Consider the following 144179-nt stretch of genomic DNA (forward strand, 5'->3'; position numbering starts at 1 on the left):
GCCATAGCTTTCGCAGAAGCGGTGGTTCCAACGCCGCGGCGGTGGAGGATCCCTCGCAGAAGCGGTGGATAAATGTGGCCGGGCTGACTACATTACGGTAACTTTTCTAATGAGTTTTCCCATATTTACTCACGTTTGAATGAAAACAACCAGTAAGACAGGAGCCCACATGTCTACTCTTCAAGCCACAAACACTTGTTTAGTGCAATTCTTTGTCATTAATGTAAACATTTTAGTCCATGAGGTCTAACTGTTGAATGTTGACAATTATTGCCGCTGATGTGCAAGACGTACATTATCACTCGTAATTACAAACTTACAGAAAAATCAGATTAACATAAAAGTTATCCGACAAAATCAACCATTATACTAACTGTACAATAAGTAAATTTATGTTCTCTTATGAAATAAATTGTTTTAATTTTGGTGGGTATCGTCCTGTCTAACATAACGCCTCACTGCTAATCCGCACCTGCATTTGTATTTATAGTCGTATCAGTTCAAATACTAGTTTGACAAGTTTTAATCCCACGGGGTTTTCATGGGCAAATTTAGTGCAGTGACAAGTACATTCTTTATCGGAAATCCGTAGAGGACAGATCGTTTACAAAAATTTAAAGAAGATTACGACGGAAAACTGCAGCGCTGCTGTTTTGAGAATTCCCAATTGAGGTGAGTATACATTATATATTTTCTTTAGATGTCTGCGCTTATAATTTTGATTGCTGAACTTTCTGTTTATACGGCATTTGAATATGTCCTCTGGAAAGTAATGGAGAAACGTGTTCATCGTACAATCAGCAAGATATTGGTTATTTGGTTTTAGTCAATCACTGACTAAATCAGTATGAAGTGAATTTTAGTTATAAAGAAAAATAGATAAATAAATAAAATTTAATAGACATAGTGAGCTGACAAACACTCACAGGTAAAACATGGGTGTGGTCGAGCGTTTTTTTTTGTTTGCATGTACATGCGCAAAAAGGCAGTAGTTAGTTCCTGTACATTATTCTCGGTCATTATTATTTATGGACTTTAATCATATGTATAATATGCATGTACTAGTTTCACCCGAGGTGTATTTAGGTTTATGCATTTCTAACGTACATTGTTGCGGAAATATTTTGAAACATGATTTAGTATCGCTGGGATTAATCAAAGAATTTTGCTTTGTAGCCTAATATAATTTCAAAAAAAAAATTTACAAACTATTATGTCATTAAATCAAATAGAAATATACATTTGGTTGTTTCTTACCAATTGTCAAAATTATACTTTAAATATCTTGCTTCAAATGATAAAAAGCATGCTGCATAGTCTAGTTACAGCTTAACAGATCCGATGAGAAAGGAGCGATATACAATTAATTGGTTCCATGCTGTTTTCAACAGTATTTCAGTCAGATGGTTGGAGTGTTCGTAGAGACTGCACATAGGAAAATTGGTATGTAATAAGGTAATGTAAGCTTACGCTTTTTACGTGTCCAGGAACGAAATTGGCTATATCAACTTGATTAGCTATACTGGCAAGAGAGCGTTCCAGTTGGGTTCGTACCATGGCATGAAACATTAACAGCTGACAAGAAAGATACGTGTATATTGGATGTTTTCATAATGTAACATATTGGTTAACTGCTGTTTGTTAGATATCGAAAGAAATGTAAGATATATTTTCATTTTATACATCAGCAGGGTAACTAGATCTCAACTGTTGTAATGTATAACAGTAAATGGTAAGTGATGCTTATGAAAATTAATAACATACTGTCACAATTCTAAGTCGTAGAAATATTTATTAAAGCACGAAAGCGTCATGTTTAAATCAAATAATTTACGGATTTATAGATATATTATTAATTCATTGTAATGAAATTACAAAGCTCTTTCAGAACTGTTAAACAATATAATGCGGACATGTTCGAAGTAAGGTAAGATGTGCTTTTCATACTTAAGTCTGGTTACTGTTTCTGAGAGTATTTTACATAAGAATAAAATCCAGCAAAACAACGAAACTTATGGAGAACGGTGCTATAGAAATAAAAAACACAAACATTCTGAGCTAAATGGAATAAGCCACACTATACCTGGGAGTGCCACGAGTGATTTCCCATGAACCAAGTTAATCGAACCGAATCTGCTAATAGTTTGCATGGTTCCGTTCTGCAAAAGATTATCATATACAAGGACTTATATAAATTAATACAGATTGTTGTTATATTTTGAACAATATTCAGCTTTAAATGTATTTCTTAATGACTAAAATATGGATTTGGGTTATCAGTTTTGTTACACGCTAATGAAATGCATACACATTATTTTTAGACGCAGTTCTAGCCTGTACGCTTTGATGCGAATAATCTATTACGTCAGCAACCGTAACACCAGCATTAACTGCTGCAGAAAACTAATGTCGTCAACCGGCTATTCTCCCAATGTCCTTAAACAGTTTAGCTATAGGAGCGGCGTGGCATGGTCGGGATCGGCAGCTATTGGGGCACCTTGTGTTGAAAGGTAACTGCTGTACCTGGTTAATTTTATTAGATCCGATTTATCTAGGTCCGTTGCATGCATTACTTAACTGCCTGCATGTAATAGAATAAGTAATAAAAATGCATTGATATGGAAAACGAAATAATCAAGAAATATCGAAAATAGGTGTAAAACAGAATTGAATCAATTATGAGAATAATGTTAATGATAATAATAATAATTATGATAACAATAATGATATGAATAATAATTTCAATTATATGAATGCAAAGAAGACGTCACAGGAAACTGTTCAAGCATAGTCTGTTTATGACGTAACAAGTCAGTGGCAGTAAGACTTTTCTATTTGAAAGTCTTACGGCTATTGGTTTCCTATTCGCCCGCCCGTCCGTCCGTTCGCCTGATGTTCGTTCAAAATAGATAGATAATACATTTTGACTGAAACCTCAGCAAAAGGTTTCATGATGACCCTGGCTTATAGTAATCGAACTATTGGATAATATGTACATGTACCTGAATGACATTGTAACATTTAAAGATATACAATATGTAAAATATGCAGCGAGTTTCATAGATTTTGATACATCTTAAAAATTAAGGTACATAGCAAAAGGCAATTTCTAGCTCTAGACTTTAACTGTTTTTCAATGACCTGCTGTACCTATTGAGTAAACGTGTATTCACTGCATACCTCGTTTTGGCGAATTTTATTTTCATAAAATGTTGAGTGGCCCTCAATACACGTAATGTGCATTCCGGTATGGCATATTGTAAATCTTATTAGTAATAAAATCTAAAATGCATTACATTCGTTGAAATCTATAGTTATAATCTTATATCATAGTGATCGGTGAGAGCATCTTTGCCTCGTTTCTCATTAGTGCGAAGTACTAGAACCTACAATTACCTATTAGGTCTGGTATGTTCTGCGCTTATTTTCATAGTTTTCTGCACCTTCGCGCTGCTATGTTGCTTTCAGGCATTTAGCTGGAGCTTTGTCTTTCATATTTTCTCATCATTTTCATATATACCATGCTATATATTTACAATATGCCATAATTTTCATTTGAAAATTTACAATAAAGTCACGGCCTTATCCCACATAATTTTGTTTTGTTTTTGCTATATTACTTGGTACATTCACTTTTGTCTTAGAACCGATGAACTTCCTTATGCAGTCAGACCCGTACTGTAGACAGCCTCCAAAAAATATAACTTGCTTACTATGGTCACACGTCACCTGTCTTGAGAAAATATATGTTTTCACAAATACCGGCAATTTTCAGTCCCCAAGGGAGGTTCTGCAGCCGGGTTTGACTGTATATATATATAAATACCCTAGCATAAATACCCTGTACATATATATAAATACCCTAGCACCCACCAATAAATTAAGTAAATTTATGTTCTCTTATGAAATAAATTGTTTTAATTTTGGTGGGTATCGTCTTGTCTAACATAACGCCTCACTGCTAATCCGCACCTGCATTTGTATTTATAGTCGTATCAGTTCAAATACTAGTTTGACAAGTTTTAATCCCACGGGATTTTCATGGGCAAATTTAGTGCAGTGACAAGTACATATCGGAAATCCGTAGAGGACAGATCGTTTACAAAAATTCCCTCCCACCCTTCCCATTACAGTAACTTTGTTGTTTTTTAACATATTTCTGCCGTCAAGTTTAATCTGTTTCAGGGTCACAATGGTGAATCATACTGCTGAACCCTGCCACAAAATGTACTGCTGCACCAAACATGTCACGCCGCTTCTGTAATATATGGTATATTAGAGAACAAACTCTTTACAGTGTGTGTGTATAAACTCAATTTTGCTAGTATGCTTCTGTTGGTACATTTAATCATCATGAAACAATACGGTTGAATGAAACCGGCTTGACTTTTAACTGCATGTATTCATTTATAAACATTCCGAATGTTACTATCTTTTTCTTTTTGGTACTTTGTTTGTTGTTTTTTGTTAAATTTGGTTTGAATTAAGCATGAAGATATCATGAATTAGTGCGGGTTTACTACACAAAGCGATAGCATGCAGGTTCGCCAAATTCTGGCATTGTATTTGCAGAAATATGAGGAGATGGTCTTAATGTCATTTATTCTGTAAAAAAAAAGCAAACAAACATAATTGAAATATTTTTATAGGACATCGTTTTGTACATCGATTTATAATTCGATGACAGCTCATGAACATTACCCAGTTTTTCGTGTTGTTTTTGTTCTGTTTGGCACATTTATTTTATCTACTAGAAACATTGATGATAGTAAATACTCGGAAAGCAGGGGGTGGAGAGAGCTTTTTCGCTGGTCAGAGCCTCGGATTCTCCCTACCTCCCCCCTCTTATATAAAAATATCATAAAAAATAGGAAAGAGTTAGGGTTGGGGCAGCCGGCTCGCAGCATACGATTAACCTGTCTTTCTGGGTAGTTTTTGGATGAAATTAAAACAAAAAATAATAATTATAATAACAATAATGCGTAAAGATTAAGATAACATGACAAGTATTTGTCATATTACATATCTGTATTCTGTCTTACTGCATATGTTCATAAATAGTCCGGTATAATTTATGTTTCTTTCGGCATATTGATTGCTTAAGTACATGCATATTTGGAAAGAATTATGATATTTCAGTCTATATATATTTCGTTCTATTGATGCATTGTGCTATTGGGATATTGATTGTTATATGAGCAGTAGTTAACCACCATCTTTGAAACCAATTTAAGTTGTTTGTTTGGTATTAGTTATATAGTAAAGGAAAGAAATAAGGCGTGTATGAGTATATAAACTTGATTTTATTAGTAAACATACATTATTTGCATTGATCTGATTTCATCAATTTAGAATTATTTTATTGTCGTGACTTAAATGGCGCTTACAAATTGTAATCTTTATTCGGGGTACAGTAAAGAAAGTCTTCTTTATTAAAATGTTTGGCTCAAGTCAATTCTAATTTCATTTAAATTTTTGTCCGTGTTGTGAGCAATATTTAGTGATCCACAAAATATTTTATTCTTGTATACTACGGCAGTATCAAAATAAAAGCTCACTTGTCTAGGTTGACCTTCTCGTATCTGCAACCTCGCGCTCGGTTGGTCATCTCTTATTATTGGTGTTATTGGGCGGGCGCTCTTTAACCGTTAGAGGGGGCCTTGTACCATGTGGTCGGCCATTCACCTGGTCCATGGATTGACTGTGTCTTATATAAACAAGGTTGTTCAACTTATCGGCCATACGATTATTAGTGATCAGTCGAAAGTTGCATTTGTTATATGTACGTGTAGGTCCGTACATATTTTTATAACTTGTGGATCACTTTGCTACAAACCTCTAACACATGGGTTATGTTGAAACAGACATGTAAATCCCCCCTGTTTTCTTACGTTTCCAGTCTGCTGGTTAGCTCAGTCAATCGCTTGGATGGATTATATTATTATTGTAGCATAGTTTGCTATAACCATTCCCTCGCACCGGTCCGTTTGTTCATATATTACATTGAAACAATTTTTTCAATATTTTAATATTTTTGTGCGTTTGTTTGCTGAAGACTTTCTTGACTTACATCAGATTTTATTTTTGATCTTGGTGTTATGTTTCATTTCGCATTTACTTAATATAGGAAGAATATTTTTGTTGATATCTCATCTCATGTCATAGAGATCTCTGAGAGCATCTTTGCCTCGTTTCTCATTAGTGCGAAGTACTAGAACCTACAATTACCTATTAGGTCTGGTATGTTCTGCGCTTATTTTCATAGTTTTCTGCACCTTCGCGCTGCTATTTTGCTTCCAGGCATTTAGCTGGAGCTTTGTCTTTAATATTTTCTCATCATTTTCATATATACCATGCTATATATTTACAATATGCCATAATTTTCATTTGAAAATTTACAATAAAGTCACGGCCTTATCCCACATAATTTTGTTTTGTTTTTGCTATATTACTTGGTACATTCACTTTTGTCTTAGAACCGATGAACTCCCTTATGCAGTCAGACCCGTACTGTAGACAGCCTCCAAAAAATATAACTTGCTTACTATGGTCACACGTCACCTGTCTTGAGAAAATATATGTTTTCACAAATACCGGCAATTTTCAGTCCCCAAGGGAGGTTCTGCAGCCGGGTTTGACTGTATATATATATATACCCTAGCACCCACCAATAAATTAATAACAACGAGGAGATGACTACTTATTAAAATCTCGGCAACTTGCTTCCAATGGTTTGTCAAAATCGTGGAGACACTTCTGAAGAGGAATCCCGGAATATTAATTTCGAAAACTTCCGAAACTTGCTATTTGTTGTATATATTGTATTAATATTGGCTAATTGTATAATCATTTCAAAACAATAACTCTATTTTGGTATTTATTCTATCACTAGGGGAAAGATTATAAATATTTTTTCTAAGTCGGAATTGAAACTGATTCCATTTGTAGTCTATTCCACTGATCTTCGTCAGTTATGGGGGCAAGGGACAGTAAATTTGAAAATTCCACGAATCTTCGTTGATACCAATGTGAAAAAAATCATTAAAATTCCAATTTTGAGAAATTCCCGGAAAGTGTTGAGCGGATGTATTGCATATATTTAACACTTCATCGTGTGACATTTTCAGCCTGCCGATTCCGTTGTTCCTACGATAAATCAAAGCTTTCAGAAACCTGAGGGGGCGGAGCAATTGTTTTGCTATGGTTATGTAGGTGAAACGATATTTTTAAATGTTATATTTGTTAATTTTGTGTAAACCAACTTGAACACTAGCGAATTTGTGCATGTCTTTTTTCATTTACAAATATTCCTAATAGTTTTTTTTCTAAAGTCAAATCTATTGTTGATTTAAGGTTTATTGTCGTTCCTGAAATACAGCTTTCTGAAAGACTGAAATTGTCCTGTGGATACGTAATATAATGAGTCATATGAGGATTTGGCAGTTATATTTTTGGCTTAGTTTTATTGCTTATTGTATTGAGAAAAGATGTAGACTATTTTCATTGTGAATTTCCAGGTATTAGTTTTGTTCTTTGAGAAAATGTCTACATACGCGTAATTGGTAAACAGCTATTTTCATGGGAGCATTTTCAGAGGGTGATGTTTTTCAGAACAGATTAATTTTCTTATATGTAACATAGCATGTCAATATTTTTCTATTTTTGATAAGAAGACATGTCATACTAAGTTACCATACAAATGTATATGGTTTTCATATCAGTGAAATGCTCTAAAGTACTGAAAATGTGGTCTCAAGATTTCATTGTTTATATAAAATAAAGAAGAAACTAATTTATAATACGAGATCGTAGATCTATTTTAAAATAGTGAGGAAATGTGACGTCACCGATAAGGTCTGCTATCTAAAAATAGCACATTCATCTGGGGTCTTCCTCCACCATCAAAGCCGGGAAGTCGCCATATGACCAAAAAATGTGTCGGTGCGACGTTAAACCCAACAAAATAAATAAATAAACGTAATAAAATAATAGATTTTGCATTCATTTCGTTTGTTTTTTAGCTCACCTGAGCACGAAGGTGAGGTATTGTGGCCGGTCATTGTCCGGCGTCCGTCGTGCGTCGTCCGTCAACATTTGCCATGTGAACGCTCTAGAGGCCACAGTTGTGACCCAATCTTTATGAAACTTAGTCAGAATGTTTGTCTTGATAATCTCTAGGTCAAAGTTGAAACTGGGTCACGTTGGGTTAAAAACTAGGTCACCCGGTCAAATCAAAGGAAAAAATTGTGAATCGAATGTCACAAAGACTGCAATGACTGCTGAGACTGACCACACAACGCGCAATTCAAATAGTTCCGTGCTGTATATCAATTTTACCATGAGTTTGTTCAAAGATTGTTAGACTGTGGAATAGTCTATTTTAGTTTAAACAATATTTATTTTCATTATAAATTATACACAAAGTCAAACAGTTTTATATAGCAATAAATAATAACATGAGCATAGCTTTCTAGTCTGAGGATATGTAAACAAGCCTGTAGAGGCTTATATTAATACAGCTCCTTGAAAGTTTGTCTTGCGATGTTTAGTGTACGACTACTTAAGCAAACATATTTTGGAGAATAGAGAAGAAGAAAAAAGAAAAAAAAAATAATAATAGACCATCAAAGAAGAGGGGACAAAAGAATTGTAGGTTCACATTAATACTTCAAAGATATTGAATGCTGAGTGCTACTCGATCGTCTTCGGAAGACAACATACAAGTAAGTTATTGAATTCGTGGATCAGACTACGATGTGAAACGCCCAGTAGCGAGGATGTATTTCTGCACTGTTGAAAAGATAAGGCATTTTGATCAGTAGAAAGATTTTCCGACCCGTGTATCAAGTTTTGGTACGTAACAGGACAAGGCAAAGTTGAATAGAATTTTTGTCTTTGAGCAGAATATTTGTGACATGCGAGAAGAAAGTGATTTACAGTTTCGATTTCACCACAAGAGCAATAGGGTGATTCAGAAATTGATTTTCGGAAAAGGTCATGATTTAAAGAACTACATCCTAGCCGTAGTCTTGTGTGAAGTTCTTGTTAATTTCTTGTACCATGATAATAGTAAGAGTGGGTTTTTTGGCAGTTTGCGTTGAGTTTGTTTTTGAAAGAAGACAGAGATGGAGCTAGTTTTGTTGATTCAGGAAGTGCATTCAAGTCACGTATAACAGAAGGTAAAAAGGAGTCTTTATACAACTGAGTACGTGTATTCATTTGAGGGGTATTATTAATGTGGCGGAGATTATATCTTGATTGCGTTTGACCTGGGATGAGTTGGGATAAGTAATCTGGGGCGATATTGTGATTCATTTTGTAAAAGGTTGTCAGTTTATGTTTTTTTTCTTCTTTCGGCTATTTTTTCCCATTTGAGTTCAATATAAAGTTTTTCTATGTTACATAATTTTGTTGCGCCCGTTACAATTCTCGCTGCAAATAGTCTATTTTAATCATAAATAATGCGTTAAGTTCTTAATTAGAGTTTTGTCAACAACAGTTACTTTATATATATAATTTAAAATAGAAACATCGAAATAAATAGTGAAGATACCGAAGTTGCTTTAAAAAGTAACTGAGTTTTTCCCGTGCATAATCTATTGTAAGATTTCTTCCTGAGATTATTTAGGTTTTTCCGTGTTCTATTTTAGGCTATACGCGACTCATAATAAAAGCCGTACCACACGTATGTTTCTTCTACCTTTCTGTGCTAAGTATATGTATAATATACATATAAATACACAATTTCAGGACTGGGAGTCACTAATTACTAAAACTGTGAATGTAATGAACACTGAATTAGACGCAAAATTTAGTGCTATGTGTGACAAAATATCCTTATCGATAAAGGACTCATTAGAAAACCTCACTAGCACTCTTGACAAGCATCGAGAAGTTGGCACTGACATCGAAGCTCGAAAATCGAAATTAAATTTCTAGCCAGCTTTAAATTTCGAGCCAGCTCGAAGATCGAAATTCAACATTGAATATCAATTTCGTGCTAGCTTTTAACTTCTAGCCAGCTCGAAGATCGAAATTCAACATAGAATTTCGAGCTGGAATTGAATTTCGAGCCAGCTCGAAGATCGAAATTCAGATTTTTTAAAACTTGAATATCGAGCTGGGGTTGAATTTCGAGCCAGCACGAAGATCGAAATTCAGATTTAAAGAAAAAGTTGAATTTCGAGCTGGGGTTGAATTTCGAGCCAGCTCGAAGATCGAAATTTTCAGATTTTGAAAAAGTTGAATTTCGAGCTGGGGTTGAATTTCAGCACCCCAAAGATCGAATTTCAATTTATCAAAATGAATTTCGACTGGGTTGAATTCGACAGCTCGAAGATCATATAGATTTGAGAAAGTTAAATTTTCGAGCTGGGATTGAATTTCGAGCCAGCTCAAGATCGAAATTCAGATTTTAAAAAGATGAATTCAACTGGGTTTAGAATTAATTTCGAGCTGGGGTTGAATTTCGAGCCAGCTCGAAGATCGATATCAGATTTGTGAAAGTAATTCGATCTTCGACTGGCTAAATTCAAACCCAGCTCAAAATTAAACTTTTTGAAATTTGAATTTCGATTCCCGAGCTGTCGAAATAACCCCCTCGAAATTCAACTTTTTGGAAAAATCTGAATTCGATCTTCGAGCTGGCTCGAAATTCAACCCCACCTCGAAATTCAACTTTGTGAAAAAAATCTGAATTTCGATCATCGGCTGGCCGATATTCAACCACTCAAAATTAAAACTTTATGAAAATCTGAATTTCGATCTTCGAGCGGGCTCGAAATTAAACCCCAGCTCTAAATTAAATTTGAAATTTGATTCGTTCGAGCTGGCTCGAAATTCACCCAGCTCGAAATTCAACTTTTGAAAAAAATCTGAATTTCGATGTTCGGCTGGCTCGAATTCAACCCAGCTCGAAAATTCAACTTTTTGAAAAAAATCTGAATTTTGATCTTCGAGCTGGCTCGAAATTCAACCCCAGCTCGAAATTCAACTTTTGGAAATTTGAATTTCGATTTTCGAGCTGGCTCGAAATTCAACCCCAGCTCGAATTCAACTTTTGAAAAATCAAATTCGTTTCGCTGGCTGAAATTCAACCCACTCGAAATAACTTTAAAAAAATCTAAATTTTTGATCTTCGAGCTGGCTCGAAATTCAACCCCAGCTCGAAATTAAATTTTAAAAATTGATTCGATCTCGAGCTGGCTCGAAATTCAACCCCAGTCGAAATTCAACTTTTAAAAAATTTAATTTCGATCTTGAGCTGGCTCGAAATTCAACCCACTCGAAATTCACTTTTGAAAAATCTTAATTCGATCTTGGGCTGGCTCGAAATTCAACCCACTCAAATTTCACTTTGTGAAAAAAAATCTGAATTTCGATCTTCGGGCTGTTGCTCGAAATTCCAACCCCACCCTCGGGAATTTAACTTTTCTTAAAAAAATTTTGAATTTCGATCTTCGAGCTTGGCTCAAAACAATTCAAACCCCCCAGCTCGAAATTCAACTTTTTAAAAAAAAATCGAATTTCGATCTTCGAGCTGGCTCGAAATTCAACCCCACTCGAAATTCAACTTTTTGAAAATTTGAATTTCGATCTTTGAGCTGGCTCGAAATTCAACCCCAGCTCGAAATTCAACTTTTGAAAAAATCTTAATTTCGATCTTCGAGCTGGCTCAAAATTTTCAACCCCACTCGGAATTCATCTTTTTGAAAAAAAATCTGAATTTCGATTTTCCCGTGCGGCTCGAAATTCAACCCCAGCTCGAAATTCAACTTTTTGATAATTTGAATTTCGATCTTCGAGCTGGCTCGAAATTCAATTCCAGCTCGAAATTCGATGATGAATTCCGATCTTCGAGCTGACTAGAAGTTCAAAGCTAGCACGAAATTGATATTTGATGTTGATTTTCGATCTTCGAGCTGGCTCGAAGTTTTAAGCTGGCTAGAAATTTAATTTCGATTTTCGATCTTCGATGTCAGTGCCAACTTCTCGACGCTCTATGCGAGTCGGAAAGTACAGTTGTATCTGCGTTGAAAACACACGAGAAGGGCAGTCGCCAATCACGGCTTCCTTGGATATGCATGACCGCTCTCGTACGCGAGTTGCTGAAAAAATACAGAGAGAACCCACACATGTAACAATTGAGATTTCTGATAACACAGAATCTACAGACTGTTCTATAAAGGACGTTACCAACAATCCGTTAATCTGTAACACTGACACGTTAGAACGTCAAAAGAAAAGGGCGTCTATTACTAATGTCCCTGGCGATGGTTTCCATGAACAAAACTGGCGCAGGGGGCGTTTTAGCGCGGCTGCCCGGAAACGCTTTAAGTCATTCGTTATCACTGGCATCCATACTGATAGCGACTAGGAGGGTCTTGAGGACTTTCTACAATTTGACATGGATATTACCTTCTAATCTGCCAAATTCTTGATTACAGGACAAACAGATTGTAAAGTGGCACAAATTGTGGTCGATAATTACAAGCCTCTTGCATAGATAAAATAACATGGCCAGAAGGAATTTCATGTCGTCCTTGGATCAAAAGGTCTGAATACATACATCGTTATCAGAGTTACGAACAGGATAATTGAACCCAACTGACTTAATATGGACCTACGTATTATTTCTTACAATGTCACTGGAATAATGACCGCAATACCATACATTATTAATGAATTGACCGCCAAAAAAGTATCTATTTTTTTTTTTAATTTCGGCTACCGAGGTAACCCATTTATTGTCCCTGTCATAGATGTATCTATTTTTTGGTATATCGGAGCATTGGCTTCTTGATCACAACGCTGGTATTTTGAATAATATTGATAGGAATTATAATGCACATGTGGTCACTTGTGCGAATCCCAGCAGGTTGAATGGACGTTATATTGGCAAGGGCGGGGTAGCTATTATGTGGCATCGCAGCCTAAGTAAATGCAATGAAATTATAGACACCGGAAGTGATAGAATTGCAGCTATAAAACTTTGTCTTCACAATTTGTCGATTGTTATATTGCAAGTCTGTCTACCTTCTGCAAACCACTGTCTAGAATATTTTAAAAACGTTAGTGATCAGTTGTTCGACGTGTGTGCATTATATTCTACAAAAACAATCTTCTAATTATGGGGGATTTTAACGCGAAATTTGCTCGGGACTTGGTTACCAACAACTACGTGCACGTGATGGTTACGTTTTCAACCTTTGCCATGCACTCAGTCTTGTTGCTGTTACGGAAACTGATTTTTGTACTAGCTCAACTCATTCATTCTTTCCATATACTGATGCAAATCCAACAAACATTGACCATTTTCTACTGGATTCGACTCTTATGCAAAATTTGGTCTGCTGTTCCATTACACCAGACGCTCCATTGAACGTCTCGCGTCATCTCCCGTTGTCCCTACACTTGGAAGTTAATGCGAATGTTACTGAAAATGTGATACCCCTGTCATTTAAAAGATTGTGTACAATGGAATAAACCAAACGAAGTAAATGCTTATAAAACTAAAGTGTCGGAGCTAATAAAGTCAACCTACATCGATTATAACGACGTCGATAGTGCATATTCTACTATTATTTCCTGTGTGTCAACAGCGGCCGACATTTGTCTCTCTAAACGCGAATTCAAACAGTTTTTAAAACCATACTGGTCTCCTACATTAAAGGAACTGCAATTAAAAAAACGCTCACCTACTAGTACTATGGACATGGTCTGGCAAATTGAAAAATTCGACGGTGAATGCGCAGAATACAAGGAAATGAAACGTAATTATAGAAAATCATTACGAGCAGCAGCACACGCGTATGGACAGTCTGAAATTGAAACTATTTTATCGATGAGCTATGTGAAGTAGATCAAAATTCATTCTGGAAAATAAGAAATCGCACAATAAACAAGAGGGCCATGATGGCCCTATATCGCTTATCTGAGTTTAATTGCTTGCTTGAACATATTTCTTTGCTAAAGCTTAAAAAAAACTAGGTGAGAAAGTCATGGTAAAGATTCTTCAAGATAAGTACTGAAATCTGTTAAAACATTATACAAATCTCTTTGCTGTAGCTTCAAAAACAAGAAAGTAAGTCAGTAGGTCTCAGGGCTAAGAACATTAAAGATGAGTATTGAAATCTTTATCGAATGTTATTGACGTGGTCCAAATTTCTATACTGTTATGATCGGTGTGCAAAACTGTATAAGTCATCCAAATTTCAAGGCTGTATCTTAAAAATACAAGAAAGTAGGTCAGAAGGTCAAGGTCACAGTCAAGTGACCCTTAATTACCTGGGGTCATCAGGTAAATATAACTAAACAATCTAGGAAATATGATCAGATAGTTTTTGTAGTATTTTTTCCTATATAACTCATATACAAGTGACCCCCGGGGCGTGGCCTCTTTTCACCTCTGGGGCATAATTTGAACAATCTTGTTAGAGAACCACTAGGCAATGCTACATACCAAATATCAAAGGCTTAAGCCTTGAACTTTCAGACAAGAAGATTTAAAAAATATTTCCTATTTAAGTCCATGTAAAACTTGGGGCCCCCAGGGCAGGGCCTCTTTTCACCCCAGGGGCATAATTTGAACAATTATGGAAGAGAACCATTAGGCAATGCAGCATACCAAATATCAAAAGCCTGGGCCTTGCAGTTTCAGGCAAGAAGATTTTTAAAGTTTTTTCCTATATAAGTCTATGTAAAACTTGGGACCCCCTGGGTGGGGGCCTCTTTTCATCTCAGGAGCATAATTTGAACAATCTTAGCAAAGGACCACTAGGCAATGCAACATACAAGATATCAAAAGCCTATGCTTTGGAGTTTCAGACAAAAGAATTTTTAAAGTTATTTCCTATATAAGTCTATGTAAAGCTTGGGACTCCCGGGACGGGGCCTCTTTTCACCCCAGGGGCATAATTTGAACAATCTGTTTCCTTTCGGTTGCCATGACAACCAGAGTTCTGTGTGGAATTCAATTCTTTGAACAATTTTGAAAGAGGGCCATCCAAGGATCATTCCTGTGAAGTTTCATCAAAATTGAACTGGTGGTTTAGGAGGAGATGTTGTTTAAAGGAAAGTGTGGACCGACGACGGACGCCGATGACGGACGCCGATGACGGACGCCGGACGGTGAGCGATCACAATAGCTCACCTGAGCCAAAGCTAAAAACAAGGCTGTGATTTAGTGTTCAGCGGTCGAAGAGAGACAACTCTTGACGGAATGTTGTCTGGTTGGTAATCTTACTTCAACGGGAGACAGTGAGAACTTTGATAATGAACATAAACTATTTGTAGATCGCGAAGTAGACTCATACATCACATTAAATGATGCCATGCCCTCTGATGATAAACTGTGCAGTTCTGTGTCTGCCGGTGAGGTTCACCATTTAATCAAAGCATTACCAAACCACAAAAGTGGATCCAGCGATAACGTTACTTATGAACATTTGAAGTATGGCGGCGAAGAACTTGTTTAATGCTTGACGAAATTGTTCAATACCATTTTTCAAAAAGAATCATTACCCACAGACTTTAAATCTGGACTTACTGCGACCTTATATAAAGGCAATGGTAAACTGTACCCGGATCCTAATAGTTATCGAGCCATCTCGTTACTTCTTGTAATCTCTAAATTATAAGAAAAACCGGTGATGAAAAGAAAAGAAAATGACCCTAAAAACCTTAACGGTTTACAGCACGGAATTCAGAAAAACAACAAAAGTTGTAAAATGGTTTCTTTCATTCTACAAGAAGCCCGCTGTGAGCGTGGCAGTCCCCTTCACGTATGTTACATGGACGCGAAAGCTGTGTTTGACCCCGTATGGACCCGAGGACTGATCTATAAACTGTACGGTATTGGTATAAGAGGGCAAATGCTTCGCCTAATTTGGAACCCGTTTCAGGGATGCTCGAGTCGTGTGCTACTGCATGGTCATCTCTCACGTGCCTTCAATATTGAGCAAGGCACAAGGCAGGTGTCCATATGTGCTCCTTTCTTCTATACTGTATACACGGGTGCTCTCCTGAAAGCGTAACAGACATCTCCCCATGGTCTACACATCGATAAACTTATGCTGGCAGCGCCAACACAGGCTGACAATATAGTACTGCTGTCCTTATCCCGAAAGGGCTTAAACGAACTCTTAGATATGTGTCACATATATGCGAACAAATGGGGCTACATGTATAATCCTAGAAAATGCGCCCCATCTCTCTTAGACCGGAAAAACAGCGTTGTCGCGGTACAGCGCCTGCAAAATATGGAAATACTATCATTCCCGAAACTGAAGTATATAAACACTTAGGTATCGTCCAATCAACGTCAGGGAAACACCCAAATAACATCGATACAGTTAAACAAACAATTCGTGGGACATTTATGTCTGTTACTGGAATGCTATCCGGAAGTACAGGCCCAAATCCTAGTACTGCCATGAAACTATACAGAACATGCGTACTCGCTCGAGCACTATTCGGCTGCGAATTATGGATACGAACTATCAGCAATTGAAGTCGCCTATCACCTCTGCTTGAAAAGAATCCAGGGTCTCCCTTTCCTCACCCGGTCGGATATGGTTACAGGTCTGCTAGGTGCTACCTCACTACAAGCCCATATCGATACTCAAAACTATTGTTCCTTCGTATTAAAGCTGCGTCGATTAACCCCTGGTGAGCTATGTGGAATGGTATTTATGCTGCGATTATTTCAGCATGATATGTGCAAGACTAAAAAGCTGGGATTTATTCCTGACAGTGTGCGTTTATTATGCAAATATAATCTCACAGCGTATCTGAACCAGTTCAAAGCAGATGGTACTTTTCCACCAAAGATCACTTAGAAAAAAAACTTTGTTATCTAGCTGTATACGCATACGAACAGTTGTCTTGGCGTGCTTGAATGGACTCGTCCGAAGACTGACACCTTCAAACGTTGTTATCCGAAACTTAGTATGTCAAGCATTTGGACTGTTGCTAAATTACGTCCAGCTAGTCTCTCCTTGGTGAAATGTCTTGCTTGCATCTGTTGTAAGCGACCACCCGACCAACCGGAAGATTGTTTCCTCTGTTGCCTGAAGCGCAAAAATGAAACAGTGCACTTATTGTTCGAGTGTCCCTGTACGGCGAAAGACTGCTTAATACGCTCCTTACCAATGTCAGTTCATTGAGTATTAATCTCAAATGTTAAGTCGAATTTCAACTCATGAACTCACAGACTATATGCTTGGTAAAATTGACGAAAACTTAACTGAAGTGTTAACTGTCGATCTGTACCCAACATTCTTGATTCTATGTGCTGAACTTCTAACACAAGTGCACAAATAGTATGGACTATATAATACCATGCACTTGTATGACTGTCTCATGTAATTCAGGTGGCTGAGGTTTCAGTCGTATTCATGTAAAACATGAAGATTCAATTAACATAGTTTCCTTTTCGTTTTCGGAGAAACTGAGTTTAAAGTCATAGGCAGTACCTGTAATTATGTGTAAAGTTACAATCGTACATTCTTATTTTGTAACTGTGCATATTTTCTGTCTGTCTATCATATGTAATTTGACGTGTATTATTTAAGAAATAATGAACATGTCCCTATATTTTATCAGAGAATAAAATATGGGCAGGAGTTCGGATGCGTAATAATTAAATCACGAGTGCTCTCCCCATGGAAATTTTTGAAATACAGGCATGAAATGGTGGCCTCTGGTGCATTTTTAGGTCTAAATTTTTGGGTATTGTAGGGGTACGTTACTCCTCTCTTGATTTGGTGGTCAGGGGGCTGTCCCCCTGGAAAATTTTTAAATACAGGTATGAAATGGTGGCCTCTGGTGCGTTTCTGGGTCTAAATTTTGAGAAAAAAATATCCCTTTGCCAAAATAGTAGTGTGAATCTTTGACGAGTATAGGTCACTTCTCAGCCAACTGGGGGTGAGGGGGGGGGGGGGCACGGGCCCCCCTCGGTCCGGCCCTGGATCCGGGCCTGATTGCGGCATATAAACACGTAAACACTGGAAGATCGGAACAAGAATTATAATTTATTTACTGTCAAAGTAGAATCTAGCTGACATTTGTGTGGCCTACAACTCAGAAATTGTAAACTACGCACACGGCCAGATATAGATCTAGATGCACCGATGTTGAATTTCAAACTTAACGGGCTGAAACATTTTCTTACGGTAAAAATATAAACAAGTAAATTCATCATTTAGAAATTGTTTGTTTCAGAAAATTTGATGTACTTTTTATTACTACTACTTAGCACTGAAAGATTTCGCTGTGTGTTTATATAGCAACTGCTGCGGATCGTGTTAGAATTTGCTATTTGTATCACATGTATTTTGCTATGTATATACAACTTCAGAGAATGGAGGCAATAAAGATATATATATAAAGATATATATTGACAATGTTAAGCCATAAAACTTGAACAGTTTGTTTTGCAATTTGTATTTGCATTTTATACACATTGGCGGCTTTATAACTATAAAAAAAGATAAATGTACATTTTGTAGTCGCCCGTCATTTATTTGTAAATATAAAGTAAGCGGATCAAATCTATTCAAAATGCAATATTATCTGAACTAAGTATACAGGGTTTAAAATTTGCGTTATTTCACAAAACAAATGTTAATAAAACAATTGGACTTATATCAAATGTGTGATTTATACAATAGAAGCCTGTAGACTGAATAGATTTTTATCAACATGTCGGGGTATATTTGACAGGATCAGGCGATTTAAAAATACACAGTGATTATGGTATTGTATTTTACGATGGCTAATGAAAGAAACATTATCTTCCATCTTATTGTTTCATGACATTTATAGAGATAAAGTTTTTAAATTTAGTGCAAAAACTGCTAAGCTAAATAAAAGAACCCAGATATTTACATTCACATCACACAGAAAGATTACCGTTGTAAAGAGAAGTTACTAATTGAACTGTTAAAACGGAATATTCTAGATATCATTGTCTGGACATTACGAGAAGTGAAACAATTAAGTTATGTGTCGAGGCTACCTTAATTGAAAATAAAGAAAGGAACCTACAAGTAAAGGGTGAAATATCAAAATAAATGTTTTATTGTATGGATAACGCGTTGTTCGTGTTATATTATCTATATAACATAGAATTCCGAAGGGTTGGCTGGGCTCTGATACCAACGGCTCCTGGAGGATTCTCTATGTTATAACACGAAATGAACATACGGTAATGCTATTCTAGCATAAAACGTGTAAAAAGCTAAAAATGAATAATATTGTCCATCAAAAATATTAAATATTCATGAAATGTGCGGGAATGTCAGCGTTGTTTCGTCACGCTGGCGTCATTTCATTTCGCATTATCCGTTATAGGGTCGTAACGCGTTGATGCTTTGCCACGAAACGCGCATAAAAAATATTATGTTAAAAAGTGTGTTTACAGCGCGTGAGCGCGAGAATCTCTCTGTTAACACACGTCTACATTCCTGTTAAAACACCATATAAAAACGTCAAAAAACAGCATTTTTATGATAGAATCGTTGTTTATATACTACTTGTTGACAATGGAAATGCGTTTATCTATAGTTCATATATAATATAATAACCTACATAATAACATTTTATAGTAAAATAATACTTTTATTTTTATTAATGTATTTACGTAGACTGTTTCAAGATGCCAAGCGAAGTTCCAAAGGTAGGGGGCTCACCATTACCCTCTGTAACCCCACCCCGTTTAATGTCGCCAGTGAAGTCTAGGCTGACAAAGGAATCTCTCAGCAAGTTGTCAGACCCAATGACACCGGATGAATACATAACTCAGTTTAGTGATGTAACTGACGGTCCAAAAAGCTTGGAAGACAGCAGCCTTACTGAGAGAGAACATGTAAGTCGTTTTATCATTTTTAGTTATGCTTCATAACACATTTTGTCACACCATAGCACTAACACATAATGATATTTGAAGCATATAAAGTGCCATTATTTAAACACTATTGTACTCATATATTAAAGAAGAGAATATTAAAGGTTTTCCTCACGGAAGCAACCATAAGAGATCTCGAGGCTATTCACGAAGAGGACTTTGAGGAAGAAGATTTGCTGGTACCTGAGTCTAGCACTGGAGATGACTTGGAGGAAACAGGCCACAGGTCAACGGGTACAGGTGCTTCCGGTGTATCAACAATGTCGGAAACAGAACCAGATGTAGATTATGATACCGATCTAGAGATGGAAGACCCAGATAGTTAGTACATCTACTTTACATAGACGTATATTGTGGTGAGCTTTGGTGACCGCTCGATGTCCGTCGTGCGTCGTCCGCCGTCCATCCGTCAACAATTTCTAAAAAATATCTTCTTCAAAAACGCTGGGAAGATTTACACCAAACTTCAAAGGAATTACTTTTGTGTGCACCCCCTCCCCCGCACCTTTCAAAATTGTTAAAAGAATTGAATTTCACACAGGACTCTGGTTGCCATTGCAACTGAAAGGAAAAACTTAAGAAATATTCTTGTCCAAAACCGCAAGGCATAAGAACCTCGATATTTGGCATGTGACAACACCTAATGGTCCTCTATGAAGACTATGCAAATTATGCCCCTGGGGTGAAAAGAGGCCCCACCCCGGGGATCCCACATTTACATATACTTATATAGAAAAAAAAACTTAAAAATCTTCTTGTCTGAAACCACAAGACCCAGGCCTTTGATATTTGGTATGTAGCATTGCCTTGAGGTCCTCTATCAAGATTATACAAATTATTACCCTGAGGTAAAAAGAGGCCCCGCCCTGGGGGTCCCAAGTTTTACATAGACTTATATAGGAAACTATTTAAAAATCTTCTTGTCTGAAACTGTAAGGCCTAGGCTTTTGATATTAGGTATGTTGCATTGCCTCGTGGTCCTCTACCAAGATTATTCAAATATGCCCATGAGGTGAAAAGAGGCCCCACCCCGGTGGTCCCAAGTTTTACATAGACTTATATAGGAAAAAACTTTTAAAATATTTTTCCCTGAAACTGCAAGGCCTAGGTTTTTGATATCTGGTATGTTGCATTGCCCAAAATTGTTAAAACTATGCCCCTTGGGTGAAAATAGGCTCTGCCCTGGGGGTCCCAAGTTTTACATAGACTCATACAGGAAAAAAATATTAAAAACCTTCTTGTCTGAAAGTTGAAGGCTTAGGCCTTTGATATTTGGTATGGAGCATTGCCTAGTGGTTCTCGGCTATTGGTATTTTACGGAACGGAATGGAACGGAACGGAACAAGGTTTGGGGCACCCTATGGGGTATAACCTCAATGTTAAATATATGGTTTGAAAATTATGAAAAAATTAGTTATGAATAACTTTTGAACTGAATTCCATAATAGCTTCAGTTCACTCAATTAAATGATTTTAGTCGACTTATTGAAAAAAACAATTGTCTGGTTCCGTTCCATTCCATTCCGTTAATTACCATTACCAGTACTTTGCGGAACGGAATGGAACCACAAACATCTCAGTGGAATGACCGGCTGCACTAGCGGATCCAGGCGGGGTGCACCCGATGTCCCAAATCCCACAATAAAATATGTCAAAAGTTATAAAAAAAAAGAGATTAAACTGAATTCCATAATAGCATTAATTCACTCAATTATATTATTTTAGTAGTCTTATTGAAAAAAAAATGAATTTGTCTGGTTCCATTCTATTCCTTTCCGTTAAATACCATCACCTATATGGGTATTGGTACTTTGCGGAACGGAACGGAACCACAAACTGAAAACAGATTTCACATTCATCTCCAGTCTCAGTGGAATGACTGGTTGCACTAGCGGATCAAGGTGGGTGCACCCAGTGTCCCCCTACCCCACAATAAAATATGTCAAAAGGTATGGAAAAAAACTATTAAACTGAATTCAATAACAGCATTAATTCACTCAATTATATCATTTTAGTAGTCTTATTGACTGAATTCCATAATAGCTTCAATTCACTCAATTAAATTATTTTAGTGCTTATTGAAAAAACAAATGAATTTGTATGGTTCCATTCCATTCCATTCCGTTAAATACCATTACCTATATGGGTATTGGTACTTTGCGGAACGGAACGGAACCACTTAAATGGATTTCACATTCATCTGCAATCTCAGTGGAATGGGCGGCTGCAATAGCGGATCCAGGTGGGGTGCACCCGGTGTCTCCCACCCTACAATAAAATATGTCAAAAGTTATGAAAAAAAAATTAAATTGAATTCCATAATAGCATTAAATTCATTCAATTATATACTGAACAGCAAAAGAAACTATCCAGTTTTATAACTGGGGTATGTTTTATTTAAAAACTTTAATTTATAAATCTCTTGTGTTTTTCATATCACATTACACTTGAAGAACTTCACGTGTAAAATTTTTAAAAATCAATCAACCGTGAAGTCAGTAGTCCCACTATAGCCGTTTTGCACGAAATTCATGTGCACCTGTAATTAACAGTTTTCTTTGTGAAATTTTATTGTCATTGGAAATATTGATAATTGGCTAACTCGAAAAACGAATAAAGTTTAAAATATATTGTTGGTTGCACCGCATGACTGAATCAGATTTAGTGCGAGCGCACAGTTGGGTTACAATGTAACTGACGCGCAGAAGAAATAACCTTTCAAACGGCTATTGTGGGACTACTGACTGCACGGTTGATTGATTTTAAAAAAATTATTACGTGAAGATCTTCAAGTGTAATTTTTGTATGAAGAAAAAATTCAATTTTGAAAAATTAATTTTTTATTTCAAAATATACTAGTTATACATCTGGATAGTTTCTTTTGCTGTTCAGTATATTATTTTAGTAGTCTTATTGACTGAATTCCACAATAGCTTCGATTCACTCAATTAAATTATTTTAGTAGACTTATTGAAAAAAATGAATTTATATGGTTCCATTCCATTCCATTCTGTTAAATACCATTACTTATATGGGTATTGGTACTTGGCGGAACGGAACGGAACCACAAACTGAAAACAGATATCACATTCATCTGCAGTCTCAGTGGAATGACCGGCTGCACTAGCGGGTTCAGGTGGTGCACCCAATGTCCCCCTACCCCACAATAAAATATGTCAAAAGGTATGAAAAAAAACTATTAAACTGAATTCAATAATAGCATTATTTCACTCAATTCATTTTCGTAGTCTTATTTACTGAATTCCACAATAGCTTCAATTCACTCAATTAAATTATTTTAATAGACTTACTGAAAAAATGAATTTGTCTGGTTCCATTCCATTAAATACCATTACCTATACGGGTATTGGTACTTTGCGGAACGGAACGGAACCACAAACTTAAAACAGATTTCACATTCATCTGCTATCTCAGTTGAATGACCGGCTGCACTAGCGGATCCAGGTGGGGTGTACCCGGTGTCTCCACCCCACAATAAAATATGTCAAAAGTTATGAAAAAAAAAAGACGCTTTTAAACTGAATTCCTTAATAGCATTAATTCACTCAATTATATCATTTTAGTAGTCTTATTGACTGAATTCCACAATAGCTTCAATTCACTCAATTAAGTTATTTTAGTAGACTTATTGAAAAAATGAATTGGTCTGGTTCTATTCCATTCCATTCCGTTAAATACCATTACCTTTATGGGTATTGATATTTTGCGGAACGGAACGGAACCAACTGAAAAGATGTCACATCCATCCGCCACCTCAGTACAATGACCTACCTGCTATCATCATTATTAGGTCCTGTCTCAAATTTGTTAAAGTGGAGGCCGTTTTTAGGAGCCGCTATAGATAAAAGTAGGAAACGCTTGAAACAACTTCTTCTCATGAACAACTTGAAGGATCTTCATCAAACTTTGTCTGTTGACATATAGAAAAAAAAACAGGTAAGCGACTTTGGCCAATTTGTTTGGTTGTTGTTTTTATTCGGTTTAACGTCCCACCGATAGATCATATGATGACTTTCCAGCTTTGGTGGTGGAGGAAGACCCCAGGTGCCCCTCATTGTACTTTTTTCATCACAAGCGGGAGTCTGGGTAGAACTATCGACCTTCCATAAGGCAACTGAATGACTTCCTCACATGAAGAATTCAACGCCCAAAGTGAGGCTTGAACCCACATCTGTGAGGCTCAAGTGATTTCAATTCAGCGGCCTTTACCACTCGGCCACGGAGGCAACCAAGGTCAATTTGGGCCTCTGGTTTCAAAAGCCATATTAAAAATAAATTCATCGTGTTTCGTTCCATTCCGTTAAATACCATTATATATATGGGTATTGGTATTTTGCGGAATGGAACGGAACCAATTAAAAAAAGATACCACATTTATGCAAGACCTCATTACAATGATTTGCTGTAACTTTCCAACATTACCTACAAACTTGACTCATAGATCGGTGCATATTGCTGTATTATATATTACCTAGCTATGGTGTATAGCTGCAGTGTTGCAAAATATGGCTTGACAACTGAAACCCTCAATTATGAATAAAAACTATTATATGGAGATTCATAATGTCATAAATTCACTTGATTAAATTATCTTAAAAGTCTTATTGAAATAAATCCATCATGTTCCGTTCCATTCCGTTAAATACCCATACCTATATGGGTATTGGTATTTTGCGGAACGGAGCGGAACGAACTAAAAAGATGTTACAATCACCCGCCACCTCAGTACAATGAAAAAGCTTTAAACAATTTCTTCTCATGAACCACTTGAAGGATCTCCATCAAACATGGTCTGTAGACTACATGACTCTAAGTGTCGTGTGGCGGCTGTAAAAAGTCTCCCCGTACTTGGATTCAGGATTGTTATATTTTCTGGACCTTTGGGATTATGGAATCCATCCAATATATGTGTAATAGCGAGCTTGAAGAGAATCGAGCTTTACGGTAAGGCAAGTATACTTCCACACTTGGTGATGGATTTGAAAAGTTTCGTCGGAAGTTCTTAAAAAACGCACCCTGGCGGATAGGTGCTCACAGGAAGTACTTCTTTCCGGAGTGAATACAGAACTTCATTCAAGTGCTAAAAAATATTCATCACTCAACAATAATGAAAGAATGCTTTCCAGTTGTTTGAAAAAAATATTATTTTAATTTAAATAAACGCGATAATGACGTCACCGTGACACCGGCTTCCCATTCATTTTGCAACGTATGACATTCACTGTTATAGGTATGGTGACACTAAATGTAGACTTTTTCAAGCGAATAGGTTCTCCTGAATTCTTGTGAGTAGTGAATAGTTTCTTTGTGACACTGATGCATATATTTTTTTAGCTTAATCCGATTTCTTTGAGCTCGCTTTGAGGCTTTGCCTTATTTCATATCAGAGTTCCGCTTAAAGGGCAAAGCAAGCCTGAAAAAAAAACCTTTCATAACGCTAAAAGAATTTTTAAAATCGGACAACTATTGAAAAAGATATGGCAGTTTGAAATTTAAGAAAATGGCTGATGATGGACGCAGCCATTTTAGTGTGTTTATGACTTCATTTACACACTGACTAATTTTCATATGTTTCTTGAGTGTAAGGTGTAAAACATGATAATTTCTTTCATTATAACTGGACAAAGTCGAGAAATTATGTAACAGTAATAAGTAAATGCAGTTCAAATGTGTATCTAAAAATTTATTAGATCCGCCATTTTGTTTTTTGTTTTTTGTTGCCATGGAAACAAAATGGCCACCAATTTGACCAAATAAAATGCTCATAACTTTCTCATTTTTACTCCGATTTTGAAAATTCTTTCACTTTTTTAAATCATTTAAGAAATCCCACCTGACAATATTAACAGTAGAGCAACGTTGCATTTCCCTTTAAGCCAGTGCTAGGGGCGTGAGAGGTGTTGCAAATTTATAACTCTCAATCAAAGGTATCTGCTATTTTTGTTTTTTTTGGTTGCATTTTATGCTTCCAAGGGATCTTTTTACAGATTTTATCATCATAAGTGTCGATGGCTGTGAAATATTTCTCACTTGTATCTGTAGCTGATAATGATTAAAGCCTTCAAATTAATGCTTGCAAACACATATATTCTATATTTCATATAAAATTCAGCTACTTCAGATCAACATTGATACAGTTTCTAGATTTTCACCCTGTCGTACACCTATTTTCCACAAGATATCTATACATTTGCTTCATGAAAACGAAAAGAAAAAGTAGTGTAGAAAAGTATGCAGTAAAATGAAAGTAAACTAAATCAGGTACCTCATATTGCCGCATTTCAGAAAGCGGTCAGCAGAATAAACGCCCTACTTTCGTTTTCATGTAAACAACTCGAAAAGATGCCAATATTAGCAAGAAAAATGTCTTATTTTATGTAAAATTTATTCAACGAGTGTAATAATGCCCATTTGGTCGCGGTTTACGCGCAAATGGAAAAAAAGGGATATATTTTTCATAACTTTTGACATATTTTATTTAACGGAATGGAATGGAATGTAACCAGACAAATTCATTTTTTTTAATAAGTCTACTAAAATAATTTAATTGAGTGAATTGAAGCTATTATGGAATTCAGTCAAATTCAGTTTAATATTTCTTTACATAACTTTTGACATATTTTATTGTGGGATTTGGGACATTGGGTGTACCCACCTTGATCCGCTAGTGCAGCCGGTCATTCCACTGAGATGTTTGTGGTTCCGTTCCGTTCCGCAAAGTACCTATACCCATATAGTTAATGGCATTTAACGGAATGGGAATGGAATGGAACCAGACAAATTTTTTTTTTCAATAAGTCTACTAAAATGATATAATTGAGTGAATTGAAGCTATTATGGAATGCGGTTCAAAAGTTGTTATTCATAACTAATAATTTCGTAATTTTCAAACCATATTTTGTAACATTGCAGTTATACCCCATAGAGTGTCCCAAACCTGGTTCCGTTCCGTTCCATTCCGTTCCGTAAAATACCAATAGCCTGGTTCTCTAACAAGATTGTTCAAATTATGCCCCCCCGGGTGAAAAGAGGGCCCGCCCCGGGGGTCACTTGTTATATGAATTGTACAGGAAAAAATGCTACAAAACTTATCTGATCATATTTCCTAGCCTGTTATTGTAATTATAACTACCTGATGAACCCAAGTAATTAGGGGTCACTTGACTGTGACCTTGACCTGCTGACCTACTTTCTTGTTTTTTAAGATACAGCCTTGAAATTCGGATGACATATATATTATTATTATTATTATACCAGATTTATATAGCGCCCTTTTCATGATCGATTTCACGTTCAAAAGCGCTGTACATAGTCCAAATGCAGCCACACAGGGCGCATAATTCATCCTCTACTAGTACAGACACAGAGCAATCTGACCAGAGGGACAGAGTGAGACAAAGCCCCCATGACAGAGAGATCAGAAATCAGATACAGGCTTGTTAGCCTAGCTCGTTGCGAATAAACAGCGTATAGCACTGATACACGCAAGGATTGCCTGGGTACACCTTTAGTTGGGTGGGAAACACTGAAAAGCGTTTCTGAAAATTCCCCGAGTAGCTGCCGGGGATCGAACCCCCGACCTCAGGATTAGAAGGCCAGGGTGCAAACCACTGAGCTATCCGTCCACCCGTCATATACAGTTTTGCACAACAATCTTAAAACTGACTTTCAGTGACCATGAATGTGACCTACTGACCTACTTTCTTAATATTTTAGCATCAGTTTGACATTTGAAACATGTAGCTCATATTACTCAGGTGGGCGATCCAGGGTCATCATGACCCTCTTTTCCATATATATGTTTATTTAGAACAGTCGTATATTGTCTGGCAGGATTTCTTTATATAGTAAACGTAGTCGGAGTAGAAGGACTGTTGATGCATGTTTCAAATATTTAGCAGACGCTTATTAGTCCCCTACTGGTTGAAAACCAGTTTTGGGGACTACATCGTCCGTCCATCCGTCATCCCGTCATTCTGTCATTCCGTCCGTCCGTCTGGTCTATAACTGCATATGTTTCCCATGATGAGATGACGTGTCATGCACAAAACACGGACCCCTAAGGTTAAGGTCACACTTGGAGGTCAAAGGTCAACAGGGCTTTTTTTCCTGTCCGGTCTGTAACTAAATAATCCATAAAGGGATTTTTATATTACTTGGCACAAATGTACCCAATAATAAGAAAATTTGTCATGCACAACTTTCAGACCCCTAGCTTAAAGGTCAAGGTTACCCATGGTATTCATATGTTTACATGGCATGAACAGGGTCTGTTTCGTGTCGGGTCCAGAACTCTGTCATCCATCAAGGGATTACAGTTTTACTTGGCATAAATGTTTCCCATCATCAGAAGACGTGACATGCGCAACACCCAGAATCTTTGCTCAAAAGTCAAGGTCACACTTGGAGATCAAAGATCAATAGAGTTTTCGTCCTATCCGGTTCATAACTTTATCATGCAAAACAGGATTTAAATTTTATTTGGCACAAATATTTCCCTGGATGAGACGACGTGTCATGCGCAAAATCCAGACCCCTAGCTCAAAGGTCAAGGTCCCACTTGGAGGTCAAAAGTCAAGAGGGCTTTTTCCTGACCGGTCTCTAACACGACAATCCTTAAAGGCATTTTAATATAACTTGGTACAAATGTTCCTCATGATAAGACGACGTGTTATGTACAACACCCAGACCCCTATCTCAGAGTCATGGTCACACTTCAAGTAGTATTTTTCCTGTCCGGTCCATAAAACTGTCATCAATTAAGGGATTTTAATTCCCCATAATGAAACGATATGTCATGCGCAATACACAGACCCCTAGGTCAGACGCCAAGGTTACACTTGAAGGTCAAAAGTCAACATTGATCTTTTCCTATCCAGTCCGACACAATTAGAAAATTGTTGATGTATTTTCTTCAGAATTACTTCTCTTTAATATGATGATTTCTTACATTTCCAGTTCCAAAATGAAATGTTATCAAATTTGAAAAATACTATATTTTTGTATATATAGATGTTATAAGCAGTCATCAACTGCAGACTTTTATATATACAACTTCTAATCCAAATGTTGTGTTGTAACATATTGTATATATAGTACAATACTGTTTATACATCACTGACACAGATATCAGACCATTAAGCTTTACTTTAGTAGAGAAATTTAGTTGGGGACCTTGTATTGCATGGCAATAATTCATTCACTTGTTACTAAATATTGTGTATTACATTATACTTTTACATTTGTTAAGTTTTGAACAATCGCATTTCAATTTATTCTTTGCTAGGATGGTTGCATCCTGATTTGTACGACAGAGATACCACAGGAATCAATCGTTATCTGCGCATGTGCCAGAAGCTGGAAATTCAGCCAATTACGTACTTCCTTAAACATATGCAAGATACAGAACTCATCATGAAATACCATGGTTTAGGTCCACTGGGCGTAAAGGCGATGTCAGATCCACTTGAGGTATTATCATACAACTTTATTTCAAAATTTTCAGCATAAAGCTATATATATTTGGAGGTTTTAGATCTGAAAGTAAGATTACACATGAGAATTTGAAAATTGTAGAAATGTCGCTTCTGAAAATGATACTTATTTCATAAACAACACGTGAAATGCGGGTAATTTCAGATTAACACGACAATAGAAAAGATGGATCTAGAGGGCAACTATATACTTGGAATCGGAACAAACTACCTCTCAAAAGTTCTTAAAGACAATGTTTATGTAACAGAACTAGTAAGTACAGACCTATCATAGAGAAACAAGCCACTCGTCCGTGCGTTATATTGCTTTTTCTTATAATGGAATCTTTTTTGTAATCAGTACTTCATGTTTATTGACTTGGAACTCCCTTGACTACAAAATATTTCTACATTATTATATTGATATACTCGAGTTTTCCTAATATCTTTTTAACTCTTGATTTTGTTCAGATTCTGATATATATATATATATATATATATATATATATATATATATATATATATATATATATATATATATATGTTTTAATTTGTCTTTTCTTCTTTCAGATATTGTCTGAAAATAAAATGGGCAATATGGGCGCGAAGGCTATCTGTGACTTACTGTTGGAAAACAAAACTATTACATATTTAGATCTCAAAGGTTTTCTTTCACTTATATGTAGTTTGCATTAAAGTTATTTCATAAGAAGTTTAAAAAGCCTAATTCTATGTATATATTCCCTGCCGGATAGATGTTTTGTGAATGAGAGGACTATATATTGAAAGATATTTAATTTCCAGATATATTTATGAATTCTAAAATTATTAAAGGGCAGTAACTCTGTATTACTGAAAAAAATCCTGAAGAAAGATATGCATGCACCATCGACCCATAATAATCTATAGTTGTATTAATTTTGGTGAAGATCTACGGATTACTTTGCTTTGTGAAAAAATATGAATTTTAAAACAAAGGGCAATAATTCTGCAGTTACTGAAGAGATTCTGGCGAAAGTTGTATGTGTACCATTGCCCTACAGTGATCTGCATGTGTATTAAAAACTTAAAGATCCATCAATAGATTACTTAGATACAGATAGCAATCCCTATTTTTTACCGAATCAAGTTTTACTTAACGCCAAATGTGATTAAAGATCATGCGCTAATAAATAATTATGTGAGGTTTTGTGACTTTAGCTAAAGTACTTTTTGAATTATAAGCATTATTAATTTCGGACGAAAGGACGGATGGACGGACGCACGGACGAACAGCGGACGGACAACATCAAATCTATATCCCTTCGCCTTCGGCGGGGAATAAATAAGCATATATGTTCAATGTCATTGATTGGTCCGTCCAGCATATATCAAGTATATTTTTTTAACAATTGAACCAGTTCAGTTTTTGTATTCCTTTAGGCCGCTTGCTTACCTTAATAAAAGAGCGCAGATCTGTGATCGCGGGGCCGCGAGTTTAAGTCCCGTTCAATATGTTCTCGCAAGTTCAATATATTCTCCGAAAAGATATGATAACAATACATTGTGTCTGAAATCATCCGTCCTCCACCTTTGATTCATATGGAGAAGTTGGCAGATACTTGCGGAGAACAAGTAAGTACTGGTACAGAATCCAGGAACACTGATTAGGTTAACTACCCACCGTTACCTATCTGAAATACAGTTGAAAAACAACACTAACCAAAAACAAACAAATCAGACGTGTGTTTTTTTTTTTTAAATAGGTTTGATTTTAAATTTCTAATAAGCAGTTTTGAAATGATGCAATATAAAATCATTTCCACTTTTATCTATCTATAATTTGATAACCTTTAATTGTCAAGTGTTGAAATTATCTGCGTACTGTGTCCAAATTGAATGATATAGTACATGCTGTTGTTCTAAATATATCTGTATTGCACATTCAGGAAACAACATAGAAGATGGTGCCGCTGAAGATTTCTATGACATGCTGTCGGTAATTTTCTTTTTCATTAAGTCTGAAAATTACAAGACGCATTCAGTCGTTTAATTTAAAAATGTAAGAGAAAAATCACAAGAAACCCTTTTATTTAATATATTCAAACATATGCATACATGCACCGATTACAAAATAGGGGAAAAGTCAGATTTTTTTGCAGTTGGTTGTTTAATTTCATTTGGAAATTGCAGTAAAAAAATGATATATTGACATTTGTCCCTTATAAAGTATGGACTACTGTTGTGTTTAATGATAAAGTGCAAGTAAGTTTTGGTAATAAGTGTATATATAAGCATCAAGCTCTCAACTATTATTGTGACGCCATAAGTACAAAACATAACGTTTCCTTTATTTTTTTTCAGAAAAATACCGACCTAAAAACACTTATTTTACGACATAATTGCTTTGAGGACGATGGAGCAAGAATGTTGAAAGATTCCCTAATAGAGAACGACACCTTAACAACGCTTGACTTAAGCTGGAATCACTTTCAATGGCGCGGATGTTGTACTATTGCCGAAGGCGTAGCTGTAGGTTTAAATGAATCTAAATTTGTCCGAATATGATATGATATTGTACAAGTATAGAAACATAGTATCTAGTTATCTTAAATTCTTACTGATGTTCCGAATATGATTGTGAACCGCAAGACCCATGAAACTGACTATAGTCAGTCGGCCAAAAGAAAATGAAGTCGTAACCCAGAAATTAGGCAAATGTTGAGCTCTGTCATGATTGTATATACTATCCTTCAAGAAACTTTTAATGGTGGATCTACAATTGTTCAAACATTCATTATTATAAAACAAATCATATGATATAATATTATATTAAAATAAGTTACAGTTCAAGGGAATGAAGAACTTGCTTCTTAAGATAAATCTAATAAAGATACGTCATTTTCAAAATGGCCACCCAAAATAAGTTCACAAACAATATATATTGATAGGATATAGCTGTCTAAATATTCATTGCTGCAAAAGAAGATCTTGTTCAAATAATTTCTACTGAAAACCAGGCTAACAATGTTTCAAAAGCTTTTTCTTTTGTTTTAATCAAGAAAGCACCATTTTCAAAATGCATTCCTGAAAATAGGTTAAAATAATGTAATTTAAAGGCTGCTTTTTTATTTCTATCAATTTTCATTCGAAGGGACTTTGAAATGTAACGAATATTTATTTATATCAGGATGGTTGCCTATTAGATGTTATACATACAGTGTATCAAAGTATAATAATCGTAGATCCAATGAAATTCTCACTTTCATTTAATATTCATATATTCATTGTACAAACAGTTATGTAGTCTTTTCTTTTTTAAACTAAAATATAGGTAATGTTTAATTGCAGATTGCATTTCTAAGCCTCACAATTCAGTTGAATTTTACGACCTCTTTTTAAATGAACAAGCCCTGCCTGATCGCACAAACGGAAATGATCAGTTCCAAAAGCAATTTATGCTAAATACAAAAGTATATATTTGATGTATGTTTGTGGTACCTGAATGTTTCACCCGTTCTGTTTGAAATACATTTTCAGATATATCACATTGCCGAATCCCTACAAGTTCTTTCACCAAACCATTTCAATACGTTGGCCTCTGAAATAGTGCCAAACTATCATAAATACATCTATAGATAGCTAAATATTTGCTCGACATTGGTGAACAGGTAGTACGGCATTTCATAGCTATAAATTGAGCATGCCCTGGACTCGTCGTATCTTGTATTTGTTTGATATTATTGTAATAATTTTGTAAATTTATAACCTAAACATCAATGCACCACGTGACGTGTTCCCAAAAATGTTGCAGGCATTGTAAACATGTATATATGCAAGTATGTATGAATGATGAACTTATCTTATTTCCAAAAAAGTGACTTCTCACAACCTCTCATCAAATATTAAAATATATTTCTGTCATGTTGTTCATTAATGCTTTAATGTGTCTGCTTGTATACTTCTGCTATAATATGTCTGCTTGTATACTTCTGCCATAATGTGTCTGCTTGTATACTTCTGCTATAATATGTCTGCTTGTATACTTCTGCCATAATGTGTCTGCTTGTATACTTCTGCCAAAATGTGTCTGCTTGTATACTTATGCCATATTGTGTCTGCTTGTATAGTTCTGCTATAATGTGTCTGATTGTATAGTTCTGTCATATTGTGTCTGCTTGTTTAGTTCTGCCACAATGTGTCTGCTTGTATAGTTCTGTCATAATGTGTCTGCTTGTTAGTCCCCTACTGGTTGAAAACCAGTTTCGGGGACTATAGGAATGCGCTTTTCCGTCATTCCGTCCGTCCGTCCGTCTGTACGTCCGTCCGTCCGCAATTTCGTGTCCGGTCCATAACTCTGTCATCCATGAAGGGATTTTAATATTACTTGGCACAAATGTTCCCCATGATGAGACGACGTGTCATGCGCAAAACCCGGACCCCTAGCTCAAAGGTCAAGGTCACAATTGGAGGTAAAAGGTCAACTGGGCTTTTTTCCTGTCCGGTCCATAACTCTCCCGTCCATGAAGGGATTTTAATATTACTTGGCACAAATGTTCCCCATGATGAGACGACGTGTCGAATGCAAAACGCGGACCCCTAGCTCAAAGGTCAAGGTCACAGTTGGAGGTCAAAGGTCAACAGGGCTTTTTTCCTGTCCGGTCCATAACTCTCCCATCCATGAAGGGATTTTAATATTACTTGGCACAAATGTTCCCCATGATGAGACGACGTGTCATGCGCAAAACCCGGACCCCTAGCTTAAAGGTCAAGGTCACAATTTGAGGTCAAAGGTCAACAGGGCTTTTTTCCTGTCCGGTCCATAACTGTGCCGTCCATGGAGGGATTTTAGTATTACTTGGCACAAATGTACCTCATAATAAGACGATGTGTCATGCACAACTTTCAGACCCCTAGCTCAGAGGTCAAGGTCACAAGTAGCAGTCAAATGTTAACATAGCATGAACAGGGTCTGTTTCGTGTCCGGTCCATAACTCTAACATTCATTAAGGGATTTTAATATTACTTGGCACAAATGTTCCCCATGATGAGACGACGTGTCGTGCGCAAATCCCGGACCCTTAGCTCAAAGGTTAAGGTCACAATTGGAGGTCAAAGGTCAATATTTTTTTTTCCCTGTCCGATCCAGAACTCTGTCATCCGTCAAGGGATTACAATATCACTTGGCATAATTGTTCCTCATGATGAGGTGACATGTCTTGCGCAACACCCAGTACCCTAGCTTAAAGGTCAAGGTCACACTTTGAGATCAAAGGTCAGTAGGATTTTTTTCCTGTCCAGTCTAAAACTTTGTCATGCAAAACAGGATTTAGATATCAGTTGGCACAAATATTCCCCTGGATGAGACAACATGTTATGCGCAAAACCCAAGCCCAGGGTCTAATGTCAAGGTCACACTTAGAGACCAAAGGTCAGACAAAAAAATGACTTTGTCTGAAGCATTTCTTCTTCATGCATGGAGGGATTTTGATGTAACTTGGCACAAATGTTCACCAACATCAGGCGGATTGCCATGCGCAAAAACCAGGTCCCTAGGTCTAAGGTCAAGATCATATTTAGAGGTCAAAGGTCAAATTCAAGAATGACTATGTCCGGAGCATTTCTTCTTTATGCATTGAGGGATTTTGATGTAACTTGGACCAAATGTTCACCACCATTAAGCACCCTTGTTTTTAGAATAACGTCCCTTTGTTGTTACTATAAATAGATTTTATTGTAACTTTTTTATTATTGGCCGTAGTGAAAAATCGAGACCACTTTTCTGTGGTACAACATGCATGTTACATCCATCTTTTAGGTGTATTTTGACCTATCTCTACCTGGTAAAGAGTTTCTTGTGGACTTATATTATATAGATTTTTTTTAATTTAATTAATTTCCCTTTGTTGGTACTATAAACAACTTGTGTGATAACTTTTTTATAATCTGCAAAAACATTTCAATATGAAAACAACTGTGGGTTTTTATATATGCACATTTTAATCCAGATGTGTTGTTATAACATATTGTATATAATAGTACAATATTGTTTATACATCATTGACAGATATCAGTTCATGATGTTATACCGCAGTAGAGAAAATTAGGTGCCTTCCAGTAGGGGACTTTGTATTGCATGGCAATACTTCATTCACTTGTTTAGTTCTGCCACAATGTGTCTGCTTGTATAGTTCTGTCATAATGTGTCTGCTTGTATAGTTCTGTCATAATGTGTCTGCTTGTATAGTTCTGCTATAATGTGTCTGCTTGTATAGTTCTGCGATAATGTGTCTGCTTGTATACTTCTGCCATAATGTGTCTGCTTGTATAGTTCTGTCTTAATGTGTCTGCTTGTATAGTTCTGCCATAATGTGTCTGCTTGTATAGTTCTGTCATAGTATGTCTGCTTGTATAGTTCTGCCATAATGTGCCTGCTTGTATAGTTCTGCCATAATGTGTCAGCTTGTATAGTTCTGCGATAATGTGTCTGCTTGTATACTTCTGCCATAATGTGCCTGCTTGTATAGTTCTGTCATAGTATGTCTGCTTGTATAGTTCTGCCATAATGTGCCTGCTTGTATAGTTTTGCCTTAATGTGTCTGCTTGTATACTTCTGCCATAATGTGCCTGCGTGTATACTTCTGTCATAGTGTGTCTGCTTTATAGTTCTGCCATAATGTGTCTGCTTGTATAGTTCTGCCATAATGTGTCTGCTTGTATAGTTCTGCCATAATGCGTCTGCATGTATAGTTCTGCCATTATGTGTCTGCTTGTATACTTATGTCATAATGTGTCTGCGTGTATAGTTCTGTAATGCCGATGGTAATGTGTCTGCTTGTGTAGTTCTGCCATAATGTGTCTGTTTGTTTAGTTCTGCCATTATGCGTCTGCTTGTATACTTCTGTCATAATGTGTCTGCTTGTACAGTTCTGCCATAAAGTGTCTGCTTGTATAGTTCTGTCATAATATGTCTGCTTGTATAGTTCTGCCATAGTGTGTCTGCTTTATAGTTCTGCCATAATGTGTCTGCTTGTATAGTTCTGCCATAATGTGTCTGCTTGTATAGTTCTGCCATAATGCGTCTGCTTGTATAGTTCTGCCATAATGTGCCTGCTTGTATACTTATGTCATAATGTGCCTGCTTGTATAGTTCTTTCATGCTGATGGTAATGTGTCTGCTTGTGTAGTTCTGCCATAATGTGTCTGCTTGAATAGTTCTGCCATTATGTGTCTGTTTGTATATTTCTGTCATAATGTGTCTGCTTGTACAGTTCTGCCATAAAGTGTCTGCTTGTATAGTTCTGTCATAATGTGTCTGCTTGTATAGATCTGTCATAATGTGTCTGCTTGTATAGTTCTGCCATAATGTGTATGCTTGTATAGTTCTGCCATAATGTGTCTGCTTGTATAGTTCTGTCATAATGTGTCAGCTTGTATAGTTCTGTCATTATGTGTCTGTTTGTATAGCTCTGTCATAATGTGTCTGCTTGTATAGTTCTGCCATAATGTGTCTGCTTGTATAGTTCTGCCATAATGTGTCTGCTTGTATAGTTCTGTCATACCGGTGGTAATGTGTCTGCTTGTATAGTTCTGCCATAATGTGTCTGCTTGTATAGTTCTGCCATAATGTGTTTGTTTGTATAGTTCTATCATGCCGGTGGTAATGTGTCTGCTTGTATAGTTCTGCCATAATGTGTCTACTTGTATAGTTCTGTCATTATGTGTCTGCTTGTATAGTTCTGTTATACCGGTGGTAATGTGTCTGCTTGTAGAGTTCTGCCATAATGTGTCTGCTTGTATAGTTCTGTCATTATGTGTCTGCTTGTATAGTTCTGTCATACCGGTGGTAATGTGTCTGCTTGTATAGTTCGGCCATAATGTGTCTGCTTGTATAGTTCTGTCATAATGTGTCTGCTTGTATAGTTCTGCCTTGCTTTAGAGTTACAAAACGTTCCGAGTAATCTTGGTAACGCATGTTTGATAGTATGTGTTTCATTTTAAGTGACTGAGTAAGTGTTTTGCATTGCCTACGCATGAGCGGGAAGAATGATATATGAGATATGTAACTGAATGGGTTACCTTAAAATCCTAGGTAACGTATGTTTGATTCTTAGATACATTACCGTTCTTCCTTTTGATGAAAGTCGAAAATATTCAGACTGTGCACGTACTGTACAAAATTTTCATCCCAGTAAACACCTGACGTCGTACAGACGTTGGTTAGACGTTGGATTTTGGTCGCGACGTCGGCGACCTGAATCCAACGTCTAACCAACGTCATATTCACGACGTCTAATAGACGCCAGACTTAGACGTTTAGAAGACGTTGGAATTAGGTTGGATAGAAAGTCTGATAAATGTTTTTAGTTATAAAACTAACTGGTATAATTTTGCTAGTATAGTTTAAAGATACTTACTGGTTTTCATAAAGGCCTGGACATGCCCTTATTAATAATAGTTCATTCTCACAACAAATATTATATTAATTATGTTACAATATCGCATGAGATTGTCTATTTTCGGAGACGATTTTTTTCACGAACTTTAAACTGTTCAAGATAAAAATGCATTCTATACACATGTATAAATTATTCTAAATTCACATAGATCTTCTCTTCTACACATGTTGTCTATTAGTCACACATTCGCGAGATAAGCCTGCATCGGTTTACACAGTCTTCCTGTAATTTGATATTTGCTGGGATAAGATAGAGCAAGTTTATAAATACTTTACACAAAGGGAAGGATCCGCAACGTGAGTAACAGATTTTTAAAAACTATACTTATTTTAAAAGTTATACAGATTTATATTCCGTATTTTTTTTTTTTAAAAATTGACTTATTTTTGTTTGTTACTTTAAAAAGCAATTTCATTTAAATATATTTTACGAAGTTAATTATAGAATTTTTTTTTCATAGAATTTAAAATATTACATATTTGTTTGGCACGTATTAATTATGCTCTTAGTAATAGCACTAGTATATTTGTATATGTTAAATAATGAAACTGTCAAATTTTATACATTTCAGGTGGAAATGTTGGCGGAGTTGAAGAATCATATAAAAAATGACGAAACTTGAAAGTTTCAATTACTGCATTACTTTTTGGACTTATTGTATTAGACTTACGTCGCCATAATATGAAATAAAGATGATAAAATACATGTGTTGATTTCTTGTTTGATTGCAAATTACGTTGAAAATTTGGTCAGATTTTGGTTGAAATGTGGTTAGATTTATGTTGGAAAATGGTCGGATTGCGACGTCTAGCCAACGTCAGGATCCGACGTCTAAACGGTTTGCAAATCCAACCAAAATCCAACGTTAATCCGACGTCGGGGTCCGACGTCTATACGACGTCTAACCGACGTCAAATGCCTACTGGGATTAAATTATCAATCAATGTGTTAACTTTGCTTGAAGCAGAAACCATGAGCTGTTATCTTTACAGCTTTGTTGAAAGAGGCACTGTACCCTGTAGTTTGTCAACATCCAATAATTCTGTATTAGTAACATAGTTAAGTCCATTAAAATTATAACGGTCATGCAACATGGTGTATTCAACTTAACGTACAGCATCCAAATACCATTGTTGGTGTGTTTTCAATGTCGCTACCGTGACAATATAGTGACGACCGTAACGTATGTTAAATTTTAGAGTACGTTTGCACAAGCAAGTTAGCTCACTTTAGCATCTACAATAAAAGGAAACTATTGGTTGATTGGAACATTAATTAGCTCGATTGTTTTGAGAAACAACGTGTGATTGATATGTATTACATTTGTACGCACGCTGTCTATAATGTATACGGCTTGCAAAATGTTATATTTTCTCAAAAAAATATATAATTTATGAATCTTAACACAATTGATTGATGATATCTTTAAAAAATACAGTTTTGATGATTTTGTTAATCAAATCTGGCAAAAATATGGCGAAAATGTAGCTCGGGTGAGTGGGGTGTAGTATCCCCTATATTTTGGAATAAACTGTTACAGCATACCTTTCATTGCTTTAGAATAGTAATAGAAGGCAAGACGCTTATATCTGAAAGACAGTATTAAAACAGTCTAGTAAAATTTCATTTGTAAACGATAATCGTTTCAAAGAAAGAGATTGTCGCATTTTATGATTCCAGGTTAACTAAAATGCGAGTAAATTTTGTTTGACTTACGATAGAAAGCGATATTCGGTATAAACGGTCTCAGAATGAATGTAATTATGGCTGCAGTACATGAACCTTTACCTAATTTCTGGGTGACAAAATCGAAAAACTAGAGGACTTACAGAAACTGGCCGACAGACCACTAGCATACAACACAAAACAATATACAAAGGCACATCTCTGTTTCAGGAAAATACTGGGCTTAAATATCTCAATCTGTGTATGAACGGATTTGGTCTGGAAGGAGCCAAAGCTTTAGAGGATATGTTGCGTGACAACCACACTCTATTAGAATTAGACATTAGTTTCTGTCGGATACCGCTGCAAGGAGCTCCACACATTGCTGCAGGAATCCAGAACAATGAAGGTTTACAAAAGCTAAATGTAAGTAAAATAGTTGGTAGATACCTTTTAAGCGATCTGGAGCAGGGATTTTGTGGTCCAGTGCAATGTGAAGAATGCATTTTTCTAGACGATCTTGAACTGCTTTGCTTCCGTTTCCTTTTTATGTTCTAACTAATTTTCCAAAGTTTTCAAAGAAATTGAGCGAATCAAGTATTTTGTTTATTTTTTTTTTTTGTAGAGGGATGTCGGTGTGACAATAAGATATATCAATAACGTACTTGGACTAACAGTTATTATTATTACTGCGTACAATGTTCTTTACAATAGAATTCCACTTCAGCCGATACTATGGGTGTGCCTGGTGTTGCACATTTACTCCCTTCCAACCCAAGTCTGCTATTATTTTGCTTGACTTCGTTCTTTAGACTTTATTAACTTCACAACATCAGTCTGTAAGTGTTAGGTGACGTCCGTTAAAGTCGTCCCGTTTTTGACCCAACATTGTTATCAGTTTTGGTTCTTTGTGTTAATAGCGCCCATTTTATGTTACGCCTATATTAAATCGCCCCTATTGGATGTACGCACGTATTGATATACAATCACTGACCAAAGATTTATCATTAGGTTTAACATTGGTTTAATAGTGTACAATCATGTTGGTGAATTAATGCAAACCTATAAAAGAGTTCTACTTTAGGAGTTAAGGTCAAAACGTATCAAAACCAAAATATAGCCACAGGGTAAAGTCAATCTGACTAAAGTACATCTCCTAGTATTACGCTACGCATAGGATCTGAGAACGACCTATTCATAGCCTCGTTCTGACGACCCTTTCGCTAGTCAATCAGAGCTTAACTTACAAAATTTAGCAAATCTACCTGTAGCCTTAACTTTTGATATTTACAATTCTTGTGTTGGAATGTGTCAGACAGCCGGTTAGCTCAGTCGGTAGGCCACTTGCTTAGTAATCGAGGGGTTCCGAGTTCGAGCCCTAAAATAACTGCACATTTTTCTTACTCTTTCTTACTCTTTGACATTCTAACAAGTAGTTTCATTGGTTAAAATAAAAATAGCAATACTGGGAATCCAAAATATACAGAAGACGTATGTGAATGGGTCGTTCTCAGATCTTCGTTTAGAAGATCAAGTACTTCAGTCAGATTGAGGGTAAAGTCAAACCCAAAAATACAAAAATGTCAAAGTGTACCCTAATGCACTTATTAAGTCCACATGAAAGCTAGTAAATTATATATCAATGGCACTGAATTGTAAAACTTTACATTTTGAACACAGTAATTGGTTTATTATCACACCTTTAGGCAAAGCAAAATTGATAGATCCAAATAGTTAATCAAAAATTTCATTTTCGAAAAATAATACTGAAATAACTACAGTTGCAACTACCGGTATGTTTAGATGTTTCTTGAAAAAATATATCCTAAGGAAACAACAAAACTTAATGAAAAGATTTGTTAGGAAAGAATAAAACACCTGAATATTCAGCCTAAGGCAAAGTTATATATAGGGGGCCTCCGTGGCCAAGTGGTTAAGGTAAAAGATGAGGGGTCGAGCCTCACTCGGGGCGTTGAATTCCTCATGTGAGGAAGCTATCCAGCAAGCTTACGGAAGGTCGATGGTTCTACTCAGGTACCCGCCTGTAATGAAATAATGCACGGAGGGGCACCTTGGTCTTCCTCCACCATTAAAACTGTAAAGTCGCCATATGAGCTGATATTGTGTGGAGAAAAAGAAAAGGTACAGGTAGTGAATTTGCTGAAATGCCCTGTAGGACCCCCAAATGTAATCAAAGCGCTCAAAGCGCTGATGGTGGCTGCTAATCAATGTTTAAAATATTACAAAGAAAGTGACAACTGAGGAATTGTTAATATAAACTATAAGAACTTTTTTTGCATTTTTTTAATATTCGGCTTTGGTTTCAAAATTAATCCTATTTCACTGCCAGTCATCGTTTACTTACACACTGATTCAGTCTTTAACGAATAGTTTTGATTATTTGTGAGGAAAACGACAACATAAATTACATCGAAAATGTTTTACTATGAATAAATAATATAAGCTTTTTCTCCAAATCATTCAGCTTTTAAGATTTCTTTTTAAAGCTTTTGGGCAGTGTCTGTTATGAATTATTATACACACTGATTTAGTCCGTATCAGATAGCTGTGATTTTCATGAGACTTTTGTGAAAGAAAACAACAAAAACATGCACCACAGATGCACCTCAGAATGTCAGGTCTGCAGCTAGTGTATTTTAGAGGTGCATTAATTATCACTCCTTGGCAAAAATGCTGGACATTAAGTCAGACAAACTTACAACTTTAGTCAGACCGAGAAAAAAGTCGAAAATATGTAACTGGCGAAACGAAACCGTTTTACTTTTTATACATATATTTGTATCCAGATATATTGAGACGCTACATGAGAAAACCAGCATAGTGTGTTAGCGAACAGCAAGGATTCTGACCAGAGTGGTGTATGGATCCGCAGTTTGATTTGGGCCCATGCTGGTCACAAATGCACTATGTTGTTTTTCTCATGGTGCGACTCGAATGAATTTAGCTGAAGTGAGCAGAATCTGTCTTGAAACAATTCAATTTTTAAGTTGGTCAAATCTGTTATCCGACGACCTGCTACAGTCTGACACATTGCCTTTTCAAAAAGGCGAGTATTAGTATCATCGCTGCGCCCACTTTCATGGGCTTACAAGTTGATGAAATCGTGATATAGTAGCACCACTTAGTCAAAGCGAGCTTGAAACACTTCTCAGCTTGGGCGACCTGTGGGTTTCCACGTTGATAATTCGTGTTTTGTCTGACGAAATTATACCGAATACATGTGTATCTATACATACATATAGTATCTTATATTGTACATTTGCTGAAGGAAGATTATCCGTGAGGGAATATTATTTAGAAAACATACATGTCTTTGATTCTCACGGCAGGTCACATTGCAAACAATATCGAATGAATTTTAACTGAATGTTCTTTCATTTTTGTTCACTCTCGTATTGTAAGCATGTTTTAGTATATTTTGTTCTTGATATAACGATGAACTGTACATGTTCAAGTTATATCAATAAAGTACTATTCTGTTCATAAATCATCTCACTAAATTTGCGCTAATTAGTGTTAATTGGCAGTATCAACGCCTGAGGAAATCCATATCACTGCTGATTATCGATTTTCTATAAATAGCCTAATCAACATGCGGTCATATTTTTGCGTGCTTGAAACGAAAACGAGACAATGCGGTCGAAAATTCAGTAATATTCTTAGATCACTAGGGTTGCATTAATATAATATCTTACAATTTGATAGCTATGACGAAATTTAAGTTTGTTCTGGCATATTTGAAAAGTATTACAACTTGCTAGAAAAGCTATCAGCAGTACAAACTGGTATTGTCTATGGACCGGAAATGTTTGGAAACTTTTCCGTTGAAATTCCGTTTCTATTTTTAGCCGCGGATTGTTGCTATCAGAAGTCATTGTTCTTTATCAAAATAAAGCCTTAAATTTCGGAAGTTATACATGTGACACTGTGGTTAGGAAACATTTTTGAATTGTCAGTCTGGATTCCCAGGCTAGGTTTCTATATACATAAGCTACCTTTTTCAACGTTATAAGCTGCGTGACCTCTGGGGCAGTACTATGCAATAGCTAATCAATACCATCGCTCCAGTTCAGGTGACATGAGGTCATCGTTTATTCACGTGACCATAAATTTGCATATTTGTATTCATACACGTTGTTGTTTTAATTAAAACGTTTACCTCAGTTTGTATTGATTTTAGTCGCCGAATTTACATTAAAAATGGTATTAAGGCATATATTGTAGTTTTTCAAATTATGCACGTTGTGTAGATAATTGTTTACCTAGAAAGCTTGGAACTATTTTTAGTTGTGTTGTTAGGATGGTCTTAAGAAGAGACAAGATTTTTCAAACAGAGTATTCTTTTTGACACTGGTGGCAGCTAGCAGCCACCATACTTAAGTTTGACTTAAGACAGGTAACTACCAGTCCTAAAATCGACTCAAATTTTGGACTTAGTTTTTTTTCTAAGACATTTGATGAATAAGCTTAAGTCGATATTATGAGACTTAGTAAGACTTAAGTCAAATTATTAGTCTTAGCCCTTTTGTGAATACGGCCCCCGTAATCCTACGCTTGTACACAGAAGTAGAACACAAAAAAAGCGACAACTTCGTGCTTCGCCATAGACCACTAGCTTACCGTATGATCTTTGGTATGCGACAATTTTCTTTTGTCATGCGAAGTGAGCTGAAACATGTCTTTAAAAACCTGATTGATACCGTTAACACATAAAAACGAGAAACCTATGATTAGTTTACAGTACTGAACGGTATGCGACCATTTTGCGACAACATGTTCCATTGTTATGCGAAGTGAGCCAAACAGGTCTTTTAAAGCCCAGCTCCCCGGCTATTCAAATTCTTTTTTTGTGTATGCAACCCATGATTACAATAGGTAATAGTTAACGGCCACGTGCCACACACTTTAGCACGCAAAACCACAGGTATTTCAAATAGAATTTTATATAAGGTAGAATCTAATTTGACAGGCGTCACTGTTCATAGTCAGGATTTTCATGCTTTTTCAGTGACAATTCAAGGTTAAAAGGTAAAACGGGAGCAGGGCTTTAATAATGTCAGACAGATACTACTAGTAACATCAGATTACACAAATGAAGTTTCCGTATTAATAAAACCATACTGTTACAGACTGTTTGATTTGAAAATAGTTCAACGCTTACAAAGTGTTTTCTTTCTTGCGTGTTTCCATACAGGCACGTGTAATCTACGCCATTAAACATCAAGGTTCTTTTATCTTTTTACAAATAAATGTATATGTGTAACTACGATATTTGAGACTTGCTAGGTATCTTTTTTTAAAGAAATCCAAATTTATGTACATCTGCCACTCTATCCCGTCAAAACCCTCAACTTGAAAGGAGCAGGACTAGATAATACATATTAAACTGAGGGACGGACAATCCCATTACTTCACACACACACGCGCGCATATATATGTGATATATAGTTTTTACTCGTATATACCCCTCACGCTCCGAGAACACATATCACTGTGTAGAACAGTCCGGCTATGATTTGTTTGTTTTGGGTTTAAGGCCGTTTTTCAACAGTATTTCAGTCATGTAACGGCGGGCAGTTAACCTAACCAGTGTTCCTGGATTATGTACCAGTACAAACCTGTTCTCCGCAAGTAACTGCCAACTTCCCCACATGAATTATCAGAGGTGGAGGACGAATGATTTCAGACAGTGTCTTTTATCAAATCGTCACGGAGAACATACGCCCCGCCCGAGGATCGACCTCGCGACCCAGCGATCCGTAGACCGACTCTCTCCCTACTGAGCTAGGCGGGCGGGTTAAGTCTGGCCATGAAGGCGTAACTATTTCATACAGATGCAATCACAGGGTGACTGCGAAAATTATGTTTTACATTTGTAGGAAACTGATTTTACATATGTGACCAAAATTTTGTTTTTACATTTGTGATGATTTTTTACATATGTCACCAGCAACGTTTTTACATTTGTAACAACTCTGTTTTACATTTGTAGAAAGTTTTTACATATACGGTAAAATTATTTTACGTTTGTTACCATTTTTACATTTGGGGGTCCTACATGCCCTTTTGGAACTCCATGTTGCAATTTATTCCGTTAAATACACATACAAAACACTTTTTATTGTAGTTTACTTGATTGAAGTTGTGCAGAACCATAGATCATGTATTTGACAAAATAACGTTATTGATTTAATACCAAAAAATGTTGAAAAAGGAAGTCACCATAATCATGATAATTTAACAGTGAAAACGAAGATTATACACAATGTTGTTTTGTTTTGTTTTGTTTTGTTTTATTCATTTTTATTTGTTTACGCTGCGCTGCGTAGTTATGACTGTTTCCAGTCTAACTAATCAATCGTAGGCCCAGCGAGATTTGAATTTTGAGACCCGTTGCCAGATACTGGTCGGCGCCAGGATCGATTCCAAAGAATTAGATTCATATGATATAATTAAAAAGGGGCCTTAATTCAAGGCCCGGGTGTTAGTTTTGGAACATGTCTGGGTCTTGGCTGGAGTATTTATTGTTATTGTAATGTTTTTAAATGTTATACCCCCCTAAATTGTGTCTAAATTTCCAAAATAATAAATAGATTATGAAATATATATTTAAATTTATTAAATTTTGTCATCCAGGGTAAGAGCCGCGATTACCTTACTTACACTCATGAAACGCCTGAGAAAAACTGCCACTGACCATGAACTACATCTATACTCTTAAGCTTTATTTTATTAAGGGGACGCATATTGCTACATTCACAGTTCATACAGAAATGCGGAAGTGGTGCATATTCAAGAAATCGATGGTGGGAAAATAAAAAAATATTCTTAAACTGATATAATACTGATGGACACCTGTAATATTCAGTATTTTGTGGATAAGGATGTGGTACTATGAATGTAATAGGAAAACAGAGGTCTTTGTGAAAGTACATTCAACACAAAATATTAAGCTTTTGTATAAGGAAAAAAAAGGTTTTTTACAATAACAGTGTTCCAAATAATGTTGAAGGGATGAGATTTTCTTTCTAACACACCAGGTTTGCTTAAACATGTAAAAATTTAACGCCATGTCATTTCAGCTCGGGATGGACGCCATATTTCTCATTGATAAAAATGTAAACAAAAAAAATCAGAGTGGGATTAGCATTGCAAGGGCATAACATGACATTCTACACAATGAATACCTTAGAACAGATATCTAAGATGCTACACAGGTCAGGCGGGTTAAATGCATAATGGCGATCACTTGAAATTCATCTTGAAAAGGTGGTTAATTTTAGTTTATTTACATGGTTTTTAATTTTCCCACGACTTCTCGGCGATTCACTGCAAATGTATTACTGCGCCGGACGAAAGGTAACTCTAATAAACAACGGGAGACAACTTAGGTGTCAGCACGTGTACGATTTTTAAAAAAACATGTCGATGATTATAATTTCTTATCAAATAATGAATCCTATTCAGATATTCGTCTTTAATATTAGAAAATTATTAATTTCTGTGGACATTTGTCAAAAATATATACTTACATTGGACTACTTTGCGCATCAAACTGGTTTCCGCTTCAGTTGTGAGGCACTTCCGTTATACTTTTTGACAACAATAACAAAACATAAAATGAATCAATAAAGTCACTTATAAACCGACTGCTACTTAAATCAGTGTAAGTAAAGTTGTTGTTACAACATTATACATGTTCGTTACGTTATGAGATAAAGTTTATCTTGAACTGCATAATCCATTAATTACGTTTAGATGATATTGCATTTACAACTTATTTGACCCCATTTTTTTACGTGAATGACAGCATTCTCGTGCAACTCGTGCAAACAGAATTATGAAAAGTATGGTGGAGAATTCAAGGACAAATTATAAATGACATTAAAGTGAGGATAACTGTATATTCGTCCAGTTTTGATCATTGACATGCCTGCTGTGTATTAGTAACTTTTGTGAACAAGATTAGAATGTTACTTTTGCACATATACACATTGATTGGACCTCTCAACCAAATTTCATACCTTATTTTAGGGATTTTTAAGACAATACATTTTCAAAAGTTTGTTGAATGTGTTTTGATATTTAAGTGCATTGTAGTTCATGAATACCAAGTTAAAAATTAATAATGGCAACATTTCTAGGCCCTTATTGTAAGCCACTAGACTTCTGTAACGATAAATGTTTAATGTATTAAGGGGAATATACTCTTTTTAGTTTTGGAATGTGGCATTCCTTGACCACCGTATCTTTTCTTATGCACTACTTTGTAAACAAACTAAATAATGTGTTTTAGCTTACATATGCGAAATGAAAAGCAAGACAGTGACCAAATTTCACATTCTTTCTTTAAATTAGAATCTGTAGGACATTGATAAATGTTTGGACAAGGTGAAGCACTATTATTTTCGCACCAAAAAGTCTTAATTGTTGACTTTGAATGTACACAAGAAGTCTTATGTAATTCAACAATAACTTTCTTGTTTCAGTTTTCTCATTTTTATTTTAGTGAGCAATCCTTTGTCTACTTATAACAGTTGAAACAGTATCCATTTCATGTACCAAAACCTTGTACTTTTTTGCAGGTAAATTTTATCATACCCCACCCACTTTTTTCTAATTTCAAAGTATGCGTCCCCTTAATATTAAAACTTTAAAAACTTTAAGGGGACGCATATTGCTACATTCACAGTTCATACAGCAATGCGGAAGGGGTGCATATTCAAGAAATCCATGGTGGGAAAATAAAAAATATATTCCTAAACTGATATAATACTGATGGACACCTGTAATATTCAGTATTTTGTGGATAAGGATGTGGTACTATGAATGTAATAGGAAAACAGAGGTGTTTGTGAAAGTACATTCAACACAAAATATTAAGCTTTTGTATAAGGAAAAAACAGGTTTTTTACAACAACAGTGTTCCAAATAATGTTGAAGGGATGAGATTTTCTTTCTAACACACCAGGTTTGCTTAAACATGTAAAAATTTAACGCCACGTCAGTTCATCTCGGGATGGACGCCATATTTCTCATTGATAAAAAATGTAAACAAAAAAATCAGTGTGGGATTAGCATTGCAAGGGCATAACATGACATTCTACACAATGAATACCTTAGAACAGATATCTAAGATGCTACACAGGTCAGGCGGGTTAAATGCATAATGTCGATCACTTGAAATTCATCTTGAAAAGGTGGTTAATTTTAGTTTGTTTACATGGTTTTTAATTTTCCCACGACTTCTCGGCGATTCACTGCAAATGTATTACTGCGCCGGACGAAAGGTAACTCTAATAAACAACGGGAGACAACTTAGGTGTCAGCACGTGTACGATTTTTAAAAAAAACATGTCGATGATTATTATTTCTTATCAAATAATGAATCCTATTCAGATATTCGTCTTTAATATTAGAAAATTATTAATTTCTGTGGACATTTGTCAAAAAATATTACCTACAGTGGACTACTTTGCGCATCAAACTGGTTTCCGCTTCAGTTGTGAGGCACTTCCGTTATACTTTTGACAACAATAACAAAACACAAAATGAATCAATAAAGTCACTTATAAACCGACTGCTACTTAAATCAGTGTAAGTAAAGTTGTTGTTACAACATTATACATGTTCGTTACGTTATGAGATAAAGTTTATCTTGAACTGTATAATCCATTAACTACGTTTACATGATATTGCATTTACAACTTATTTGACCCCATTTTTTTACGTGAATGACACCATTCTCGTGCAACTCGTGCAAACAGAGTTATGAAAAGTATGGTGGAGAATTCAAGGACAAATTATAAATGACATTAAAATGAGGATAACTGTATATTCGTCCAGTTTTGATCATTGACATTCCTGCTGTGTATTAGTAACTTTTGTGAACAAGATTAGAATGTTGCTTTTGCACATATACACATTGATTGGACCTCTCAACCAAATTTCATACCTTATTTTAGGGATTTTTAAGACAATACATTTTCAAAAGTTTGTTGAATGTGTTTTGATATTTAAGTGCATTGCAGTTCATGAATACCAAGTTAAAAATTAATAATGGCAACATTTCTAGGCCTTTATTGTAAGCCACTAGACTTCTGTAATGATAAATGTTTAATGTATTAAGGGGAATATACTCTTTTAGTTTTGTAATGTGGCATTCCTTGACCACCGTATCTTTTCTTATGCACTACTTTGTAAACAAACTAAATAATGTGTTTTAGCTCACATATGCCAAATGAAAAGCAAGACAGTGAACTTATTTCACATTCTTTCTTTAAATTAGAATCTGTAGGACATTGATAAATGTTTGGACGAAGTGAAGCACTATTATTTTCGCACCAAAAAGTCTTAATTGTTGACTTTGAATGTACACAAGAAGTCTTATGTAATTCAACAATAACTTTCTTGTTTCAGTTTTTCTCATTTTTATTTTAGTGAGCAATCCTTTGTGTACTTATAACAGTTGAAACAGTATTCATTTCATTTACCAAAACCTTGTACTTTTTTGCAGGTAAATTTTATAATACCCCACCCACTTTTTTCTAATTTCAAAGTATGCGTCCCCTTAAAACTTTAAAAACACATCTAAAACATAGCCTTTATATACGTCCGATTGTTGACAGTACACGGGTTATTTATAGATTACGCGCCACGCTTACTGCATAAATGTGTCATATCGATAAATAGCCTTATTTTATATTCTCGTAAACATTCAATGTACTTCACCGATACCGTTCTACTATATTTTTAAATTGCTGTCATTTTGTCATCTTTTAATGTTTTTCAGTTCTGTTTTTTGCACTTTATAGCCCAAAGTCTAAATTTAATGATTATTTCGGTATTACTTACTTTACATATTGCATGTAAAAGATATATACGATCGCGCTGTATGAAATTCTGCGGTTGTTTTAATCAAAATTCGACCGTTTCTATGTGATTTTGCTTATTTTAATGATATTATCTTCCTAAAAATGCTCTAGCAATATAGCTATATGCGTTCTTTAGCGATTCTGCAAATTTGAAGGTAAACTATGCATTAATAAGTGTTTTACACGTGAATCCTGTGTACCCGTCGCCTAAATTACGCGTAAGAATTTTTACTCAAAATTTACCTGTTTACCTGTTGTTTGTTTACCGTTGTGTGTCGACGTCTGTATGTTTCCGGATCATCATCACTATTGGATTTTCCTGTGGTGGCGTCTTTCTCGGACTGGGTCATGCTTATGCATGCCACCATAGGTCCCTATCACATATATACATTGCTGACCATTACTTTAATTTATTTTAATAGCTTTATTTGATATTGGTTGCTTATGTTTTCATGATTTTATTACTGTTATTATAGAATTTGTATAAAAAAGTTAAAACTGAATAAAAGTTGGTTAAAAAGCTAGCTAAAATTTGATAAAATTTTGATAAAATCAGAGTCGGCCTTTGCCGAAAGACGAAAACACAAAGACTGTTATTTCTGATTTTTATTTTGCCTAAAGTTTTTAATAAAATTAAGTTATAAAAATATATTTAAAACTAATTTAGTAAAAACAGGTGACCATCCTTGCCGAAATGTAAAGTGTTTGCAAGGATGTGTCTCCTAGTTTTAAAATCATTGTCTAAAATTAGCCTAGTTATGGCTTAAAATTACGTATATGTTTAAAATCAGAACAATTTAAAAGATACTGGTTGCTAAGAGAATATTTGGCCTTTTGATTATTATATAGAACAATAAAAATAACATATGTATATATACATTTTAACAAACTAAAAATAAAGTACTATAATATAAATTATAATGTTAAAACCTCTTTCGGGCTTATTTTTGATATGCTTCATATACAGTCGGCTCCTGTTACTATGTTGTTCTTGAATTTATTTCTAGCTGTTCATAGTTGTGGCCCGACCCTAGCAACTTTAATAGATAGCGCCTTTCACCCTGAGGATATATCGCTTGTATTGACCGCACCAGTGCCGTTAAGCCTTACATGGTACCCCCAGACGGGGTGCATATACAAGCTCAGCCCCCCTGGTTATTGACGCCATCTCTTTTGAACGAAGTTTAGGATTTTAACATGTTTATACACGTTTCCCCTGAGATTATATTATCTCTATTGACCGCACCAGTGCCGTTAAGCCTTACATGGTACCCCCAGACGGGGTGCATATAGAGATTCAAACCCCCTGGTACTTTGTGATATTAAATTAAGGCCAAAGTTATAAAATTCATTGTTTGGTCGGGTCCTTCCTATGTAATGTTTATGTTTTGTTTATATTCTGTTCAAGTAACCTACTTTGGTGATGAAATGTATTAGGAGGCTGTAGACCTGCTGCTCGACTTCCTTTGGAGGGAAGAGGAGTGTTTTTCTGTCTATACAGACCAACCCGAGTTTCAGGAGTCCACATTCAAGTTCCAATCTGTGTTCGGCATTTCGTGTACACTCTTTGTGTATGTCAAAGAATACGTGGTTGAATGTTTCGTATTCTGGACAGTGTGGGCATAGATGTTTATCTGAGTAGTTCTCCCAGCCCAGACCGTTCCGCCCCAGCCTTAATCTGGTAATGATGTTATCATGGCCGGTGTTTGTGCTATAACTTTGCATTTTACTGGGGAGATGTTCTGAGAGGGCGCAACGCATTTTTCTGTTGTAGCCATCTCTGTCTAAAAAACTCCCTTGATTTGGCCTTTATTATGCTATTGACCTCAGATACTGCTAATTTGACCTGTTTTGGGGTTCCATTTTCGGACCTTTGCTTTGCTAGTTGATCGACCCTTTCGTTTCCCATGATGCCTACATGACTCGGGATCCATATTAGGGAAACATGTATACCTATTTTACTGAGATGGCTGATTTTATGAATAATGTCAACTATTATATCAGATCTTGATTGTGACATGCCTGTATTTATTGATTGTAATACAGACAAACTATCTGTAAATATAGCTATGTTTCTGGGCATGTTTTCGGGTATCCATTTCAGTGCATGTTGGATGGCTGTTGCCTCACACATGAATATGGAGACCCTAGGGTCTAATTTGAGGGCCGACGAGCAAATTTCTTTGCTACAGGGATCAAAGACAACAAAGGCCGCGCCCGCTTTATTTTCGCTGGGATTTTTGCTACCGTCTGTATATATATGGTAATGTGACATATAATGCTTCATTATATGCATTTCTGTTATATGTTTGCCCTGGGTGGTATCTTCTGTTTTATTAATGAAGCATTTAAGGCTTAAGTCGGGGGTTGTGACCATGATCCCAGCATTATATGAAAACACCGGCTCTTGTACATTTACTTCATTTAATTGATATTTATCTAGTAACCTATTAACCTCTCGAGTGTACGGCTGTGTTCTAAGCTCTTTCCTACCAGTGTGACCGTTTCTAACCCTTTCGATGGTACTGGGGCATTCTTTCAGTGCTTTGATTGTATTATTTATGGGCAGATTTTCACCTAGGCGGCTTGATCTGGCCCAATATTTGAGCATATTGACCTCTCTTGTTATATCTAATGGTAGCTGGGCCGTTTCTACTAGTACTGCCATTTTATTTGTTGTTTTATATGCTCCAGTTACTACTCTTAGGGCCTTACTTTGTATTACATCTAGCCTTTTTAATTGTGATTTGCAGGCTGACGCATATGCTGTGCTACCATAATTAATTTTGCTTATAATTAAGGAGTTATATAACAGGAGTTTAGTTTTCTTATTAGCTCCCCAGTTTGTTCCTGATATTAGTCTCAAGAGGTTAATATCTTTTTCACACCTATTAACTAGATTATTTATATGATGGTGCCACGTTAAATATTGATCAAAATACATTCCTAAGAATTTGGCGGTCGGTGCTATTTCAAGGGTTTAAACACATAATTTAAGTTCCGGCGTTACTTTAATTATTCGATTTTGCTAGGACCTTAAGATATGGTTGCCGGCACACCATTAGCACTTGTGTTTTATTAGGGTTGATGGTGAATCCCCATTCATTACTCCATTTTTCTATTACCTCAAGGACCTTTTGACCTTTTAGTAATGTACTATGGGGGTTTGGTGATGTTACCCATGTGGCTCCATCATCTACAAATTGGGCAAGTTCGGTCCGGTCACCGGGAGGGGACTGCTTGTTGTGTGCATCTATAGCCGTGTTTAGAGTGTTCATGATGAGATTAAAGATCAGTGGACTAATCACACTTCCCTGGGGTGTGCCATTGTCAGGTTCCACTGTATCTGACAATTGGCCATTGACCTTTACCTTAATTTTTCTGCCTTCCAGGAAATTAGCGATCCATGTAAGCATTCTCCCCTTAATGCCTAGAGACATTAAATTCAAGAGAGACCCTTTATTCCAATGCCTATCAAATGCATTACTTACATCTAAAAATATGCCTAGTAGGTAATAACCTTTTCGATGGGCCATTACAGTCTGATTCGAAGCGAAGGAGGTAATCTTCGCACGAATGGGCTTTCCTACATCCTGACTGATATGGGGAGAACAGATTATTATTTTCAATATAAGTTTCCAGTCTTGGTTTTATCATTTTTGCATGACCTTGGTGAGGATTGACGTTAGGGAGATGGGGCGGTACGAAGCAGGGTTTGTTTTTTCCTTATTGGGCTTAAGTATTGGTACTATAATGGCCTCGCCCTAGCTTTCTGGGGTAGAGCCTTCTTTCCAAGACTGATTGTATAGCTTTAAGAGTTTTTCTTTGGCATGTATTTGTAAATTTTTGATCATATCATAATGGATCGCATCTTCGCCTGGGGCAGAACTATTACATTGATCAAGGGCCATGTTTAATTCAAGGAGGGAGAATGGTTTATTATACTCAATATAATGTCATGTGGGGCTGTGTTATTTTCATTGTAGAGATCGTGTTCTTGCTCTTTATATTGTTTATTTGCCAAAAATTCAGCACTGTAATTGTCATTACTGCTGATTTTCTTAGTGTTGCACTAGAAAATTTGCCTTATCTTTTTCCATAACCACCGGATCGTTGTCGTTCAGAAGTGTACCAATAGAGCTAGATGATTTGCCTCTAAATTTATTGACAACGTCCCATACTTCTTTTGATGTTGTTTTGTGGTTTATTTGCGTTATGTACTTTTCAAGACTGGTGCGTTTTGCTTTTTTAATGATCTCTACAGCCTTATTGCGGAGTGACCTGTATTTTTGAAGATTTTCATCATTCTTATTTCTGCTATAATTTTTCCTAGCATTCTCCCTTTGTTTAATGCATTTGCGCAATCCTCAGTCCACCAGGGTATAACCTTTTTCCTGCTGTTCTTGCCTTTGGCCATTGGTATACTCTTTTTACTAATACTATAGATATCATTTATAAATTGTGTGTGATTTTCATCCACTGTCTTGCCCTCAGTGTTATAATGGAAATGCCTGATTGCGAAGTCATGATATTGGTCCCAGTCTGCTTTACCTATCTTATATTTGCGGCTGGTATGAATCGCCTCTGTTTTTATTGAAAATTCTAATCCCAGCAATATTGGAAAATGGTCACTGCCAAAAGTATTATTGATAACTCCAAAGAATGCATATTGTGCCAAAGTATGAGAAACTATTGCCAAATCTATTGCTGAGTGTTTTTGATTTGGTAAATCACTTAGCCTTGTTATATTTCCATCATTTAATACAACTAGATTTTTCTGTGATAATAGATTTAACATAGTCTCAGAGGCCGAGTCACACCTTGGATCGCCCGGGGGATTCCAGAGTGGGTTTTTAATGTTGAAATCTCCCAGAATTACTGAGTGGTTTCGTATGTTAGAGAACATTTTTGATAGTGTTCTTCGGTGTTATGTTTTTCATATGCTACATAACAATTATAAATTGTTTTTGCTGTGACCATATATAGTTATGCCGTTAATTTCATATTCATTGTGAATTATTGATCTTTCGACTGTGAATTTGATGCCCTGTTTGACATATATTATTGTACCGCCTCCTTCTTGATCTGTGCGTTTTTGATATGTGGCAATTTCATAGTCATAAAGCTTTGGTGGTGTTATTTTTTTACCATATCTAAACGCTTCCTGAATACACACAGCATCTATTGTATCTGTGGATGACTTAAGGAAGCTGTTTAATTCGGTGACCTTTGTATTTTTGTTCCCTGCAAACCCCCGGGCGTTCCAAGACATTATATTAAAATTACGATTACATGCCGTCTTGGAATCTACACCGGACATTATTAATTAATTAATTGTATGGGGTTATTGTTAATTAATTTACAGGAATTTAGATCTGATGTCACCTAATAGGGACCATATCCGGCATACCACTGGGGTGGTGGTGGGGGGTGGTGAGGGACCCACCGAGGGCGTCTGCGACCCATTGTACCATGTGGCCTTGCATGTCTGTTTACCCTATTGTGTTGGCGGGGTCCAGTTAACCTTCTGTTATGGTATCTGGGTGCACTGCCTGTATGTGAAGAAGTGGGTGGGTGTGACAGGAAAGGCCGTACCGGCGACAGTAACCATCAGAACAAATCAACACCCTTTACAATATTTACAAATTTATTTACATAAGATGATTATTAACAATGAATAGATGATATGAAAAAAAATCTGTTTATAAGAAAGAAAAAAAATCAAAGTTCCTTTCCTATGTGACGTGGCACAGTTCTTTAATTTAATTGCGAACTTTAAGTAGCACAAACAGCATATAAACGTATCTTTAAATCAAGTCCCTTTAAACCGTGAATACGTTGATTCCGTATTGGCTCCCTATGGTGGTAGGTGATTGCATCCCTGAGCTGACTTCAGAGGATAACAAAAATCATAGTCTTTGCGGTTTACGGTACAACCATGGGACGAAAGCTCTGCGCTGGGAAAATCACATCCAGGCGGGTGAAGACAAGTGAACGTCGGGCATTGTACTTCCGGGTTATGACATCACCAGGTAAAATCGTCTGGCGGAAGAAGCTAAAATATATAACATATGGTAAGCACCATAGCAAAACAAATAAGTCAGGGCATAAAACTGCTCCTTTGGGTACACCATACCTCCGTAGGCTCCCATAAATAATAGGAGCTACTTATACAAAATATATGTGCTACAAAGTTCAGACGTCACGTGATTAAAATACGTCACTAATTACTTCCATTATTACAAAAATTAATTACTTAAAAGTCTAACATTGAAGTATGAAAAAGATATGAAAAGTTTATGATGAAACATAGATACGGAAATGACAAACTGTAGCTATTATTTACAACTACAAATTAACAAAATTCAATATAAATCAAACGTTATATCATAGTTGGCATCCATATAATATCTAATGCCATACACTAAAACGGACATTGTATGTATATGCAATAGACTAGAACACAATTTCATATTACAATAATATATTACATGCATAGTACTAGGCTTGCCACATAAAAATACAAGGCAGTAATGGCGTTCCATAACAACGAAATGTTTGACATATGTTTTTGAAACAGAGTACTTTATAAATATCATGTTACAAATTTCAGTACAAATTTTACATCTTATATAAACGAAACATTTTAGATTCCTCTTTCGAAATAATTTACAAAAGTCTGAAAAATTTAATAAATTATCCTGACATACCAAAACTAGCTAAAATCATATGCCGAAAAGTAAATGTTACAGAATTCTCTAGAATGCACAAAAATTTACCAAATAAAAATCGTAATGCAAAAGTCATACAAAAATCTAACAAATAAATTTCTTGCCTCGATCGAGCATAAATTTCTAGCAAGAAAAAATAATCAGACATAGATTCGTCTATAATGTCGGAAGGTGGTGTGTGCAAGGCATATCTAGTCCAGTCTATTTAAAGGGTGATGTCCCGCCAAATACTAAATTTCATGGGACTCACGGCTAAGTCGTGAGCTCTGACTATTTCTATTTTCACGGGATTCACGATATAGCCGGGAAATCTGACTACTTTGGCGCGGACTGAAATTGACAATTTAAGGCCCGTTATAGTGGTTTTGGGGATAAAAACATAAATTATTGAAGTTTATAAAATATCAACTTTCTTATTACTGAACCGAATTTAATGAAATTTACATAGAAATTTAAGTTATGAAATACAGAAAAACATTAGAGGTATTTCATACGTGAAATCTGACATTTACCTCAATAACTAAAAAATTTACAAAAAGATGATGCAATACCTGCCTTTACACTACAGATAAAATAAGGCCCGTATATCAATTTGTGACAGTGGGGTAGGGGTTTTCCCTGTCCCCGAGGGTTGTGTTTCTTCCTGCTGCTCTGGTGTGATGTTGCCCTGTGAAATGGCTTCGTCGACCATTTGTTCCAGTATATGGTCATTTATTTTTTGACCTTGTATCTTAGGTGCTATGTTTTTAATGATTTCCATAACCTTAGTCTTATGTATATATTCATGATTGTTGTGTAGTGTTTGTGTTTGAGTGTTGATGTTTGTTGTCTGTGCGGGTGCAAGGCCAGCATTTCTCATTCTGACCTCGTATTCAGTTTTGATTGCATTGTTTTTCTTGTCAATGTTCTACAGGTAGTTAGTGTATGCTAAGCACCCTTTGTATGCTGCACTATGTAGACCATTGCAATTTGCGCATTTTATAATGTTCCGGTATTGGCATTCATAGTGTGAGTGTGGGCCTGCACAATGTGGGCAAATGGTTTTCCCTGTACATTTGTTTGCTGAGTGTCCGTGCTTTTGGCATTTGTTACACCTTAGGGGAGATAACAAGGAGGGATATACTGGTACTTGGGTGCCATCATTTAGTTTCACCTTCAGTGGTGCTTTTTTAGAACTAAATGTGAGTTTTATAGTTGATGAAGGCACCTTTCTTCCATTGCCTATCTCATATCCCCGGTGGTAGACTTTTATGTTGTTCTCTTGTGCGAATGTGTTAACATTATCATTATAGTTGATGTCCTTAATGTAAATGACCCCTTTAGACTCTATATTCTTATTCGGACTAGAGCGTTTGTCTGTGTTTAGTGGCTCTAGAACGAAGTCAAATTTTTGATAAGTGAATTGCTTGGCCAGGTCCAATTTGTCTTTACAAATCATTAAAGTGGGACACCCCCCTCGGTGGATGGGTCCTTGACAAATGATCCGCCCACATAAGCTATGAAAGCCGAGGATATCTCTTGTATCCTCTGCTTCGGGAACACACATGACACTGTACGCAGCGTCATTGCCACAAAGCACAGAGTGGCTGTGTTGGCCGCTGGCGATGCTCCCTTTGATCTCTTAGAGCTCTTAATCTCCCATGTGCCTTGCACCGACATGTTTGTCGACTGCTCACTATTGGCGCCGGTGGTACAGGGTGGTGCACCGGTATATGGTGGGACCTGTTCACCCTGGTGTTGATCGGCATTGTTTATTAGCCGTGGCAATGATGGAGTGGCTGGTGTAACTGGGATGCCAAGCTCTGGAAAGTTGACATCGTCTAGTGCCGGTGCACCAGGGTGGACTTGGCCTGTTGTACACGGTGGTGCTTCTGTCTCATTAGATGAGACAGGGTCTTGGTCCTGCATTGGGTTTAACCTTGGTAGGCTAGGGATCGGGGGTGTTTCGATGTAACCATCACACTTGGGTGACGGTACACCGGTGTGGCATTCACCAGGTGGTGTTGGCGGATCACTTTCAATAGTGAGCCTCCCAGGACTTAAACTTGAGTCCATGTCATTAGGGTTGGCTACCGGACTAGGGACAGGATATGTCACGTTACTCAGAGGGTGTAACCTAGTGGCAGACAGCTCCAGAGATCCGTCAGCCGAGTCCGAGATTGCCTGGGCCTTGTTTGCAGGACTTCCTGAAGAAGAGTTGAGAGATGTTTCTCTCATTCTTTTCTTCCCCGTTACCTTCCCCAGGGATTGCATGCTACTGACTGGTGTCGAGCCGCCCGCCGTGGCGAAGTCGGCACACAGCAGCTTTCTAGCTGTCCCCTTGACCTTTACTATGGGGGTTGTACCGGGTGATCCCCCAGGTGACTTGGATTTTTTCCCTGAAGATTTACCCATTGTTTTTATGTTTGCTTGATTAATTTAATTTATTCCTATTAAGTATCTAATTTAGATTTACGAATATATTCTTATACAGAATTTATGAATTAAGCCGTTAAGTTTTATCTGCCAAAATCGTCTGCTTTAATTAATTTGTTTTTATTGAATGTTTTGCCTATCCGTAATATTCTATAATATATATATATTATCACTCTATGCAATTATTTATTGTATGCACTAATTGCCTAATTAATTAGCTTGTTTATAAATGTACAATATATGTCAAATCGTCAATTTTCTATATTGTACACTATGTCATAGATACTGACTATAAGTCAGTATAAACCTTATAATTTATCTACGCTAACAGTAAAGTGCAGCGGTGTTAGTTAATCCTATTGTACCTACACGATCAGTTAAGGGGACGCATACTTTGAAATTAGAAAAAAGTGGGTGGGGTATGATAAAATTTACCTGCAAAAAAGTACAAGGTTTTGGTACATGAAATGGATACTGTTTCAACTATTATAAGTACACAAATGATTGCTCACTAAAATAAAAATGAGAAAACTGAAAGAAGAAAGTTATTGTTGAATTACATAAGACTTATTGTGTACATTCAAAGTCAACAATTAAGACTTTTTGGTGCGAAAATAATAGTGCTTCACCTTGTCCAAACATTTATCAATGTCCTACAGATTCTAATTTAGAGAAAGAATGTGAAATATGGTCACTGTCTTGCTTTTCATTTCGCATATGTAAGCTAAAACACATTATTTAGTTTGTTTACAAAGTAGTGCATAAGAAAAGATACGGTGGTCAAGGAATGCCACATTCCAAAACTAAAAGAGTATATTCCCCTTAATACATTAAACATTTATCGTTACAGAAGTCTAGTGGCTTACAATAAGGGCCTAGAAATGTTGCCATTATTAATTCTTAACTTGGTATTCATGAACTACAATGCACTTAAATATCAAAACACATTCAACAAACTTTTGAAAATGTATTGTCTTAAAAATCCCTAAAATAAGGTATGAAATTTGGTTGAGAGGTCCAATCAATGTGTATATGTGCAAAAGTAACATTCTAATCTTGTTCACAAAAGTTACTAATACACAGCAGGCATGTCAATGATCAAAACTGGACGAATATACAGTTATCCTCACTTTAATGTCATTTATAATTTGTCCTTGAATTCTCCACCATACTTTTCATAACTCTGTTTGCACGAGTTGCACGAGAATGCTGTCATTCACGTAAAAAAATGGGGTCAAATAAGTTGTAAATGCAATATCATCTAAACGTAATTAATGGATTATGCTGTTCAAGATAAACTTTATCTCATAACGTAACGAACATGTATAATGTTGTAACAACAACTTTACTTACACTGATTTAAGTAGCAGTCGGTTTATAAGTGACTTTATTGATTCATTTTGTGTTTTGTTATTGTTGTCAAAAAGTATAACGGAAGTGCCTCACAACTGAAGCGGAAACCAGTTTGATGCGCAAAGTAGTCCAATGTAAGTAATATTTTTTGAAAAATGTCCACAGAAATTAATAATTTTCTAATATTAAGGACGAATATCTGAATAGGATTCATTATTTGATAAGAAATTATAATCGTCGACATGTTTTTTTTTAAAAATCGTACACGTGCTGACACCTAAGTTGTCTCCCGTTGTTTATTAGAGTTACCTTTCGTCCGGCGCAGTAATACATTTGCAGTGAATCGCCGAGAAGTCGTGGGAAAATTAAAAAACATGTAAATAAACTAAAATTAACCACCTTTTCAAGATGAATTTCAAGTGATCGCCATTATGCATTTAACCCGCCTGACCTGTGTAGCATCTTAGATATCTGTTCTAAGGTATTCATTGTGTAGAATGTCATGTTATGCCCTTGCAATGCTAATCCCACTCTGATTTTTTTTGTTTACATTTTTATCAATGAGAAATATGGCGTCCATCCCGAGCTGAAATGACGTGGCGTTAAATTTTTACATGTTTAAGCAAACCTGGTGTGTTAGAAAGAAAATCTCATCCCTTCAACATTATTTGGAACACTGTTATTGTAAAAAACCTGTTTTTTCCTTATACAAAAGCTTAATATTTTGTGTTGAATGTACTTTCACAAAGACCTCTGTTTTCCTGTTACATTCATAGTACCACATCCTTATCCACAAAATACTGAATATTACAGGTGTCCATCAGTATTATATCAGTTTAGGAATATGTTTTTTATTTTCCCACCATCGATTTCTTGAATATGCACCCCTTCCGCATTTCTGTATGAACTGTGAATGTAGCAATATGCGTCCCCTTAACCTTATATCGCCTGCGGCCTAACAATGTAAAGCGACGCGCACGATTGTTATGTGAAAGTTATGAATTTAACCTATTTTTAAGTGTTAGTTAAAGTGCTTTACGATCAGGTATTTTGATCAAGATACCTTCACGTAGATAAATAGACCCTAAATACCTTAAAAGTGGCAGTTGTCCGGTGTCCGACGCAGATTTGCAACGACGGCCGATTAATCGAGTGGTTCTATGAGCATACCGTTGTAAGGAATAAGTCACAGGACGAGCCAATTTGCCCTACTCGAGAACCTACCGAAGCTAAGTATGACACTTGTCGATACTTTGCTATACCATACGTACGGTCAACGCACCGATAAAAATAACGTCTTATCGCTACGTAGCCAATATGGTTTTTATGAAGATGATACACAATGTTAAAACTGCATGGAGTACTTATAATATACACTTTCAATTGAAATGATGGGTAGCCATCTGGAAAATTGTTTCTGGTTTATGCTTTTCTCCTTTTAAAAGGCTTTATTTATTTTCAATTATTAACAAATTAATGAAAATTATTTACATGGGTACATTTTGACTTGCAGTATAAAACATGGATAAATTTGACTTTCCAAGGTATGAACATTTTGTCTTTAGACTTTTTATTTTTGGGTACAATTTGGTTTGGGTACGTTTTGACCCTGTACACCTACTTAAGGAGTACAGGGGATCGCGAAAAGTGCTGCATATTTCACCACATTTCATTTACGGGATCAATCAAATCGAGTCTTCTGCTTTTTGCTTGGTCTTCTCACTCACACGAAACAGATATATATTAAAAATATATTATCAATACTTAGTTTTATCATTTCTAAATTTGAAACAATTTAAACGTAACAAGAAGAAACAGAGATAACAAGATAAGATTCAATTTACATATTTTTATGGTTTTGGGTTGGGTGTTTTTCAAATAAGACGTTTAACGTAATTATGTAGAAAGGAAACAAGTGAAACGGAAATGCAGACTGGTGATTATATTTGAACAATGGCAAACAAATACAATTATTACTACAATCTCGTAAGTTTTTAAATCACTATATTTGTTAACAGGTAGGATATAATCAAATCCAAGGGGAAGGTGGTTATGTAGTCTTGGTGGCAGCTGACAGAAACGAGCACGGCAGCATAAAATATCTTAACTTTGGTGTAAGTATTTATTTATACAGTCAAGTATTTACATGAACATATGTATATAGAGTTAAAATAATTGTAATTATGTTTTTTTTCCGCTAAACTCTTTCAAACATTTTGATGTCGTCGTCATTGACGTCGTTTGACGTTGACGTCACTTCCTTTATTAAGTCTAATTTGAAGAAGGCTATAAGGATCTTACATGCCTGCCTGTGTAAGACGGGGTTTTCCCTACCCGAGGGACAGTGTTGAATGGAAAACCGAGCGTAAGCGAGGTTTTTTTATCCATGCTGTCCCGAGGGTAGGGAAAACAGCCGTCTTACACAGGCAGACATGTTAGATCATTTTTCTTGCCTATCATGTTCAAAATAGATCGTGGAGACAAATAGGTTTGGGTATTTCCTGACATTATTTATAAAGTTTATGACGTCACAATGGTACCAGTACTATGTGACGTCACCTTAGTGCACGCTATTTTAGACAAGGTTTTTCCCTAGGGAAAGACAGGAATATCTATCCCCGGCGCGTGCTCGGATAAATGTATACTTTCCCCGCTAGGTAGGCAAGAATATAAGGATCTTACATGCCTACCTGTGTAAGACGGGGTTTTCCCTACCCGAGGGACAGTGTGGAGTGGAAAACCGAGCGTTAGCGAGGTTTTTTATCCATGCTGTCTGAGGGTAGGGAAAACAGCTGTCTTACACAGGAAGACATGTTAGATCATTTTTCTTGCCTATCATGTTCAAAATAGATCGTGGAGACAAATAGGTTTGGGTATTTTCTGACATTATTTATAAAGTTTATGACGTCACAATGGTACCAGTACTATGTGACGTCACCTTAGTGCACGCTATTTTAGACAAGGTTTTTCCCTAGGGAAAGACAGGAATATCTATCCCCGGCGTGTGCTCGGACAAATGTATACTTTCCCCGCTAGGTAGGCAAGAATAATGTAGCTGAAACGTTGGTGAAAAATAAGGTGACTTTAAAAATGTTGGTAGATTCTAGTTTTGACCACTTCTAAAACCTATACAAAATCGTTACCAAAATTCAAGAGTAAAAGCCGAGAGTATATACATAAACGGAGGTTTAATTTGGCAACATAGGGTAATATTTTTCACATTCTTTACTTCTTTTTCCTTTTAAATTCCTCTGTTTCTGGTTATTGTTCTATATAATACCTCAATTTTGTTTGCAATGTTCCTAACCAGCAGGAAGTATATGTTGCGTTGCAATAATTCCCTCTCTTGTTTGTACCCCTTAAAACTTGGCTATACGGTGTTGACTTTAGAACCATGGTTTGGCAAAGGATGAGGTTACAAGCGCAGCATTAACTGGTTTAAATTCGTCAGTGGTGTTTTTGCCATTGTCCTTTGCAAGACGGTGCCCGACTGTGTTCCTTTTATTGTTAGCTCACCTGTCACGAAGTGACAAGGTGAGCTATTGTGACCGCTTGATGTCCGTCATGCGTCGTCCGTCAACAATTTGTAAAAAGATCTTCTCCTTCAAAACCACTGGGCAGAATTACACCAAACTTCACAGGAATGATCCTTGGGTGGCCCCTTTTAAAATTATTCAAAGAATTGAATTCTATATAGAACTCTGGTTGCCATGGCAACCGAAAGGAAAAACTTAAAAAATCTTCTTCTCAAAAACCAGAAACCCTAGAGCTTAGATATTTGACATGTAGCATTGCCTAGTGGACCTCTACTAAAATTGTTCAAATCATGACCCCGGGATCAAAATTGACCCCGCCCCAGGGGTCACTTGATTTTACATAGGAAAATCTTCAAATAATTTCTAAATATAAACCAGAACGCCTAGAGCTTAGATATTTGACATGTAGCATTGCCTAGTAGACCTCTACTAAATCTGTTCAAATCATGACCCGGGGGTCAAAATTTACCCCGCCCTAGGGGTCAATTGATTTTACATAGGAAAATCTTCAAAAATTTTCTAAAAATAAACCAGAAGGCATAGAGCTTAGATATTTCACATGTAGCATTACCTAGTGGACCTCTACAACAATTGTTCAAATCATGACCCCCTGGGTCAAAATTGACCCCGCCCCAGGGGTCACTTGATTTTACATAGGAAAATCTTCAAAATTTTTCTAAAAATAAACCAGAAGGCCTAGAGCTTAGATATTTCACTTGTAGCATTGCCTAGTGGACCTCTACAAAATTTGTTCAAATCACATTCAAGTCACTTGATTTTACATAAAAATAAACCAGAAGGCCTAGAGCTTAGATATTTCACATGTAGCATTACCTAGTGGACCTCTACAACAATTGTTCAAATCATGACCCCGCCCCAGGGGTCACTTGATTTTACATAGGAAAATCTTCAAAATTTTTCTAAAAATAAACCAGAAGGCCTAGAGCTTAGATATTTCACTTGTAGCATTGCCTAGTGGACCTCTACAAAATTTGTTCAAATCATATCCCCTGGGGTCAAAATTGACCCCGCCCCAGGGGTCACTTGATTTTACATAAAAATAAACCAGAAGGCCTAGATCTTAGATATTTGACATGTAGCACTGCCTAGTAGACTTCTACAAAATTTGTTCAGATCATGACCCCGGGGTCAAATTGACCCCGCCCCATGGGGTTACTTGATTGTACATAGAAAAATCTTCAAAATTTTCTAAAAATAAATCAGAAGGCCTACAGCTTAGATATTTGACATGTAGCATTGCCTAGTGGACCTCTACAAATATTTTTCAAATCTTGACCCCCCAGGGTCAAACTGACCCAGCCCCAGGGGTTACTTGATTGTACATAGAGAAATCTTCATAAATTTGCTAAAAAAATGCAGAAGGCCTAGATCTTAGATATTTGATATGTAACATTGCCTAGTAGACTTTTAAAAACTTTGTTCAAATCATGACCTCAGGGGTAAAATTGGCCCCGCCCCAGGGGTTACTTGATTGTACATAGGAAAATCTTCCAAAATTTTTCTAAAAATCATCAGTTTGACATTTGAAACATATAGCTCATATTACTCAGGTGAGCGATCCAGGGTCATCATGACTCTCTTGTTCATTTTTTCCTCGTTGTCTGCATGTTTTACTTTTCTGTATTTTGTAGGTATGGCTATATGTACACATCTGTATATACACTGCTATGGAGTTACGGTTTGATAAGAGATGTGTTCCTGGAACCTGAATTTTCCTGTTAGATGATATAATTCCTTTGCATCTGAACTCCAAACAATGATTTTATTGAATGACAAATCACTGTTTGGGATATATTATTTTGATTCTAACACGTTATCAAGGATTATTATATACGTCCTTGAGGATATCCATCAAATATTTGCCTGATTTCTGTTGATTTCTTTTCCAGCGCACCGCTGTGCCGTCTAACGCTTTGACGTAATGATTGTGAGGTCAGAAAAATGAACTGTTGAATAATAACACACCTTTTTCAGCCTTCTTTGTTTAATAGGAAAACAAATCGGGCCGTGTTAAAATTATTTTTTTTTCAGATTCCAAAATGAGAATTACGTGTTGTTTGTGTAGCTAATTGTGTTATCCCAAATGAAGTGTTTTTTTTTCACCATCTATAGTCTGTAATACCCTTACAACACCTTTGGCAAATGTATCAAGATAGTACGGAAAACCAATAATATTTAAGAAATAATATATCACATTTAGTGATTTGTCGCTGAATAAAATCACTGTTTGGAGTTCAGATGCGAAAGAATTATATCACAAAGGCTCAGCGCAGAGTGATATAATTAGACGCATCTGAACGACAAACAATCATTTTTTTTTCAAGACCAAATCACTAAATGAGATAGATCTATATTATTTCGATTCTAACACGTTACCAAGGATTTTAAAGTACATCCTTGACGACATTCGGTAAATATTTGCCTGGTTTCCGTTGGTTTCTTTCGATTCTAACACGTTATCAAGGATTATTATGTACGTCCTTGACGATAGCCATTAAATATTTGCCTGATTTCTGTTGATTTCTTTTCCATCTCCCCGCTATGCCGTTTGACGCTACATATTAATATGACGTAATAATTGTGACGTCAGAAAAATGAATTGTTTAAGAAATAACATGACGTCATTCTAGTGTAAGAGTGTTTTAATAGAGAAAAGCATATTAGTATAGGTTATAGATCATTTATTGACTTTTTTATGCAATTAAGTTTGCCGAAACGGAGCGTAGCGTAGTGAAGACAAAACTTAATGCATTAGAATGTCAATAAGTGTATCTATAACCGACTTATAGTTAAAACGCCTCTTTTCATTAATCAGCGACATCTCCGTCTCAAGTAAACTAAACCACTCAGGGAACCCTTCTTTGAAATTACCTTAAATCAGTAGAAAGATTTTTTTTTTAATTTGCACATTTGCACATTGTGACTTCTTACAATATCTTATTAATAATCCGTTTCTGCTTTATTTTGCAAAGGTGACCTTGAGATTTGAATTTGGATTTCCCTGGGAGGTGTGGCCAACATTGGTTTTACACAAAATCATGTGGATGTAATTACAAATACATAGTAGACGACTCACTTATCGAGTAGTGTGTAGAACACAATATTACAATGAAAATATAATATGCAGGTTTAACTCATAATACTTAAAAATAAAAATAAAACACTATAGTAAGCGCACTCTGGTTTATTTTTAGACCAGTAGAGGTAATTGACCTCCATTTTACATTTGAATTTAATGAACAATAGGAAAATTTGGATATATATAAATAGCAACAATTAGTGCACTTCCCGGTCAGTCATTTAATGCTGTATTAAACTTGAACTGTTAAAGTACAACTTGCATTAAAAAGAAGAGAAAACACAATTTGATAGTTATATACTTGGTTACACATTATTTCTTGCATGCAGTCCCTGTTTTAGCAGTTGCTCCGCCTCCTTGAAGGCGTGAAATCCAGAGTAGGCGGAACAATGAATACTCATAAATTTTGTACTACTTCATGATTAAGTGGACCAATTTTTTCAGTTATGAAACAATATGAAAATAAGTTGGTTACTTTTTTGAAAATCCTTCGCTTGTCATTGGATAAAAAAGATGTTTGAACTATAAGAATGTATAATTACACACAGTTTTCAGCCTTCTTTGTTTTATAGGAAAATGAATCGGGTCTTGTTAGAATTCAGAGTTTGCTCTTTTCCGCACTGTTTCCATTCAATGTTTCTTGGTAGCAAGCCTTTCTGTACTTTCAGTACTTTGATTATTCAACAGCGTTAGTGGTGTGATTTAGTTTATATTCTCATTTGATTTAGAATTTGACAGTGAAGATTGATTTCAAGAAACTTGCAGACGAAATGACAGAACAAAAGATGATGACCGTTCTGTACGGCAACGTCATGTTGGATGTGACATCATTCCGAAACGCTAAATACGATCCTTGGGCTCATCACCAAGCTGATCCAATGACAAAATTGAAAGAATGGCTTGATCAAGCTGGATATCGATTAGTTGACCTTTTGCTTACATTTGATCGTGACGGAAGTCTTTCTTTAGACTTACATGAGCTTAAACAAGGGATAAGGGTAAGTATCGTCTAATTAGTTCCCTACACCAAAGCAAGAATAGTTATACTTTGTTTAATACAACTAATATATACTGAACAAAATAAGTAAATTCCGCTGTGCAGATATACGTAAATATGAATAAAAAGGTTAACATATTTTTATATGTATTTCAAGGGTATTTCAATGTGAATTTGTGTGGAAAATTTTGTCGCTCTACGTATACGGAAAACTGATGAAGTGGTTGATTAAATGTGGTAGGGGTCGTACACCCAAATCACACATTAATACCGGGTATGGCCACCTTGAGCATCGAAGACTTCCTGGCATCGTTGGCGCGAGGAACCAACAAGTGTGTTGATTTCGGCCTGTGTAATGTTGTTCCACTCCAGAATTAAGGCTTGTGATAATTCATTGACGTTCGACGGTGAAATAGGGGAACATCTAACACGCTGGTCCAAATTACCCCACAGGTGTTCGATGGGATTCCGATCTGGGCTTTTGGCGGACCAATCATTCATAAATCCAATGTTATTCGTTCTGAGGAAATTCACAGTATCTCTTGATGTATCGCTTGTAGCATTATATATCCTGTTGAAACAGAGTGATATTGGCATTATTTTGAAAGAGTGGGATGGCGTGCCTCGCAAGAATCTCATCTCGGTAGCGTTGTACATTCAAATTCCCATCGATCATGACCAGAGGTGTGCAAAAACCATGCGCAGCGCCTGCCCAAACCAAGACGGAACCACCACCCTTAAAACGATCTAGTTCAAGAACACAGCAGTCGGCATAACATTCATTTCTTTTATGGTATATTCGAACCCTGCCATCACTTCGATTAATAGAAAATGTCGACTCGTCGGAGAAGACAATGCTAGTCCATTGTTGCCTTAATCAGCAATGGTGTGTACGTGCCCAATTAACACGATTTACGCTGTGACGTCGTAAGCCAACGTAAGGACGACGTCCACTTGGACCACCCTCGCGCAGACGATTGCGTACTGTTTGGTCAGACATTCGGTCGGTTGTTATGTGTACCAGGGGCGTTAGCAGCAGTGGCAGTGGCAGTTTGGGAACGACTGCGTAAGTGGGTGTTCATGATATAGCGGTCTTGCCCAGGCGTCGTGACGCGCGGACGTCCACTACGTGGTAAATCTTCCGTACGACCTGTTGCTTGAAAACGTTGCCTAAGGTTTCGAATAGCACGACTAGAACTGCCAACAACCCTAGCAACCTCATTCGTCTCTGTACCAGCATTAAACATGCCAATGCCACGTTCACGGTAATTTGATGGAATTCTAGGCATATCAAAAAGTCTTTTTAGCTCACTGTCACGTAGTCACCTGTGATTTTGCGTTGCATTTCGTCCGTCGTCCGTCCGTCCATCTGTCCGTCCGTTCACAATTTCTTGTGAACACGAAAGAGAGACTACATTTTGCAATCAATTTTAATCAAACTTGCATACAACTTGTATTGGCATAATATCGCGGTTTCTTTTGAAAACTGGCCAGATCCCCATCATGTGTTCCAGAGTTATGGCCCCTTAAAGGGCCAAAATTTGCTATTTTGGCTTGTGAACATGACAGAGACCACATTTTGCGATGGATTTTAACCAAACTTGCATACAACTTGTATTAGCATAATATATCGGTTCCTTTCGAAAACTGACCAGATCCCATCATGGGTATGGATTCTAGAGTTATGGCCCCTTAAAGGGCCAAACATTGATATTTTCGCTTTTGCAGCCATATAGAGACTTCATTTACGGTTTGATTTAATACAAACTTGCAAAATATCTTTAGCAACAATATATCTTGGATTCCTTGATGAATCCTACAGATTTAATAATAGGTTCCGGAGTTACGGCCCCTGATTGACCCCTGATAGATCCAAATTTGTTAATTTTTACCTTGTGAATACGATAGAAGTGACATTTGACATTTGATTTTAACCACACTTACACACAACTTAAGTCACAATAAGATATCGGTTCCTTTCGAAAACCGGCTAGATTCCATCATGGGTTCTAGAGTTTCTGCCCCTGAATGGGGCAAAATTTTCTATGTTGGCCCTTTCAGCCATGTAGAGGTTTCATGTATGCATTGAATTGATACAAACTTGGTCAGAATGTTTATCTTGATCATTTCTATGCCAAGTTCGAAACTGGGTCATGTGGGGGTCAAAAACTAGGTCACTCGCTCAAATCAAAGGAAAAGCTTGTTAACACTCTATAGAGGCCATATTTATGATCCTATCTTCTTGAAACTTGGTAAGAATATTTATCTTGATGATTCCCATGCCAAGTTCGAAACTGGGTCATGTAGGGTAAAAAACTAGGTCACCACTCAAATCAAAGGAAAAGATTGTTAACACTGCAGAGGCCACGTTTATTTACCCTATCTTCATGAAACTTGAGTCAGAATGTTTATTTTGATGATTTCAAGCCCAAGTTTCACAGGCGAGCGATATAGGGTCATCATAACCGTCTTGTTCTTATTGACAACAAAATCTATAAAATCAGACTGTAACATATTTATCTGAGGATTATAAGAGAAAGCCAGTCGGTTATGATTTGACTTTATTCTTGGAGAAATATACGTAAAACTAACTACCTACATGATACAAATACATATATATAAGAGAGTATTAAAATGGTTATAACTTACTCCGCCTCTTGGGTGTGTCTGTAACTGTCATTGCTATACACTACATCCTCCCTTGATTTAAATTGTTTCTCACAACACAAAATATATGAAATGATAACATAATTGATTTAATTATATAGATTCCAACTTCTAATCTATTTAATTTCCGTCCAGTCACAAATCTAATTTGTACCATCCTGAAACTTATTTTTTATAAATGTTTATCAATGTAACTTTTCACTTGACTCACATTTCTATGGTAAAAAATGACTCCTCTCTCACTAATTAACTTTACAGCTGTACCGGTTTGTTTTACGACCTTATAGATTGCTTTCCCCCAAAGTGGTGACATTTTGTTGTTTTTCTCATGCCTGCGAATGAGAACTTTCTCCCCCACTTTGAATTTTTTGTAACCCTTTGACATATATTTGTTTGCCCAATTTTGAATTCTATCTTTCTGAAGCCTATCTCGCCTTATCACTTTCTTGTTAACATGAACTTTTTCCAACTGTGGAATTTTGGTTTTGATTTCTCTGTTGAACATCAAAAATGCTGGTGAGAAATTTGTTGTGCAATGTGGAGTTGCCCTAAAACGCAACAAAAATGTGTTTAATGCATCCCTCCAATTTCTGTTTTCTGAATATGAATACACTTCTTTAATGACTTGTTGAAATTTTCTACCAACCCATTTGACCTTGGAAAATAGGGTGTGGACCTACAATGCTTGATTCCATGTTCATGGAGGAAAGATTTGAACTCATCACTGCACAAGTTGGGTGCGTTATCTGTCCGGATGGAATTTGGATAACCAAACATAGAAAACCATTTATTTAACTGACTGATTGTTGACCTGCTTGTAGTAGATTTCATAATTGCTACAAGAGGGTACATGGTGTAATAGTCAATCACGACTAATAATGACTCTTGACCATATGGGCCTGTGAAATCCATTGCTAGGTCTTTGAAATGACCAGTAGGTAATTTTGTCATGATAACTGGAGGCTCTTGGGGTGAAGGTGATACCAATTGACAAGCATGACATGACCTTATCATTTCTTCAACCTGTTTGTCTAGAGTTGGAAACCAAACTTTTTCTCTGATTAGCCTTTTTGTTTTGAGAATCCCCATGTGTGAAGAATGTGCTGATTGCAACACACGTGACTGTAATTTCTCCGGAATGCAGAGTTTATTTCCCTTCAAGATAAGAGAACCTTTAACTGATAAATCCTGTCTGACCTGAAAATAGGGTTTTAATTGGTTGTCAGATTTCACCCAATTATTTTTCAGAAAACATGTGCGAACTTGTTTTAAGACAGGATCATTTTCAGAACTTTACCGAAGTTCATCTAAGGTCACAGCTATAGGGACACAACTACTTACAATAAAGTGTACATAGTTTTCTGTCTGGGTGCAGGTTGCATCATCTGTTTCTTTGATTGGTTTTCGACTCAAAATATCCGCCCTGTTAAGGTAACCTGACAAATATTCGATATTCTTTCAAGAGCTTTACAATCTGAAAGTTCTGTAAAGTTGATTCCCCACAAATATACATGAAACCTGAGAATCATGTAAGTGACCGCTAATGTTTCACGCTCAGATTGAGAATACCGGCGTTCTACTTCGGACAGCACCCGAGGCTACGGGTTTGAAAGTACCATCCTTTGTTTCTGCTCAAGAACCCCGCCAACACCAACAGGGGATCCATCGACTACAAGTCTTGTTTCCGCTTCAGCGTTATAATAGGACATAACCTTTGCACTAATAAGACATTGTTTGAGTTTGTCAAAACTCTTTTGTTGGTCAACCCCCAGACCCAAGGTTGTTTCTTTCTTGTGAGTTTACGTAAGGGCTCAGACAAGGTAGCATAATCTGGGACAAATTTGGAACAAAATGTGACCAGTCCCAAAAACGATTTGACCTCGGTGACATTTGTGGGCGGTTCAGCATTTCTGATAGCCCTGACTTTTGCGTCATCAATCTTGATGCCATCTTTAGACAGAATATGGCCCATGAATTTCAGTTCGGACTTACTGAATTCACATTTTTTCCTTTCTTGTCGCGCAACCTTAGCAAAACTGCTGAAAGAGCTTTAATGTGTTTGTCAACCGAGTCTGCAAAAATAATGATGTCATCAGCAATATTTTTACAGTTCGGGATGTCCTGTAATAATTATTAAATAATTTTCTGATGGGTTTCTGGGGCCATGGCTGTACCGAAATTAAGCACTTTGTAACGGTAAAGACCTTTATGGCAGACAAATGTCGTTATGTATCTTGACTTTTCATCTAATTCTATTTGACGAAAGGACTGTTTCAGGTCAAGTTTTGAAAATATAACTGATCCAATCATTTGCATCAGCACATCTTCCACGTTTGGCATGGGAAACCTTTCCCTTATGATGGCCTTGTTTGCATTTCTGATGTCAACACATAACCTTACGTCTGTGCTTACTAATTGTAGCAGCTCGGGTACGATCGTCTCTTCCGGTAATTAACTGCTCAACAACGCCTAGTTTCCATCGGTTCCGTGGACATTCATCGTGGATTTGTACTACGTCACCCACGGCTGTCATCCGTTCATTCGTTCCTGATTTACGGTGAGATTCACGTAGTGCTGTTAAATACGCCATTCTCCACCGTTTCCAGAAATGGTCAAGGAATTTGGATTGTAATTTTACTTGTTTTGTAACCGCAGAAAGTTCGTCAGATCTGAATGAATTTTCAAAGTCTAAGGTAGTTGTGTTATACGAAGTGACGTCAGTCTCTGGCCATAGAGAAGGTGTGACGGTGTTAGTGGGTCCATGTCATCGACACTTGATGACATCTGTGTTAACGGTCTGTCGTTCAGCATGGCTTCGATCTCCGTAACTACCGTTTGAAGTGTTTCCATGGTAACAAGGGAGCATCCTAGAACTTTCCTCAGCGTTATTTTGTGAGACCTATTAGTCGCTCCCACCATCCTCCATACCATGGTGCTCGTTTGGGAATGAAATTCCATTCTGTGCCTTTTCTGCTTAATGTTTCTCTGACTTGAGTTGACTGGAAAATATGTTTCAAGCTTTCTGCGCACTTGTAAACGTTGTAGCCTTGTCTGACATCATGACCCTCGGAACTGATCTCCCGCTTACGAAACGCCTAAAAGATAGTAGGAATGACTCTTTGGACAGGTCTGGTACAACCTCTAAGTGTAAGGCTCGAGAATTGTCACATGTGAATAAACATATATATATGCTTTTATTACGCTTCCGGAATGGTCTCTTACGTATAACGCACCTATGAAATCAACTCCAGTCACAGTAAAAGGTGGAGACTCTTCTACTCTTACTGTTGGTAATGGTGGTGGATCTGGCGCTCTATACGGCTTTCCTTGTACTCGTCTGCATATTGTACATTTCCGGAGGATAGATTTTACGCACTGCCTGATAGCTGGGATCCAGTACTTCTGCCTTAACTGGGTAGCAGTAGCGTTCGTTCCTGCATGTAACTGGTCCTCATGTGTGTCTAGTACAATCAGGCGTGTAAGTGGATGTCTCTTCGGTAACAAATAGGGGAATTTGGTGACGTCGGATAATGGCGCGTTATGTATACGTCCTTCACAACGAATAATACCGCTTTTATCTACGAATAAACGCAATTGTTTGACAAGTGGTAATCTTTTGGTGGTATTGGACTTCAAACTGGACATCTCATCTGGGTAAGTACGTTCTTGGCAACATTTTAGCCACCTTATCTCTGCACTTTCGATTTCTGCTGTCGTTAATTCATCGGTAAGTTTTGTTTGTGTATTTCGGCAATTGCTTATGAATCGTAATATGTAGGCAGTGCACGTAACAGTTTGAAGTATTTGCTGTATTTCTCTATGTTGGTTACTTGATGGATGCCTTCATTTGTGCTACACTTTATACTGCATACTACGCTCATCTTTGTGGAATCGGAGGGAAACGAGATATCCGAAACTGTCGTCTGCGTTTTTGTTGTCGTCTGCATTTGATTCTTTGTTGGTTTCCAAACAGGCCAGTTGGACTGGTTTTGTATCCATGACGGCCTACTGTTCCATAGGTCGTTCTGTAAGAGCTGGTCAGCAGGAATACCACGAGTTAGAAGGTCTGAAGGATTATCATATGTTAGACAGTAGTGCCATGGGTAATTTTTGGTAAGTGTTTGTATTTCTATCACTCTGTTCTGCACGAACCGTTTCAGTGGTTTAGATGTTGATAACCAATGAAGCACAATCTGGCTATCGGACCAGCAGATGACGTCGGAAATGTTCAAGGATTCTTGTACGTGTTGAACTAATCTGGCGCCGACTACTGCGGCCATAAGTTCGAGCTGTGGTAATGTCATGGGTTTCACGGGAGCTACCCGATTTTTCGCGATCACCAATCTGGATCCATCTGCGTTCACTATGTATACTGCTGCACCATATGATTTGAGACTGGAATCGACAAATACATGGAGAGTACTTTCTGTTCTTGAATTATTTATGGTCTGTTTATGCTTTGACTGTCGTATGTACTGTCTGGAAAACTCTGTGTCTGTAACTGTGTTCAGATCTTCAGCTAGCTGGTTCCATTTATCTTGCACCTCTAATGGTAAGGGTACATCCCAATCAAACTTATCTTTCCATAACTGCTGAAGAAGTAATTTTGCTCTTACTGTTACCGGGCTTAACAGACCTAGTGGATCATAAATCCGTGATGAATATCTTAGAATGTCCCTCTTGGTTACAGAGTATGGTATCTTGAGATGTCTGTATGCCATGGTATCTGTTTCCGGTTTCCAGCACATACCTAGTACCTTGGTTACTTCATCTCTATCTATGACTCCTTCTTGTGTGGCGATAGCTTTTAGTTCGGAGTTGTTAGAAGACCACGATCTTAAGTTCATACTGGCACATTTCATCAGATCACGTGCATCACGGAAATAGGTGAGTAGATCCCTTTTTTCTTCAAAACTAGAGAGTATATTGTCAACATATAAATCTCTCTTTATAATCTCGGCTGCTTTGTTGGTTTTGTTCAATTCCAGGTGTTTGAGAATAGTGGCGTTAAGAATAAACGGTGAGCACGTCGCGCCGAACAACACTGCTTTGAATCGGTATGTGCAAAGTTGGGATTTAGGATCACTAGGATCACTGAGCCACAAAAACCGGGTAACATTCCTGTCTTTTTCTTGTAGTCCCACATGAAGGAAAGCTTTTTCTATGTATGTGGCTACAGCGTACTTTTCGAATCGAAATCGCATCAATATAGACGTTAATTCATTCAACACAGGTGCTGTAGACTCCAGGCAGTAGTTCAGGCTAGACTAGATGACTGTTTACAACTACAGTCATACACGATACGAATAGGAGTGGTAGATGATTCCTTTCGCACAGGGTGGTGGGGAATATAGTGTTCTTTATTCTTGTTGTTACATATGCTAGTATGATGTTTCTTTTTACAAACCAGACATCTTCTTTGTGACGTACAGTTTATGACCCGGTGATTTCTTAAACAATTAAAGCACAATTGTTTTTCTTTCACTTTCTGCATTCTTGACAGCCTATCAGGAAACCTTGTACAGTCAATAGATTTATGTGATTCTTCACAGAATGTACAAATGATATAATTTGATTTATATTTTCTGTTTGTATTGAAATCTGTCTCTGTTCTGTCTTTATTTTGCTTTCTTCTTTGCCTTGATAACGCTCCAGTGTAAACAGACGATGTCGCTATGAAATCGTTTATATCCGGTGTGTAGCTTTGAATTCTGACTTCAAGTATCCGGACTTCAAGTATCCGGACTTCTTTCCTCAGTGCACTCCTAAGTTCTTCTAACTTCCAGTTATTGTCACCGTGTTCTCGTGCAAGATTTTTTCTGACCTCTTGTGGCATTTTGTCTAAAATTATTGGCACTAACAGGCTTCCGTAACTTTCTTGATTCTGCCCCATTGATTCTAACCCTCGAATGTACGTTTCCATTTTGTCATGGAACGCTTGTAAACTACTTAGTGTGTTAAATGGTGCCTGTAGTTGTATCAAGGCCTGCATGGTGGTGTGTACAATCTTATACTGTTGTCCAAACCTTTCCCTAAGTATACTAATGGCTCTCAAATAATTGGCATTTGTTAAGGCAAAACCGTCTATAGTACGTGCTACAGCGCCCTCTAGCTGAGACTGTAAATATGTAAACTTCTGTACGTCTGTGAGATTGGTATTCAGGTGAATGTTTGATTCAAAGGAATCCCAGAAACCTTGCCATTTAAGAATATCACCGTTAAATTTTGGTAGAGACAACTTTGGCAGTCTATGAAATTGAAATGAATTGTTACTTATATTCTGACTGACGAAAGGATGTGCGTTTACGTTCAACTGTGCTTGTTAAAAAACCGGAAGTGCTCTGTAACGATCTGTCAATTGCGGACTGCGACAATTCAGAGGAAAATGTCTGCTGCGACTCGACGTGAAAACTTGACTGACTATCAATGGGGAAACACTGCGGTTGTTGTACATCTGTACGAATCTGTTTATCTCTGAAGTCACTAAGGTGTCTCATTTTTAGGTCTAAATCCAGCATATACTTTTCGGTTTGTATAATTTCTTCGTTAATTTCTTCGCTGTCCGTAAGATTTGCAATCTTCTCGTTCATTTCTTCCATTTGTTTCACTTTTAACGTGAGTTTTTCAAATATTCCGTTGAACTCGATCAGTGAAATGTTCTCGGCGCTTTTGGCGTCTTCTATTCTCGCTAAATAATAGTCTATGACATTCTTCTGAGCATTTCTCTGTGCTATATGCTTCTGTTAATTCATTTTTGTTGTTTGGTCACGGCACCAAAAAATGTGCTTACGATAATGGAATTTCTGTAAGATAGAGTACTACGCGTCTTAACAGTTCGATCCGTTATTCAATTCTGCATAAACAACTCAACAACATGACGTCAATATCTGACGTCCGACATATACATAAATTGGCGGCAACGTTAACGTTATCACGACAACGTCATTGTCTTTTTTTGGAATTAGGACCAAATTGGACACCCAAGGAGTCGGGCCCTGAACCTGCTCGATAATGTCTAACCTTTCTAACCCATCAGTCTGATTTTCAATTTGTTTTTTTATCTTAAAAGGTACTCTCCGAACAGCCTGAGCTACCGGCTGAACTGTTTCGTCAATATGCAATTTTAATTTGAAATTCTTTAATCGTCCTAACCCTTGGGATCTATCCTCGTACTCTGAGAGAATCTCCGATTCGGACTTAACAGATCCTAGTGAGTTAACCTTCTGCTCTGGTAATTGGGACCTATATGCAACAAACCCAATCTAAAAGCAGTTGCTTGGCCTAACAGGGGTTTACCAACATGAAATTCTACACTATGAATGGCATTGTTTATCTCTACATTAAGATTAGTTTTGCCAATGGTATGTGGTTTTTGCTACTGTAAGGAAATATTCTTGCACAAGAGGGCAACAAGGGTGTTTGTTTTGTTTTCAACTTGTTAAACAAATTTTGATCTATGATATTTGCAGAAGACCCACTATCAATCAAAATATCGACATTTTTGTCTTGAATTAAAATTCTGAAAGTGGCTTCATTCTTACCAGAGAGTGTGAATGTCTCCTCACTGCTATATCCATCAGAATTATTTGTTTTTAAGAAGTTCACGTGCTTTGTTTTGCAAAGTGATTTAATCCACCACATTTATGACATGTTATTCCGTTTGTTTTTATGCACTGTCTTCCGTAATGCCCAGTGTCACCACAACGGTAACACTTCGCGGTGCTATTGTTTAGTTGTCTTGATTGTTGCTGTGGTCTACGCTGGTTGTTTTGCTGGCGCTGTGGTCTCGGCTGGTTTGTTGGTTGCCGTGATCCACCTTGTCTCCTGGGTTTGGCATGCAGTTTGTTTACCTCATCTTCGTCGCAGGAATGTTCTTACTTTTGTGACATTAGTTTTGCACGAGTGTCTGATAGTTCAAATGTCGGAGCTACTTCCTGGAGCCGCTCAAGTGTTAAATTCTTTGTTGTCAACAGTTTTTTCCTCAGTTCGTCCGATGTACACGATTCCAAAACATGGTCTCGAACCTAGTCTTCAGCACTGTATGGTAACTACACCGGTAGCCGTGTGTTTGGATCAGTTCAATATGGCCGCTCAAATAAAAAAAAAAACAATGGAACTTCATGTAAGTTCTTGAAGATATTTACTACGCTTAGCTATGTTTCGTTACCAAACTTTGTTCAGTAATCGCGGTAATATCTAAAGAAGTAATCACCGGACTGATATGGCGGTTGGAATCATATTTAGCATAGATATATCTTATTACCTCATGGAAATTGTCCAGTTTTCGGTCAGATGTTCCAAAATTTCATTTTTACTACCTGTTAAATTGAAATATTTGGACTAAATGGATGTAAATATACTTTAGGATAATCTCTAGTATAAGTATGCATAAACTGTGATATGTACAAAACACCTAAGATTCAAAAGGACACAAAAACGTATTGTGTAGTAAAAACATGAATGTAACGGTTTGGATAACAAGTGTACACCGGTTTGGATGACTTAATCTTCTTGGATGTTTGCAGTTTGGACTAACACTTTTAACTGCTAATTTTGAAATACTGTTTGTTTCTAAGTACTGTTTTCATATTTTACAATTGTACATGTTCAAATATATCTTCCGGCATACCAAGCATGGTCATCAAGCATTTATTTTAGATTATTTTAAATATATATTCTTATAAAATAGGGATGTATACTTTAAAGAAATACACTCATATGTTGATCAATATGAAGGCTGTTACTGTTAACAATTTTGAAATCAATATTTTTTTAAATGAGTATACACATGTCCTTGCAGATGACCATGAAAAAAATGTGTTAAAACTGAGTAAATGATCAATGCATGCTGAAGACTGCTTCAGTTCGGCAGACATTGACGCACACCTCACAAATGATATATGCGTTAGCACTTGCCCAAAACATCCTCGTGGAAGCCATGCTCCATGATCTGCCGGAAATACGTTAAGCGACAGGTTTAATATATAGTGTTTAATTAACCCACGACGTGTACACCTTATCACCTTCCTGTATGTACTAACAAGTTTATACCCTAGTGGAGATTTTGTCAATGACAGTTCCAAGGCGACGCCCAAATGATTGTTTGTTTCTTTCTTCTACTTTACAAAACTAATACATTATAGTATGTCTTTATATTTTGAGAATAATTTAAATAATGTACACATCCATACATACACTGTCGTAGGGTTCAGTTTCAAGAGGTTTTGATCTTAAGAGTACATCGTGGTATTTCCTACTGAAAATGTTTCCCATTTTAAAATTTCTTTTCTCAACCGTAGCAGTGAAATTTTCCTGTCTAAAACACCAATGGGAGAGGAATGGCCACGAAAAGCAATGGCCAACACCAATCTTCGTTGAAAATTCAAACGCACATGCCTAGTTCTACATAAGATAGGCTGCAAGTGCATGAATGCATAATATTGTTAATTAAGCAAGATAGTTAGCTAAATAGTTAGGCCCCATTTAAAGCTTTGTTTTCTGTCTTCTGATCTGACAATTCAAAACAGAGCTTTTAAAAGGAATGGTTCACTTATCTGGTTACTAATATACTGACTTCTGTTCTAATTTCACGACTGTTTATATGCAACTCGATGAAAAAAGGCAAATATCAAGTTTGATAGTGCCAACAAAAATCAGTTATTCAAATGCTATGTCGCTAATAAAAGCTAACTGAATGAATAAATGACATAAACAAGTACAAAAGGACCAACAATTTTGGTAAGACGTATGAGTCAGTTATAGAATTTTCCCATCTTCTGATGCTAAATAAGATACCTGCTTACATACATGAACTTAACCATAAGTTCTAAGTCAATATAGCGACACAATGAATTAGCAGGAGATTTTCTTGGAGCATGTGCACTGCATGTCGGATCATTAGAGTAAATAAGTGTTTGAAGTTTCATTTCATTCTTAAAAGTGATAAATGAAGTTCTTGCTTACATACCAAATAGTACTCGAGTAATAAAGCTAAACCAATATTTCTTAGCTAAAGGAAGAATGAATTTAAAGTCAGACTTGCAGACTCTTACTTTGCATGTTAGATCATCACAGAGATGTGTGAAGTTTTGATTCACTGTAACTGTTGATTATTGAGATACCTGCGTAGGTACAAAAAGTTACGAAACTCAATTTTGTAAATCGGAAAAAGGGTTAACATTTGTACAAAGCAAACTAGAATAATGGAACATGTATATTGCATATCAGATCATCACATTGAACAACTTAGTTTCAATAAATTCCCAGTAGTCATTACTGATATAACATCTTAGAAATAATTAACAAAGAGCATGCCGAAGCTGACGAACGGATGTGAACAATAGCCTTTCGTATTCTTCAAGTAGTCGAGATAAATAATCTTTTGGAATGGTGAAACAAAACTAATGTTTTAAGAGGTTGCTTGTAAGTTGGTAGAGGAAAAGGCAAACAAACGTTATTATTATTATTTTGGGCCTTTTTTCTAAGCATTTACAAATCCCTCTTCTAAACAAGCAGTTGGCAAATAGGATAAACAAATGAGTATTTATTAAGAAAAGAAATCAAATTACCCTCGAGACGGCAGATGGCAGGGCTTCAAAAACGAATTCGAACGAATTTGATATCTAACCAACCTGACACTCAAACGTACTTCCGCTGCTATTTGTTAAAGTAGTTTTATCGTACATACCAGGTTATATAGTGATTCATTTTGAAAATGTTCTCGGAAATAAATTCGTTATAAAACCTAACACATTATTATGCACCGGTAACAAAAATAATTACTGTGTTCGTTTACTTCTTCCTTTTACCTTAGATATGTAGTTTTATGAACTTCAAGTTATTTCTTTCTTTAGATTTTACGCAGTCCTTACAAAACGTTACCTCTGATACCCCAGAAATAATTGAAGGAGATAGATGTGGTTTTATCAACTTTGATACCGGTCTATCGTGCAGGAATGTGAATTAAGTTGCGATCCAAACCGGTGCATACACTAATTCCAAACCGTTAACAGTTTTTCATTTACTTGTATCCAAACCGTTACACACTTGATACATGTGATTGACTTTGGATTGTACTTTTTCGCAAACATACTATAGTTTTAGTTTAGAGACCGATGACAAGATATGTGAAAATGTTTCTTCTTTCTTCTTAACTCATTTTTCTGACGATACAATTACAAGAGTTTTGATAAGATCATTTAAAAGTTTCATTTTCGCTTCTTGATTGCCATAATCTGCACGTTTTTATCACTTACTAACTTGAACTGACATGATTTGATCTTTTTATATCGAATAACTTGCACCTTAGAATGAAAACTGAAAACATAGTAATTTTTTATGTACAAAGATGTGTTAAATCGTACAAAATATCGAAACTTACGTGATGTTTCTGACATTTTTTGCTCGGGATATTTGACAGATCCAAACACACGGCTACCGGTGTAGCTACCATACAGTGTTCCGGGTCTTGAAATTCGCATGATACGGAAAGTTTCAGCAGTCGCACCACGTAATTGTCGATGGGTTCAGTGTTCAGTTGTTTACATCGATGGAAAACGTGTCTTTCATATTGGATGTTTTTCTTGGGCTTGAAATATGCAGATAAACTGTCCACTGCATCCTTGTATGTTGTTCCGGGGCTACCAAAACTATCGAACACATCTTGAACTTCGGGTTTAAACTGATGGTAACTCTGATGTTTATTTTTTTTGTATTTCCAATTTATACAACAATTTCTTCACACATTGGTTTTCCAGTTTGGAAGATTGGTTTATTCCGGAGTAGAATTAAGCGCACTATTTTGTTTTTTATTGTTTTATTCCAATTATTTTGAAAATGGAATTTTGATTTAGCACAATTTTTTTTTATTTACTCCAATTGATTTTAAGACCGGAGTATTTGTTTTAATCCTTATAATAATTGTTTTTCCATTTTTTTAAAAACGATCCCATTCTCGTCGCCAGTATAACATATTTATCTGAGGATTATAAGAGAAAGCCACTCGGTTATGATTTGACTTTATTCTTGGAGAAATATACGTAAAACTAACTACCTACATGATACAAATACATATATATAAGTATTAAAGAGTATTGAGTATTAAAATGGTTATTACTTACTCCGCCTCCAGGGTGTGTCTATAACTAGGTTTGATTTTATAAACTTCCGTGCAATGAATTAGGAAATCGGGTTCAACGTTTTCTTTTTTGTGTATTGCGTACAATCCAGTTATAATGGTTTTATTTGACACATAATCGTTTGCCCGAACATATATAGGCCATTTGACATGTTGATTTCTTTTCATAACTTAAAAAATACTGTAAGGTTAGTGACCTATTACGGCAAGACGCAAAGCTATACAAACGGACTGTGGCATACTACTCACAAAAATGTATGCTTCATTGATAGTTTATATACCAGCACATACAGTACAACATATTTGGGACTGGTATAATAAATACTGTCATGTCATTGTATTATAATCTTCGTTCATGTCTCATAAATCAGCAGTGGCTTTGACATTGGTAGTGCAGTATGCCTGTCTGTCTGTATAGCTAGGCGCCTTGACGTAATTGGACACTACCATGTTACAAATTTGACAGAACTGTTAAAACGCGATTATCTAATATTGTTTAATCACATCAGTGTGGTGGCTGATTTCTGCAATGTCGTGTTGGCGACAAATTTTACACGAAAACACGACGTTTAGAGAGGGCGCCGACACGACATATTTATTTGTCGAATTTTCGTGTCGGCAGGGCAATGTCACGACAGCACGACAAATAAAAACACCAACACGACATATTCATACCGGCCAACAAAAAACATCGACAGATAAATTTGTCGTGTCGGCGCCCTCTTAAAGTCAAGTTTTCTCGTAGAATATGTCGTGTTTTCGTGTTTTCGCCCCGCCAACACGAAAACTCGACAAATAATGGGTTTGTCAAGTTTTCGTGTTTTCATGTTTTTGCCTCACCAACACGACAACACGACATGGCATAAATCAGTCACCATACATAAAGCAATGTTTTATAACAGAGTGTAGGAATAGACATGACTGACCTAGAAGTAGAAATACTGATGAAGAACCTAGACGATGATAACAGCGGCACCATTGATATGAAGTTAGTATTATTTACAGAAATATGCAAATTGTCTCAGAACTCCTAAATAAAACATCAAAACACGTTTTGTAATGAGATAAAGTTGATATATTTTCTAGTCCTTTGGGGTCATGGAGTACACTCAATTTTACCATAATAAAATTCCGCTTAAGCCGTTGCTAGGGGACATGAGGGGTGTTGCGCATTACATTATCTCTCATGAACAGACTCAGTCAAACCGAGTCTGCTATTATTTTTCTTGGTTGCGTTCTATGGATCTTCTAACAAATATTAGAGGCCTCCGTGGCCGAGCGGTTATGGTCGCTACTTTGGATCACCGATATGGGTTCGAGCTCCAAACGGGGCGTTGAATTGTTCATGTGAGGAAGCCATCTGACTTCATGGAGTACACTCAATTTTACTGTTATAGAATTCCGCTTAAGCCGCTGCTAGGGGGCGTGAGGGGTGTTGCACATTTCACTATCTCTCGTGAACAGAGTCTGCTGTTTTTATTTCTTGCTTGCGTTTTATTCTTCCAAAGGTTCTTCTAACAAATTTTATTGTAATAAGATAAATTCAAAGTCAGATCGATTATATTTTTTTATCAGCAGTGCCCCAGTCAGATCCTAGCTGTAAGCATAGTAAATTTGTTCCTAGAACTAATAAATTTTGACATTCATTCCGTAAACTAATATTGAAATAGTCTGGCACTTAGTGCGTAAACATAAGCAAAATAGCTAGTATTTCAATGCATTTTACCGTTATGTGTATAGATAAATGAAGTTTAAAACTTTACATTATAATTGCTTTTAAATACTTGAATCTAAACATTACGGGAACATTACGGGTACTGCTTTTATCTTGAGTATTTGATCATTATAACATGTTTGCAATTCTCTCTGTTTTAGAGAATTAATGCAAGGAGCAGAGAAACACACCTTGGAGACACGTGAAGCTATAAGATATAAGGACGAGCAAGATAAAATAGAGGCAGAAAGAAGGAAACAAATGAAAGCGGGAGATGTGAAAGATTTTCAGAAATTAATACAAGAATCAGACGTTATAAAACCAGTAGCAATTGTGTAGATGCATCCGAACATTTCTGCCTTCATCTAAGTACATGTAAAAAATCTGTTACAGCGAACAAGAAGACATATATAAGAATCTTCCACTGGTTGTCTCGGCTCGGGAGTAGCAACTTGGCCACTGTCGAGTTTCTACTAATGCAGTTACCCGCAAACTGGATATTCACATTCATAACAACCAGTGACAGATTTTTTTCTTGCATACCAATAATAGAAGACCAGTTACCTTCTTTTAAGCACCGTTTCCTTATAAAAGTGAATGAACTTAGGTATTTATTTTGAACGAATTGTGTAAGAACCGGTGAAACTCCGGTATGCAAGAATACGTTTACTCCAACGAAATATTTTTCACAAATGCAGAGCATGTTGATTCTTGTGATTTAACAATTTAAACAGCTTTATTTTGAAGAAATGGTATACATACGAGGGCGGTTCAAAAAGAACGTATACTTTTGGTGTCAGAAGACGCATACTGTGTAAAGAGCAATGTGAAATATATTACAACATGTATTGTAATTCGCAATCTTTCTCTTATTTGGTCATACATTTTTGTAACATATGCCGTGGAACGTTTTAATTACCATATCTACGCATTACCGGCGCGGTCGCTTTTTCATCTGTAATGATTTGAATTTTATCGCTAATATTCGCACTGATAGAACACTTTTTCGCCAGAAATATGTCAAAGTGCAGCAACACGTCAGGGCGACATGCATCGAGAGTATATAGCATCATTCGGACGTAGAAAGTAAACAACATTTAAACTAATGACAGTAAAGTTGGTAGGCAGTTGGTAGTTGGTAGTTGAACATTCGAATAACCAACTATATACTAGTTGCCAGCTGGTTATTCAAAATGTATTGGCAAGTTCGATTACCTTTTTAAACTCAGAATAAAACGCAATATATTATCAATTTCGAGGTTTTAGTTTATCATGTTTCATTTCGCATGAATATTCAACTGCATACTGGAAAGAAGATAGTTATTCAAATTTTGAAGAAAAAAAATCAAAACCTCTTTTAAAGGGATCAAATCATACAACTAGACTTAATTTGCTTTTAGATTTCAATACAAATCACTTCCAATATATAGATCCGTCTTTGAAACATTCAGGTGAGCCAGTTGCCAATTCGTATACAAATAACCAACTGCCTACTGGTAGGCAGTTGGTAATTCGATATTTTCCAGAAAGTCAGTATGATAAAAACATTCATTCTAACACTTGTTTTGTTCTTAAATATTAACATTTAGTCCTTTAAGTGCATTCAGTAGTCTTCGCAAGTACCAAGGGAGCCAGTTGCAATTGCGAAATGTTTCAGAAAATCTTTTTTAGCCATAAACTAGTATTTAATTTTTGCTTTGTATTTATATATCAATATCCGACCCTTTCAATATATAAATCAGTCTTGGGGACACTTAGGAGAGCCAGTTGCCAATTCGCGTTTGAAATGCCTACTGGTAGGCAGTTGGTTATTCGACATTTTCCAGACAGTCAATTTTTTGGTCGAAAATGATAAAAGCATTCATTCTAATCCTCGTTTTTTCTTAAATATTAATATTTATTCTTTTAGATGCATTCAGTAGTCTTCGCAAGTACCATGGGAGCCAGTTACGAATTCGCGACATATGTTTCAGAACTTTTTTTTTCAGAATAAAACAACAGAAGCATTCAATTTACTTTTTAATTTGTTTTTATATATCAACATCCAACACTTTCAATATATAGATCAGTCTTGGGAACACTCAGGAGAGCCAGTTGCAAATTCACGTGCGAATAACCACGTAATAGGCAGTCGATTATTTGACATTTTCCAGACAGTCAATTTTTTTTGTCGAAAATGATAAAAGCATTCATTTTAACCCTTGTTTTATTCTTAGGTATTAATATTTATTCCTTTAAATGCATTCAGCAGTCTCCAAAAGTACCAGGAGAGCCAGTTGCCAAGTCGCGCTATAAAATCATTCAATAAAAAATTTATTTTGTTCTTTCATATTAATATCCGACACTTTCAATATATAGATCAGTGGCAACGTTAAATGTCGCAACGCCGCTAAATGTCGCAACCACCGTTAAATGTCGCAAGGTTGACGTTAAATGTCGCAACCACCGCTACATAATGTCGCAAAATCGTCTGCCGGTAAGTTAAACAGTCTTTACAACTTAGAGATAAGACTGCGTAATGCATGCTTGATTTGGGAAGGGCTGAATTGACCTTTCACTCTAATCTGCACGTTTGCTTTTCAGTGGTTCCGCACCATACATACGTTATATATTTCATATCTAAAGGTTTGAGCACTAACGTGGTACTCGCCACAGTACTACATTTATTTCAGGTCTGAACCATGTAATTCTATGGAGTCCTGTTTAGCTCATGAGACATTAAGCTTGTGCTCCGTATTGTCGCGCGTTGTATCGCATGTCTTTTGTCGACCTGAATTTCGTTACACAACAGGCCGGGGACCAGAAATTGTTGATGGATGATGGAAGGAGGATGGAAGGGGGGTGGGAGGGGGGTACCGGTTTAAAACAAAAGCGTCACCGGCGACGTGCGGTAGGTACGGGGTTCCTCTGTCCGTATTTGTGGGAAAGTTTTTTATATACAGGTATGAAATGTTGGCCTGTGGTGCATTTTTGTCTATTTTTTAGGTACGTACTAGAGGGGCACTCCCCTTATTTTAGGTGGTTAGGGTCTTTTCCCATTGACAATTTTGAAATACAAGTATGGAATGCTGGACTTTTATTGCATTTTTTGTTCAAAATTTCGGTGTATGGGAGGGGTTATCCCTGTCATTTTCGAGGGCTCAGGGTCTCTCCCCGGGAAAGTTTGAAAAACAGGTATAAAATGGTTGCCTCTGGTGCATTTTTTCCCCTTAATTTTAAGGTACGGGAGGGGTACTCCCCCCACCCACCATTTTAAGGGGTCAAGGGTTCTTCCCCATGGGAAATTTTGAAATATAAGTATAATATGTTCGCCTCTGGGGCGTTTTGGGTCTACATTTTGAGAAAATATTATTTCCAAAATAGTTGGGTGCAACTTTGATGAGTATAAGTCACTAGTAAGCCAATAAGGGTGGGGTTTGGGTCGGGGGGAATCGGCTCGGGCAACAATCCAGGCCTGTTACACAACAGGATGTTCAACTACGCGACACGAAGACTGTGTTTGTACCAGCTGTAGAAAACGAAGATTTTTAATTAATCAGTCATGGGTTCTATTTCTTTGTTTGGAGGTTTACATTTAAAGTCATAAGGTAACTATCAAGCTTCAATGGCGGAGAAAGATCCTATGTGGCCCTCTGTACATTCTTTCAGGTAAAGCGGGAATTTTGATATTATTTTACCTTTAGTCTCTTAAAATTGTTTGGTTTAGTTTCTTTCCCCTCATTATCCTACTTTTCCGCCTACCCACACATAACCCCCTCTCCCCCCCCCCCCCCCCCTTCAAAAATGTTAATATTTATATTTTCTATTAATTGTCTTGGTGCTGTGTGTTTGTGTCTTAGATTGCTGTGTCGTTATTCACCCCGTTCCCAACCCATACCCATTCCCCACAAATATACAACACTATTACCAACTCGTATTTAGTTAGAAGAAACCTCAGACTATTTCTATCCTAAAACACTGGCCCTATTACAAAATAATTTCACAAATATTTTTCTTGTGTGACTGTTCAAGCAAGTTGTGGAACAAGGTGAGCGATCTAGGGCCAACAAGGCCCTCGTGTTGCTATACGTAACAGCACTTATCATTAAGATAATTATTTGTATTATATAAACCTGTTAATTTTCTTCCCTCAAAAAAGTAAATATACACAAGGAATTGATAGTCATAGTGTCAAATAGGAAGTGCGACATTATGCGTTGGTGTTGCGACATATAACGATGGGCAAATGTTTGCGACATTTAACGTTAAAGGTGAGACATTTAGCGGCAGACGATTTTGCAACATTTAGCGGTGGTTGCGACATTTAACGCCAACCTTGCGACATTTAACGGTATTTGCGACATTTAGCGGCGTTGCGACATTTAACGTAGCCACAATCAGTCTTGGGAACACTCGGGAGAGCCGATTGCCAGTTCGAGTGCGAATAACCAATTGCCTACTGGTAGGCAGTTGGTTATTCGAGATTTTCCAGAAAGTCTTTTTTTTGTTGAAAATGATAAAAGCATTGCCTTGTTCTTAAATATTAATATTTATACCTTTAAATGCATTCAGTTGTGTTCGCAAGTAGGAAGGGAGACAGTTGCCAATTCGCGACATATGTTTCAGAAAATCTTCTTCTTTTTTCAGACATAAAACAACAGAAGGATTCAACTGATATTTTAATTTGTTTTTATATATCAACATCCAACACCTTCAATATATAGATCAGTCTTGTGAACACTCAATGGAAAAAATCATTCAATTTAACATTTAATTTGTCTTTCATATCAATATCCGACACTTTCAATGTGTAGATCAGTCTTGGGAACACTCAGGAGAGCCAGTTGCCAATTCGCGTGCGAATAACAAACTGCCAAGTGATAGGCAGTTGGTTATTTGACATTTTCCAGACAGTCAATATTTTGGTCGAAAATGATGAAAGCATTCATTCTAACCCTCGTTTTCTCTAAAATATTAATATTTTCCTTTAAATGCATTCGCGCTATGTTTCAGGAAAGCCTTTTTCAGGCATAAAACAACAGAAGCATTCAATTTACTTTTTAGTTTGTTTTTATATATCAACATCCAACACCTTCAATACATATATCTGTCTTGGGAACACTCAGGAGAGCCAGTTGCCAGTTCGCGTGCGAATAACCAACTGCCTACTGGTAGTCAGTTGGTTATTCAACATTTTCCAGACAGTCCGTGTTTTGGTCGAAAATGATGAAAGCATTCATTTTAACCCTTGTTTTGTTCTTAAATATTAATATTTATTCCTTTAAATGCATTCAGCAGTCTCCAAAATTACCAGGAGAGCCAGTTGCCAATTCGCGATATGTTTCAGAAAAGCTTTTTTTCAAACACAAATGGATAAAATCATTCAATTTAACATTTATTTTGTTCTTTCATATCAATATCAGACACTTTCAATATATAGATAAGTCTTGGGAAAATCCAGGAGAGCCAGTTGCCAATTCACGTGCGAATAAGCAACTGCCTACTGGTAGGCGGTTGGTTATTCGACATTTTCCAGACAGTCAACTTTTTGGTCGAAAATGATGAAAGCATTCATTCTAACCCTCGTTTTTTCTTAGATATTAATATTCATCCTTTTAGATGCATTCATTAGTCTTCGCAAGTACCAAGGGAGCCAGTTGCCAATTTGCGACATATGTTTCAGAAAAATCTCTTTTACAGAATAAAACAACAGAAGCATTCAATTTACTTTTTAATTTGTTTTTATATATCAACATCCAACACTTTCAATATATAGATCAGTCTTGGAAACACTCAGGGGAGCTAGTTGCTAATTCACGTTGGTTATTCGACATTTGCTAGAAAGTCAATGCTTTGGTCGAAAAAGGTAAACACATTCATTCTATCCATCGTTTTTTCCTTAAATATTAATATTTATCCTTTTAGACGCATTCAGTAGTCTTCGCAAGTACCAAGGGAGCCAGTTGCCAATTCGCGACGTATGTTTCAGAAAATCCTTTTCTGAGATCTGTGACCGTCGGATCGGCGGCTCCAAATAGTTGTGGGGAAATTATACTCAAGTGGTAACTGACCAACGAAGACCGATCAGTCAACAGATAGCTTGAGGTGGGGTCATTGCCCCTGTATGGTTGCACAAATGACAAACTCCATGTTTCAGTTCAGTAATTAATTCTTTTATTTTATGATGGACACCAATGTGTAGTTTATGAAATGTTATAGAATTATCCAAATATTATTAAAGATTTATTTTCCAAATATTATCCAAGATGTACACATCTGAACACAAGCACCAAATTTATATTCTGTCAAATTATTTTAGATGATGTTGCTTGTTTGAAATTCCAAAGAAGACTGATTCTTCGTTCTAAAACAAATTATAAGTTTCCTAGGACAATCTCTAGGGTAACCATATTAGCCAATAGAATTTTAAAAGTAATTTTATATTCTGAAGACAAGCACCAAGTTTATAGTGTAAGAAAACCCAACACTGTATTTTTGTACATGTACATTTTCAGCTCCCATCTTGTTTATTTCTATTTATAATGCATGTAAACACTCATAGATTATTCACTTACTTAGAGTATTAGTTTATATGCCTAGATTACCAAGTCACTTCACTTAATATACAGTTTAACTTCTTATATTTACGATTTTCTACAGTGCAAATTAAAGTGGCAGAGCCCGGGTACGTTTTTTAAATAAAATAGATAGATGTACTTTACAGGCATATATATTCAACTGGTTATTTATGATGTTTATAGAACTAAGGATTCCTGCGTACGAGTAATTATTTTGTAAAATAAATATGTGCTTGAATCGATTTTCCTAGCTCCGTATAGACGGCCGGGTCTAAAATCTTACCTGAGGTAACGGAAGTCAGACGAAATGGAAACGGTCATCCATCCATCCAGATTCATCTCAAATTTGCGGAAAAAGTAAACGGTTAAGAGACACTTTTCTTCCCACCATTATTGTCGTCTGGCCACATGCTTTAAAAATATACATGTGTGCATTTTGAGCCATTTTTCCTCAAAATTTAGTGTCCTGAAACCAGCGTTTTACTCATTTTTGTCACAGAAGCAACAGGATCGGCAGGCTGAAAATGTCATATAATGAAGTGCTAACTATATGCAATACATCCGCTCAACACTTGCCTTGAATTTATCAAAATTGGATTTTTTGTGATTTTTTTTCGCACTGGTACCAGCGCAGATATGTGGAATTTTCAAATCTACTGTCCCTTGCCCCCATAAAAAGCTTCTTTCATGGAGGCTGCCATTTTGTTGTTGTTGTTGCAGACCGGTAGAGAAATATTTACGATTATGTGACATTTACTTGGTAGGCTAAAGGTGTAAGGTACCTATATAAACAGGAACAGTATACATCCTATTATTCCAGCCACCCTCAGATTTGATTTGATTTGATTTAGTCCATATTTCTTGCATTTTATGATTTTCTGTTGTGACAATGTAAATCTCTTACCGGTATATCTGAGCGTCTGCTAACAGCCCCACTTCAAAGTGTTTTTCCAACATTGTGATTAAACTACTTCATATTTCTTAGAGTGTTATATATCAAAATACTTGTTATGAAACAAGGAATTGTTTGAGGTTTACACTCATTTAAGACCTTGTTTATTTAATATATTATTTGCGAGAAACCCTGGCTGAAGCTCCGTAGAGAGACTGATGTCCTGGAACCCGGCCGGTCACCGTTCTGTGATTTCATTGGAGAACGGTGCCCGGTCCGTATTTGATTGGTCCACCCGGACACACCTTCCTCACCGGGCCTTCAGCCATTGGTCAGTTACATCACGTGGTCACATCCCAGGAGGCTGTATATTGGCTGGCGGACAATGGCGTCATAACTTTGTTCGTATACGTAGTTCTTGCGTAAGAGCGCCAAATTCAAACTGCAAGTTAGGCAGTAAGTCTTTTGAAAACCATCCGTCCGTCTTTCCGATATACTGTATATCCTGAGCTGTGTCCACATTATATTAATTAAGTTATACGTGTTTCAATGTGAAATTTAACTGTTTATTGGTTTATTGTGCTTACTTGAAATAAACAGACATAGAGTCTAGATATAGATAGGTAACTTAAGCGCGTATTTCGTGCATCATTAAATTTTGGAACTTTACTTTAAACTTTGTTATTAACTGTGTGTTTTCCCTGACACCCGCCGGCCGTTACAATTTGGTATCAGAAGTGCAGATGTTTTATTGCTGAATAAATCTCGAACCGTGCAAAAAGTAAGACTAGATTAACGTTACTGAACAGATTCTACAGTAGATCTAAATATGAACTGTAGTATATGATTTTACAATAACTCGGGCGCACATACACTATAAACGGTATAGTGTATTACATTAGGTACATGCGCGAGAACTTAATTTTGTTGTTGACACTAACATTTGGTTAAATAACTAGACTACAGTGCTCAGACATTTATTTATCAATTGTAATTTATTGTGCTTACAACAAGCATAGCTATATCAAAGAAATATGCTCTATATAACTTATTAACTAGCTATAAACACAATTCAATAAATAATGGCAGATAACTCAGACTCTGAAGTTTATTCTAAGGTTAAGACGTAGGCCTTGAGAAACAAAAATCAAACAACACCAAATCATAGAAAGAAAGAGTTGTTTGACATGAAAATTGAACAGCATGTAAAACATGTATATTACTTTACGAAACAAGTGTCAGTATACTGATATAAACATTGAATTCCGGAAAAGGACTGCCTAAAGGGGGTCCACTTCCGGACAGTTAAACGCCTTTAAAAACTCACCATTTTCAAAGAACAGTTACACATGTTCGTTTTGATGCATTTGCAATAGCGTGCGAGAGGTGAAATTTCGCATAACAAGGTGGAACACAGTTTTCAGCAATTGTTTATCTTTATTTCGTTACAAATGGTATTCATTTTGAAAGGGAGACAACTTTTCCGAATATTTTAAGTACAAATGGCATTCATTTTCAAAGGGAGACAACTTTTTCCGATTATTTTAAGTATGTACACAGCTAAGAATATTTGGCAAGTAATGCCTAGTTCACATCTGCGGAGCCCGTAGACTGCCTTTATCCTCCTTTCCGTGCAGGAGGCGGCATTGCGATTTTCGTACGGATTCACGGAATCCGCAGTCCCAACGATTTGTTTAGTGAAAAGTTATGCAAATTAGAAAAATCGAAACCCGTAGCTCGTGGACGTGTCGCAGATGGCGTTGCACAATCCCTGCACGGGCATCTTCAGGATGCATTGCGCTGATCGTGCAGCCAACGCGCGATTTTTCGTTGACATGTTGCCCACAATAAATCTTACGGATATTGTAGGCTCGTAGGACCTTCGCGCGGGCCTCGCACTTGCTGCGGTACCGGTGAAAACGCACGGACATTAAGCAATCATCATGCGGCAAGGCTTATTGGCCATCCCCAACATGTTGCAGTTGATGCAGATCAGGAGAAGATAGCAGATGATTACAAGCCTGGACGTCCTTGATGAGCAGCAGGCCCAACAGAGGCACAGGAAAAGGAAGGTGTGTGTGTGAAGCCCTTGCTGCTGAAACGGGTCACCCTGGGACACCACGACATCCTGATGCAGGAGTTGATGCGGGAATCCCACGGTGACTTCTAAGCTTACCTCAGAATCTAGCCAACCATGTTTTGGGAGATTGTGGGAGACTGACCCCAGAATGTTTTAATCACCTAGACTGCCGTATAGGCTTGTACCATCACCGCATCTTCTCCGCGCAGCCTCTGCATGCACGGAAGCAGTACGGGCGCCGTACGATTTTCATGGAAAGCGTGTGGAGACTGCACGACATTGCACAGAAATGGCATGATTTCCGTATAATCTCCGCGTTCAGCGTCCGTACCCGTGGATTTTTCCCGGTTTCTCCGAGAGCCTGTACAAAAATGGCACGACGCTCGTATATAATGTGAACACATACGCCGAAGCCCGTAGCCTTCTACGATGCCCCAAATCCGCAAGGAATTATCGCACGGCCTCCGGGTCAAATGTTTATTTAGGCATCAGCTATAGAAATGAAAGAAATTAGAGTTAAAATACGCTTTGCGGTCAATTCAAATCTAATCTGAATTCACGAAAGCGCAGGAAATTCTATGTCTGTAACGGAAATGTCGTCTTGGCGTTCAAAAAAAAACAAAAAACAAAAAAAAAACGCATGACAAAATAAATTTTCTGTTTTAGCAGCTGTATATAGCGTGACATTGTATTTTTCTTACAATATGTCTATAATTAAAAATGTACAATGTAAGTCAAGGTCATTAAAGGATCATTAATTATATTACTTAAATAAATTACATTTCTTTGTGATTTATTATTTATTTTTAGTGTTTAAGATGTTTATCATTTGTTTATTTCACCGTATGTACGCATCCATATCATATCGGGCGACATTTTGTTATGTTAAAGGAACTGGCTATTCTTACGGTCCCGTAGGAATAGCCTCGCAGGCTATTCTTACGGTTCTCCCGTAAGAATAGTGAAAGGCCCACAGGTGGTTATTCCAATGGCAGTTTTGTATTACAATACATTGTACTGAAGTCATTCAACTGATATATTTTCAACCGATTTCGGAAATGACATGCAATCACATTTGGTCATTGTGTTACAAATAAAATGTCAGGTCTGAATTGATGCAAACATGTCAAGCTGATGTGTGACAAACGTCAAGTATAAAACTAAATTAAAGGGCAATACACATTTTTAGAGTGGTAAGAGAATTGTACTGTAAACTATGCGCTTATTTTTGATATGCGCTTATAGACAAGCCTTGTGCGCCTATTTTTGGATCGATCCAAAGTTAACAATGCAGAAATTTCCTTACTGCAAACCGAACAAAATAGTGCGGAAAGTAGTTCCATGCCATAGAATAGGTCAACCATCAAAATTTAATTATTCTGGCACGACTGTATTTTCAGCTGTCGAACATCCAAAACAAGAAATTCTTAATGTATTTTCCAAGTTTTATTACATACATTTCTGATGTGTATTTCTGACTGCAGTGACATATTAATGCGCGAAAACTAGGTCACTGACAAACCTTCGATGCCAGTTTTGTTTACAGCACAAACTGATCCTTAGACGTTGTTTAAAGGTTACAGCTAACCTAGAAGAGTCTTTCCTGTAGCGATTTTGCTCGATAAAATTTTATTGAACTGAAAAAACCCCAGTCCGAGATAGCAAGGAAAACAGCTGTACTTAAATTCGTCTTTAAAAAGTTACCTCCCTTCGTTTAATTTACGTCCTTTGCATACATTTCAGAAATACATTTTTCCACGAACAAAAAGAGGTTAATATCTCATTCCAACTTTTCATTCATAATTTTATTGTACAACAGACATGCTGATTTAATCTGTAAATGCTCTAGACTGTGCTGTAGTTCGTTAATATCTGTTCATGCAGGATGAAGGCGTAATTTCGCCCCAGTCATTTCGTCCCCAATTTTAATGTGTTGTAATTTGGTTAGAGATCCATTACTTAATATACAATTAGTACCATGTACGTATTTTGTACTGTAAAGCATGTGTATAAAGTAATTGCTGGTAAAATTGATGATTAATTGTTATCACGATTTTTGTGAATGTGTTATTTATAATTCTGATAATTACAAGTCATGAGCACACTCCATGCCTTATTTACTAAAGCAAAGAGCTATAAAAATAAATAGATCGGCAACTTGAAAGCCATACTGGCCCACGAGTAGTCCCCGGACACGTTTCCGCAACGCTTTATTTTCAGAATTCGTCTACATATATTTTTGTGCCTAATCATACAGATGTTTGTTTTGGAGAAGTTTATCAAGTTTATTTTTTTACAGGTATAATCATATGAGTACAATAATCGTGGAAATACTTCCGCTTGGTTTCTCGTTTACATTTTCACTTGCGTGACTTCCGTTTTTATTGTGCATGCAATTGCGCATGCGCAAAAAGGCCTGTCTGGAGGGTTTAAAAATCAAGGCTACATGTTTTTACTTCACGACTTGCAGACGATACACACACTTTCAACAAGAAAATAAATTTTCTTTGTGACAACAATGCAAATATGCCAAAATTTTTCATAATTTGTTCGATTAGCCAGTTATTGTCCGTGACTTATGATTTCTGTCCAGGGACTACTTTGCGTACCAGTATAGAACAAATCTTGCCAACATCCTGTGACAACTGAATGAGATCTCGTTGTAAGCGTCTGTTGATCACTATTAATTGAGTGGGCAAACGCTTTAAAATTAGATTAATTTCAGATGTTTGTTTACAATGTTAATGATGTTATTTTATTTTTATTACCATGTAGTATTTTCTACATGGGGAAGGAATGAACTTATGACTGGAACTGTCTGGCAAATCAACAGTTGTTTGAAAAATAGACTTGATTCGGTTCATTAGGGCCAGGCGCACTGTTTGTTTTATACTTCATGAAGGTAAGCGTCTGTTGATTTGATCACAATTGATCAAGTTGGCAAACGCTTTGAAATAAGATAACACGCTAATATGCAATGATACGGAAGTATCTCCACTTGCCATTCTTTGTATTTTATAGTTCTTTGACTGAAGGAAACGTTAATTATTTTCATCAATCAGTTCCGAGACAAAAATGAATTTAAGAAATTTTAGCTTCTGATTATGGTGTACAAATTGCTAAATATATATTTTATCATGATTGGAAGTGTCTTGTCATCTGCTAACTGGATGTCTACTACTCACTGAGCCCGAGTTCTAGGCATTCAGTAGTCAAACTAATTTGACGTTGTCCTCAGAAATATTGAGATATTTTTTCATATGGGCAATATATCCCCACTTGCGTCAAACACTCGAAAGACCAAAATAGTTGAAGCGATTTCCAATGAAACTTTTAATGCTGCTGACACTTCACATTCCACTGGTCCAGTGCCTAAATCCGGACACTTTTGGAGGTTTTATGACGATAACTTTGCATTCTGAAACCGCTAGTGCATCACATTTCAAATGTATAATTTTAGGTTCTTTATGAATCACTATGCAAAAGAACACGACTTTGTTTGAAACAAAGCAGTCAGATTCAGTCCTGAAAATGTATACAGACATCTCCGTTCGTCGATTGAAGTTTTATTACCTGTTAATCACGTGATCATGTTGACTAGATTCTAAGTTAATGTATAACCACCAGCTGTAGCAATCATATAATTTTACGCAATAAAATCTATCTTTAGTTAGCGAAAATTAAAGTTTACAACTTTTCTCACCCACATGCAGATTCTGTTGCTGTCGTTATACTTTTTGATGCAACTGTGCACTATAATGACGCCGCGCCGATTTTATTTTATGAATTGCTTCCCTTGTCTGCAAAATGCTGGCATTTTCTTCTCTGTTGAATAATTTTTGTCAAGCCCGCTTGAGGAAGCAAAGACATAGTTGTCCAAATTGCTGTTCGGTGTATGTGCGTCAGTGTGTATGTGCATCCGTGCATGCGTCCGTCCGGATTTGTTTGTCCGGACCATATCTTTGACATGCATAGAGCAATCTTGTTTATATTTGGCATGAATGTTAACCTCAGTGAGACGGAGTGTCATGCACAAACCCTAGGTTCCTATCTCAAAGGTTGAGGTCACACATAGAGGTCATAGGTCAAATTCAATAACGACTTTGTCCGGAGCATTGCTTCTTCATGCATGGAAGGATTTTGATGAAACTTGGCACAACTGTATACCATCATGAGATGGAGTGTTACGCACAAGAATCAGGTCCCTAGGTCTAAGGTCAAGGTCACACTTAAAGGTCAAAGGACACAAGAATGACAAATTTGTCCAGAGCATTTCTTCTTCATGCATGGAGGGATTTTGATGTAACTTGGCATAAATGTTCACCACCATGAGACGGATTGTCTTGCATAAGAACCAGGTCCTTAGGTCTAAGGTCAAGGTCGCACAAGAATGACTTTGTCCGGAGTATTTCTTTTTCATGCATAGAGGGATTTTGATGTAACTTGGCACAATTGTTTATCATCATGAGACGGAGTGTCATGCACAAGAACCTAGAATTATTTCCCTTTCTTGTTACTATAAATAGCTTATCTTGTAACTTTTTTAATTACTGGTCAGAGGGAAAAATCAGGACCACTTTTCTGTAGTACAACATGCATGTTACATCCAATTTGAGGTGTATTTTGACCTATCTCTACTGGTAAGGATTTTTGTGTGGACTTATAATTTTTTTTAAGATTTACTTCCCTTTGTTGTTACTACAAATAACTTTTATTGTAACTTTTTGCAATCTTTTTTTTTTATTTGGCATAAATGCTTGCCTTAATGCAGCAGAGTGTCGTGTGCAGTTCCCAGTCCTTTTGACAGCTGACGAGCTCGACATGTTGCCCGTGGGCATCTAGTATAACAGAAATCGGTTAAATTTCTTAAATAAATACTGAGGGTTGTACAGAATTGTAAAGCATGTTGTTACATTTAGTTTTGATCAACTAAGAAAAAAGAGTCATCTGCAACAGGCATAGTACCTCGTCGCACCTCAAATAACTGGCGAGCGCTATATGGCGTCATCTCCTAAGACACACAATGTTTACTTTTGGCGGCATGGATATTTGAAAGTAATTTTCTCTGGAAATACTTAAATTCACACACTGTTATTGACAACTGGGCATCAAAGCGTTCGTCTGCTTCGGTCATGTTCATTCCAGTAAAAAATCACGATCGTCAAGCGTTTTGTGACGGTGTCCGAATTATTAAGCACCGTCCGGTTTAAGGCACTGGACCAATATAGGTTTAAATGCCAATTATTTCACGGAATTGGCAATAAATACAAATGCAACTTACATTTACCAGAAGCGGATTCAATTCCTGATTGATTTATGTAAAAGTTATCAAATGATATTCAAAATTACAAATGTTCTGGTGATTTAAACCTATGTATGTACTGTACACGATTAACATCTACTGTTACTTCACAAGTGAATTAGGTCTAAAAAATTCTTTGTTTCTGGTAACATGCTAAAAAAAATAGGGAAGGTAATTCGGAATTTTTTTTTAAATTTTTATTTGTCAGAGAGACTTTTCGGAAATTGTTTTTGTTAAAAAAATGAAAACAAATAAAGGGGTAATGCCTTAAGAGCATCAGTAAGTAGATTACCAACATCACTGGCCATATTTGAAGCTTAAAAAGTGCAGTTTTGCATCTTTTTGTTAAAAAGTTGAAACAAAATATTCTCAAAGGCCATAAAAAACATTAATTTAGGGCCGGGTGAAAAATTTAAGGTAGGTTAGGATACCAGAAACAAACAAAGTTTTTTTTACGCCTTACTGATAAAACCAATAACTTTACATGTCACTGTATATTTTGCTTTAATCTTCCATTATATTGGTCCTTCAAAGTTTTGATGTTAAGATTGCCTCTCACAAATATAAAACAGTATGAATGTCAAATTATTTTGATGTGCTCTCCGGTGACCATAAACTTACTGATACCTGTTACTAAAGATATTGATACTTATGTGCAAACAAAATTTTTATTTGAAACAAGATTTAAGAAAAGCATTGGTTCCTTAGTAAATTTTAACTAAACATGTGTAAATTCCAGATTAAGCAAAAATATAAAAGAAACAATAAGCTTCCGAACAACAGAAATGGCAGCGATGAGCTCGACTAGCTGGACTTAGTCATCATTTTGGGGAGTAGGTGTTTGTTTGTGCGTCTGTGCATCCATCCGATTTTGTTCGGATCATAACTTCTGCATGCATCTTGTTTATATTTAGCATGAATGTTTATCCAAGTGAGAAGATGGGACATCAATTAACCCCATGTTCCTAACTCAAAGGTCAAGGTCACATTTGGGGGTCAAATTTCAAATTGAAGTTCTTTTTCATGCATGGTTGAATATTGATGTAACTTGGAATGAATGTTCACCTTTCATTTTGCAGTTGGCACTGCAGTTAAGTGCTTTTGCTTTATGTTCCTGATTGCCAAAAACAGACAGTGTCCAATTTGTATGTTCTTACAACTCAATTTTAGTGAATTTTACCAGTGTGACTGAAGTATTTCTAGTTTTACAAGAGAAATATAGGTTTAAAAAATGCTGCACAACAGACCTAAAAGTATTTATGAAGAATTCTCATACTATTTCAAAATAATTACATAGGTAATTTCTTAAACTTGCACTTGGTTGAAGAATTTAATTTTGGATGAATCTCATGATTTTCAATTTCTTGAAATAAAATAGATGGAGGAAAATACATGCAGGCATAACTATATATTCTAATGTGTATACGTTTGTTTTGAATTCTTCTGATATTGTATTTCAAGTATTACAAGATTTTGCTAAATCCTCTTCATATTTCAATGTAAGAATGCTTCTTACACCATGTAGGAAGAGGTCTGGGATCAAGCCCCAGTGGAGAGTATTTTACTACTGGTATAAAAAAAATGTAGACTGGATAAAAACATACCAGTCCAGCTTTGCATAAAAAGTGACTAAAAAGGAAATGTAAAAACTATAATGTAACACTCACATATAATATACCAAAGTCAAAAGCTATACAATATACATAGCTTTAATATGTTTGTATTGTTATATTCAACAATAATATTGTTTACAGACAGTATTACTAATAAACTTTGATAATGTGGCAGTTGAGTCCAGTAAGTCCAGGGATGTTCAAAGATAATCCGCCATAGATCTATTGCAAAGCAATTAGTATTGGATTTACCTGTATTGGACAATAAACAGTGTCGATTGTATTCAGGTCAACTGCCACATTATCAAAGTTTATTAGTAAATAAATTCCTTTATTTACTAATACCGGATCAACCCAAAACAATGAAATAGGTAATCAGGTGTGCACATTATTTGACAAATATCTTATATCACAAAACCGATGTAAGTAGCGGCGTGGTCTAGTGGTCAACACGTATGATTTGTAAGCTTACGGTGCTGGTTCGAATACAGGAAGAGCTATGATTTTTTAGATTTTATAATATGTTTTTACCTGGAGAAGAATGCAGGTAAAACTATCTGTATCATGATTTTCTCGTGCACTTATACTAAGTACCTATTGATATTTTTCAGAGGATTTCGTATTAGAATCGATATTAAATCTATTAAAATTGCAAAACGAATAGCGAAAACTCTTGCAAGAATGAAAGAATAAATACAAAAGATAATTTAAAAAAGATCCGCAAAATAGAATTTGTAAAATCATATTAGAAAAGGAAGACTCGAACCTACACCATAGAAACATAAAAAGAATAGAGATCCAACACACTATCCACTTGACTACAGATCTGTTATGAAATGACACGTCGTATCTAGAGTTAAGAATACTACAATATACAAATTATAACACCACTTATCGAAAAATACACCTGCTTTACCTGTTTTTGGATTTTACCAAGTACCGTTAAAATAAAATTATTGCGATCCATTAATACGTCTTTTTGCTGCATCTCTTGTTTGTTTACCAGTAATTGCATATGCGCCTACTTTCGAGACAAAATTATGGTAAGGACATGAAATGCGCTTATTATCCCACTCGGAATAACGGTAAGGCCGTGCCCGCGAAATGATGGTTAAGTGACTGCATAACGGTACTTTCTCTTTGATGTCATTCATTCCGTTCTGTTTATGTGACTATTTTTCTTTTTATGTGACTGTTAGAACAATAGAGAAAACAATGGAGGAGTCACATAAAGACCGTTTCGTTAGAACGTGCGTATGCGCTTACTTTTGATATGCGCTTATATTCGAATATGCGCTTATTTACCAGATTCTACAGTATCACTTTTTACTCTGTTGTCCTAGATATGCAATTATTTGTCAAAAATATTTTGGGCATGTATCATGGCCATCTGTTCAAAAATTTGTCTCTTTTATGTCTTCAAAAAGAAAGAAGTATGTTGTTTAAAATTGCTAAATTCTTAAATGATGCTTTTAATTTAAGAAAAGAAGCCTTATAACATATTTCTGCTTCTTAATTATATGAGGTTCATTTATAAATGTTTAGTGTATGTTATGATATGGTAGGTAATGTATTGATTAGTTATGTTCAATTATTTAAGTTATAAATATGTATTCGTTTTCTGTATTTGCCATATTTGTTTGTATGCTTTGTAAATGGTCAAAGGCATTATTATGTGCCGATTAACCAATAAATGAAATGAAATGAAATGATATCTAAGATAATTTTGGTAGGATTTTTGCTAAAAAAATGGCGTATTTCTTGGTAGATCACCGAACTCGAAAAATGTCTGTTCTAAAGTCTCAAAGCTCTCACAGAAAGCTCTGTTTTAAATCGCGATTTTCTCGTTCCTCACATTGAATGAAATGCCGCAATTAACGCAGATTACGTTTTATCCCTACCAACGCAATACTTTGTTAAAGTTTACTCCACGTGGATAGTGATACTTTCAGGAAAATGTGGGTAACTCAAAAACATGCTTTCACAGCCAGTTACTTTAGACCAGTGTTTTCACATCAAGCGCAAATCTTTCTAGCTGACAGTTTAACCACTTTCTACTGTTTATTTTGCCAAGAAAAAGTAAAATGGTTCTGATTTGACATAGAGTCCTAACCAAGTTGTATTTGACATGAATTTAGTTTTATCGAGACAATACTTAAAAAATAAAAAGATATAACGCAAATACTAAATTTGCTGTAAACACGTGGTCAATGCCACAGGAGCATCATAGAAGGCACGTGCTGTTTTCCCGCCAAAATGATTGAAGAAACGTCTGCTTTCCGTTCCACTTGGAAATCCTTTATGTCGTATAAGATTCTCCAATATTTTCGCATATTTAAGTCGTATTCATTCGTTTAGGCTGGTTCCTTACAATTAACACCCACGTTCGATCAAGCATAAAATCTGCTGGTCAGTTGACAAAAATAGATAGAAGATATTTATTGATTTAGCATAATTTCAACAGAAATATGGTTTTGCAAAAGTCCTGTTGAGTCAACGGCATTATTTTAAAGAGAGAAAAAAATGATCTCGAATTTTGCATTGCACTGATACATATCCTAATTGACATTTTGGCAATCTAAGCAAACAGTTTGACAGACAAAACACCTGCGCAACAGCTTAAATACATGTTGGGCTAGCAATTTCGTGCCACAGCTTTGCACAGAAAAAGAGTGCAAAAACTGCAGTCACAAAATTAGCTGTTCATTACACTGGCACCAGATCAGAAAGAAAATGCCTCCGTACGTGTTATACCCTACCCCTAGGTATTCTATAAGAACCATGGTCATGAACGGGAAAATATACTAACCCGTTTCAATCGCGCATTTCATACCTAAAACACGCAGTGCGGTAAATGTGTACTATGGATATCAAACAAGTGGTAATTTATCTTCCATTGAGTACCGGTCACATTTCTTTAATACATCTTATCTTAGAAAAACAACGCGTAGTTTATAGTAATTTCAACGTAACACAAAAAACTTGCTTGAACTTCCCTGGTGAAGTTCCGTTCTAGATTAAAAAACCATTCCGATTGGCTGTTGTGAAAATGTATGTCAATCGTCACTTTACTACACGTGTTCGCTAAAATGTGAAAATGCAGCATTAATGTGCAAAATGAATAAAATAAACAGAACAGATGCAGACCAATGTACGATTTCAAATTAAATATCGTATACAAGATGAATTTCATTCATCATTTCGAGTTTTAGTGTAAAATTGTGATTTTTTAAATTCTGTTTTTGTTTGTTTACGTTTCGCCAAACATGTGCACACTGTCGTGACCTCTAGACCGGATGTTCATTAGGGAAGGTCAAGCAAGTTTTTTCTGTAACGTTGACGAAAGCATAAAATATGTTGATAATCTCAGCAATATGGAATATTGAGACAATGTGTCTGGTGCACGATGGAAGATAAATTATCGCTTGTTCAATATGCTACATATCCATTCACCGAACTGCGCGTTTAAGTTGAGAAATGTACGATTGAAACGGGTTAGTATATTTTCCCGTTCATGACCATGGTTCTTATAGAATACCTAGGGGTAGGGTATAACACGTACGGAGGCATTTTCTTTCTGATCTGGTGCCAGTGGTTCATTAGGGATCATTATGATATGGGTTTCCTAGCGACTTATATAATTATTTTCTTATAAAAACGTTTCGGAATAGGCTGGTGCTTTCACAAAAATATAGAAATTCCTGTCTATGGATGGCGATGATGATTATGTTACTGCTTCGGTTTTCAATCACACAAAGGCACTACATCGCCAACGGATAATGAAATGGGTACATGTGATTTATAAACATGCGAATCACGAGGATTCTGTACAATTGTTTTACTATAGTGTATTTGTACAAAAATGTATTAGCAAAGAAAAAATCGACTAGTTTAAATGAAAAATGACATTTTATAAAACGGTTTTTCGAAACTATTTTGCTTGAAGAAGATTGTTGAATAGTATAATAGTTTTTCAAGAAAATTAGCGATAATCATGAGTATGCCTGTTTAGTCAACATGTAAGAAACAAAATGATATGGCAACACAGAGAACTAGCCCGCCCGCTTAGCTCAATAGGTAAGAGCGTTGGTCTACGGATCTCGGGGTCGCGAGTTCGATCCTCGGGCGGGGCGTATGTTCTCCGTGACTATTTGATGAACGACATTGTGTCTGATATCATTAGTCCTCCACCTCTGATTCATGTGGGGAAGTTGGCAGTTACTTGCGGAGAACAGGTTTGTACTGGTACAGAATCCAGGAACACTGGTTAGGTTAACTGCCCGCCGTTACATGACTGAAATACTGTTGAAAAACGGCGTTAAACCCAAAAAAAAAAAAAAAAAACAAACAAACACAGAGAACTCTATACTACAACTACAACTACGAGATGGATCTTTTTTTTTTTTTTTTTTAAATTTAACGTCGCACCGACACATGATAGGTCATATGGCGACTTTCCAGCCTTTAACGGTGGAGGAAGACCCCAGGTGCCCCTCCGTGCATTATTTCATCACGAGCGGGCACCTGGTAGAACCACCGACCTTCCGTAAGCCAACTGGATGTGTGACCGGTTTGCAGCATTCAGAACTTGCTATTTGCTTCATATGTCTTTTCATTTTACAAACTTGATGTCTCACTCTCCACTTATATATATTTCCCAAGGATTTCTTTCATGCCATGGTTCCAGCTCAAGTATTATTTCAACAGAACAGAACTGCCTGAATGTCATGGTTCCTACATATTTGAGGTACTTTGGTAATGGCAGCTCACTGAAATGAGGCAAATTATCAACATTTTAAGATCAAGTAGGAATATTACAAAAATGAGTTAATTTTAAATACTAAAAGCAGGAATGATGTCATATTGTATGACTTATGCCCCTTGAGAATGCTTGATAGAATGAATTGAAAAAGTTCAAAAAAGGCATAACTCAATAAAAGTATACCAATTGCCAGTTTCATTTGAATTTAATGAAAACTGTAGGTTGAATATAAAATAAACTGATATAGCTGTACATAATAATGTTAAGTCCAAAATGGGACTTAACTAATAGTATGATCAGACAATAAGCACATGCCCACTTCATACTGATGATGTATTCCATGCAATGAAAGATCATACCAAAGTCTAAACATGCTTTTTTAAGGTAGTTCTGCACGTTAGGATTGAATTTTTTTTCTACAATGTAGAATTCGATAAAACTCTGATTTTTAAAAACTTTGGAATATACCAAGAAAATTCAGCAAATAAAAAAGATAGGGTCGTGTCCTTGATTTTTTGCTACACTGATTTTAAAAATTTCGACCTTACGCAAGTTTTCATAATCATTAATGGGCGTCTATGGGAAAATCGCAACTTTCATAACATTTTCGCTAATAGAAATTTTTCTACATTGTAGATTTTAATGAACCTTCTCACAGTCGAAAATGAATATATGGCCTATAATATGTTGAAATAAAATGTATAGGTCCGTGTGCTTGTTTTTTTTTTTCTTTTTTTAGATATTTGGCTATGATTAAAGTGAATCGCCTATTTCAAACACATTTTAAGACAGTATTTTGAATTATTTAAAGTGCCAAGTGTTCTAATATTATATTTTAACTTTAGAAAGATAGTAACAGTACCATTTTAATAAATTTACTAACTGGTTGCCATTAATTCAAAAACTGGTTTTCGTTTCCGTACGCCTAATCCAGGCATTGTTCTATGTTTTCTGGATAAATGACATTACGCCATGACTTCCAGTTTATCAAACCTTACTCAGTAAACACTAAATTGTTGGGTGAGACATAAGTTTGTTTTAATCACATTTTTCAACAATACACAGCTTGGAGGTACATGTATATGACTTACATTTGTACATGTATATATGAGCTGGGCAGGTGCAAAATGATAACAGCACATTTTATGTGAAAGATAACTTCCTCATATACATGATCATAAAATCAAGACTAAAGTCATTATGTCTTTGGAATATCACACCACAGATAACAAAATATAAACCACTATGAATCAAAGTCACAACTCAGGCTCTTCACAATTTATCCTAATTTAATTTTTTAAGTTAAGCAAATTTCTCTCTTCTGTATGAACCTAATAAAGGCAAAATAAGAAATAAAAGGTACCTCTTTACTCCTTTCTTCAAATTTCTGGTACGCTACAGTAGCTGAATGGCTGCAGATTACTGACAGTTTGCTTTTAGAGAAAATAGCATCAACACAGACCATTGCTGCAAAAAAGAAATTTAGAATGTTTTAAAATATGTACATATAATAAGACATAGTTTGTTCTACATCATTTACACGATGATTGTCATCTTACATCCAGGGTGTAAGACAGAGTTTTCCAGCACTGATGAAAACATCAGAGACTCGCGTAACACAACCCAAAGTTTTTTGTGTGAGTCAGTTCGTAGGGAATTTTTTGTGCATATAATCATATAGGGAAAAAAATTCATCCGCATGTCCAGGAAAAAAGTTGGGTCACAGCGATTTTCACAGGTAGGTCGTGTTACCACAAACAAATGATTTTTTAATGATAGCCTTATATACATTTTATTTCAGTCAGAAATGTAGCAAACCATTTAATGGATTTACTAGGATATGTTTGCATATGTTAAACACAAAATGTGTTTATATTATAATGGTTGGCAGTGTGCATTACTCTGTTCTAGTTCCAGTAAAGGGAAGCCTAACCTATCATTTCTTTAAAATGTATCAGAATGGGTGCGACACCTTATGTACCAGTCACTTTATGTACCAGACACTTTATGTACCACTTTGACACTTCGTGTACTACCTACATATTATATAGTAATTTATCTCATTGTGTAGCACTGTCAATATGTGATAATTATCTGTGAAAACAACTTTGATTTAATCAGCTTAAGTCCATAGAATGTTGTTAACATTTCTATGTGCATATAATTTTACCTTATTAATCATGACAATTAACATTTAAATTTAGTTAAAAACATTTCAAGTAACATAAAATAAAACATTTTCATCAAATCAAAACAAAAATGATCATCCACTATATAATATATATGTGGTACATAAGGTGTCCAAAGCGGTACATAAAGTGCTGGTACATAAAGTGTCTGGTACATAAAGTGACACATTCTATAAGAATCATTAGCACAGTAGCACAAAAAATATGAAAGTCAAAGCAAATGTTATACTAGAGAATATACCGAGACTGTATGTAATTCACACTTCTGTGTCAAAATGGAACAAACTTAACAAATCCTCCTTTCAAGAAAACTTGTTCAAATTTAAATTAATATGAACTAAGGCAAAGCCTCAAAGCGAGCTCAAAGAAATTGGATTTAGCTAAAAATATTATGCATCATTTATTTGTCACAAAGAAACTATTCACTACTCACAAGAATTCTGGAGAACCTATTCACTTGAAAAAGTGTACATTTAGTGTCACCATACCTATAACAGTGAATAACATACGTTGCAAAATTTATGGGAAGCCGGCGTCACGGTTGGGTCGGTTTTCTTGTGACAGGGCTCATGCATGCTACTTTGAGTTTATGTTGATCACATTCCTGTTGTTAGTAAATGTTACTAATGTTTAGATGGTTCGTGATATTTGTTTGCTGAACTGTTTTGGCTGTTAATTTGTATATGTATATGCATTTATATGTAATGCTGATGCCCTTAAAGGGCCAAGATTTGAAATAAACTTGGTAAACTTGGTGACGTCATTACCGCGTTCCCGTTTCTTTCTGCTTATTAATGACATTTTTTTTCCATTTTCTGGCCGATGCTTGATCTTTTAAATGAAAATAATATTTTTTTTTCAAACAACTGGAAATCATTCTTTCATTATTGTTGAGTAATGAATAATTTTTAGCAATTGAATGAAGTTCTGTATTCACTCCGGAAAGAAGTATTTCCTGTGAGCACCTGTCCGCTAGGGTGCGCTTTTTAAGAACTTCCGACGAAACTTTTCAAATCCATCACCAATTGTGAAAGTATACTTGCGTTACCGTAAAGCTCGATTCTCGAGCTCGCTAATATGAAATAAGGCAAAGCCTCAAAGCGAGCTCAAAGACATCGGATTTAGCTAAAAATATTATGCATCATTTATTTGTCACAAAGAAACTATTCTGTACTCACAAGAATTCAGGAGAACCCATTCACTTGAAAAAGTCTACATTTAGTGACACCATACCTGTAACAGTGAATATCATACGTTGCAAAAATTATGGGAAACAGGTGTCACTGTGACGTCATTACCGCGTTCCCGTTTCTTTCTGCTTATTAATGACATTTTCCCCATTTTCTGGCCGGTGCTTGATCTTTTAAATGAAAATAATATGTTTTTTCAAACAAGTGGAAAGCATTCTTTCATTATTGTTGAGTGATGAATACTTTTTAGCAATTGAATGAAGTTCTGTATTCACTCCGGAAAGAAGTACTTCCTGTGAGCACCTATCCGTTAGGGTGCGCTTTTTAAGAACATCCGACGAATCTTTTCAAATCCATCACCAAGTGTGAAAGTATACTTGCGTTACCGTAAAGCTCGATTCTCGAGCTCGCTATTAATATGAAATAAGGCAAAGCCTCAAAGCGAGCTCAAAGAAATCGGATTTAGCTAAAAATATTATGCATCATTTATTTGTCACACAGAAACTATTCCCTACTCACAAGAATTCAGGAGAACCCATTCACCTGAAAAAGTCTACATTTAGTGTCACCATACCTGTAACAGTGAATATCATACGTTGCAAAAATTATGGGAAGCCGGTGTCACGGTGACGTCATTATCGCGTTCCCGTTTCTTTTTGCTTATTAATGACATTTTTACCGTTTTTTCTGGCCGATGCTTGATCTTTTAAATGAAAATAATATTTTTTCAAACAACTGGAAAGCATTCTTTCATTATTGTTAAGTGATGAATACTTTTTAGCAATTGAATGAAGTTCTGTATTCACTCCGGAAAGGAGTACTGCCTGTGGGTGCGCTTTTTAAGAACTTCGACGAAACTTTTCAAATCCATCACCAAGTGTGGAAGTATACATGCGTTACCGTAAAGCTCGATTCTCGAGCAGGCCCTTTGGGCCTGCTCTTCGAGCTCGCTATAAATTTATTGACATCACAAATTTTCATAGAGAAGCGAAAACATAATATGAACTAAGGCAAAGCCTCAAAGCGAGCTCAAAGAAATTGGATTTATCTAAAAATATTATGCATCATTTATTTGTCACAAAGAAACTATTCACTAGTCACAAGAATTCAGGAGAACCTATTCACTTGAAAACGTCTATATTTAGTGTCACCGTACCTATAACAGTGAATATCATACGTTGCAAAATGTATGGGAAGCCGGTATCCTATCACGGTGACGTCATTACCGCGTTCCCGTTTCTTTCTGCTTATTAATGACATTTTTTTCCATTTTCTGGCCGATGCTTGATCTTTTAAATGCAAATAATTTTTTTTTTCAAACAACTGAAAATCATTCTTCGATTATTGTTGAGTGATGAATAATTTTTAGCAATTGAATAAAGTTCTGTATTCACTCCGGAAAGAAGTACTTCCTGTGAGCACCAGTCCACTAAGGTGCGCTTTTTTAAAACTTCCGACGAAACTTTTCAAATCCATCACCAAGTGTGAAAGTATACTTGCGTTACCGTAAAGCTCGATTCTCGAGCAGGCCCTTTGGGCCTGCTCTTCGAGCTCGCTATTACAGAAGCATTCCATCTTTTCAAAACATAAAAAAAAACATTAATATAAATACAAGCATATCATAACATAGATAAGATGCACCTCAATCTATCAAATTAAACCAATAACAAACCTTCTAAGGTCTAAAATAACTCTTTTCGCAAGTACAACTTATCTATTTAACACTGACGCTTACAAATGGCGCATAAATGCCAAAGGGCTATAACCAGTGCAGTAACAGCTTTGTACATATAACATGTAGCTCGTATTTCAACATCAATGCATAAACAATACATCAGTCCCAGTAGTTTAAATTACATTCAAATTCGAAGAATTATCAATTATTATATTCAACACAATTCGTATATTTTATCAAATCCTATTTTAAGATCTTTTTTTTTTTTTCACCAAAATAACATGCTTACTACTTCACGGCTACTAAACGCTAGCGCCACCACCAAATTGTGGTGATAAGGAAAAGAGCTATCGACATTTCCGTGGTGCAGCTATCGCCCGTTTCTATTTGTAAACACGTGAGTAAAATTTATATTTTATCTTATATTTTTATTGATAGAACTTTTTTCGAAAATCGGAGAATGTAGTTCCGTGTAACAACACTTTTACTACAGGTTGGCTGTTATTTCATTAAAATATTTTGCAAATTGTGGTGCCAGGAGCTTTTCTCCCGAATCTGACTGTGGCATATTTTCATATGGGCCAGTATTCGAACACCATTCTGATGAATAGACACACTATAAGAACATACCTGCGCATGCAAATGATGTAGAAATGAATTACACGTATTCCCATACATAAAAGAATTACGAAAAACACAGTAAAAAGTTAAAACACGACTATTTTCGAAAGTGGTGGTGTTGTCACTCAAGTGGTGGCGCTATACTGTAGTGGTGGCGCTGTTGTATATGAATATATTCAATTTTAATATATGAAAATGTCTGTCTGCAAGCCACGGAAATTTCTACAATAATCAATGGTATCAACCTATCCCACACTATACTAAAATTACGTTACTCAACAAAATACATACATAAAACAATCTACATATATATATGGATTCAGATTGTACATCTAAGCTCTACTGATTAATCATATTAATCGATTGGAATTGAAAATGTACTGTATTCACTTTTTAGAAAGAATTGTGAAAGTAAGGTCTTTTGTTTACAATGACATGCAAACGACGTATAAAAACAAAGGAAAGTAACTTTCAGAATATTAATATAAAAATAAATTCTTCACTATCTTCGAATTATTGCCTGGACAAAGATCTTCGTTTGAAATAAAGGTGTTGCTACTATTTTTCTTGACCCGAATTTAAAGTACACTTATGTTTGTATTTAAGTACAATATTTAAAGGTTAGAAATAATTCTACATTAACATTTTAAGGTAACTTGACATGAACAACCAAGATGGCGTCACGAAATTGGGGTTGGTCACATTATTTACTCGTATAGACGATATACTGCTACAGAGGTCTAAATTGCATTAAAACCATTAAATACACACATATACAATTGTAAAAATGCATTTAATTTATAAAATTATAAAATCAAATGTTCTGGAACTAACCATGAAAACTAGTCACTTTTTGTGCACATTCTGCGGAAAAGTTGTGTTTCCAAACTGAAAAAAAAAATTATATCCTCATATCTTTGAATATGTCCTTCAGGTGCTCCACTTATAAACAAAAGAACTCCACTGAGTTTTATGCTATTTGCTCAGTAATTTCATTAGTAAATTATAACTTTCTATATTTTACACCCTAAAAAGTTGAAACCTGCCTGCAGTATGAGGGTCGTTAAAAAATTCAAAGTATATGTAAGTTTACTTTGTCCATATTTCTGAGACTTTACATCCTCACATATTAAGAGTTTTGAGTGATGTGTTCATTTCTTAGTAATTTTGCATTGTTTGTATTTTAATTTTATGAAATGTTTACAATCTTTTCAATCTGTGTCCTAGTTCAAATATGTTTGCTTCTGTTTAAATAACCCTCAATGTCAAATTTTCACTGACTTGCATGGAAATCTCATGGAAAGTGTGGATCTTAGGCCATTCTAAATTAATGTATGTTTAATGTAATTGATAAAGTACAGTTTCTTGATTTTCTGTTGCCCGCCCCCCCCCCCCCCCCCCCCCCCGGCCCAAGAAATATAGAGTCAGTTTAGATGAGGATTTCTGTATTTGAACATGCAAGGGTCATAAAACATAATGTAATATACCCAAAATCAGCTATGTTTGGGTTCCCTTTCTGTTCATAGGACTGGGAGAGTTTTACGATAAACATATTTTTGGAATTGCATAGCCCCTTGTTACTGGATTTATTTGCCAAAAAAAAATATTGAAATTTATAATTTACTAATGAAATAACAGAGCAAATAGCATAAAACTCAGTGGATAAGTTCTTTTGTTCTGGAGCACCTGAAGGACATATTCAAAGATATGAGGATATAAATTGTTTTCAGTTTGGATACATAACGTTTCCGCAAAATGTGCACAAAAATTGACTTGTTTTCATGGTGAGTTTCAGAACTTTTGATTTTATAATTTTATAAATTAAATGCATTTTTACAATGGTATATGTGTGTATTAAATGATTAAAATGATCTTTAGACCTCTGTAGCAGCATGTCGTCTATAGAAGTAAATAATGTGACCAACCTCAATTTCGTGACGCCATCTTGGTTGTCCATGTCAAGTTACCTTAAACAAAGGAGAATATTTACTTTGACTACAAGAGTCCCAATGGTCTGTGAGTATTTTGTTCTTTTTTTTCTTGGATAGAGAATGTTTCATAAAAATAAATAAACTATGATCGTGTTTTTCTTTCTTTAATAACATAATTCCTTGCAGGAAAATTATCAGTTAGAGAATATTGTGTTTGTTTTGTTCCGAACGCGTCAGCAGTTCGTATTATTGAATGTCGTAACAGCGCCACCACTACTGTATAGCGCCACCACTAGAGTTACAGCGCCACCACTTTTAAAAATCCTGGTATATTTCTTCTAACCCGAGATTCTATTATTCATGGTGTGTGCGCATATAATTGTTTATCATTTCTGCACCATTTGCATGCGCAGGTATGTTCTTACAGTGTGTCTATTCATCGGAATGGTGTTCGAATACTGGCCCATATGAAAATGTGCCACAGTCAGATTCGGGAGAAAAGCTCCTGACACCACAATTTGCATAATATTTTAATGAAATAACAGCCAACCTGTAGTAAAAGTGTTGTTACACGGAACTACATTCTCCGATTTTCGAAAAAAGTTCTATCAATAAAAACATAAGATAAAATATTGATTTTACTCACGTGTTTACAAATAGAAACGGGCGATAGCTGCACCACGGAAATGTCGATAGCTCTTTTCCTTATCACCACAATTTGGTGGTGGCGCTAGCGTTTAGTAGCCGTGTACTTCGTGCTGCAGTGCATCTGAAATTTTTGGTTTGGCTTTTGGGGAAAGGTATTGGCTAGGGATCCGGTAAACGGATCTCAAGACCTGGAGTCTAGAGGTCCGAAATTCAATATACATGTACTATTTAATGCTGTTTTACCAATGTCAGAGCTGTTTCCCGGTAAAAGGAGGCAGTTCCAAAGCAAAAAACGTAGGTTTTTCCAATTTTTGAGCTTTAAATTCCCAATTAGTATGAATACTAAAAACAGTGTTTATAAAGAGGAGACTATATTTATTTAATAAATGCCTCCGATTACAGCGCACAAATTCCTATTCATTATTTATCAAATTTTCGATCGAATTTTCCAAGGACTAAAGAATTATAAATACATCTGTTTCCAGTGTCACTTATATAATGCAATGACAAGAAAAATACGAGAGCAAACTTTTGAAATCATCTCCCGATTTTAATGATTAAATATAGTCTCCTCTTTGTAATGCCATTCTCGGCATTCGTATTGATTACCGGACCTCTAGACTCTGGGTTTACAGGTCTGGTTACCTATAGGAATGTTCAAGAATTTATACATAATCTTATTAACATTTATTCCATTCACTTTTTACAAGCAAATAATAAACACCTACCTAAATCAAGCGTTTCGTGGACAATCGTTGTGTTCGATGCCTACTTTTTCTACGCAGAAGCGTAGGTTCCAACCCCGCTGCGCTCGAGGATTCGTCGCAGAAGCGGTGGAGAAATATGGCCGACTGACCACATTTATGCTGTCATCGGTACGTTTTCTAATGACCTTTTCACGTTTGACTGAAAACAACCAGTGAGACAGGAGCCCACATTGTACTCTTCCAACCAGAAACACTTGTTCAGTGCAATTCTTTGTCATGTAAACACTTCTGTACAGTTTGACGAGGGACTGCCGTTTTTGTAGAATTCCCATTAAAAACGGTAAAATCTGGTACAAAACATGTTCTTTCGTACTAAATACACCCCAATTATGATTATTGATATTAAAGCATGAAGGTTTTCTTCATTTTCCTTTTCCCTTATTATATGCAAAATGTCAACTGACAATATCGATTGTTTGATTAAATGCTTACCACATGCGACTTTTACATCATAGAACAGACCAATTTATCTAATATACAAACTGACAGGGTTTCTGCTGTCCCTTTTTTTGTTTTGGCCACATAATATCGAAGTCGGGTTCGCATTGGGGTGAGGTCGAGGGAGTATTCTCCAACACACTGCACATGCTGCAACCATTTGTCATTTTTATAGGTTTTTTAATCATGTTTTAGCATATTTAAGTATGTTCCCAGCTATAATTTCTCTTCAGTTGTTATAATAAGAATAATTGAAATGAGTTGATTCCTTGTCGTCCTGTTGGCACTAGAACAAGGAGTTAAAGGTCTCTTAATATGTTTGATTGGCGCTGTGACAGTTTTCAGAGGAGAATGAAGTTTTTGTCTTTACTGTCGAAAGTGGTTGAACAGGAATAGCATTAATTAAGCACTTTCAAATAGGTTTTGAATGATGTACATGATATTAACACAATATATTGAATAATAAACTTACGCCCTGATTTATAATTTTTGTTTATGTTTCCAATTTCACTTTCGGGCTCAAAATGACGTAGCGCGATTATGTGATTTGGCACACATATGCAAGTTCGTATCAAATCCGAGCATAAATGAAACCTTATATGGATGAGAGGGCCAGAATAGAAAATGTGCCCCTTTCAGGGGTAGTATCTCTTGAACATATGATGGAATCTAGCTGGTTTTCAATAGGAACCGAGATCTCATTGTGACTTAGTTTGTGTGTAAATGTGGTTGGTTTTCAATAAGAACCGAGATCTCATTGTGACTTAATTTGTGTGTAAATGTGGTTAAAGTCGAAAGTAAAATGTCACTGCTATCATGTTCATAAGGTGAACATTTTGGCTCCTTCAGGGATTAAAATCTGTTGAAAAATGAGGTCTCTATCATGTTCAAAAGAAATTGTGGACGGACGACGGACAGACAGACGACTGACGGACGAAGGGCAATCAAATAATCTCATCTTGTCACTAAGAAAAAAATCTAAACATTTTCCTTGATAATTTGAGATTCTGTGGTAAACATCTAAAAATAAAAGGATATTGTTGAAGAAGAGGTAAATTAGCCTACTTGTAAAAAGTCTTAACTCCAGTACACAGCTGCTCAATGGCATTTTGTTAAGATATGCTACATATTAGTAATTGTATTGTACTTTAGTCAAGTTAGTTTATCATACGATGCAGAAGTCGCATGTGATCAAATCAGAAAATTTTTATTGTCACTTGATATTATGTATTTACGGATGATGACTCCATGTGTTGCAGAAGGGTATTTAGTTTGTAACTGTAATTTCCTATCAATTGAAATCCTCTCAAAACTGGTAAATAATTGCTTATATTTGGACAAAGCTCACTGTCTTTGCCGTTCGCCAACTGCTAAAAGGGCACACATAGAAGATTCAGTGTAAGTTACCAGTTAACAAGTAAAAAATTGCTGCAACATGCAGCAAATAGATGGTCGCACGGCCCAAAAAAACAAAGTATTTGACCCATATTCAAACTTGACCTAGATTTTATCAAGGCAATAATTCTGACCAAATTCCATGAAGATCAATTGTAAAATACTGTCTCGATCGCATACACAAAGTTTTTCTTTGATTTGACCTATGACCTACATTTTGGCCCCAGATGACCCATATTCAAACTCGACCTAGATTTCATCAAGGCAATCATTCTGACATAACTTTATGAAGATCAATTGAAAAATACAGCCTCTATCGCATACACAAGGCTTTTCTTTGATTTGACATAGTGTCCTAGTTTTTGACCCCAGAAAAACCATTTTCGAACTTGGCCTAGATTTCATCAAGATAATCATTTTCATGAAGATCAGTTGAAAAATAAAGCATCTATCGCATACACAAGCTAAATGTTGACAGACGACAGACGCCGGACATCGAGTGATCACAAGAGCTAAAAAAAACAACAACAAAGAGTACAAATATGCCCCAAAGAGTAAACAAAATCGTGGGGAATAAATTTATTTCAAGGTAAATACAGTATTACAGCAGTATAAGTAAATAAAATTATGCATTTTTATATTTTTACCTGTAGATCTTCTATAAAAAAAACTGGAAAAAGTTAACTTCACAACGCAACAGTTTGCACAGCCAGACCAGGATTCGAACCTGGAACCTCCCCAAAACACAAATTACCATACGTAATTTCCTCAATTTTGGGTTGCTCTGCCAATTGAGCTATCTGACCAGTGGAACTGCAATATCCTAGCAATATCACTTAAGATAAATGTTTGATTTGCGGTTTTTAAAGCTGAAAGGGAGCATGAAAATGTGAAAAAATGGTAATGGGGATATTAGTAATCATTCAAGTTTTCTACCAAGTCAACTCTGTATATTTGCTGATTTACCACCTTTTTTCCTATTGAGCCTGCTGAAATTCTCTCAAAAATATTAATTAAAATCCTCTTTTAATATTTAAAACAAGCATTGTCACAAATAAATACAAATTAGGTTAGAAAAAAAGTTTGTTTCCGGTATCGCGACCTACCCTTAATTCCGGACCCTAATTCTTTTTCATTGCCTCGGAGTTTTTTTTTTAATTTAATGTTTTAAAAAAAAGTTGAAAAACTGCACTTTTTATGTTTTAAACATTGTCAGTGATGTTAAAAATCAACTTACTCAAGGAAAAATCAGCAGGGGCTAAGGGTGTAACGATACATCGAAATTCATTTTATCATGATACATCAGTTTGGCGATACGCATATCGTATCATAGGCCTGTTATTTCGAAATTCATTTTATCATGATACATCAGTTTGGCGATAACGCATATCGAATCATAGGTCTGTTTCACAATACAGAAACGATAAGTGAAAACTAGAAATATTGCATGATATCTTTCATACAATCAGTGTTAAAGAAATGTATCATTGCAAGAGTAGAGACATTGATGAAATTTTATTTTGTCACATAAATGCTTACTTACGATACTCAATTCGTATCGCGATATGTACCGTATCGTCGCATCTGTATCATGATGCATATTGTATCGTGAGACTAGCATATTGTTACACCCCTAACAGGGGCCCAGTAGCCCATGGTTCCTAGATTTTGGGCTGGGACCCTAAATTGTTGGAGAAAATGCCCATATACCTAATGTTAAACATTTATTTTTGACAGTCTGGGCCCCTAAATAAAAATAGCTAGTTTATATCCCTGTTACTGATGCTCTAAAGGAATAACTCCCTTATTCATATTTTTGTGCACAAAGATAGTTTCCGAAAGGTCCCACTTGATAATAAAATCCTGAATTTTTTTTTTTAAATTACTGACCAGCTACCTACCTATTTTTCTTTAGCATGTTACTGGAAACATCTTTTTGGCCTTACAGTAAATGTATACCTATTGTAGTCATACAGGGTATCTTAGATACTATATGATTTTTAAGACGGGAAAGTGTGCAGATTGGAAATTATACACTGTTTTTCAAAGTGAAAGCACCTAAGTGTATTTGAATGGGACCAAAATTACATTTTCATTTTTCATCGAGTGGGTGCGTAATCTCCCTATAAATCCATATCTACATTTACGGAAATACTCCCAACATTCAACAATCAATTTCTGATCATAACTGGGAGGTCAGGGCAGTTGTTAAAAACTAGGGATATCTTCAAATAAATCAAATAAATGTAGCACAAAATATGCAATTATAGCTGCTGTCACTCATGCAGAAAAACCTGAAAAATGAGTTAGTGTCATAATCTAGGGCCTATATAAATCTTTATCACTTTAATTTTATGTCAAAAACATTGATTTGTTTTTCAATACATTCATACACTTACAAGAGTCCAAAACAAAATTTTCGTCTTGTAATCAAAACTAGCAGAAAAGTAGTGGTTGTTATTTATCATCAGGAAGTACATGTATGTACCAGAAGACAGCGAGTCAAAATTTTTCACGAGGTCTCAAATCGCCCATTTTCTGGACTATCATTGGAACTTATAATATGACGAAATGCCCCCTTGTGCAGGACATTGGATTATGTTTAACAATAGTTGGCTTTAATACTTGGAAAAACCTTGAACAGCGCCACCTGCTGAGTGTAACATAATTATGTACATGTGTAGTAAATACGCACCGTAAGTCACATGGTCTATTCTAGGATTTCTTCGTTTTAAAATATTGGAAACAGGCTGATTCGGACCAAATATTTTGGCTGATTCGGACCACATACTTTGAATAAAAGTAGATAATGACCAAATATTTTGGCTGATTCAGACCACAAACTTTTATTTAACAGTCAATATTGACCATATGTCAAACGGCAGCATGTCAATGCATGCGATCAGCTGTTTAGACGGCATAGAAGCTATGACTAGGTCCGAATCAGCCATGGTCCGAGTCAGCCTGTATTCTAAAATACACAATGTATATACTGTACAATACATATATCATATATGGACCATCCATGATTTCAAAGATTTTTCTATCTTTTTATTACAGAACATACAAAATCCTAGAACTGTTATCTCTTTAGACAAGCCTATACAGTGCTTTAGGGTATAGCGGATAGCTAACTAATTTTTCCTGCATTCAAATTCAAAGAAATGAAAATAGTAGTTTTTTTTCAGTATATCAGACAGAAAACATATATTCTTCTTAAAACATTCAGCTTTTAATAGAAATACATGTGCTTTTTCTCTCCAAGCCATTGTTTACATATGCGCTGATTTAGGGTGTACAGGATAGCCTTGGTCGTTTTTTCCATTATTAGTTTAAAATCCACATCTTAAGGTAGTTCTGCACGTTTGGATCGAAATTATTTCTGCAATGTAGAATTTGATTAAACACTGATTTTTCAAAACTTCAGAATATACCTAGAAAATTAAGCAAATAAAAAAGATAGGGTCGTGTGCTTGATTTTTTGCTAGACTGATTTGAAAAAATAGGGACCTCATGCAATATTTCATAATGAGAGTCTATGGGAAAATCATAACTTTCTTAATTATTAACATTTTCGCGAATAGAAATTTTTCTACAATGTAGATTTTGATGAAACTTCTCACAGTTGTAAATAAAGACATGGCCTATAATTTGATGAAATAAAATATATAGGTCCGTGTGCTTATTTTTGAGATATTTGACCATGATTAAAGTAAACCGGACATTTCACGCTAATTTTAGGACGTTATTTTGAATTATTTAACATGTGATATGTTTTAATATCATATTTTGACTTTACAATATAGCAACAGTACCATTGTAATAAATTTACTCACAGGTTGCAATTAATTCATAAAATGATTTTCTGTTCCGTACGCCAAATCCAGTCTTTATTCTACGTTTTCCGGAAAAATGGCGTCACGCCATCACTTCCGGTTTATCAAACGTGCAGAACTACCGTTAACAAACTTTCCAAGATTTTTTTACTATAAATCAGAATAATAATGTATTCTCTTTTCAAAAACATTCAGCTTTTTAAATTTCTATCAAATATTTTTCATTCACAGACATTTTTTACATATTATACACTGATTTAGTCTATAGGTCCCGGGATAGCTTTATTTTATGATGTTCTATGTGTAAACTTGTCACTATAATTATGTTTATATGTTTTCCTGTATGTAACTAGAAACAGTATCTGTTTACGTTACAAATAATAAAATAAACTGAACTGAATTGAATTTATTTTACATTTGATGACATATGAAAATTTTTAATATAACACATTGTGACAACAAGCAAATATTTAAAATGTATGTCAGAATGTCTGTTTGAATGCCAGTAAAAGAATGATATGAAAATTTACAATAATTCAAGTCTAAATATAAAATCTATCAATCTATCCTCTATACCCTAAAATCCGCTATACCCTAAAGCAATGTACATCGGATTATTTCGACTATCTATATCTTCATACTGCCTCGCGCCTGTTATCAGGCAGTATCCTGGATGTACCAATTACCGGTGTATTAATGATTGATATTCCACAATACATGACATTTGATTCATATGCTTAAAAAAATTACAAGAGGAAACTCCTTCTGTCACTTATTTTCTGGAGAATTATTCATAATTCATCGAGTGTTATTGAAGTTTATCAGTAAAGTACACTGGAAAAACATATTTTCTATCAATTCATATAGAATAAATAAGTAACTTACCCTTAGGAAGGACATATTTCACGGAAGATACACTTGGCGAATAGTCGTGTAATTTTGTAAACAAAGGATTCCGGAAGTGCTCTTCAGGAAGTAAATATTCGAGATTTTCGGATTGCACCGGTAATAGGTAAGGAAGTGTCTAGGGGTACGGATCCGTACCTCTAGAATCTGATTCTAGAGGTACGGATCCGTACCTCTAGACAAGCCTGTTAGGGGTTTTCTAGGGGTACGGACCTCCTTTTTCTAGAGATTTAGGGTTATTTATATCTTAAATTTTGTTGAAAATGAAATAACAACAAAGTCTTAACCAGTCTTCACTTAAAACTTGGATCTAATTGGTTTACAGATACCAGCGTTCGTCCGATTGTTTACCTTCTCTTTCAAAACCTAAATAACCGAGGAACTACAAATGAATACACTGTTCTGTGCCGATAGGAATTATATAGTTTGTTATCAAATAAACTGTTGATAACAGCTAGATTAATGAATGAATCTATCCCTTAAATGAATTCTATTTGAAATTCAGCAAATAAATAAATAAATTAGGCATAATAATATGCACCAATCTATTTTGTTATTTAACAATGTACATTGTTGTATAATGATAATCGGCACGGAACTTTAATAATCAATTAAGCGACATTAAGTAAAAGAAACTGTTTGTGAAAACGTCCCATGTATCTCGTAACGGCAACCAAATGTGTGAAAAAGGGCTAATTATCAATTAAAAATGGTTTTACCCCAACATACTTAAAATTATTTTGTTTAATCTTCATATCTTTTTTTTCTGCCCGTTCGAAACTTCGTGATTTATTTGGTGTTCTTCGGTTATTTACGTTCCGAAAGAAAATGTAACAAATTGGATGAATGTTGTTATCAGTAAACCATTTAGATCCAAGTTTAAGGTGAATTCTGATGAAATGTTATTTGTTATTTCATTTTCAACAAAATTAAAATGTAAATGACCTTTAATCTCTAGAAAAATGGAGGTCCGTACCCCTAGAAAACCCCTAACAGACTTGTCTAGAGGTACGGATCCGTACCCCTAGACACTTCCTTTAAGGTAACCACCGGTAATAAGTGATGTGGGGATATGTACAAGAGAAAATTCTCTCCAAGACACGAGTCAAAAGTTCTGACGCGGTCTCAAACTGATAAATTATTTCAGTAACTGTTTCAGACATTGGGATGTTTATAAATAGCTTCAATTAATTTGGAAAAACCTTACACAGCGCCACCTGCCAAAGTAGCATAATTATGTACATGTAAGTGTAGTAAAATCGCGCCAAAATCACGTGGTCTATTGTTTACACTATTCCGTCTTCAAAAACTTCACATTTATACACATTAAAAAATGATACTTTGACTGCAACTCACCTCTATAAACCTATTAAAATGCGTAACTAAGCAAAATGTCTTCTAAAGCATGCTATTTAAAATTTTATTTATGTTTCCTATTGATAGTGTAAGTAGGTCATCACTTAGGGTGACTCGCTATGAGTTTGGTTTATTCTAAAATTTAGATCAACGCATGTGAATTGGCACTCAAAATGCATTGTTATCAAAAACAATATTGCTGGTAACAACTTACCTTGTTCTTGACAAAATCCACTTCGGAATATTTTAATAAAAAAAGACGTTACACTGACTACACTTTTGTGTACAGCATAATTTTACTGCGCATGCGCAAATGGCCCTGCGCGAATAACTTGAAAGGCTAAAATTGATCAAATCCGATTCATTATAATGCAAATTCTGCAAATATTGCAAAATATAAACCAGAAGGAACAAAATTGAATAATATTAATTCCATTATTGTTGCGATTAAACGTTAGAATATTCACTTTCTGAGTGTCAAACGAAAATTTAACAGAAATATGACTCGAAGGGAAAAAATTGTCAAATCCGAACCCATTGCACATTCTAAAACCACCTCTATATGCCCGGCCCTGATGGGCCGTGCAATAAGTTCATCCTCTGAAAAACACGTCAGAGAAATCTGGGCAGTTTTGACCGATTGAAACGTTGGCAACATAAGATTTTATTTTTTCTTTACACGAATATTGCCTTTAGGTAACAAAGCGAATACGCCGATAATCCGGAGTTCACCAGTTATGATGTTATTGTCACAAAATTGTTCCAGTTCATGTAATGTAATCGGTGAACTTAAACGGCATAGATATTAGCTACTGCTGTTATAGGGAGGTGGTAGAGTGTCTGCCTCAGGTGTGAGAGGTCCTGGGTTCGAGTCCCGTTTAGAGTTTAAATATTTGCATTCTGCTACAGCATATTTTTGCTGTTAACAGACTGTACCAGATGTTCCAAATTTTTAGCACACAGTATCATGGATCATTGTTTAGCAATCCAGATCACAGTTGAATGTTAAATTAAATGCACCCAGTTAGAAAATATTCACTATATTATGTCCCTTTGATGTGTCTACTCTCCATGTTCAAGAAGAGTTACATTTCCTTGATCACAAAAATGTCTTTTACATGAAAATTTTAAACGCTCATAACTCTACGCTTCTGGATAAAATATTGTCTATATATCTATTTTTGAGAAATATATGGACAATTGCCTCCATTTGAAAGCTTTTTAACTTCAAACCTAAGATTTGAAAAACTTAGATACTATCTCTATATCTAATGTCAAAGTGATTTCCTGGCCCTACCCAATCAAAATTCTGGGAAAATGCTGTTTACTCCAATTTAAAGTCAATAGCGAACATTAAAGAAACAAGATCCACCGTAATGCGTTGCAACTGTACCCACCGCACACTGCGTTGGAATCATTTTTGGCCGATCATTTTGTATGCTTGCACTAAAAAATCGCCAATTACGGAGAAAAAGTTTTTGCTTGACAGTGTCAGACTTACATTTTGATGCAAACGTGCTCAGGGGTCGTTTTGTACAAGATTTTACCATTTCTGATAGAAATTCTACAAAAACGGCAGTCCCTCGTCAAACTGTACAGAAGTGTTTACATTAACGGCAAAGAATTGCACTGAACAAGTGTTTGTGGCTGGAAGAATACACATGTGGGCTCCTGTCTCACTGGTTATTTTCAGTCAAACGTGAAACACTCGTTAGAAAAATTACCGATGAGAGCGTAAAGATAGTCAGTCGGCCATATTTCTCCACCGCTTCTGCGACGAATCCTCCACCGCCGCGGCGTTTAAACCACCGCTTCTGCGAAGGCTATGGCCAGTGTGATACAGTCATGTTAATGTTGCAATTTCAGGTGTGTGGTTACAGACCTTTGTGTGAGGTTTTGAACTTTGGGTAGGCGACTTAGGCCGAGAAGCTCTGAAGCCTTTTCGCCATTTCGGTAAAGGGAAACTACTCTCAGCGCTTACTGTCAACGCTAAAATCTAAGATTGCCGTTACATACCGTAAAAAGGCCGAGAAGCTCTGAAGCCTTTTCGCCATTTCGGTAAAGGGAAACTACTCTCAGCGCTTACTGTCAACGCTAAAATCTAAGATTGCCGTTACATACCGTAAAAGATCGACTGTTTTTTTTCTTCAACAATTTTAATGTCATATAAATTTAATATTATTTTGATGAAATAATGCACGGAGGGGTACCTGGGGTCTTCCTCCACCATTAAAGCTGGAAAGTTGCCATATCCTTTCCGCAGCCTTAACTAGCGTCTGATGGCCCTTTCACACTTCCGTAGAAACAACATTTATTACACGAAACTTATTTTGAAAATATTTCTGAAATTTCTAGGTCTGCAGTTCTCAAATACGGTTATATCTTACATCTGAGGCATATACTGACACTCTCAGACAACATCAAAAATGACATTTTGAGCGATTTGATGAAGTTCCAAAATTATCAATGTACCCTTGGTCCGTTACGGACCCCTGCGGGATTTCTGTTTATCCAGAGCTCAAATATTTTTTCATAGATTGAAAGCTGACATGCTGTACTAAAGCCCAGGTAATTTCAATTCGTAATAAAGTGCTGAAAATTGGCTCCCCAATAGCAAAAAAAAAAAAAAAATGAAGTCCACGCGCATACATTTAGACGGGGTGACCCCTGCGCGTGACCCCTGACTATCTACGAATCAAAATGCGGCTTTCGTTTACAAGTTTAGCATTTCTACTTTCATTTTATTTACTTCCGGAAATAGCTGAAGGTCGAGTGATGTCATTTTCTGTGTTGTCAAAAACATACATATGCCTGGCGAGATTGCATAAATATGTGCTGGCCGTCCTAAGGATATGACCTATCATGTGTCGGCGCGACGTTAAATCCAACCATTATGATACTAATTAAAGATCGAGTATTATCTCCAACCGAGATCAAACTGTAAACAACAAAACTGACACGGCAGACTGTGTTATAAATTATGTTTTCTCTCCCTTTTTATTCTGTTTTCCAGTTGGCTTTGATTGCAGACCTCTCTAATTGTTGTTTTTGCGCTTCAGTCGGTCATCGTCTTTTCAGTTTAAACATATTTATTTCGTAATGTACATTTAAGAATGACAACTGACATGACTACACACAATAGGAAAAGGATTGGAACGATAGAATTAACTAAAATAGTTCCTCTCCTTACAGATAAATTACATACAATAATGGCAGGCATTAAATATACGATCTTAAATACATTACATTGAACTAAGCTGTTTTATTAAACATTGAAATTTTTGAAAATGGTGAACAAGAAAATTTGGAAAGTAGTGAGAAGAGTACATAACGAATTTTAAGTAATAATCTTAAATTAGTTTTTTCATAGCTTCATTTTTAGAGCAGTAGTAATTCAAAAAAGTAACTATGTCTTGTTAAGTAACACTAGTTGTTTTACCTATGCAACTGCGTACTGAAGTATGAAATAACTACCTCAGAAAACTAACTAGCAGAAAATAGTAATAAATATTGAAAATTGGCGCATATGCGAAGTATAAAAGAGAGGTAATTCTGAAAAGAAAGTAGAGAAGATTGAAGAGTCGGGGAATGGTTAGGGTTCGAGTGACTTATCAGGCCGGACATACTTGGCATACTAACTGTTGTCAAATCGCCTTGATGCTATAATGAAGCGATGTACAGCGTCAAATATCAACTTGTTTTGTTGCAAGCTTAAGTAATCATCGCCGTAGAGAAGATTCTTGAGCGTGATGTCCGCTAGAGGTCTTATGCTGTCAAAGAGTTCTATTCTGATATCGGAGAAGTTGGGACAAAGGCATAGGTAATGGTATGTAGTTTCAATGGCACCACATGCGCAGACAGGCGAATGAATAATGTTTTTTTAAGAATAAATCTTGGTTGAGACCGCTACAGTCAGTTCTAAGACGAGTATAAAGAACCTGTGCTCGCCGGGCACCAGAATATAACAGTGAGTTGGGTTTGGGTTTATTAGTGTTTAGGTAGGACTTGAAGGAGTCTAAATGTCTGATCTCTTTGGCCTCGTTGGGTAGAGCATTCCAGCTGTCAATTGCAGAGGGGAGAAAGGAATTAATGTATTGGACAGTTCTACCACGGATATTGAGAAGATCGGCATCATTTCTCAGCCTCATTTGTGTAGCCTGACCTACCGTATCCGGAACAAGGGACGACAGGTAGTCAGGAACAAGTCCGTTTACCATCTTAAAGAAAAGAACAAGTTTATGTTTGTGTCGCCTTTCCCACAGAGGCTCCCATCCAGTTTCTTGCTGTAAGTTACGAATTGAGCATAGTTTGGTGCAACCAGTAACAATACGGGCAGCCTCGTTTTGAATTTTCTCCAGATCATCTTTTTCGTATTGGCTACAGTTGTCCCAAACTACATCTGCATATTCCATTATTGGGCGAATGAACGAAAGGTAAATGACTTCGAGTGATTTTCTATCTAAAAGGTATCTCAATCGTTTCATGATGTTGATTCTGGTCCAGGCCTTAGCTTTGATCAAATCAATCTGTTGATGCCATTTGCAATCATTGGAAATCACTACCCCGAGATGTTTGTGACTGTCGACGGAGGGGATTGTAGAATTGGTCATGCTGATGGAGGGATTAAATGGTTTCATCCTTTTACGAGAGATGACAAGAGATTCTGATTTTGCTGGATTAAAATTGACAAGCCATGTGTCGGCCCATTCCGTAATCCTGTTTACGTCAGATTGTAGCTGAGTAGCGGTCGCAAGAGGGGATTCTACGATCATAAACAGACTGGTGTCGTCTGCGAAAAGGTTTATATTAGATTCGATATCAGTGACAATGTCATTGATATATACAAGGAAACCTAAGGGACCAATAATGGACCCTTGAGGGACACCGGCTTGTATTTTAGCGATGCTTGAGGACGCTCTAGGAATAACGACCCGTTGACACCTGTTAGAAAGAAGTTGGAGAACCAACGCAGTAGATTTCCACGGATACCCGCGCGCTCAAGCTTGTAGAGAAGACCGCGATGCCAAACCTTATCAAAAGCCTTGCTAATATCAAAAAATATAACCCTGACTTCTAGTCCTTTATCGAGAGCACTGCAAAATGTATTGTAGAGATAGGCCAATTGATTCACAGTAGAGTCACCTGGCATGAAACCAGATTGGCAACAAGTAAAGAAGTTAGTGTCATGGAAGAAATTAAACAGATGTTTGAATATGATTTTTTCGAAGACTTTCTCAATAGTATCAAGAAGTGAAAGGGGGCGATAGTTGGATGGTAAAGATGGGTCACCTTTTTTAAATATGGCACACACATTCGACATTTTCCACACTGAGGGCATTGTCGAAGAGCTCAAAGAGGCATTGAAGAGATCGCCTTTTAATCATTTTAATTACCGTTACTCTGCATACATGCCTAGGGCAAAAACACAGCACTTGTGTGAAGTCGCCGAGTGTCATATCTGCAATATCGAGTGACAGTTTGTTTGGGACGTCTCCTATTTTGACAAATGATTGGCAGGTAATTCAAAGGGGCGGTGCTGAAAGGGCAAAAGGGTGCACTAAAACAGGGCAGGATGCGGCGCTTTTAGCGAAACGAACGAAATGGCCGTTTACAATTTTATTTTCGCTTGTATTCACTCCGGACTATCGGCGGGGAAAATAAAATTAGCGAAAACCACTTTTATTTTTATTTCAAAATCGAAAAAAATCGGATCGGCGCTCCCGAGAACCAGAAAATTAAAAAAATTCTGGCCTTACCGATACAAGAATATGTTGTAATATTACTTACATGGAACGTACGAGGAGCTATGTCCTCAGTTGGAAGTCTCAGTTATCTTCTAGATAGTTATGATATTGGCATCGCATGTGTCATAGAACATAAATTTAAATCAAAGTCTTCAACATCCCTAGATACAATATGTGATGAAAACTTCGTGAAATGTGGCAAAGGAGGAGTAAGCATACTATAAAAGAAGCACGAAACCAATACTTTATACGTACTCGTATGGAACGCCATAGCTTTCTTATGATGTTGATTTAGTACTTTATGATGTGCATACATCTGTATCTGACGTGCTTCTACTTGTATGTGCAGTGCTTAAACATGTGTATGATGTGCTTATCACTGTATATGGTGTGCTTACATCAGTATGTGCGGTGATTTTAGCTTTATATGCGGTCCTTTCAGATGTATATGAAATACTTTCATCTGATTGTGCGGTATATTTAACTTTGTATGCGATCGTTTCAACTGTTAATGCGGTGCTTTCATCTTTATATATGCGTCGCCTTTATCCTTAATATAGGTGTGCAATTAACTATATGCGGATTTATCTTATCTGTATATACGGTGATTTTCACATTAAATGTTTTGCTTTTGACTTTATATGCGATGTTTTTAACTACATATTATGTTGTGCTTTTAACTTTATATGATATGCTTTCTACTGTATGCGTAGTACTTACAACTGTATATGAACTGGTTTTACATTTTCATGCGGTGGTTTCAGCTGCATATGCGGTGATTTTAGCTTTAAATGTGGTGCTTTCTAATGTGTATGCGGTGCTTTTAACGGTATTTGGGGTTGTTTCTCCTTTCGTTGGTCCTCTTTTCATTATGTATAGTAGTTCGATTTTCATATTCGGTACTTTCAACTTTATTTGCGGTGATTTCAAGTGTATATGCGGTGCAAACTTCATTATGTTTAAATAACATTATGAGATCCAGTTTATTACGAAAATTAACGAGCATCGTCGAAAATATCTGACATTAGGATTTCATACAAGGGTATTATTATTTATAAACATGTGTCAACATTGTCTTTAAATAAGTAGAGAATGCAAAGAAAACAATAGGGAATTAAACAACAAACGCCTTTTTTCGCACTTAAGGTTACTTTCGTTAACGATTTTCACACACACGCACGCACGCACGCACGCACGCACACACACACACACACACATCATAAATATTTGCTGTTCATTTCGTATAAATATTCCGATCTCATAATGTAGTTTGCACATAATGTTATTTGCACCGCATATAAATTTGAATAATATAGACAATAATGACTGTGGCCAAAGAAGCGTTTATGCAATTTTTTAATCATAATAATCTGAGGGTAACAAGATTATACTCTCAAGCCGACATATAAATGCTTGACGGAGTTGTAATTCCCAAATCGAGAATGTCAAATAATAGACGAGGATTACTGTATCATCTCAGATCACGGACCAATTTTACCGTGGTAAATGTATCTGCTATGACTTACACATCTAAAGATGATCATATAGCTTGGAATACATTTTGTATTTACATTCGCTCCATTCTTTTCCGTTGAAAATTATGACGTTCATTTCGTATGTGTGCAATTTATAATATGATCTTGTTAGGAAATGGAAAGGAAATATAATGATATAAGAAAAACCTTTTTTCGGCCCTATTCTGTCGTTCATTTCGCATGAACACCGAAAAAAATATTTCATTTCTTAAATAAATGCACAGAATATGACTTGCAAACACATTTAAACCATCTTGAAACAATATTGATAGAGTTTGATCTACCGTATAATCCCGGCCATACGTCGAGATGTTTTAAGCAAAATATTAGTTCTGAAGCCAAGGGCCGACTTTTGGCTGCATAACCAAACGCAGCCATGGTCCTTTCTCCATTTTCGGATCGACCACAGCGCTTATATGCACTCTAACAAGTTTGTTTACGATTTTCGCCATTTTGATAAAGGGAAACTATTCTCCTCGCTAATTGTCTAGGCTAAAAACGGTACATTTGTTTAAAACTCTTTGTATTCGATATTCAACATGCACACTTTTCTCATGACTTACACTGACACTTATTTTATAAGTTGTGCTGAGACCCTGCTATAAGTAGTGTATAAAACTTAGACAAAATAATGTGTGAATTCCTTTCAAGAAATTTTACAATATTAAGAAACGTTACCTTCGATATTGAAATTTTAGCTGTTATAGCTAAGGTTATTTTTTGTTCTCAATGATGATAATTTGGTTTACATGAGGCTGCAGTATTCGACTTTTAATGTTGGTGATTCGAAAGTCTAATGTTTCGCTAACGCTCCGCATTGAGTTTAGAGTTTTATTCACTCTCATATGTTTCTCAAATTCTACAATGTATATTGTATTTTTGTATGTTTATAGATTCTATACTGTATTAGTATGTTCTCAAATTCTATACTTCATTTCAACTAGAACGTTTCCCAAAGAAAATACTTTAAAATACTATAAAAACGTTGCATATTTAACGCAAAATGAACGTATTGAACAAATTTACGTTCGGAATAATATACTTTTTATCACCTTTTATTTACGTTTCGTTAATTCTTCTAAATTCTTGATATCATTTATTTCTGAAATGATTAAATTGACTTATGTTTATTCATTCGATATTCAAACGGCTCCTCTTTTGCGGCTGAAATTTACGACTTCCAACTTAAATTCGGCATAAATATTTACTTCTTCAGTTTTATTTATGGGCACCCGATTAATATCTGGTATTTCAGCAGGATTCAGACATGGCCTGTGCCCAGTCTGGGGATTCTGTGCGATTTCATTAATAAGCTGATTCTTTTTAAATTCTTCAACATTGCAAATCTTCATCTATATTTGAAAATTTCTGTGGTATTTATTAGATTTGAGTATATATATGCAAATGTTGAACCAGTACGAATGTGTAGTACAATTCGGGCTCTTATATAAAGCAGCATCGAAACTAATCTTTTTGGCTTAGTGGACTTGCTGTGGCATGTGCGTGTTCGTTTATACTGTTAGGCGCTTTGCCGTAATTGGTCTGGTATATTGTGGTGGTGATATAGTTCGTATAAATTCTCTCTACTATATATATACAATTTGTGAGCTAGGCGTGTCACAAGTTGAAAATGTGTATCATTGACTATTTCAGGGGCCATACAAGGTTTCATCAAATTATATAAAATACTTTTTGATGTAAGCGCGTTATGAACTTACTTTTTTCGGATGCACGGACGGGCGGACAAGACCAAATATTTTGTTATTGTTTAAATGGGATTAGATGTATGATTAGTTATTAACTATAATAATGTGACATTTTTCAGACAGCTAGTAGTTAAGAAAAAAGGGAGTCGGGGTGGGGGTGGTAACAGAACTTCGAACATCTGTGGTTCATACATAAAGCACGAACTAACAGCTATGTTTTCGTTTTGTTAGGCATTTATCCATTTTAATAAATTGGTTACGTCACATGTAGTATGACAAAATAAAACAATTGATCGAGCATCGTCTTACAGCAATGGACAGGCATGAGCAATTTTTTCTTCTAGAAATGTAACTCCTTCAGCTATTGTCCTCCCACCCCGGTACCAAATTCTAATGTTGATGTATCAGCATAATTGCTGACAGCATTAACCTGATTCTGAAGGTATTTACCTTTACTGTCAGACAACAAAATGATATTATTATACACAGGCTCAAGTTTGGCCTCACCTTTCAGATTATCTAAAAGATTTTGAACTCGTCTTATCTGAGACGTTTCATGAGGATCAGAAGCCTAGGCCATATCTGGAATATTACAAATAAATAACAGCGTAAAATGGTGAAAACGAGAAAAAAAGTACTTTGAAATTGGATGGAGGTTGAATTTCTCAACGTATTCCTGAAAACTGAAAAGAAAAAAACATATCCAAACCCTATATACAAAAGTATGAATGTGATTCACATTTGGTCAGGGTGGCGGCTAAAGCAATAACAAAATAATGTTCAAAAGTTAAGATTTGGAACATTAGCGAAATTACTGGAGCACTTATAATATTACCCTTTAAAATATTGCAGTAAGTACGAATCTGAGGTTCTGGGGGTATGACACGTTTAAAAGGTTAACACTGTTTCTGAGCCGTACAGAAAGAGACGCCATAGTAAGTGTATAAAAGGTAAATAGACTGACAATATTTCTATACGGCCGATAATGTACTACGTGCCTGCACCACAGGCTACACGCGCACCTATGCATATTGTGTCGTGCACAAAATATGTGGGTGCGCGTGCAGTCAATGATGTAGGAACGTTCCTGAAAAATGAGGGTTGGGGGAGGGGGCTGTTTTATGAGACGTTTGTTTAAAAAAAAAACGTAACTACGAAAAAGACAAATGTTTAATAAATAAATTTCTTTGACTTGCTAGATATAGTTCTGCGGTACGGCCAGTCCACACTCGCAAGAACTAACTAACCCTTAATGTATAACATAATAATAGATTCTGCTACTATTTTGCTTGGTAGCATTCTATGTTTGTAAAAAGATGAGATGTCAAGTGTTATTAATCTATTCACAGAACTGACAAAAAAAAAATGAACATTTCCATCTTCATATTTATTCCATTGCTCCGGAGTAGTAATTCCTACACACGTTCCATGAATGATGAAACCATCCGTTGCAAGAGTCGCACTGAATCCAGTCTAGGCGATCGTCATACTTTACTACGTCATACTTACTATCGTCAAGGCAGCAGGCCCCAAGGGGATTTCACCTTCCTCGATGGGTACAAATATTGGAAAGAAAGTGACATCTGAGGAGTTCTTAGTTTAAACCAGAAGCAAAATATTCAGCTTTTCAAAATTAATCTCTTTTCACTGCCAGTCATTGTTTACATACACCACACTGATTCTGTCTTTAACGAATAGTTTGGGTCATTTTTGATTATTTGTGACGAAAACTACAACATAAATTACATCGACGGTGTTTTTACTACAAATAAGCTTTAAAGATTTCTTTCTAAAGCTTTAACACAGTGCCTGCCATTAATTATATACACACTGATTTAGTCTTTATCAGATAGCTGTGGTTTTCATGAGATTTTTGTGAAAGAAAACAACACAAACATGCACCACAAATGTACCCCAGAATGTCAGTTCTGCAGCCAGTGTATTTTAGAGGTGCATTAATTATCACTCCATCTCTTATACTCAAAAGTCCGCTATACATAACAGCAGGCTTCGTAAAAATGCTGGACATACAGTCAGACAAACTTACAACTTTAGATCAGACCGAGAAATAAACCGAAAGATATGTAACCGGCGAAACAAAACCGTTTTAATTTTGATACATATATTTGTATCAACCCAGACATATTCTTCTAGAAAATTTGAGCCGCACCATGAGAAAACCAACATAGTGCATTTGCGACCAGCATGGATCCAGATCGGCCTGCGCATCCGCATATCTATGAGATTTTTTCTTAAATTTGAGAACACTTGAGACGAAAAATGTAACCGTTAAATAATACGGGAGAGATTATGTTTAAAATTGAGTTAGATCTCAAGATCTTAATTTTTAAGTTGATCAAATCTGTTATCCGACGACTTGCTACAGATTGCCGTTTCAAAAAGGCAAGTATTAATATCATCGCTGCAGGTTCATATACGGCCAGTTTTCACGAGCTTACAAGTTGATAAAACTGTGAGACAGTAGTACCACTTAGTCAAAGCGAGCTTGCAACATTTGTCAGTTTGGGCGACCTGTGGCACGTCTTTGATAAGACGAAATTATACCAAATACATGTGTATCTATGCATAAAATCTCACTAAATTTGCGCTAATTAGTGTTAGTTGGCAGTATCAACGCGTCACTGCTGATTATCGATTTTCTATAAATTACGGTGTTCCGTTGGGGCCATCGCAGTTTCGCGTTGTCGTCCTTAGGGCGAAATCGCGAAAACACGATATTTTTACGCGAAAACGCGGTACTTTGACGCGAAAACACGATATTAACAGCGCGAAAACACGAAGCAAAAAATATCGCGTTTTCGCGCTGTTAATATCGTGTTTTCGCGTTTTCGCCCTCGATCTGACATCGTCTTTTCGTGTTTTCGCTTTCGTGGTAAGTAGGGCGAAAACGCGAAAACACGATATTTATAGCGCAAAAACGCGATATTTTTTGCATCGTGTTTTCGCGATCTTGTATCGTGTTTTCGCGTTTTCGCCCTCTCAATTGCAAAGGCGAAACCACGAAAATACGATGTTTTAATATCGTAATTTCGCCTTTTGGTTGGACTTGCGCAAACGCTTGCAAGACATTTCGAGAGACCGTAAATTCGACCCAGATACATTTCAACCCAAACGTACGTTGTTCCTTGGACATTTCAACCCCTCCTTAGACATTTCAACCTCAATCTATGATAAGCATGGCAGGTTAAAAGATGTCATTTTTAAAGCGGTGTACCTATTAATCCCTTTCTGTGATATGCATAGAGTTGAAAAGATGTAGCAGTGTAGTTATTAATTCATTTTAGAGTTAAATGATAAAGATAATATGTATAGCATGTAATTGTAATTCTCCACACTCCTGCCCTCACAATAATCTCTAGCAAGTCACTATGTACCATGATTGTTACTTAATTAGTACATTAGATAGTTGTTAACATATTCCTCAGTTGCTTTACGTTGAAAGAATATGATGTGGTCGCTTGACAGTTGACTGTGGTGGGTGCCACTGGATCCGCGCATGCTAATTAAAAAAAGGGTATATTGACCAGCAGGAAGTTGGCAGTTAGCAGTTGAAGCAGCTACAGCAGTTAACTGCTAGAACTGCTGGCAGTTGTAGCAGTTAATTGCTAGAACTGCCAGCAGTTACTGCAGTAAAACATTGCGAATGTATGAAATGTCAATAATTACAAAGCTCAGTGAAAAATATCAAAGCTTTTAGTAAGAGTGTAACATCTATATACAGTATGAAGTAGCATAAACCTACGGATCACCGGAAGTTTCCACTGGAGTAGTACTTACAGTTTTGCTGCTGTAACGTTTTAAAAGTGGTAACAACATTCTTTATTCTATTGCTGTTGCTACAACAAACACTAAATTAATAGAATCCAGATTACTACTGTATCCCCAATTTTGAGGGCGAACCATATATAGCTACGTTTATTTTGGAAATAATATCTAGCATAAATACATTTTAACATATACAATGTATAAACAATACGCAGAGTATAGGACCTACATCTGCGGTCTAGTTCGAGTGAATTACCAACTCAGCGTGTAACTGACTAGTATTGTTTGGATAATTAAAACATGGTTCTAATGTTTATTATTTCGATCGATTCTAATATGTTTTTTATGTAAAGACGTAGATGGAAGAATGAAAAAGCACTATTTCACGTCTCATTTAAGGCGCCAAATCTTGTAGGTGGACACGTCACCGTGCAACGTGTAATTGTGCTAACAACGCTGAAAAAACGTAGGAGTGCGTAAAGTGAGTTATATTCTGCGTGCCTAGTAATCCATACTCTGTGCGTAAATTAGCTTTTAAGTGTAACAGGCCTTTCATATCAAATAGTAGATTAAATGTATATATAGCAGCACTCTTTATTCGTACCTGTTCAATGTAATTTTCATATTAGAATCAAACTATCATTTATTGCTTCACCAACGGATTGTCAGTATGGCAAAGACGTAATTACAAAATGTGCACAATATTTATGATACTGTCTGTTCAATTTCTTTCAGCATTCACAGATGAGGACATGACTTTGGAGTAACAAATTAATATTTACTGAGCAACTGTTACTGTAGGTTGCGGTATGAAAGCCACATTACACTTGTTAATCTTTAATTAGTTTTTCACAAAACGCACCCGTATACAACTCAACGCAGCTAATATAGAAATCGCATTAGAAGCATGTTTTAATATCGGGCTGCTGTGTCTTTTGTGTTTGCCCCTCTCTATCATTGAAGATATATATATCTTTGAAACTCATGGTGTGGTCTAGATTTTGAGGGGTCACACTGCCGATCCGGTTCACTGGTTAGGGAAGGGTGGCAGTATCAATCTTGAGAAAATTAAAAAATTACAGAGCTAATGTTACTATACGCAGCTTTTGAAAAAGTATATATGATACTGACAGTTCCATTTCTTCCAGCTTTCACAGATGAGGTCATGACTTTGGAGTAACAAATTAATATTTACAGAGCAACCGTCACTGTAGGTTGCGCATGAAAGCCATATTACACTTGTTATCAGCTTTTCACAAAACGCATCCGTATACGACTCAACGCAGCTAATATAGAATATCGGGTGGCTGTGACTTTTGTGTTTGCCCCGCTCTACCAATGAAGATATATATCTTTAAAATTTATGGTGTGGTCTACATTTTGAGGGGTCACACTGCCGATCCGGTTCATTGGCTAGGGCAGGGTGACAGTATCAATCTGGAGAAAATTTAAGATTTACAGAGCTAATGTTACTATAGGCTGCATTTGAAAAAATATATATGATACTGGCTGTTCCTTTTTTTCAGTTTTCACAGATGAGGGCATGACTTTGGAGTAACAAATTAATATTTACAGAGCAACTGTTACTGTATGTTGCGTATGAAAGCCATATCACACTTGTTATCAGCTTTTCACAAAACGCATCCGAATACGACTCAACGCAGCTAATATAGAAACCGCATTACAAGCACGTTTTAATATCGGGCTGCTGTGACTTTTGTGTTTGCCCCGTTCTACCAGAGCTAATGTTTCTATACGCTGCATTTGGAAAAAATATATATGATACTGGCTGTTCCATTTCTTTCAGCTATCACAGATGAGGGCATGACTTTGGAGTAACAAATTAATACTTACAGAGCAACTGTTACTGTAGGTTGCGTATGAAAGCCATATTACACTTGTTATCAGCTTTTCACAAAACGCATCCGTATACGACTCAACGCAGTATTTCAAGCACCTTTTAATATCGGGCTGGTGTGACTTTTGTGTTTTGCCCCGCTCTACCGTTGAAGATATAGCTTTAAAATCTATGGTGTGATCTACATTTTGATGAGTCACACTGCGATTCATTCACTGGTTCAGGCAGGGTGACGGTTATCAATCTGGAACAAATTTTTAGATTTACAGGAATGTCTATACGACTCATTTTGTAGACAAATATATATGATACGGGCTGTTCCATTTCTTTCAGCTTCACAGATGAGGGCATGACTTTGGAGTAACAAATTAATGTTTACAGAGCAACTGTTACTGTAGGTTGCGTATGAAAGCGATATTACACTTGTTATCAGCTTTTCACGAAACGCATCCGTATACGACTCAACGCAGCTAATATAGAAATCGCATTACAAGCATGTTTTAATATCGGACTTTTGTGTTTGCCCCGCTCTACAATTGAAGATAAATACCTTTAAAATGTATGGTGTGATCTACATTTTGAAGGGTCACACTGCCGATCGGTTCACTGGTTAGGGAGGGTGGACGTATCAATTTTGAGAAATTTAAAATTTACAGAGCTAATGTTACTATACGCAGCTTTTGAAAAAGTATATATATACTGGACGTTCCATTTCTTCCAGCTTTCACAGATGAGGTCATGACTTTGGAGTAACAAATTAATATTTACAGAGCAACCGTCACTGTAGGTTGCGCTATGAAAGCCATATTACACTTGTTATCAGCTTTTCACAAAACGCATCCGTATACGACTCAACGCAGCTAATATAGAATATCGGGTGGCTGTGACTTTTGTGTTTGCCCCGCTCTACCAATGAAGATATATATCTTTAAAATTTATGGTGTGGTCTACATTTTGAGGGGTCACACTGCCGATCCGGTTCATTGGCTAGGGCAGGGTGACAGTATCAATCTGGAGAAAATTTAAGATTTACAGAGCTAATGTTACTATAGGCTGCATTTGAAAAAATATATATGATACTGGCTGTTCCATTTCTTTCAGCTTTCACAGATGAGGGCATGACTTTGGAGTAACAAATTAATATTTACAGAGCAACTGTTACTGTAGGTTGCGTATGAAAGCCATATTACACTTGTTATCAGCTTTTCACAAAACGCATCCGTATACGACTCAACACAGCTAATATAGAAATCGCATTAGAAGCATGTTTTAATATCGGGCTGGTGTGACTTTTTTGTTTGCCCCGCTCTACCGTTGAAGATATATCTTTAAAATTTATGGTGTGATCTACATTTTGAGAGGTCACACTGCCGATTCGGTTCACTGGTTAGGGCAGGGTGACGGTATCAATCTGGAGAAAATTTAAGATTTACAGAGCTAATGTTACTATACGCTGCATTTGAAAAAATATATATGCTACTGGCTGTTCCATTTCTTTCAGCTTTCACAGATGAGGGCATGACTTTGGAGTAACAAATTAATATTTACAGAGCAACTGTTACTGTAGGTTGCGTATGAAAGCCATATTACACTTGTTATCAACTTTTCACAAAACGCATCCGATTACGACTCAACGCAGCTAATATAGAAATCGCATTACAAGCATGTTTTAATATCGGGCTGCTGCGACTTTTGTGTTTGCCCCGCTCTACCGTTGAAGATATATGTTTAAAATGGAAACACACTTGATGAAATACCTACCTGAGCGTAATGACGATCTTCCGGTTCTGTTGCTCTTTGACGGACACAGGTCACATGTGAATTTGAATCTGATTGAATGGGCTATGAATCAGCATATTATATTATTTGTACTACCTGCACACACTAGCCATGTGCTCCAGCCAATGGATGTAGGATGCTTTGGTCCATATGAGAGAATTTTCAATGAATTATCACATAGGTATATGCTCGAACATTGTGGACAGTCCATCACAAAGTACAAAATATGTTCTATTGGATGTACAGCTTACACAAGTGCTCTGTCTGTTACTAATCTTTAGTCTGCATTCCAAAAGTCTGGTGTATATCCCTTCAATCCAGATGCTGTTGATTGCTTTAAAGTAGCAGAAGTGCAGGAGCAAGAAAATCTATAAGATGCCACTTCCTGTCATCAAGAGGAACTAAATGACATGCCATGTGATGATACATCAGCTGCATTCTTCAGTGTAAAAGAAAAACCACTAAAGACCAAAAAAAAAGACAAACAAAAAAGAGAAGACTTGTGTCTTCTATTGTAAGTGGGCAAGCAATTACTGAGGAAGTTATAGTAGATAAAATCATGTAATACCAACAGGCAGTAAACCCACGCAAAAAGTCAGCACAGGCCCCTCTGCCTGGCCCATCTGGACTGAATCGTGCAAAACAAGCCAACAAGACCGCCTCTGAGAAAAGCAAAACCCCGTCTCCTGCTGCATAATTATCATCATCAGATGATGAGGATGACAAGTGCTGTGTCTGTAACAAATTCAGTCCAGATGAAGTCAGGAAGAGTACATCTCTTATATTTGTGAAGTGGGTAAAGTGTGACCAAGTAGGCTGTGAACACTGTGAACACTGGGTACAAATTGTACTGGGGTGACAAATTCCTCTGCAAGCACTGCAGTCCAGAAGAATGAAAAAAAAGAAAAAAGAAACTCAGACAATGTGTAATAAAAAAAGCAGAATGATTGTTTATGTTCTTTACCACCTATGTTCAGGAAGGTTTTAATGTTTTCAGATTTATTTATCATTTGGCCTAAATATTGATTATCTACTTATATCTACTGTTGTTTAAAGTTTTATTGCACCATTCAAGACAGTAATGGTGTAGCACATAACTTACAGTGATTGCACAAATATTTAAGCCAATCAAATGCTTTGTAACAAAAATAATATTAGATGCGTTGAAATAGGTGTGCGAGAAAAAAATATGGCTGACCACACTAGCTGTTGTTTACTTTTGATTTCTAGTGCGTCGAGTCTGGTGAGTCTAGAATATCATAAAAAAGCAAAAATGCCTAAAATATTAAGGGGGACAAAATTACCAAAAGGGGGACGAGTTGACCGAAATGGGGACGAGTTGACCAAATTTTATCATGAGGGGGACGAAATGACCAATTTTTTGGGGACGAAATGACCAAATCGGGGACAAGTTGACTGGGGGACGAGTTGACTAGGGGACGAGTTGACTTGATACCATATTAGTATAGAATACCTTTTTGATCTAATATTTGAAATTCCTATTTAAATAAAAACTATTAATTTGTACTTATTGGATCGTTCGACAAAGATTAAAGATATCAGGAAATTATAGCTATATTTCTTACGAAGCTTTTTAACTTAGTTACTTACAGATTATATGTATGGAAGCACTTGAGAATTAGTTACTTTAACTATGTTTTCCATTTTAAAATTAGAAAGCATTTGTAACGGGTATCAGATGTAAATTGTCTCAATTATAAAGCTTTGTATAAGCGGCTGTTAAATACGACTGTGTATTGGTCAAAATAGTAGGAAAGCTTTTACTGGCGAGGAAACTCGGGTTCGATTTTTCAGTCGGACATATTTTTTGTTGATTGAGCATTTTTAAAATAGTTTAGAAACAAAAGATCATGTTTTAATACTCATAATATGACAAACTTTCCAGAAGGATCATTCTTAGCCTATAAATCTGGAGTCCAGGGGCCGTATTCATAAAGCATCTTAAGTATAAGTTTTGACTTAAGTTGAAGATTTTACTTAAGTTTGTGGTGATTTCAGCTTAAGTCTAAGTAAAAACTTAAGTCCTAGTCATAAAACAGCTTAAACTTAAGATACGTAAGAAATGACTTAAGTCAGAAAATAAAATAGCGTGGAGAGTACGATTAAAGTGTTGTTTCTTAGATAAAAGCACTTTAAACATAATTGTGCATGTTATATCTGTCTGGAATTAATGTTGTTTTTTTTTAATGTTTTCGTCCACAATGAAAAACAAGAATTACTTATTAAGTTGTTTTATGAATAACAAATATACTTAAGTAAAATAAATTTCTTACCTAAGTAATACTTAAGTAAATAATCAATTTCTTTTACTTATACTTAAGATGCTTTATGAATACGACCCCAGGTGTTTTTCTTTATTTCTTATTATACATTTCTCTGTAAACCTATTGTATTTCTTCTAAATTGCATACTTTTACTCTTTATAATAAATACGTTATTATTATTTTGAGTAAGCATGCAGCTGAAGCATCTATAGTTCAGCTGCTTTGTCTGTTTGGGCAACATCAAAGCGTATATTTCAACAAACACTAAAAAATAACAGATAAAAGTGAAAAATGTAAATTGAAACATTCGCTTTTATCTTATTTTAATAGAAAAAAGAAAATTATAAGGAGATTCAAACCAGGAACTAAAGAACTAGGAAATTCTACACGGTCGGGTCGGCATAACGCTTTATCAAAATTTCTAGTTTTATGCATGTGCAGGCTTTTTATTTACTTTGCAAATAAGTTATAATTTATATGCAACGATAAAGATGTTTACTAAGAGTTAACATAATACATACACAAGATACTGGGAAAAATTATTAGCCACGGATAGGGTAGTATTGATACAAGAACACCTTTATATTTTACTCTGCGGGTCTTAGTCCAGTGTGCCCATACCACGTGACTTTGACGTCATTTTATGGCTAAGACGGCAAGCCAAATTCCGTCGATTCGATTCTTCAAAGTGGCGTAAGTTCTTTATTTCTTGATCAAATATGACCAAATAAAGCGCAGGCTAAGGAAAAAAGTGAATACTTCTCTCACAAGTAAACGGTTTTATCAACAGATGAACAGTTTTGGCCTGAAAACGGGAAAACTGTTTTGTTTAGAGAAAATGAACATGGTAAGACGGCAAGCAAGAACCCTTTTTGACAGAAAAACGGATGATTGTACACATCAGAGATGTCGCACGTATTACCGATTCACAGGAATTTAATGCCGGCTCTGTTGGAGGCCTTAATTGACAAAAATGTAGCAGAATTATTTAAAAACTTTTAAAAAATCCAAAATATGCTAAGACGGCAAGTCCGCTAAGACGGCAAGTCATTTTTATTAGATATACCTGGTTGCACCAACTTACGTAATTCAACACTTCCGTGAGTACAGGCCGTCCATCCTTCTATCAATCCGTCCGTCAGTAACATTTTTATTATGTTTCATCAATCCTTGTGAAATAAAATAGAGAAAAGTGGAAACTTTACAGATTGCCTAACACGACAAAAACGAAAATGTTGCAGGCTCGGTTTGATTGAGCCTGTTCATGGACGGTAGTGGATGTGCATGCTACCGTCCACGCTCTCTAGCCCCGGGTTGAGCAGAACTCAACATTTACCCATGCTAAAAGTACAATAAGCAATTTAGAGACATCCGCAGATGTATTCAAACGGCGGTGAACATGGAACCTTCAATGAACACTTACATAAAAGTTCAGTGACATTCATTGATCATCTTTCATCTTCTCTTTGAATCACTAGTGCTGGGCAAAAGAGATATGAACGGTTTATCCTCGCTGTTTTCTCATTAAGGCAAAACAATTATTTTAACTTTGGACCAGACACCGTTTTTGGTGGAATTACACACTATCATTGAAGCTACCATATGCATCGCCGAATGAATACATCATCGGATGTTGCTAAATTGATTTTTAGGTTGAAACCACGAAGTGGTTGGGACCTATAATTACCGTATTCCAGAGCTTGCAAAAGTATCAGACTAACTATTTTCACTGAAAGACAGATTAATCCGCAGTAAGGTTTTTGCCCGTTTTTTTTTGGGCTAATCGACAAATATTCTTATTGATGTTTTCTGAACATTGTTCTACAGTCGGTTGATATTTTCATACATATGTAAATACAATAAGGTTAAAGAATGCGTCATTTCATATCAAAATTATGTTTTTAAGTCTGTTGATCCATCGAGCATGACTAAGTTGAAAAGCGAAGATGTATTCCTTTAAAACAATTCAGAAAAACCGCAGACGTGACCGAAGCGCATGAAAATATGCCGTGAAAAAAATAGTTCAAAACCTATAAGAAAGATTTCTCTAGTTTAGCCTTAATACATAATGCACTCGTCAGTAATAAAACAGCATATGATCTGAATCATTTTTGGTGGCTGCTGCCACCAGTGTTAAAAAGAATACTCTGTTTGAGAAATCTTGTCAGTTCTTAAGACCATCCTAACAACCAAAAATAGTTACAGGCTTTCCAGGGAAATCATTATCTACACAACGTGCAGAATATGCAATGCTACAATATATGCCTTAATACCATTTTAA

General features: G+C 36.2%; 1 protein-coding gene and 3 long non-coding RNA genes across 11 annotated transcripts; 2 read left to right on the plus strand and 2 right to left on the minus strand.

Annotated features, from left to right (window-relative positions):
- Positions 1–2398: 2398 nt before the first annotated feature.
- Positions 2399–6448, plus strand: LOC128558786 (uncharacterized). Its single transcript, XR_008371921.1, has 2 exons — positions 2399–2510; positions 4186–6448. It is a non-coding gene; the product is annotated as an uncharacterized LOC128558786 (long non-coding RNA).
- Positions 6449–18608: 12160 nt separating this feature from the next.
- Positions 18609–87192, plus strand: LOC123536308 (leucine-rich repeat-containing protein 74B-like). 7 transcript variants are annotated; one of them, XM_045319407.2, is made up of 13 exons: positions 18609–18756; positions 19647–19867; positions 19996–20227; positions 29214–29398; positions 29567–29674; positions 29971–30064; positions 31329–31378; positions 31744–31911; positions 39735–39929; positions 62916–63011; positions 68262–68531; positions 84236–84321; positions 85209–87192. In XM_045319407.2, exons 2-13 carry the CDS (start codon positions 19658–19660, stop codon positions 85384–85386), a joined length of 1872 nt encoding a protein of 623 aa, XP_045175342.2. In that variant the 5' UTR covers positions 18609–18756; positions 19647–19657; the 3' UTR covers positions 85387–87192. The 7 variants fall into 7 exon arrangements, 6 of the variants coding, with proteins under 6 accessions (XP_045175342.2, XP_053404996.1, XP_045175322.2 ...); XR_008371933.1 differs by lacking the exons at positions 18609–18756; positions 85209–87192 and adding exons at positions 18885–19056; positions 75888–76084 and having other exon boundaries at positions 84236–84319; XM_045319387.2 differs by lacking the exon at positions 18609–18756 and adding an exon at positions 18886–19056.
- LOC128558809 (uncharacterized) lies at positions 31168–37605 on the minus strand. 2 transcript variants are annotated; one of them, XR_008371938.1, is made up of 3 exons: positions 37503–37605; positions 32881–32980; positions 31168–31400 (listed from the first exon to the last, which is right to left on the minus strand). It is a non-coding gene; the product is annotated as an uncharacterized LOC128558809 (long non-coding RNA). The 2 variants fall into 2 exon arrangements; XR_008371939.1 differs by having other exon boundaries at positions 37459–37571.
- Positions 87193–106014: 18822 nt separating the features above from the next.
- LOC128555238 (uncharacterized) lies at positions 106015–115418 on the minus strand. Its single transcript, XR_008369907.1, has 3 exons — positions 115236–115418; positions 107617–107720; positions 106015–106260 (listed from the first exon to the last, which is right to left on the minus strand). It is a non-coding gene; the product is annotated as an uncharacterized LOC128555238 (long non-coding RNA).
- Between the last annotated feature and the right edge of the window lie 28761 nt (positions 115419–144179).

Source organism: Mercenaria mercenaria, chromosome 1, assembly GCF_021730395.1.
Source record: "Mercenaria mercenaria strain notata chromosome 1, MADL_Memer_1, whole genome shotgun sequence".
NCBI classification, from domain to species: Eukaryota; Metazoa; Mollusca; class Bivalvia; order Venerida; family Veneridae; genus Mercenaria; species Mercenaria mercenaria.

Excerpts from the sequence above, each read along its gene's own strand:
- LOC123536308 (XM_045319407.2), top strand. The coding sequence starts at position 19,658 with ATGCCAAGCGAAGTTCCAAAGGTAGGGGGCTCACCATTACCCTCTGTA. Across the intron at positions 30,065-31,328 it reads TACATATTTAGATCTCAAAG|GAAACAACATAGAAGATGGT; the intron begins GTTTTCTTTCAC and ends TTGCACATTCAG. Across the intron at positions 31,912-39,734 it reads CTATTGCCGAAGGCGTAGCT|GAAAATACTGGGCTTAAATA; the intron begins GTAGGTTTAAAT and ends TCTCTGTTTCAG.